The sequence below is a fragment of the Schistocerca americana genome, chromosome 8, assembly GCF_021461395.2.
Source record: "Schistocerca americana isolate TAMUIC-IGC-003095 chromosome 8, iqSchAmer2.1, whole genome shotgun sequence".
Taxonomy (NCBI): Eukaryota; Metazoa; Arthropoda; class Insecta; order Orthoptera; family Acrididae; genus Schistocerca; species Schistocerca americana.
The window spans coordinates 478,152,297-478,296,475 of record NC_060126.1 but is presented as its reverse complement, the minus strand read 5'-3'; the positions used below and the strand labels follow the sequence as shown (position 1 = coordinate 478,296,475).

The 144,179-nt window shown below is 43.2% G+C and overlaps 1 protein-coding gene and 1 non-coding gene across 2 annotated transcripts; both read right to left on the bottom strand.

Moving 5' to 3' along the window:
* Window positions 1-42,056: 42,056 nt before the first annotated feature.
* On the bottom strand, window positions 42,057-109,301 carry LOC124545929. The gene is made up of 4 exons (XM_047124889.1): window positions 109,294-109,301; window positions 108,958-109,098; window positions 68,705-68,847; window positions 42,057-42,250 (listed from the first exon to the last, which is right to left on the bottom strand). The coding sequence occupies exons 1-4, from the start codon at window positions 109,299-109,301 to the stop codon at window positions 42,057-42,059; spliced, it is 486 nt and encodes a 161-aa protein (XP_046980845.1).
* Window positions 109,302-111,717: 2,416 nt separating this feature from the next.
* Trnat-ugu lies at window positions 111,718-111,791 on the bottom strand. Its single transcript has one exon. It is a non-coding gene; the product is annotated as a tRNA-Thr (tRNA).
* Window positions 111,792-144,179: the final 32,388 nt, after the last annotated feature.

Below are 144,179 nucleotides of genomic sequence, written 5' to 3'. Positions count from 1 at the left end.
GCCTCCCGTCGGGTAGACTGTTTGTCGGGTGCAAGTCTTTCTATTTGACGCCACTTCGGCGATTTGTGCGTCGATGGGGACCAAATAATGATGATTAGGACAACACTGCACCCAGTCCCTGAGCGGAGAAAATCTCCGACCCAGCCAGGAATCGAGCCCGGGCCCTTAGGATTGACACACTGTCGTGCTGACCCCTCAGCTATCGGGGGCGGACCTCTGTGGAAGATGAGATTAACTGTATAAGTCATCACCTTTGGATAGCTATTGGAAACGCTCTAAATTGCAGCAAACTCTTCCAGTTTCCATATGTTGCGATGTCATACACGTTCTTGACAGTGAGAAACATCGCTCTGTGTTTCATTTCTAACAACCTGTGTGTTCAGGAGCTGCATAGTTTACACCATGCGATGTTCAGCTTTCTATGAGAGCCAATGGATCGAAATGTGTTAATGTCAGTTTAGCACCCAACACAGAACCCGACATCATAGTAAAAAAAGGAACTGTATGGCGGTGTACAAAGATGTACTCATACACTGCTTAGATATGTTACAGCTGAGAAAACAATGTATTAAACTGCTTATAAAACGACAAAACAGAAACTCTCTCTTGTGATTGATAACCTGTTGATATGGTCTTCCTCCAGTACAATCAACAAAACTATACACATGTCTGTGCAAGTGACTTCAACTGCTGGCCAGCAGCTCCAATGGGGTTATATGTTTATACGTAATTTACTCTATGTCAACATGCATATGTTATTTCTTTTTTAATATATCAGAAGAGAGAGACATGGTAGATTCTTATAGGAGGTTCTATTACAAGTAATGGTATAACTGGATGTAGATAGTTCTCTCAAAACTACACCAATTTTGCTGATAAAACTAATGGAAATCAGCTGTATCTCTTCTGATGGAATCACGACTGTTTTTATTATTATCTTCATGACTGTGTTTAAAAATAGGTGTTACCACAAATAACGTATACATCGTAGTTTATAACCTCTAATTATAAAATAAACATCTCTTGCATTATAGTTTGCTGTGGAACTTAGAAATGATGGTGTTACTTCCATAATGTGTGTAGCTTGTGTGAAACAGGCTGTGATGATAAAAATTGCTTACAAAACTAGAATGCTAGAATGTGTTGCTACTGCAAAACATTGTCTGCTAGATGAAAGAAATGTCATATACAGGTTAGTAGAGGGGAGGTATGGAGCAAAAAATTTCAAATGTAAGCACACAGACAGTATTTGTACTTGATGTGTTGGAAGAGAGAGAGAGACACAGTAAAATCTTATTGGAAGTCGTATTACAAGACAAACTCTCACGATTTGTTTCGTAAACGCCAGTGTGATACAGCATTGCCTTGATAAAATGGGACCTGCCATACAGTACAAAACAGCAATGTCCTCTTGAATTATATGTAAAATGATTGTGTTTTTTCCGACATGTGAGCAAATGGCGTGGAAATCTGTATTCTGTGATGTTGTTTCACATGACTGAAATATTTTTAATACACACATGTGTGACAGTTTATTTACACGCACTGATTTGAATGCGAGAGACACACTTAGGTCATATAATTTGTCCATCAAGCTGAGAGAAATTACTTAATACAGATGTTTTATCTTTGAAGTTTAAATTCTCGCATTTTCTTTACCCTTATGGTTTCCACACAATGATGCAATTCTGCAGTGATCGGTAATTTTCACAGCAAAATAGTGGAAGTCTTTTTCCAGATTTTACACAGGGATATGCATGTATATACATAGGTATATAGGGTTTACACATGTATAGCCCTCAGCAGCATGGTCATCTGTAATAGCGGTGGCGCTGTAGTTTCTTTTTCACTTCATTGGATGTCATAAAATAATGAGATGTGCACTGTATCCTGCAGTGAACGTAAAAACTATACCAATGTTGGTCATAAAACTAAAAGAAAGTGGACTTCGCCTATTTTTGTGGAAAGAGGGCATTTATAATCATCGCTATTGTGTTTTTCTTTTTAATACATACTCGATTATAAGATATGCATTGACGTCAAACACAATTCTTACAGTGAAGTGTTTCCACATTCAGAACGGAGTGCACTTGAGCGGGTGGTGTGGGGATGGTCCAGAGTGTGTGAGGTCTCCGACGCACCTGTGCACTGACCAGGGGGCAGCATGTGGGGTGTGGTGGTATCGCTACATTTTAGACAAACAAAAAAAGTGCACTTGGTGTGGCACTCATGTATCTAATATTGTTTAGCCGGTTTCACAACCTTTTGTGTTGGCAGAGGGCCGATCCTTGGACTGTCGCCTCAAGGTGGCCAGTGACCACAAGCTCGTCTGCCAAGGGGATAGTGGTAGGCCGCAAAGCAGGGTGCAGTGCATGGAAGTGGTAGCAGCTGGCCATTTGAGAAGACCTGTGGAGGGATGGAGGGAAGGAGGGAGGTGGAGGTATGAGGGAAGGGAGGAGCGCCTATGATTTCGCTAATTCCTGACTGTCCATCAAGGAGAATGTGCATTCAGCTGCCACCCTCTCTGCAATTTTTTGGGACAGCATCTTTCCCCAAATACGTGTGCTGCATTATGATCCATTGATTACGAGTGATGGTTTTGTTCACAATTTCTATGTGTAATTAGAACAGTGAAGCATTTCCCATCTGTCGTGGTAGCATGTATTGGCTTCGATTACCTGAGCCTCCAGCCTGTATGTTTACAGGTAATATACTTATTAAACTCCTCTCTGTCCAACACGACCATCTCATCGGTTGAGTATATTTCCTATTAAAAAAAAAAGAAAAAAATAGTTCATCCTACTCCATCCTTTTTTTCTCGTCAGCTTGTAGGTGAGGGGTAGAGTTTAAGCTCGTCTTCCACTAGTTTCGAATGGTATTCTGAAATTTTTTTCCCAGTGGGATTACACCAGTTGTATGGCATCGACAATTCTTGAGCTGTATACCGATTTTAGACACTCCTTGTGTAGCGCTGTGCATATAGTTGTGTTATTAGGACCGATCTTTATGATTAATTACGTAATGAAGACCGATCTTTACTTCAATTTCCCAACCCAATTAAATAAAGTACACTAACCTACCCTTCCTCTCATGCATCTGGGCAGTTTCCATGTGTTGACGGGTGCTGTTGGGCTTTCTGTCCAGAAGGATGAAGGTTAAAGTCCCAGAAATGGGACAGCTATTTTGAATTTCCCTCCAATTCCCAGGCGGAGGGTGGAGGGGTAGGGGGTAGAATGTGGGATGTCAGCACTTAACTGGACAAATAAATTCTGCCATTTTTGAAATTACTGCCGAAATACGAAACTCCTGCCAGAACTAGAAATTCCCACCAACAAGTGGGGGATGGAGAGGGGGTGGGGCCTATGTGCAAGCTGAGGAAAGGTAGGATGTGGGATGTCAGCACTTAACTGGGACAAATAAACTCTTCCATTTTTGAAATTCCTGCCGAAATTCGAAACTCCTGCTGGAATTAGGAATTCCCACAAGTCAGGTTGGGGAGGGGGTAGAGCCTATCTGCAGGCTGGGGAAAACTCATGATGTCATCTGGGTGAGTGGGGGTGGGGATGGTTGGGGAAGGGTAATTAATTGATCAGTTTAATTAATTTGCATATCAGTTTCATATCAAAATTGTGCTCAGAGCCTTATATCCGTACTACTTCCATGTGATAGGCATAGATTGTCATGGAATGTATGTATGTAGAATGAGGAGATCGGAAAGGAACTGTAAGGCTAGTGCTGTGTGGTGTTGTTGATGAGTGGCCTTATGCCTATCACCGCTAGATGGCATAGACACGATTATCTTTGGGATCACACACAGCAGGGTGACTAAATAATGTCTCGCAGATTTCTTAGCAGAGGCGATAGCAGTTTGAATGGGGCTGAGTGGAATCTGGTGGGGAATTTTTGGCGCTGAGCAGTCGCAGTTTTTGATGGAGCCAAACCACGTTTTAATTTGTGAGAGTGAACAATGTGTGGAAATGTTAATGGACCAACGGACAATTTTTAGAACGACCAAACAATCAGGCAGCTTACAAGTTCCGCTGCACTAGCAATTTACTTGCGCTGCTCTGCAGAACTGGTTAAGTAATAAAGCAGCAAGCACACCACTGTACATGTAGTCTGCAAACTGCTGAATAGGTCGGTGAGGGAAAGGTCATTGACTGAATGCAAAATGACTTTATCAATCCAGTAATACGCATTTCGGCATTTGGCATCATCAGATATCCCAGAACAGTGAGCAACTGGCAGACGCAGTAGTTGCTCGCACTAGTGGACATAACAGTTATCATATTGCAAATGCAACGGACGGGAGCAGACTTTGTGCATGGCAGATGGGCCAGGACAGCACAGAGATGGTACATGTAACTGCTACATCTACTGGTTGCTTACAGTTCCAGGTGACAGAATATCTGATGATGGGAAACGCTGAAAGGTTTAGTACTGGATTAATAAAGTCATTTGCCGGCCGAAGTGGCCGTGCGGTTAAAGGCGTTGCAGTCTGGAACCGCAAGACCGCTACGGTCGCAGATTCGAATCCTGCCTCGGGCATGGATGTTTGTGATGTCCTTAGGTTAGTTAGGTTTAACTAGTTCTAAGTTCTAGGGGACTAATGACCTCAGCAGTTGAGTCCCATAGTGCTGAGAGCCATTTGAACCATTTTTGAACCAATAAAGTCATTTACATTCAGTCAATAATTTTTCTCTCAGCGACCTATTCACCAATTTGTAGACTACAGACATTTTTCAAACTAGTCACATGTCTCCTTATTGGCATTATGTCACGCCTATGTTAGGGCACACAACTCTTCAAATAATAATAATGAAGTGAAAATTGCATGCAGGTGCTATTTGCTCCACATAATACATAATATTTAACATGAAATGAAAACGTTGCACCTCCCGAGATTTATCTAAATGTCCACTATATTTAAACTACCCACTTGCGCTATCCTTGGGGGGGGGGGGGGGGGGGGGAAGGGACAGGTGGTGTAGGAGAGGGGGAGGGGCATTTCTGGAAACTTGTAGTCTTATTTCGTTTTATATAAGTTCAAATTTAAATCAATGATCCTTTTTTTTTCGAGGATAAGAAGAAATCGCTAAGCAATATTGACAAGATTTGTGAAAGTAATGCATACATTGTTGAATTAAGTCTGAGTACGTGTTCTTAACTCCTGTTTTTTTTCCTTTCTTTTCTTAATGTTAAAAGAGAGGACATTAAACCGATAACGCCAGGGACAACGAAAGCGAATAAGACTCTTTGGGAGAGAATAAATAACGATAAGGGTCATGGGGCTGCTCTCGAAAACAGTTCCCGCGCCGCGGTCAGAGTTTTCCGTGGCTGAAGTGTGGTAAACGTTTACGCAACCCGCAGGAACTCGCCTGGGAAAGCTATTGGCACAGCGAACTGGCGCGTGGCGGCTGCTCGGCGTGTTTGCCTTCCGGCAGAACTGCTCCTCAGAAGCTATTGCAGGCAGTTAGCCCTCGCTGTCTCGCCGCGATCCACCGCTCCTTCCCAGCGCACAGCGCAAACCCCCCCTCCCACGCACCCTTTCTCTCTCTCTCTCTCTCTCACCGTTATTTGCTTATTCTGGACCACGCCGTTCTTTCATTTCTTGTTTATTCAGATCGGCATTATGCAGTATTCATGCCCAATACATCTCAATTTTCGTTTCCCGCACGCCGCGGCATGAAATACGGCAGCCCGAGGAGCTCAGACGGCGATGTGCCGCTCCGCCGGTCGACCGGTCGACCGGTCGCGGTCGATCGCGCCACGCGGTCGACCAGAGCGACCGCCGCGCCGCCGCCTCAGACGGTCGTAAATACTGAATGACAAGTGGGGGCGCGTCTCCTGCGCTGGGAAAACAACTCACGCTGCCCGCGAGGAGAGCTAGAGGGAGTGGCGGCAAACGTCCTTAAGGGGGGCGTCCCTCACAGCGCACACCTGTGCTCACAACACACTGGCCAACTTATTTCTGGAAACTACTGCTCCCCAGCTGCATTGTAATTTCATATTTTTTTTATTTATATATGATTCTTTGCAACTAGTTACCGGGTCGGAGCCCCATTGTCAAGCGCGTCTGAATAATAAATAGCGAATCTCACCGTAAAGACAAAAAATTTTAGTAAACTGCTTTACAACAACTTGAGGGAAGAGGATGTCCCATTTATCTTGACCATCCTAACCAAACAACTTTATGTCCGTGTAACATCCTCGAGATAAATTTTAGCTACATTGTGACGAGAGGAAATTATGCCTCTAACAGTTATAAACATTATCTATCCGACATATAGAAAAACAGTGAAATAAAACAAAACGATGATAATCATTAATTATTTATATAATATTTTATGATGTAATTGGACATATCGATGTGTATCATACAAAGACAATGATAATTGTAAATTCTTCTTATGATCTGCGTTTGTCTTCGTTTGTTTTTACCTTTTTTTGGTTGGCTTTTCTAGGTTGAGGGCGCAAGACGCATATCAAACTGAGGTCTGTTAAAAATTGTAATTATTTCTTAAGTAATAGTAATAGTAATAATTTCTTAAGTAATAGAACGCAGTACGTTGTCCTCCACGCTGAGTGTTCATCGGAGGTGAGGGTATCATCTGGAGTGCTCCAGGGAAGTGTGGTAGGACCGCTGTCGTTTTATATCTACATAAATGATCTTTGGGATAGGGTGGATAGCAATGTGCGGCTGTTTGCTGATGATTCTCCGGCGTACCGGAAGGTGTCGTCGTTGACTAACTGTAGGAGCATACAAGATGACTTGGACAGGATTTGTGATCGGTGTAAAGAATGACAGCTAACTCTAAATATAGATAAATGTAAATTAATGCAGATGAATAGGAAAAAGAGTCCCGTAATGTTTGAATACTCCATTAGTAGTGTAGCGCTTGACACAGTCACGTCGATTAAATATTTGTGTGTAACATTGCAGAGCGATATGAAGTGGGACAAGCATGTAATGGCAGTTGTGGGGAAGGCGGATAGTAGTCTACGGTTCATTGGGAGAATTTTTGGAAGATGTGGTTCATCTGTAAAGCAGACCGCTTATAAAATAATACGACCTATTCTTGAGTGCTACTCGAGCGTTTGGGATCCCTATCAGGTCGGATTGAGGGAGGACATAGATGCAATTCAGAGGCGGGCTGCTAGATTTGTTACTGGTAGGTTTGATCATCAGGCGAGTGTTACCGAAATGCTTCATAAAGTCGGGTGGGAGTCTCTGGAGGAAAGGAGGCGTTGTTTTCGTGATTCGCTACTGAGGAAATTTAGAGAACCAGCATTTGAGGCTGACTGCAGTTCAATTTTACTGCCGCCAACTTACATTTCGCGGAAAGACCAGAAGATAAGATAAGCGAGATTAGGGCTCGTACAGAGGCATATAGGCAGTCATTTTTCCCTCGTTCTGTATGGGCGTGGAACAGGGAGAGAAGATGCTAGTTGTGGTACAAGGTACCCTCCGCCACGCACCGTATGGTGGATTGCGGAGTATGTATGTAGATGTGGATATTATTTGAGAGTAGAGTTCACTATTATTACAAATAAGAGTGAATAATTATTTAACTTTAATTCCTCTCTCAATAAGCATTATCTGTGTTAATTATTTCTTTCTGCTGCAAGGAGCACAGCCACTTAGGATAGCGATTTGTATCGCATTGTTATCTGTGTTGCTTACGAAGTATCAAAGGTTTGATTGATGAAAATTAGTCCAAATAGTGCATATAAAAGTAAATTTTGATCGGTATTAGGTCAGATACTTATCCTGTTAAACGGAAATTTATTCTAACAATAGAAAGACTATCAATTGTCTGCCGCCTTCTTAACAATTATCTCAGCGGCAAATTCAAATTACGCAACTCTGCAGACATAAATGCCAAAAGTAATAAAAATGTGTAGAAATAAATGTGCACCGGTGGTCCTGAACTCATTTTAATGAAAATAATTCGAATCAGATTGGTTGTTTAAAAACAGTGCTCATAGCACGATCCATATAACAAACTTTTCCTTGCACGTGTATGGAGCCGAAATTAATTACGCAAGAGTTGCGAAGAATATTGTTTCAGGTAACGTACGTCAGTGTTGTGCGCGGCTGATATTCGGTGGTTTTAATGATCAATTTGCTGAAGATAACTGTTTCCATCATAATCAATAGTTGTATAGAATCTGTTGTATGAAATGTGATTTAGTGACACTTACACGACTTACAGATAACACTTTAACATAACGTTAACTTGGATTTCTTTAGCAACTTGACCAAATCTTTAGCTGGGACAAAAAATTATTTTGTTATTACTCACTGTAATGAAATAAAATTATCATTTTCATTTACAAATTAGTTAACTACCAAGCCACTGAATAACACAGCGAACGCCACATCCGGAAGCAAAATAAAAAAAATTATCAAGCATTACCAGATTGTTCCATCACGTTTCAGGTGAACTGCCGCAGTCAGTAACTTGCTGCCATGATATTTCTACCAGGAGTGTCCTGAGCCCCTTCAGGTGTATATTGTTTAAAACCACTGCGGTGCGTTCGTGGTGTTGTCGCTACGAATGTGTTGCCACATTGCATACATATCTGCAGCAAATCTGTGCTCTGTTACCCCTTGGTGGAAGCTCCTCTCACCGATATCATACCACCTGAAAATTCATTGGACGATGTATACTCTGGAAATGTTTGAAACTTCGTAAATAAGAAAATGTTTAATATCAAGGGGACATAACTGCCATTCTTGTACACTACTGGCCATTAAAATTGCTACACCAAGAAGCAGATGATAAATGGGTATTCATTGGACAAATATGTTATACTACAACTGACATGTGATTACATTTTCACGCAATTTGGGTGCATAGATCCTGAGAAATCAGTACCCAGGACAACCATCTCTGGCCCTAATAACAGCCTTGATACGTCTGGGCATTGAGTCAAACAGAGCTTGGATGGCATGTACAGGTATAGCTGCCCATGCATCTTCAACACGATACCACAGTTCATCAAGAGTAGTGACTGGCGTATTGTGACGATCCAGTTGCTCGGCCACCATTGATCAGACGTTCTCAGTTGGTGAGAGATCTGGAGAATGTGCTGGCCAGGGCAGCAGTCGAACATTTACTGTATCCAGAAAGGCCCGTGTAGGACCTGCAACATGCGGTCGTGCATTATCCTGCTGAAATGTAAGGTTTCGCAGGGATCAAATGAAGGGTAGAGCCACGGGTCGTAAGACATCTGAAATGTAACGTCCACTGTTCAAAGTGCCGTCAATGCGAACAAGAGGTGACCGAGACGTGTAACCAATGGCACCCCATACCATCACACGGGGTGATACGCCAGTATGGCGATGACGAATACACGCTTCCATTGTGCGTTCACCGCGATGTCGCCAAACACGGATGCGACCATCATTGTGCTGTAAATAGAACCTGGATTGTGATGTTTTGCCATTCGTTCACCCAGGTTCGTCGTTGAGTACAGCATCGTAGGCGCTCCTGTTTGTGATGCAGCGTCAAGGGTAACCGCAGCCATGGTCTCCGAGCTGCCAGTCCGTGCTGATGCAAAAGTCGTCGAACTGTTCGTGCAGATGTTTGTTGTCTTGCAAACGTCCGCACCTGTTGACTCAGGGATCGAGACGTGGCTGCACGATCTATTACAGCCATGCGGATACGATGTCTGTGATCTCGACAGCTAGTGATATGAGGGCGTTGGGACCCAGCACGGCGTTCCGTATTACCCTCCTGAACCCACCGATTCCAAATTCTGCTGACAGTCATTGGATCTCGACCAATGCGAGCAGCAATGTCGCGATACGATAAACCGCAATCGCGATAGGCTACAATCCGACCTTTATCAAAGTCGGAAACATGATGGTATGCATTTCTCCTCTTTACACGATGCATCACAACTACGCCGGTCTACTGCTGTTTGTGTGTGAGAAATCGATTGGAAACTTTCCTCATGTCAGTACGTTGTAGGTGTCGCCACCCGCGCCAACCTTGTGTGAATGCTCTGAAAAGCTAATCATTTGCGTATCACAGCATCTTCTTCCTGTCGGTTAAATTTCGCGTCTGTAGCAGGTCATCTTCGAGGCTGGCTCTGAGCACTATGGGACTTAACATCTTTGGTCATCAGTCCCCTCATCTTCGAGGTGTAGGAATTTTAATGGCCAGTAGTGTTACTTGAATCTGTACGAAGATAAAAAGGCAGTATGTCCATTTTAAGGAATCTTTTTCCGACTACTTGTTTCTCCGTCTGTCTGTCCGATTGCTAAGACCCCTTTTCTCACGAGTGGGTAGAGGTATCAAGTAGAAGTACGCATCATTCACTATGGTCCCTTGGTAGTGTAAAAACCTTAATCTTCTAATCTAGTGCTATCAAAAGACACGATTATTTTTACATAATCGCAAACTTACTCACCAAATCGCATAGGGTACTTCACATTGACATAGGATCGTTAAATCTGGCAAGAAGCACAAGCAAGGGGAAAAATCCGAAAATTGTTAGTTTGTAACCATATCATAAAACAAATATCTTTTACCATTACAAAATTACATTACAGTCGTAATCCATCAAAAATCTCAGCAAAATATTTCGGCTGACAGGCTCGACGAAGATGGAGTCACCTGGCGTTATGAAAATGACGCCTTTGCCATCTAACAGCGACAGGCTTAAGGTCGACCGACTACCACCGCGCCACGGCAGCGCTAGCACCGCAAGGTCCTTCACGAACAGCTCGTTTTACACACAAACATTACCTGTCATTCTGTGCGTACGACAATTGCAGAATCTATAATGTTGCAGAGGAAAGTATTATCGGTAACTGACTACCTGTGTTTGGGATGAGCTTCCGATATGCCATAAAATATCCGTTGAAACGTTCCGCAGAAAAATTCGACATTTGCTTTTCAGCAATAGCCCTATGGCCGGCTGTGCCGTTTTCTTCTCAGGCGTCTTCCGTCGGATCTTACCAGTAAGCGCAGTACTGATGGGAGGGAGCAAATGAAGGCAGCGCATCTACATTTGTCAGTTAGCATAGCATGTTAATATAAGTCCAAAATTAATAAAATAAATTAATAATTACAGTAGAAAATGCGAAATTACACAAAACGTTTAAACTTGAAACATTCTCGAAAGTCTTGGAGTACGCAGGGCCAATATCTTGTTAGTGCCGATATCGATAACAGGCAAAAAAGTCGAGATTCACGACCCTTGGGATGCAGAAACTATCTACATATGGAACCATCCGAGCGTGAATCCTGAACGCACTAGCTTGGCTTTGATTTTAAATAGCATCCTGTATTTTCCCTTGTGTGATCCATTTCCTCTCCACAACACCTTTTCAAGAACATACCACGTGTTCATGCAAACACAACATCACAAACACAACATCACAAACACAACATCACATTAATAAGAAACAGAAACGGCAGTCTTTATACCGTTAAGTAGTACTGTAATCAATTGTGGGCACAAAACGAGGTAGAACTTCCGAAGGTTCTCGGTGACCATGGACAGGAATACATTGGTCCACGCGCATGATGAAAAAATTCATTGCTCCTTCGAGTCTCGCCTGCAAAAATATATTATATGCAACCCCTGCATGTTGTCTGGAACTACTGGATATCGTGATGGACAACGTCTTCTACGTGTTCATAGAGAAAGAAATCCAGAGGAGTTAAGTTAGGAGATGAGCATGCCAGTCTACTGTTCCACCAATACAGTCCATCTTACAGGCTGTCTTCGCTTCAGAACAAGATGCTCTGTACAAGATGGCAGCTAGTCAGGGATTATTTCAGGCAATTGGTTTGAAAAATTTATTTCGAAGGCCCAGTCAGACCTTTACAAGTTTTCTCCCAAAGCAATTTCGGCTGTGCCTACGTGACACAAGTTTTCTGTCTTTCAGAACCGAGGCACTTCTGTCCAGTTATAACTGCTGAGAAGAAGGGCCTTGACCCCTCTGCTGACACTGCTAACGAATTCATGCCGTCGGTTTTAGCCAATAGCGTGCGTGGGATGTAGGTCACGTGCGTGAACTCTGGAGGATTCTGCAGTGCAGAACACAGTTGCCTGCCTCTCTTGTGATCCGGACCTCGAGCAGAACAGACCTCTTTCTTGGGAGGCAGAGCCTCCAGCTCAGTGTTCCATGACAGGCCACCAACATCAATTAACATGAACCGCCTCCCCTTCGGTTGCCCCCTTCAATTAGTTGTTCGACCTCTTAGATTGGCCTAAACCTGGTAACTTCCGACGCTAGGTACTCCCTTTGAAGTTACATATATTGAAATATATTCTCTTTTTTGCCTAATTTCCTGTTCTGTCATTTATCGGCAGCCCTGGATGCCCACTCACAAGTCCTGATCACTCGACCTCCTGTACATTGTCGTCGTAAGCACAATCCAACAATCTTTTTACCCCTTCCCCGCCCACGTAAAGCTCACGCAAGGCATTATCTGCTGGGCATATATCGTGCTGATGTCACATGAGCACTCTGGAAAATTCATGGTAGAAAGCTGGCACATACTCTGCCGTTTAAGTGACGCCATCTATGAAATAAGGGCAAATAATTTTATTACCAAACATCCCACAACAGAGATTCACTTTCCATTGTCGTTGATGGTCCACCTGTTTAATCCATTGCAGCTTTTCGTTGCACCAATAAGACATGCTCTTTGTACTTACCTCTCCTTATTGACAAGGAACAGTCATCTCTGAAAAGAACACTGGAGGAGTTGTGGTTGTCGAGGATTTGCTCCTGTGCACGCTGACAAATGGACACGCTTATGGTACTCTTCGTGTAAGTTTATAGGTAAGGGTAGAACCAGTTATATGCTGGGATGCAATGTTTCGTGCACTGATTTAACAATGTCAATATCTTGTTCAAACTGAAGCGCCCTCACTTGTGTCTACCTATACATTGCTACAGATGTGAGATCAGTAACTTTCGTAGCTTCGTCCGTGAATTGCCATTAGCTGTGTACTGAAACATCACAAAAGGGCGAAGACCATTCGTTGGGAAAGTAGGTTGATGTCATGATATCGTTCTCTGGTAGGGTTCCTCTGCCTGTACTGCATTACTCTTACCGTCAGCCTCAAGTAATTACGGTGCAATTTTTACTCAATGACTTCCTTTGATGAACACAACATTTCGTTTAAAATTGCTACCGTTGTGTGCTCCTGTACCCCTATCATATATGAGACATTTTAATTAGTAGAAGAGGTCACATTTGTTAGTCACATTCACTTCTGAGGATGACTATAGGCCCTAAACAATACGATCACAATTAAAATCATTATGAGCATTTACTATTACTGACTGAAATTTTTTTTGTTTCATGTCACTTTCGGAATTTACTGTTAGAAATCAGTCTATGATTAGTAGCTCTTACTCGCAGACTGTTGATTTCCCAGTTCTCTCTTACATATACGTATGTTAATTGCCAGGAGTGATTCTTCCAGTTATTTGAAATATTTCACGAGAGATATATTCTGATTAAATGACTTGTGCAGAATGAGATTTTCACTCTGCAGCGGAGTGTGCGCTGATATGAAACTTCCTGGCGGATTAAAACTGTGTGCCGGACCGAGACTCGAACTTCTGGAAACAAACCCCAGCCTGTGGCTAAGCCATGTCTCCGCAATGATAGTTTTGCAGGGTTCGCAGGAGAGCTTCTGTTAAGTTTGGAAGGTAGGAGACGAGGTACTGGCAGATGTAAAACTGTGAAGACGGGGCGATAGTTGTGCTTGGGTAGCTCAGATGGTAGAGCAGTTGCTCGCGAAAGGCAAACGTCCCGAGTTCGAGTCTCGGTCTGGCACACAGTTTAAATCTGCCAGGAAGTTGCAAATGACTTGTGTTACCACATCCGATCTCCCCCTGTTAACAGACTATTACAATCAGTTTAATATCTTTAGGGTGACCACGTGCCTCGAGTTCGCATTTCGGAACTGGACTCAGTAGATTCCACACCGTTGACTTAAAGTATGCCTTTCGGTCGTACTAGCAAAGCTGCAGACCAAAGAGAACTAACGGCGGTAGAAAGGCAGCACCACCCCTAACTGAGTGTACTTACAGCTACTGTAACCAATGTCGCTGGCCCATTCTTAGCTTCTGGGCAGCTGCACAACCACAGGAGCCGTGACTTTTTATTTTCACCGAATCTGTCTGTCACTCAGCTGCATGGGACACTCTGTCAGTTGTTTACCTTATGTCTCGCGATTGGTTAACACAGTACACCTTGCTGGCACCATTCCTTGGCCGTACCAGACCTCTCATACGGTAAGGACATACCCTGACGCATCTGATTCATAGCAAAACAATCAAAGTTTATTGAGGTGATCACGAACCAGGTGAGTCAAGGTCATCTCACAGTCTTACAGTGGCGACAGTTAATGTTAATTTGAAATCTTAGTAATAATTCCGAAAAAATATCAGACCCGTCTGTTTTTAGACAATAATATGATGAAGTATTTCGAAAAGAAAATTTTTGCAAGGTGTTATAAGTCTTCAAGCAATATATATATATATATATATATTTATATTGCTTGAAGACTTCTTATAGAGTTGATTGTTTTCATAACACCTTACAAAAATTTTCTTTTCGTAATACTGCATCATATTATTGTCTAAAAACAGACTGGTCTGAAATTTTTCGGAATATATATATATATGTTCATATTAGGAAAAAAAGGAGGAAAGTTAGAGAGAGAGAGTAACTGAGTAATAGAATGCGGTTCCACTTGAAGAGTAAGTGAAAAAAATTAAAAAAAGAAAGAAAAATAAGAAATAAGAAAAATTAAAAAAGGAAAAATAAATAAAAATAAAAACAACAAAAAAGAAACAAATAAGAAAAAAGAAAGGAAAAAAACAAAAGAAAAAATACATCGGTTCTCGTCCGGTCACCGAAGTTAAGCAACATCGGGCCCGGTTATTACTTGGATGGGTGACCGCCTGGGAACACCGGGTGCTGTTGGCTCCCCTTCACATTTTTTCTTTTTATGCCGCCACCCCTGCCAGCCCTCTTTCCATACCACCTTCCTTACAAAAATAAAAAAAATAAAAAAAAAACACGAAGGGTGACGGATTCCTGCAAGAAATCATTGATCGAAAGAACAAGAAATGTTCCTATAATTTTATGTTTTGAAACCAATACCCGTTGAGGTATGGGTCACTTCCTTGTGACTGGTAAGGTATTGTATTCTGTGCAGTGTTGTAGTTTAGTTGTGCAGTACCACAACACGCACTTGTGAGCTATGCAAATCCTCGAGCAGTCATAGGGGTGGGGCATCAAAATCGCTTTAGTATCTATGTGTGGGCAGGTACCGACGGCGGCAGACTCATGAGGCCATGCACTTTACCAAACAGATTAGCAGGCGCTGTGTACCACCGATTTCTTCACTATTAGTTTCCAGCGCCATTGGAGAACTTTACACTTGCAGGAACACAACGACTGTGATTTATGTCAGACGGAGCGCCACCTCATATATATATATATATATATATATATATATATATATATATATATATATATATGTGTGTGTGTGTGTTGTGGTCTTCAGTCCTGAGACTGGTTTGATGCAGCTCTCCATGCTACTCTATCCTGTGCAAGCTTTTTCATCTCCCAGTACCTACTGCAACCTACATCCTTCTGAATCTGCTTAGTGTATTCATCTCTTGGTCTCCCTCTACGATTTTTACCCTCCACGCTGCCCTCCAATACTAAATTGGTGATCCCTTGATGCCTCAGAACATGTCCTACCAACCGATCCCTTTTTCTGGTCAAGTTGTGCCACAAACTTCTCTTCTCCCCAATCCTATTCAATACTTCCTCATTAGTTATATGATCTACCCATCTAATCTTCAGCATTCTTCTGTAGCACCACATTTCGAAAGCTTCTATTCTCTTCTTGTCCAAACTATTTATCGTCCATGTTTCACTTCCATACATGGCTACACTCCATACGAATACTTTCAGAAATGACTTCCTGACACTTAAATCAATACTGGATGTTAACAAATTTCTCTTCTTCAGAAACGCTTTCCTTGCCATTGCCAGCCTACATTTTATATCCTCTCTACTTCGACCCTCATCAGTTATTTTGCTCCCCAAATAGCAAAACTCCTTTACTACTTTAAGTGCCTCATTTCCTAATCTAATTCCCTCAGCATCACCCGACTTAATTAGACTACATTCCATTATCCTTGTTTTGCTTTTGTTGATGTTCATCTTATATCCTCCTTTCAAGACACTGTCCATTCCATTCAACTGCTCTTCCAAGTCCTTTGCTGTCTCTGACAGAATTACAATGTCATCGGCGAACCTCAAAATTTTTATTCCTTCTCCATGAATTTTAATACCTACTCCTAATTTTTCTTTTGTTTCCTTTACTGCTTGCTCAATATACAGATTGAACAACATCGGGGAGAGGCTACAACCCTGTCTTACTCCCTTCCCAATCACTGCTTCCTTTTCATGTCCCTCGACTCTTATAACTGCCATCTGGTTTCTGTACAAATTGTAAATAGCCTTTCGCTCCCTGTATTTTACCCCTGCCACCTTTAGAATTTGAAAGAGAGTATTCCAGTCAACATTGTCAAAAGCTTTCTCTAAGTCTACAAATGCTAGAAATGTAGGTTTGCCTTTCCTTAATCTTTCTTCTAAGATAAGTCGTAAGGTCAGTATTGCCTCACGTGTTCCAGTGTTTCTACGGAATCCAAACTGATCTTCCCCGAGGTTGGCTTCTACTAGTTTTTCCATTCGTCTGTTAAGAATTCGTGTTAGTATTTTGCAGCTGTGATTTATTAAGCTGATAGTTCGGTAATTTTCGCATCTGTCAACACCTGCTTTCTTTGGGATTGGAATTATTATATTCTTCTTGAAGTCTGAGGGTATTTCGCCTGTTTCATACATCTTGCTCACCAGATGGTAGAGTTTTGTCAGGACTGGCTCTCCCACGGCCGTCAGTAGTTCCAATGGAATATTGTCTACTCCGGGGGCCTTGTTTCGACTCAGGTCTTTCAGTGCTCTGTCGAACTCTTCACGCAGTATCATATCTCCCATTTCATCTTCATCTACATCCTCTTCCATTTCCATAATATTGTCCTAGAGTACATCGCCCTTGTACAGACCCTCTATATACTCCTTCCACCTTTCTGCTTTCCCTTCTTTGCTTAGAACTGGGTTTCCATCTGAGCTCTTGATATTCATACAAGTCGTTCTCTTATCTCCAAAGGTCTCTTTAATTTTCCTGTAGGCGGTATCTATCTTACCCCTAGTGAGATAGGCCTCTACATCCTTACATTTGTCCTCTAGCCATCCCTGCTTAGCCATTTTGCACTTCCTGTCGATCTCATTTTTGAGACGTTTGTATTCCTTTTTGCCTGTTTCACTTACTGCATTTTTATATTTTCTCTTTTCATCAATTAAATTCAGTATTTCTTCTGTTACCCAAGGATTTCTACTAGCCCTCGTCTTTTTACCTACTTGATCCTCTGCTGCCTTCACTACTTCATCCCTCAAAGCTACCCATTCTTCTCCTACTGTATTTATTTCCCCCAATCCTGTCAATTGCTCCCTTATGCTCTCCCTGAATCTCTGTACAACCTCTGGTTCTTTTAGTTTATCCAGGTCCCATCTCCTTAAATTCCCACCTTTTTGCAGTTTCTTCAGTTTTAATCTACAGGTCATAACCAATAGATTGTGGTCAGAGTCCACATCTGCCCCTGGAAATGTCTTACAATTTAAAACCTGGTTCCTAAATCTCTGTCTTACCATTATATAATCTATCTGATACCTTTTAGTGTCTCCAGGGTTCTTCCATGTATACAACCTTCTTTCATGATTCTTAAACCAAGTGTTAGTTATGATTACGTTGTGCTCTGTGCAAAATTCTACAAGGCGGCTTCCTCTTTCATTTCTGTCTCCCAATCCATATTCACGTACTATGTTTCCTTCTCTCCCTTTTCCTACACTCGAATTCCAGTCACCCATGACTATTAAATTTTCGTCTCCCTTCACAATCTGAATAATTTCTTTTATTTCATCATACATTTCTTCAATTTCTTCGTCATCTGCAGAGCTAGTTGGCATATAAACTTGTACTACTGTAGTAGGTGTGGGCTTCGTATCTATCTTGGCCACAATAATGCGTTCACTATGCTGTTTGTAGTAGCTTACCCGCATTCCTATTTTCCTATTCATTATTAAACCTACTCCTGCATTACCCCTATTTGATTTTGTGTTTATAACCCTGTAGTCACCTGACCAGAAGTCTTGTTCCTCCTGCCACCGAACTTCACTAATTCCCACTATATCTAACTTCAACCTATCCATTTCCCTTTTTAAATTTTCTAACCTACCTGCCCGATTAAGGGATCTGACATTCCACGCTCCGATCCGTAGAACGCCAGTTTTCTTTCTCCTGATAACGACATCCTCTTGAGTAGTCCCCGCCCGGAGATCCGAATGGGGGACTATTTTACCTCCGGAATATTTTACCCAAGGGGACGCCATCATCATGTAATCATACAGTAAAGCTGCATGATTACTGAAGGATATATATACTTCAGCTCTGCAAACAGCAACATATTTGAGATGATAAATACGATAAAGATTTTCGAAGTATATGGAAGCTTACAGTACACATTTTATCTAGAAAACATAACATCCCGAAATAAAAAATAAAATACTGTAAGAGATATTAAATTGTTCCGCCTATGCCACGAAAATGTTTTGGGTCTCGTACAAACTACCAATGATAAAGTTGTTAAGAAAATTGTAACATTAATTTTGGTAACAACTGCTTTATCAGTCTCGTATCGAGTCACCTGCAAATGCCATTCAGTCATGAGAGACTCCGTGTTCGTCAGTATGAGCGTACCTGCAAACCGCCGCCACAATTCTTCTCCCGACAGCTCACGTTGATAGGACCGATAATATTCCCTGTCTGCCAAAAATATTAAATTGGCAGCTGTTACAGGCTCTTCAAAATCGTATCTATCACCTAAAACACCGGCATATACTGAACAAGAATACCTGTAGGTCTTTTCAAGCCACCATATCCCTGGAGGCAAGCGAAATATATCTCTAGAATGAAATATTCACTCTACAGCGGAGTGTGCGCTGATATGAAACTTCCTGGCAGATTATAACTGTGTGCCGGACCGAGACTAGAACTCGGGACCTTTGCCTTTCGCGGGCAAGTGCTCTACCTACTGAGCTACCCAAGCACGACTCACGCCCCGTCCTCACAGCTTTACTTCTGCCAGTACCTCGTCTCCTACCTTCCCGAGTTCGAATCTCGGTCCGGCACACAGTTTTAATCTGCCAGGAAGTTTCATATCAGCGCACCTCCGCTGTAGAGTGAAAATTTCATTCTAGAAACATCCCCGAGGCTGTGGCTAAGTCATGTCTCCGCAATATCCTTTCTTTCAGGAGTGCTAGTTCTGCAAGTTTCGCAGGAGAGCTTCTGTAAAGTTGGGAAGGTAGGAGACGAGGTACTGGCAGAAGTACAGCTGTGAGGAGGGGGCGTGAGTCGTGTTTGGGTAGCTCAGTCGGTAGAGCACTTACCCGCGAAAGGCAAAGGTCCCGAGTTCGAGTCTCGGTCCGGCACACAATTTTAATCTGCCAGGAAGTTTCGAAATATAGCTGTTCGTATGGCGTTCCAAACCCAGGTTTCGTCCGCATAAACCACAGGCATTTCCCCTCCGTATGCAATAAATGCACACGCAAAAATTGACCTCTCGCGAATGACATCCCTTGGTTCCATAGCAAATTTACTTTCATCTTCACATTTTCTGGACTTAAACCGATGTCTTTTAGAAGGCGAAGAAAAGACGTTTCCGAGCCATAATACTCTATTTTGTTGTAGTTCGGCACGGTCTTTAGAGACCATAGGTACTATCCGCTGTTACACTGGCAGTATTTTAACATAGGCCTGAGGACAATTTCCTGATTAATATCGTCCAGAACTCAAAAAAGCATGTTTCATTGTAAACGAGAAACTCTGAGAAAGATAACTACGAAAAATACTTTTAAGTATAGCAAGAAGACACAGAAAATTAAAAACACTGGTAAAAATAAGACTAAGTGTTTATCAGGAACGTAATCATGTACAAAAGTGACTTGAGTATGAAACGAAACCTAATTATCTCACTGTAATATGTAGCACTGCAAGCAGTTGAAGGAATTTTAAAATTGTTTGTAGAATGTCTGCGGAGGAAGACAGTTCCTCAAACCTGGGACATCCTGCAATTAATCTCCTTTACAAGAAAGGAGACACATAAATCATAGAAATGTATATACGAGTACTGGTACGTGGCTGCTTTAATAAGACCTTGCAAAATCCATACCAGAACTATTATCAGGACGGGTAACTGGATGGCGAATCATGGCTGGTAGTCATACTTTGATCTACACATAATTTATTAACGCAACGTTCCTTCAGATAATTCCCTTCAATCTTCAGTACACTGCAGCAGTTACTTAGTACAAGTTCTTGTTGAAACAAGACAGTTATCAGAACCCAACAAGTATAACCATAAAACGCATATGAAATCGGTTAAGAAACAACTAGCTAACAAAGTATTGCCATGCCTTCGCCACACTTAACAAAAGTTTGCAACTGACAGTACAGTCCCTATGAGAGTCGTCCAGCCACTTAACTGCATTTGATTACTACACGGCCCAAACAACACTTAAAACTCACGTGGTTAACCGCAATTCAATACTGTAACTTAAATAGAGATGTGACATCGACTCAACAAGCACTGTGGACTGTCTATTACTACAGAGACAGATCACTGCAATTAGCCCAAAATTACATCACAATCGGTAGAGAGAATTTAATTACTTTACACCTGTTCTGTTTGGCTCAAATGGCTCTGAGCACTATGGGACTTAACATCTATGGTCATCAGTCCTCTAGAACTTAGAACTACTTAAGCCTAACTAACCTAAGGACAGCACACAACACCCAGCCATCACGAGGCAGAGAAAATCTCTGACCCCGCCGGGAATCGAACCCGGGAACCCGGGTGTTCTGTTTGCTAACGTTTACTTAGTTGAAGGTCTATCTTTATGTAACCCAAAAAAACATTTGTTTAAACATTAGAAAATCACAGTCAAATTACAAAACGCGGTTTACGCGCATTGACGGAAAGGAAAGATATACTAAACTTTTGGTATGGGGTTTTCGCCCAAAGCAATCCAGCCGTGGCAGGGTTTCGTTAACACAGCAGGACCTAGGTTGCGGGTTACACCTCACTCCCCGCCAAGGCGTTGGCACTCACAGCAGCTTTTGACAAACACAGGACAACTGCAACTCTCTGAAACACACACAAAATTACAAGGCAGAATCCTTGCACCAGACACACGTGCATCAGTCTACAAATTGTTCTGTCCACAGCAATCACTGACCTTTAAACTGAAACCGTTTAAGGATGGTACACCTATAATAGTAATATTACTTAGGTGCAGTTTTCAATCACTTAATACCATTAACAATAAATTAGAGAACAACCGCTACTGTTATAACTAAGACTTCACTGCGAAGTCAACATTTAACCAGCTCACACGGAGCTCATCCACATATTTTTCGATTAACGGCTGTGTAAGTTCCGCAATCGTCTAGCGAGTGAAACGCCTCTTAACATGTCGCTCAGCCACATACACTAAAGGCCAACTTACTTGATGTTTGCACACAGCACTACTCAGCGGCTCAAGCAGCTTAACCACTTTCCTTCAGGGACTTTTCCCTTGATAGGAATCACGAAACTTGGATCTCCGAGCTGCCCCAAAATACAGGATTGCCGACCAATACAACTGCGCGGCATATGACACTGAAAGGGCACACCCAGTCGCAGTCGACACTCATTTCTCCGGAGACGTCCCAAGTCTCTCAGTGTTTTTCTTTCGAAAGCTAACGGCCGACTGTTGAAGCCCACCAACCCGGAAGAATGCCACAAGATATCCAAAGATCACATATAACCTCCAAAATCTATCGCAACGATACAACGAGCGTACTCAGTGCTGGCGCCAGTCCGCCACGGCTCAAGTACATTTAAGTTTTCTTTCCAGAATCTTCGAGATATCCAACAATATGAAAACAAACAACGTACAGAAAAACATAAGGTTCTAATCAGGCAAATGAGCAAACTGGCTTATGATGCTAGTATTGCGCAATGGAGCATTCGTATCTTGCGTAAGAAATAACGCAGTGAAACAACGAGTAAAAATTCTAGCCTTGTTTGAAATTAATAGGTTTTGGGAAAGCTTTTGACTCAATCAGAAGAGTATCTGTACGAGCAGTCCATCAGAAACAAAGCATGCTATGTCTGCATCAACAAGTCGAATAATAATCAGTGACGCAGTTTCAGTCAGAAATCCGGATGTGATAAATAGTGGTAAAATTAGAATTTAAAGAGGTTTCAAGAAACTATATTCCACATCAGCATAGGATCACTTCGCCATGAGTACAACGCCGAACCGGAACAGCCATCGCGACAAGAAAACGATGTACGATGTAATCTCATCTGAACAGAATGGCGCATAAATTTGCCAAAGTTACGTAGTTATTTCTAAATCTATTGCTTTTCTCTCTGCATTTGCCATTTGTGAGTCTGAGGTTTAGGAGAATTAAAAGAAATCATTTACAGGAATATTTAAAAATTTTCTGATGTATGAAAACTATGTACGCTAGATTGCAGATTGGTTTTCCTTATCTCTTGAAGTCCTGGAAGTGCCTTCTTTGGTTCACTCACTGTCAACTGTCGTGCTTTTGTATCCCGACTATCACAATTTCACAGTCATTACGGCCACATCTTCCAATTCAGTCTGTTCTCCGTATAAGGCAACTTGCCGATGGTGTAGATTAACGAACTGTTATATTACTCCTTTCCACCTCCATACACTTAAAGTAGTAAAGGAGTTTTGCTATTTGGGGAGCAAAATAACTGATGATGGTCGAAGTAGAGAGGATATAAAATGTAGACTGGCAATGACAAGGAAAGCGTTTCTGAAAAAAAAAAAAAAAAAAAGGCTCTTAGCACTATGGGACTTAACATCTGTGGTCATCAGTCCCCTAGAACTTTGAACTACTTAAACCTAACTAACCTAAGGACATTACACACATCCATGCCCGAGGCAGGATTCGAACCTGTGACCGTAGCGGTCACGCGGTTCCAGACTGAAGCGCCTAGAACCGCACGGCCACACCGGCCGGCAAGCGTTTCTGAAGAAGAGAAATTTGTTAACAACGAGTATTGATTTAAGAGTCAGGTAGTCGTTTCTGAAAGTACTTGTATGGAGTGTAGCTATGTATGGAAGTGAAAAATGGACGATAAATAGTTTAGACAAGAAGAAAACAGAAGCTTTCGAAATGTGGTGCTACAGAAGAATGCTGAAGATTAGATGGGTAGATCACATAACTAATGAGGAGGTATTGAACAGAATTGGGGATAAGAGGAGTTTGTGGCATAACTTGACTAGAAGAAGGGTCGGTTGGTAGGACATGTTCTGAGGCATCAAGGGATCACCAATTTAGTACTGGAGGGCAGCGTGGAGGGTAAAAATCGTAGAGGGAGACCAAGAGATGAATACACTAAGCAGATTCAGAATGATGTAGGCTTCAGTAGGTGCTGGGAGATGAAGAAGCTTGCACAGGATAGAGTAGCATGGAGAGCTGCATCAAACCAGTCTCAGGACTGAAGACCACAAAAACAGCGTCTAATTATATACTTTCTGTTGCTGGTACATTTGGGAGCGGACTTTGACGAGCTCATTTGATATCAGTCAATCCTTCTGTTTATTTCTTTTACCATCCATCGAGTCATCGCCTTCGTCTGCTTTAAATATTAAATTGAAGCAACTGGTTCTATCATTCCAATGTTAATTTATATAATTTTTTATGAAAATCGTGAATATTATTGTTACCTTATCGTAACTGATTGATCAAACTTACTTAAAATATTCTTCCATTAAGTTGGGCTTGTTTGGGGGAGTAGACCAGACAGCGAGGTCATCAGTCTCATGAGATTAGGGAAGCACGGGGAAAGAAGTCGGCCGTGCCCTTTCAAAGAAACCATCCCGGTATTGGCCTTGGAGCGATTTAGGGAAGTCACGGAAAACCTAAATTAGGACGGCCGGACGCGGGATTGAAAGCGCGTCCAGTGTACTTACCACTGCGCCGCCTCGCTCAGTCGTCCTTTACGTCCTTCTCTTTGGTGGTGAAGTAAATTTTCAGTACAGGCCAACAGTCATGTCATCAACTAAGCAAAGGTCGTTCAGATTTGTTGTGTTAACACGTACTTCTCCTCCGCTTTCATAGTACTTCAAGAACCGTAGAACTTCATGTAGGGCTATTGAAGATGAACAGAATACCCGACTTCTTTGTCATTTCCTCGTATAGCTCTTATGGAGGTACAGAAAGAAGCACAATATAAATATCAGTGGTGTTTATCTGACCGACGTCCATCACCAGTTCCCATAAGGACACGCTCTTCCTTGACTCTGCAGCGTTATTACGTCGTAGCTAACCATTTGCCCAGGACAAACAAAGCCTGTCGTGGCCTTCTGCGAACTAATTCAGTTTTAGAAGGCAGGGCGACTGTAGTAGAAGCAGTGCAATAGTGTTCGCGAAGCACTGCCATTTTGTGAGCTAGAAGAGAAGGAAAAAAAATTACGAAATTTCAAGATCAGTGGTACCTTCTCTCGACCAGTTGGCACCAACTCAAACGTAATGAGGCGTACGTAACACAGTGCAACATGAAGTGTAGAGTTACGAATAAATCCAACTGCTATAAATGCACAATAACGTGTCAAACTGAACAGATGAAGACCATCATGGATCAGTCCTTCGGTGCTAAAGGTCGCTTCTACCGACCAATTTGATGGTTGATTTGAGAATTTTCTCACAGTCATGTCGTCAGATTCTGTCGAGTTACCCTTGAATCATATAAACATAGCTGTAAAAACACATGTTTCCACCTTATTTGATGCTGCACCAAATGAAGTTTGTTTCCCTGAACAATATGAAATCAATGAAGGAACTAAACTTCTCTGAACGTGATTGGATGTAAAGTTCTGAAAGAAAAAAAGAAGAAATAAGGTGGTTAGATAGCATCAAAGTTCAATAAGCGTTTGTACACTGTATTCTACTTTAGCACATTGAAGTAGTTTTACGTGATATTTTTGCAGTTTAATTATGTTCATATTCGTGGGTACTTACTCAATCGACCTGAAATTTTTCGGTGTAAACCTAACATTACAGGCAAATGAATGAAAACACTTTCCGTATTTTCTAGCTTCGTTATCTAACTACTTCGATAAGCAGAATTTAGTGACACGAGAAAGCAATTGCAGATCGTTAAATCAAGAGAGCGACATCCATATTCTAGACTGTTAATAATGTACTAATGAAATATCTCTACCTTGCAAGCATAAAAAGTAATTTACTTGCAAGATGTTGGCTGGGTAACTATTGAACGTGAGAGATACAACAAATTTCGTACATTTCCCGTTACATTTATCAAAAATTTTAGTTTCAGAATCTTGGCCCCTCCTGGAAAAATTTCTGCGGCCGCCCTTATTGGTAGATAAATTGCAAAACATGCCAGAGGGACATCGACGAGCCCACCAGAAGTACATAATACATGGGAAATTATAGAGCAGGTTAATATACGCCTGTGGTTAGCAAACAGTCAATGATGATGATGAAGACAATGAAGACGGTAGGCATTAAAAATTCTATGCATATTCTTGAACGAAAGATTAGCAGCAATGAAGTGCTTCCGTAATTTAAGATTTAAAAATAAAGCTCCTGATTCGCTAGTTTCTGTCAAAAGAAAATACTTTTGTAATTGGGTCAATAGAAGTAAGGCATTGTCCATACCATTATCTCCCTACGAAAAAAATAAATGAAAAAGCCTCCTCCCGAAAAGGGCATGAAGACCCAGCGGTACCGATCGGCAGCCGTGTCATCCTCAGCGCATAGACGTCACTGGATGTGGATATAGAGGGGCATATGGTCAGCACACTGCTCTCCCGGCCATAAGTCAGTTTGACAACCTCCCCTTAATAAATTGGGAGCCCACCTATCTACAGTAAACTGGAAGCAAATGTGGTCAAATATCAATAACAATATTCTGCCTTCCGATGTGTCTGCGTTGTGGTACAAACTTGTCAACAACACACTGCCCACCAGTCAACGTTTACCCGATATTCAGCTTCTCGCCTCCCCCAACTGTGGCAGGTGTGGCGTGCCTGACACGAGACAACACCGCCTGCAATGTCATGCTGTTTCCGGTGTGTGGAGGACTTGCCAGTTAATGGTGGCTCTCATCACGCGAACTACGCCGGCCCACGTCTCTGTTGACAGTGTCATTGTACCGGATTTTAAATACTTCCCACGTGTAAAACACACTACTGCTGTGTGGTTGTGGGGCCATACTGTCTACGCCCTCATCGATCGGCAAATTCACGATGGGCTCACCTTTTTGACTTACATTTGGGAACAATATTCTAAGATCAAAAACAGTGAAAAACACCATGAATATCTTGCCAATTTCTTATCAGCTGTATTGCATCGTGCATATGCGAAAAAACTCTAAGATGTGTGCGAACTCCTCTTAATTTCCCTTAATTGTCTATTTCGTCTCGCAATTGAGTTTCGATGATTCGTACACTGATCTCATTCTTGCGTCTTACATGTTGTGCTAGCAACAATAAGTCTAGACATATAGTTAGCGTCAGGTGGTGAAATATAACCAGTATCCATGTATCTGTCTATCTTTGTTACACTCCTGGAAATGGAAAAAAGAACACATTGACACCGGTGTGTCAGACCCACCATACTTGCTCCGGACACTGCGAGAGGGCTGTACAAGCAATGATCACACGCACGGCACAGCGGACACACCAGGAACCGCGGTGTTGGCCGTCGAATGGCGCTAGCTGCGCAGCATTTGTGCACCACCGCCGTCAGTGTCAGCCAGTTTGCCGTGGCATACGGAGCTCCATCGCAGTCTTTAACACTGGTAGCATGCCGCGACAGCGTGGACGTGAACCGTATGTGCAGTTGACGGACTTTGAGCGAGGGCGTATAGTGGGCATGCGGGAGGCCGGGTGGACGTACCGCCGAATTGCTCAACACGTGGAGCGTGAGGTCACCACAGTACATCGATGTTGTCGCCAGTGGTCGGCGGAAGGTGCACGTGCCCGTCGACCTGGGACCGGACCGCAGCGACGCACGGATGCACGCCGAGACCGTAGGATCCTACGCAGTGCCGTAGGGGACCGCACCGCCACCTCCCAGCAAATTAGGGACACTGTTGCTCCTGGGGTATCGGCGAGGACCATTCGCAACCGTCGCCATGAAGCTGGGCTACGGTCCCGCACACCGTTAGGCCGTCTTCCTCTCACGCCCCAACATCGTGCAGCGCGCCTCCAGTGGTGTCGCGACAGGCGTGAATGGAGGGACGAATGGAGACGTGTCGTCTTCAGCGATGAGAGTCGCTTCTGCCTTGGTGCCAATGATGGTCGTATGCGTGTTTGGCGCCGTGCAGGTGAGCGCCACAATCAGGACTGCATACGACCGAGGCACACAGGGCCAACACCCGGCATCATGGTGTGGGGAGCGATCTCCTACACTGGCCGTACACCACTGGTGATCGTCGAGGGGACACTGAATAGTGCACGGTACATCCAAACCGTCATCGAACCCATCGTTCTACCATTCCTAGACCGGCAAGGGAACTTGCTGTTCCAACAGGACAATGCACGTCCGCATGTATCCCGTGCCACCCAACGTGCTCTAGAAGGTGTAAGTCAACTACCCTGGCCAGCAAGATCTCCGGATCTGTCCCCCATTGAGCATGTTTGGGACTGGATGATGCGTCGTCTCACGCGGTCTGCACGTCCAGCACGAACGCTGGTCCAACTGAGGCGTCAGGTGGAAATGGCATGGCAAGCCGTTCCACAGGACTACATCCAGCATCTCTACGATCGTCTCCATGGGAGAATAGCAGCCTGCATTGCTGCGAAAGGTGGATATACACTGTACTAGTGCCGACATTGTGCATGCTCTGTTGCCTGTGTCTATGTGCCTGTGGTTCTGTCAGTGTGATCATGTGATGTATCTGACCCCAGGAATGTGTCAATAAAGTTTCCCCTTCCTGAGACAATGAATTCACGGTGTTCTTATTTCAATTTCCAGGAGTGTATATGTGTACCTATAAACTGGTACATATATATATATATATATATATATATATATATATATATATATATATGTTCATATTAGGAAAAAAAGGAGGAAAGTTAGAGAGAGAGAGTAACTGAGTAATAGAATGCGGTTCCACTTGAAGAGTATGTGAAAAAAATAAAAAAATAAAGAAAAATAAGAAATAAGAAAAATAAAAAAAAGGAAAAAATAAATAAAAATAAAAAAACAACAAAAAAGAAACAAATAAGAAGAAAAAACAAAAGAAAAAAATACATCGGTTCTCGTCCGGTCACCGAAGTTAAGCAACATCGGGCCCGGTTATTACTTGGATGGGTGACCGCCTGGGAACACCAGGTGCTGTTGGCTCCCCTTCACATTTTTTCTTTTTATGCCGCCACCACTGCCAGCCCTCTTTCCATACCACCTTCCTTAAAAAAAATTTAAAAAAAACAAAAAACACGAATGGGACGGATTCCTGCAAGAAATCATTGATCGAAAGAACAAGAAATGTTCCCTTAATTTTATGTTTTGAAACCAATACCCGTTGAGGTATGGGTCACTTGCTTGTGACTGGTAACGTATTGTATTCTGTGCAGTGTTGTAGTTTAATTGTACAGTACCACAACACGCACTTGTGAGCTATGCAAATCCTCGAGCAGTCATAGGGGTGGGGCATCAAAATCGCTTTAGTATCTATGTGTGGGCAGGTACCGTCGGCGGCAGACTCATGAGGCCATGCACTTTACCAAACATATTAGCAGGCGCTGTGTACCACCAATTTCTTCGCTATTAGTTTCCAGCGCCATTGGAGAACTTTACACTTTACAACGACTGTGATTTATGTCAGACGGAGCGCCACCTCACTTTCCGTGGATAGTGCTACAGTACCGCAGCGCACCGTAACGTTTCAATCCGTTGGTGATGGATTGGTAGAGGAGATCCGGAAATATTGCCTCCTCATTGACCAGAATTCGTTGGATTTCTGGCTATGAAGATATTTGAAGGCATTGGTTTATGTCCAACATATCGACAGTGTGCAGATAGTACAGGCGTGAGTGACCAATGCATGTCACGCAATTCGAATAAAGCCAGATCTGGTTGAAACAGTTTGTGTTTCACTCCGTGTGACTTCCAGTTTTCTGTGCAGAACTGGAAGGCCTGCGGCAATATGCTACTGCGCTTTAATTAGCACATCCTTACATTTCGCAGAGCAGTGTACGTCTAATGACGTACAGAGCGTTTTTCCCTTCTATGTACTCAGTTGCCACCACACTAAACCTATTTGACAACTACAACGGAGGCGTTATATTTCAGGCAAAATATCTGAAGGAGCTTGCGGGTGTGGAGGCAGTCGGAGTCATGCTTTTTCTGAGGAATCTTCAGGCGAGAGTTCCATCCGATTGTGCTGCCACTGGAGAGTGGGATGGACAGTTCACTTTGTGATAAATAACAAACGAAGTGCCGCGCCCTTTTCCGCACTATTCGTCACCATATCTCGTCCATTTTTCACGCCCGTCATAGACATCCAGTTTCGCATGTCCCATTTGCCCGTGTCTTCTACACTGCAGTTCGAGGTGTTTCCGCCGTTAAATAGTCTGGTTCAAAAATGGTTCAAATGGCTCTGAGCACTATGGGACTCAACTGCTGAGGTCATTAGTCCCCTAGAACTTAGAACTACACACCTGGAAATGGAAAAAAGAACACATTGACACCGGTGTGTCAGACCCACCATACTTGCTCCGGACACTGCGAGAGGGCTGTACAAGCAATGATCACACGCACGGCACAGCGGACACACCAGGAACCGCGGTGTTGGCCGTCGAATGGCGCTAGCTGCGCAGCATTTGTGCACCGCCGCCGTCAGTGTCAGCCAGTTTGCCGTGGCATACGGAGCTCCATCGCAGTCTTTAACACTGGTAGCATGCCGCGACAGCGTGGACGTGAACCGTATGTGCAGTTGACGGACTTTGAGCGAGGGCGTATAGTGGGCATGCGGGAGGCCGGGTGGACGTACCGCCGAATTGCTCAACACGTGGGGCGTGAGGTCTCCACAGTACATCGATGTTGTCGCCAGTGGTCGGCGGAAGGTGCACGTGCCCGTCGACCTGGGACCGGACTGCAGCGACGCACGGATGCACGCCAAGACCGTAGGATCCTACGCAGTGCCGTAGGGGACCGCACCGCCACCTCCCAGCAAATTAGGGACACTGTTGCTCCTGGGGTATCGGCGAGGACCATTCGCAACCGTCGCCATGAAGCTGGGCTACAGTCCCGCACACCGTTAGGCCGTCTTCCTCTCACGCCCAAACATCGTGCAGCCCGCCTCCAGTGGTGTCGCGACAGGCGTGAATGGAGGGACGAATGGAGACGTGTCGTCTTCAGCGATGAGAGTCGCTTCTGCCTTGGGCCAATGATGGTCGTATGCGTGTTTGGCGCCGTGCAGGTGAGCGCCACAATCAGGACTGCATACGACCGAGGCACACAGGGCCAACACCCGGCATCATGGTGTGGGGAGCGATCTCCTACACTGGCCGTACACCACTGGTGATCGTCGAGGGGACACTGAATAGTGCACGGTACATCCAAACCGTCATCGAACCCATCGTTCTACCATTCCTAGACCGGCAAGGGAACTTGCTGTTCCAACAGGACAATGCACGTCCGCATGTATCCCGTGCCACCCAACGTGCTCTAGAAGGTGTAAGTCAGCTACCCTGGCCAGCAAGATCTCCGGATCTGTTCCCCATTGAGCATGTTTGGGACTGGATGATGCGTCGTCTCACGCGGTCTGCACGTCCAGCACGAACGCTGGTCCAACTGAGGCGCCAGGTGGAAATGGCATGGCAAGCCGTTCCACAGGACTACATCCAGCATCTCTACGATCGTCTCCATGGGAGAATAGCAGCCTGCATTGCTGCGAAAGGTGGATATACACTGTACTAGTGCCGACATTGTGCATGCTCTGTTGCCTGTGTCTATGTGCCTGTGGTTCTGTCAGTGTGATCATGTGATGTATCTGACCCCAGGAATGCGTCAATAACGTTTCCCCTTCCTGAGACAATGAATTCACGGTGTTCTTATTTCAATTTCCAGGAGTGTAGTTAAACCTAACCTACCTAAGGACATCACATACATCCATAACCGAAGCAGGATTCGAACCTGCTACCGTAGCGGTCTCGCGGTTACTGACTTCAGCGCCTAGAACCGCACGGCCACTTCGGCCGGCTAAATAGTCTGGTCTGACTATATTATATTCTATGTACCAAGGGTAACTTCCTATAAAAAGATGTTCTATCATGCATTTTGCGATATCGTTTTAAATATTTTCTTATAAAAATAATTCTGCTGATCGTTTTGGTCAATGTTAATGTCAGAGAGATATATAAGCATGGAGAAATTTAATAATCTCTTACCAATGTGCTGTTATCTTTGTATTTAACAATCTATGGACTATCAGTAGGTAAGATAAGTTAGTTGCTACGGAGTAGTTTGTCGAGAGAAGTTGTGTATGGCCGCATATGGTCTTGGGTGAGTGTTGCTCAGTATGTCTAAATAACAATGCTCAAAAGTATCTTTTTGTAACAGTCAACCACAAGGTAAAAATGTTATCATTGCCTTGATTAGAACTGATATGACCAGATCAAATCCGTGAACTCCTGCAAATCCAAATATATTGTCAGTATTATACAGGAAAGCGAGAAAGAAGACCGCTAGGAGTGAACCACGAGAAACAACGAAGAAGAATTTTAGCAGCTAAATACCAATTATTTTGAGCAATCTACATATCGGAATATTCCACCATGTTTGCTCAGTGTGCTGTTACGAAGGACGAAATATATGTTTTGAAAATCAGCAGAGACAGAAATTAAATAACTAACTTGAACGAGTAATTGTAGATTGGGGGGTCACACCATCCATATCTGTAACATGTATCTTCTGCGGTAAAAATTTCCCCCCTATCCCAAACTCAACTCACTATATTTATATCTCTAACGTTGTCTCAAAGTTGTTGTGAAGCTCTGCACCAACCATTCTTGACAGTTCTGGTGGTACCTCACGCTATAATTCATATAATGCTGTCTGATCTCTCTCCTGTAGGTGGAACCTTTTAGTATCGTTGATGTCCGACAATACTTAAGTGTTGACACTTAGGTTCTTAATCCCATATCCAAATTTTTTATGGACTCTCCCGTCTTTACCAAAAATTATTTAACTGCTTTCTGTACTACCTTTTGCTATTTTTCCTTCTGTAGCGCTACACGAAGCCCGCCCTCAAATTTGCACATGACTGTGCTTTCCTTAAATCTTCGTGATGCTCCACGTACGCTTTAGCGTCTCGCCACAGTGTAACACATACAGTCACGCCGTCCCTGCTCAGCTTTGTTATATACTGAGACAGCAACGCTCCTAGCGCAGAGTAAGCTACACTTTTGAAAACGATATCGGATAAGTGCGAATAGTATTCTTCATATCGACTTTTAACGTAGTTTTTACAAAAGGGAGCGAATATAGTGCAATAAAAGGCGGCAATGAATAAAAAGAAATTAAACCAGATTTAACTTTCTCTAGGTCATTAAGGACCATGATTGGTATGAAACGGTACACCACAGGACAGTTTATTTTCGAGCCACTTGTAATGTCCTAATGTTTCCTCAAGAATGTCGTTTTCCTTTAAAAACAAAGAAGTCTATTACAAAGCAGAGGACCGGACTTTTTGAGACATTCGTAGTGTATTTACCCGACAACGCTAACCCTTGTTCGGGTCACTTCACTTGAAGCCAAGCCGGTGAACTTGGAACGTGGGAAAGTTGTATGGAATGCAATACTTTCGTTATTTAATGTATCACATAAGTCACTACAGCCGTAGCTGAAGAGAAAACCACACAGACGTGATAATAAAAAGCGCCAGAAACTGTTTCCCACCACAGACGAAAACAATTCTGCAATTGTTGCCAACTCTGAGTCACTGATGGCAAGAATCATCAAAACAGTCATCTTTTGAAGGAAGAGTAATTCCATCTACAAAAAGATTTGTGCATTAGAAAGTCGAGTGGAGTTTACATGTCAACAATATGTCCTGTCATAATAGTAACGGTAGCAGCAGAAATGTATGCTTCCCATGCATGAAATAATTTTTATCTTTGCTTCGCGAAGATGTATGTCTCTTGATAATTTTCTGACACCAGGAATGTAAAAATATAACTTTTAATTAAATAACTAGAAATGTGACTAACAACAAACATTAATCTTGTGATTGGGTTTTTCGCCGTTAGGTGCGCTAGTGTCGCTACAGCTGTCAGACCACAACAGCTTTCATGGCAGTGAGTGTCGCGATTTGAATGTTAGACTGTGGTCTCACACTGATTTTAACGCGGTAATCCATAGGGTGTACGGAAACAACAGTTTGTAAAGCTTGTAAGAGTGTTGCAGGGTAAGTTGTGCTGAGAAATACATTGCGCCGTTTGCAAGTTAATTTGCATTGAAGTTAGCCAATCAGGCTATTACGTACGCAGATTTCAGCCGACTTCCAGAGTCGTTTCGTTTCCTGAAACAGAACAAGACAGCAATACAAAAATTGGAAATGGGACGAAGCCGAACCAAAGGCTGAGCAGCCTCGTGCACTATCGTCTACGCTGTGAGAACAACTAACACTTATTGTATTGCATCTGGAAGGCTGCTAGAATCTACGTGCAGTGGCCTGGTTGGCTAACTTCAATATTAATTAACTCGGAAACGGTGAAACATATCTAATTTTGGTATTAGGAATTATTTTCGGCTTACACTGCACAACTCTTACAAGCTTCTCACACTGCTTCGGGTCAGCCAGTATAACAGGCGTTCTTTTAATCAACATCCTAGCTGTGAGACTGTTAACACATACACACATACACATACACACACACACACACACACACACACAAGAAGAGAGAGAGAGACCGTCGTACCACGGTAACGTTGCTAGCTTTTTGGATGGGTGCCGCATGATAAATGGGAATTGCTCCCTCACATCTTCCTTTAATGCATAAGATTTCTTGGACAACTTTGTAAGGCTTACAGTTGCTCCATCTGCCTGTATAAGGTATGAATATCCTCTACGGCATTTCAACCTTGATTAGTAAATTGCACAGCCTGTGTCCACGAGAGAAAGGAAAATTCGCCAAGAAGATAACCAACTGCCAAAACTAGAGTGGCGTTTTCTGCCACTGATTAGATCTAGAAAGACTTCTTTTTGGCGACCGAGGGCTGCTATTGCTTTAATTTTACTTTGTAAACGGTCGCTGATCATGCAGCCATGTTCAAAACTAAGGAAAAAAACTACTCATTGTTCTTTCTATTTTACCTCCACCAACTGATGCTATCTAATGCCTCATTACTATCTGAATCTGAGTTTTGATTTTTATTGCAGTTCAGGATACATCTGTCGCTATCAAACATGGCTTGTGCTTCTTATCATGGGCAGGCAATGACCTGTCTATTAGCAAGGTCCAATGTCCACAGTATGCTCTGAAGTGACTAAGAGAATTTACTGGAATGAGGCCCGATGGTTTACTTATAACTCGCTATGGAATCTCAATATGCGACTACAGAACGACTGACCAGGAATGATCAGTTAAACATTTTGTATTCCAAGCGTAATAGCTATTGTCAGAAAACACAGGAAATGGAATGTGATGTTGCAAAGCACGTGAGGGGAAAGGCTAACGAGCTCTATTTCATGACATAGGACTTCCATTATCAGAGAGGTATCTCGATTTTAGCAATATTTTAACAAAGTAAACACATCTTAATGATGTGGTTACTTACAAGGAGTGGATTCTTAACAGACTGTCTTGTCATGTTTCTTACAGTGAAGGTGTGTGTCTGAGACACAGATGGCCTAGTGAATGGACCAGAGACTCAGAACAGTCACTACAGGACATAAATACCTTTCACAAAGACAATAATCGGACAAAATAAGTATCATACACTTGAATGAAACAAATAAAAATAGTACATTGAGCTGTAATTCTATAAAATATTGCTCTCTACTTATCGTTTCGTTGGTTTCAGTGGTCCAGGGATTAAAATTCACTTGTCTAAACCTTGCAATATGGATGTTTGAATTTTGCTTTGTAACTAACTGAACAATAACTGCTTAATGTTGCTGATTTATTCGCCTTATCTTCTTAAATACGATTAAATTCCAGGTCACACATCCTTCATCACATAGTAATTCGTTCATTCACCTAATTCATCGAATTAAATTCTTATCTTTAACAGTCTCAAGATACAATGTACATATGCCAAACTTCACAGAACAGATATGTAATGCGACTTGACCAAGCGGTGCCATTACCACACCAACTTAAGACCGACTGCTCCATGACATCCATTTTGGACGAAAGACACTACTGCACCAAAGATAATTTTCAAAGCAGTTGCATTGATCTTTACTCTCACATTAATTTTGCACACTAAAAAGCGTAGATTCATACATTATTGTAAAACGTCATTGGTATTTAGATAAATAATTATTTTAGTCCGATTATGTTTGAGTTAAATGTAAAAATACCTGAATGATTAGCTTCCCGTAAGTCCACATTTTTGTATAAAAAGCATACTGAGTTTTTCGTAATTAACCAGTAGGATAATGTATAAGGAATAATGGATAAATACAACATAAACCTCATGAACCATGGGCCTTGCCGTTGGTGGGGAGGCTTTCGTGCCTCCGCGATACAGACAGCCGTACCGTATCTGCAACCACCACGGAGGGTATCTATTAAGAGGCCAGACAAACGTGCGGTTTCTGATGAGAGTCAGCAGACTTTTCAGGAGCAACAGTCTGGATGATTGATTGATCTGGCCTTGTAACACTAACCAAAACGGCCTTGCTGTGCTGGTACTGTGAACGGCTGAAAGCAAGGGGATACTATAGCCGTAATTTTTAGCGAGGGCTTGCAGCTTTACTGTATGGTTAAATGATGATGGCGTCTTATTCGGTAAAATATTCCGGAGGTAAAATAGTCCCCCATTCGGATCTCCGAGCGGGGACTACTCAAGAGGACGTCGTTATCTGGAGAAAGAAAACTGGCGTACTACGGATCGGAGCGTGGTGTGTCAGATTACTTAATTGGTCTGGTAAGTTAAAAAATTTATAAAGGGAAATTGATAGGCTAAAGTTACGTATTGTGGGAACTACTAAAGTTAGGCTGCAGGAGGGACAAGACTTCTGGTCAGGTGAACATGGGCTTACGAATACAAAGTGAGATAGGTGTAATGCACGAGTACGTTTAATAACGAATAAAAAAAATAGGGACGCGGATAAGCTACTTCGATCAGCATAGTGAACGTATTATTGTAACCAAGATAGACACGAATCCCACGCCTACCACAGTAGTACAAGTTTATATGCCAACTAGCTCCGCAGATGATTAAGAGATTGAAGAAATGTATGATGCGATATAAGAAATTATTCAGATAATTTAGGGATACGAACATTTAATAATCATGGGGGACTGGAATTCGATTTTAGGAAAAGGAAGAGAAGGGAAAGTAGCAGCTGAATATCGACTGGGGGTAAGGAATGAAGAGGAACCCGCCAGAGAGAATTTTGCACAGAGCGGAACTAATAATAGCTAACACTTGGTTTAAGAGTCGTAAAAAAAGGTATTATATGTGGAAGAGGTCTCGATACACTGTAAGGCTTCAGATAGATTATATAATTGTAAGATAGAGATTTAGGAACCAGGTTCCAAATTGTAAGAAATTTCCAGGGGCAGATGTGGACTCTGAGCACAATTTATTCATTATAAACTGCAGATAAAAACTTAAGAAACTGCACAAAGGTAGGAATTTAAGGAGACGGAACCTGGAGAAACTGAAAGCACCAGAGGTTGTAGACAATTTCAGAGAGAGCGTTAGGGAAATATCGACAAGAACAGGGGAAAGAAATGCAGTAGAAGAAGAATGGGTAGCTCTGAGAGATTAAATGGAAAAGGCAGCGGAGGATCAAGTTGGCAAAAGACAAGAGCTAGTAGAAACCCTTGGGTAATAGAAGAGACATTGAATTTAATTGATAAAAGGAGAAAATATATAAATGCAGTAAATGAAGCAGGCGTAAAGAAATGCAAAATGAGATCGACAAGAATTGCATAATGGCTAAGCATGGATGGCTAGAGGGAAAATGGAAGTATGTAGACACATATATCACTAGGGGTAAGATAGATACTGCCTACAGGAAAATTAAAGTGACCTTTGGAGAACAGAGAACCATCCGAAAGAAAAAAAAGAGCTCGAATGGAAAACCAGTCCTAAGCAAAGAAGAGAAAGCAGGAAGGCAGAAGGGGTATGTACTTGAGGGCAGCATTATGGAAATGGAAGAGGAGATGGACGAAGATGAAACGGGACTATGAGACTACGTGAAGAATTTGATAGAGCGCTGAAAGATACAAGTCGAAACAAGGCCCCGAGAGTAAACAACATTCCCCGAGAACTGCTGGTAACTTTGGGAGAGCCAGCCATGACAAAACTCTACCATCAGGTGAGCAAGATGCATGAGACAGGCGAAGTATCTTCGGACTTCAAAACTAATATAATAATTCCAATCCCAAAGCAAGCAGGTGTTGACAGATGTGAAAATTACCGAACTACTAGTTTAAAGTGTCTTGGTTGCAAAATACTGGCACTAATTCTTTACAAACCAATGAAAGAACTGGTAGAAGCCGACCTCGGATAAGATCAGCGTGGATCCTGCAGAAAAACAGGTACACTCCAGGCAATACTGATCCTACTACTTACCTTAGAAGAGAGGTTAAGGAAAGGCAAACCTACGTTTCTAGCATTTGTAGACTTGGAAAAAGCTGATGATAATGTTGACCCGAATACTTTCTTCCAAATTCTGAAGGTGGCAGGAGCGAAATACTGGGAGCGAAAAGCTTTTTACAATTTGTACAGAAACCAGGTGGCAATTATAAGAGTCGAGGGGCACGAAAGGAAAGCAGTGACTGAGAAGGGAGTGAGAGAAGGATGTAGCTTCCCCGATGTTATTCAATCTGTATATTGAGCAAGCAGTAAAGGAAACAAAACAAAAATTTGGAGTAGGAATTAAATTCCATGGAGAGGAAATAAAAACTTTGAGGTTTTCCGACGACATTGTGACAGTAGTCTTATCAGTAAATAGTACTTTCTCCACAGTGTTATGGCATTGATATAGGAACCACCGTCATTATTCAATGTGGAAAAGTGATATTAACGTCTACGAAAAATGAACAGACCGCTTTATTGGCTGATACCAGCTTCTCTCAGTTTCTGACGAGAAATGGCATGGGGCCTTATTACAGCAGCTACAAGAACAGCTGCTTCTGCATCTTCATTGGTAACAGTCTTTCTACGTATACACTTTCTTCGTGTAAAACTACCAGCCTCGCAAAGTCTTTTCACCGTGTTAACGAAGATGGAACGATTTGGGCAGCTTCTGCCTTGAAACTGTTTTTGCATACAGTTCTGCTGCTCTTGATGAAGGTTTGGAGACATACGAAGTAAATTAAGAACATGTCGAGAATTTAGTCGACAGTAAATTGCATTGTGATCCCGAAAATAGCTTACGTATTACTAACAATTCTGCAAATTTAATGTTTTGCAATCGTGCTTGCTTCTGCAGCCTTGCAGGTCGCCTCTAACTATATCTGCTTAGTCACTTCGCACTACCCCTCAATGTCATGTTTGAGATGGCTGTATTGCCGTTTTCGTGCTTCATCTGCTGCATTTACACAGCCGGAAAGAAAATTAGTACAACCTTATGGAGGCTCCGTTTTCAATCAGTATTTATTGTTGCATGTGGAGTAAATGAAATGATTTTATTCAAAGATCAACAGCAGAAGCTATTCTGAGGTGTCTCTTGTCGCTCCAGGGGAAACACCCTGGTGTAGCCCACACAACCTCTGCCATCTAAGCGATCGTACAGAAAGTGAATACTGTCTCCTGTGGTACGTTATGGCCCACCTGCTGGACCCTTTCACGTTGCTCTGTATGAGTTGTTGGCTGACAAGTCTCTCGAGTCACTATTATATCCCATACATGCTTAACTGGATTCAATTCCGAAGATCGTCCTGGACAGGGAAATTGCTGCCTGTCTTGAAGAGCTCGTTGAGTTTCATGGGTGTGTGTGAAAGAGCGTTATCCTGTTGCAACAACACGTCACTCATCTGTTCCAAGACCGATAAAAAGTAAATAAATAAATAAATAAATAATGAAAAACGGTCTAACAAACAGTCTGCACGTACCGCGTGCAGGTTGGAGTTCCTCCAGAAACACCAAAGGAGAACGAGAGGTGTAGGTTATCGCACCCCACGCTGTAAGGCCTGGGGTATGACCAGAGTGTCTTGGACGAATGCTCTCTACGAGGGAACGCACACCAGGTCTACGTCGTACGCAAAAACGAGCATCACTAGCATGTCGGCGGAATCTGCTTTCATCGCTGAAGACTACCGCGCCATTCTGTTTTACAAGGGATCCTCAGACTCACCACTCGATCCATACACGTCGATGCTATGGCCTGAGTGGAAGACAGGTAGAGGAGTTCGGGCCTGTAGTCTCACTGCTAACAACCTGATCGCAATAGTACGTGTTGACACGTTTGGGCTCAGAGGCCCTCTTGACTGTGCTTCGGTAGCTGTACAGTCTATCACTGATGCCCATACAACACGACGATCCTGGAGGACGTCTGTGCTGCATCGTCATCCAGAACCTCGTCTATGGGTGTAACAATGTTCACGCTGATTCTAGACGTCTAACTTATGTGGCAGTTCTCCGAAAGGACCATCCTGCCACTGGGTAAACCACTGTTTGACCATTTGCAACCTCGCTCAGTTGGCTGTAGAAAGCACGAGTGAGTCTCCGTGACATGACTGGCTGCTTGCTTCACACGCTGCTACACACTGAGCCTTCTAGCTGCGAGAATTTCGTATTAAAGCCTAAACACGGATTGTGTCTGGCAGCTACTCCACTATTTGTTGGCTGGCGAAGCTGAAACAACTATCAGTACATGTACTATCCCCTAGGTGGCACGCGCCGTCATCAGATTAAAATCGAAGTCATCTTTGTAGCTGCCCTAATAAATTGTTGCACCAGCAAGAAATGCAGATGATAAATGGGTATTCATTGGACAAATATACTAGAACTCACATGTGATTACATTTTCACGCAGTTTGGGTGCACAGATCCTGAGAAATCAGTACCCACAACATCCACCTCTGGCCGTAATAACGGCCTTCATACGCCTGGGCATTGAGTCAAACAGAGCTTGGATGGCGTGTACCGGTACAGCAGCCCATGCAGCTTCATCACGATACCACAGTTCATCAAGAGTAGTCACTGGCTTATTGTGACGAGCCAGTTGCTCGGCCACCATTGACCACACGTTTCCAATTGGTGAGAGATCTGGAGAAAGTGTTGGCCATGGCAGCAGTCGAACATTTTCTCTATCCAGAAAGGCCTGTACATGACCTGCAACGTGCGGTCGTGTGTTATCCTGCTGAAATGTAGGATTTCGCTGGGATCGAATGAAGTGTAAAGCCACGGGTCGTAACACATCTGAAATGTAACGTCCACTGTTCAAAGGGCCGTCAAAACGAACAATAGGAGGCCGAGACGTGTAACCAATGGCACCCCATACCATCACGCCGGTTATACGACAGTATGGCGATGACGAATACACGCTTCCAATGTGCGTTCAGCGCGATGTCGCCAAACATGGATGCGGCCATCATGATGCTGTAAACAGAAACTGGATTCATCCGAAAAAATGACGCTTTGCCATTCGTGCACCCAGGTTCGTCGTTGAGTACACCATCGCAGGCTGTCCTGTCTGTGACGCAGCGCCAAGGGTAACCGCAGCAATGGTCTCCGAGCTGATAGTCCATGCTGCTGCAGACGTCGTCTAACTGTTCGTGCAGATGGTTGTTGTCTTGCAAACGTCCCCATCTGTTGACTCAGGGATCGAGACGAGGCTGCACGATCCGTTACAGCCATGCAGATAAGATGCCTGTCATCTCGATTGCTAGTGATACGAGGCCGTTTGGATCCAGCACGGCGTTCCGTATTACCCTCCTGAACCCACCGATTCCATATTCAGCTAACAGTCACTGGATCTCGACCAACGCGAGCAGCAATGTCGCGATACGATAAACCACAATCGTGATAGGCTACAATCCGACCTTTATCAAAGTCGGAAACATGATGGTACGCATTTCTCCTCCTTACACGAGGCATCACAGCAACGTTTCACCCGGCAACGCCGGTCCACTGCTGTTTGTGTGTGAGAAATCAGTTGGAAACTTTCCTCATTTCAGCACGTTGTAGGTGTCGCCACCGGCACCAACCTTGTGTGAATGCTGTGAAAAGCTAATCATTTGCATATCACAGCAACTTCCTCCTGTCGGTTGAATTTCACGTCTGTAGCACGCCATCTTCGTGGTGTAGCAATTTTAATGGGCAGTAGTGTATTTTATCCTTCTACGTGGATGACTATCTCACAAGGCAATATCTCTGGGAAAGTAAGACACAATTCGAGTGTCTACAATCCTAGTGAGCGTCATTCTCCTCAAGAAACATCGACGAATGGAACCAGAATTAGGGAGGGGAAAGTGGGAGAATGATAAGAGATGTTCCCTCCCTCACACACAGCTTACGTCAGTTGGCAGTGAAGTAACGTACACGCAGAACTCTTTCGGGCAGAGTCCCTGTGTTCGCGTGGCGCCACACTGCTGGAGGAGCGGCAGCTTTGATCTCCCCCGCCAGGAGGGCTACGCCCACAATGCGACAATCGCAGCTCCATCTGCAGGGATCCATCCGGGCCATTAGGCGGCGTGGCACGCGATATGCGCGGCATGCGGCGCGTGCCCGGCATTCTGGCCTCCGCGGGGGTCGAACCCTGGAACGGGGCTGTGCCCGGGGTGCCGGGCAATCTCTGCACCGGACAGCTCCATTGACGGCCGATTTCCCTCTCTGGTTTCTCGGAACGGCATTATTGTCAGCGCGCTGGCTCCCACCGCTGCACAACAATGACCCTCAGTAATACTGCTGTCTCCGAGAATGACGAATCGACTAATAAAGCTGACACACGCACTCTAAGAGAGAAAACAATCGACACACCATAAATAAATTATCCAAATGGGACGGAAATCCCATGTAGAGACAAAGAAATGATTGCAGTTTTAGAAAAATTGGATGGTTTATTCTGGGAAAGAGCTTCACAAAGTGAGTAAGGCATTAAGGTGTTGTTCAACCTCTGGCCCTTACGCATGGAGTTATTCGCCTTGACTATCAGTCGTTGGATGCCCGGTTGAGGGATATCGTGCGAAACTTCGTCCAAGTGTTGCGTTAAATCGACAAAATCGCGAGGTGGTAGGAGAGCACATCCTACTCTGCTCCAAACTTTCCCTAATGGCGAGAGATCCGGTAATCTTGTTGAGGTGGAACATGGAAAGCAGTAGGAACTTTCGCCAGGTGCCATGAGGCACTATCTTGCTTCGAACTGAACCCCAACGACCTGTGAAGACACGTCTGGAGACGATAGGATACCAACCATTCACCCTCCATATGACCCTACAAACAGGAGTGATGGTTTGGAATGTCACTTCTTTTCATAGCAGGAACCTTGCAGCACAGCTGTACGTCGGCGATATTCTATTCCCTACTTTGTTGCATTGGAGGGCACCGTGGCACCGTGGAGGGTAAAAATCGTAGAGGGAGACCAAGAGATGAATACACTAAGCAGATTCAGAAGGATGTAGGTTGCAGTAGGTACTGGGAGATGAAGAAGCTTGCACAGGATAGATTAGCATGGAGAGCTGCATCCAACCAGTCTCAGGACTGAAGACCACAGCAGCAACTTTGTTGCCCTTCACTGCATTCCATCCAAGGCTTACATTTCAGGAAGATTATACCCGACCACACACGGGGAGAGTTTCTACCGATTGTCTTCGTATTTTCTAAACGCTAACTCGACCAGCGTGGGTCTCCTCCGAGTTGAGAATGTTTAGAGCACGGTGGGCAGAGTCCGCCAACCAGATCGGTATTTTGGCTATCTAATAAGCCAATTGGACAGAATGTTGCACGGCGTCTGTCAGAAGGACGTCGGACAGATCTGTCAATCAGTGCCAACCCCAATAAGGGCCAAATGTGCGCCTGCGCTTTATTGACTTGCTCAGTCCGTGGAATTCTTTCTCTTCTATAAATCATTCAGTTTTTCTGAAATTGTAATATTTCGTTTTTCAGAACATCTACATCACATCTACCGATTTCTGTCCCATTCGGATGTTTCCTTCATGAGGCGTTGTGTTCTTTTTCTTTTGAAGTGTATCAGTTTCTTTCACATAACTGTAACTTGAATGATACAACACACCTCCCATCTTACTACCTAAAGTTTGCCCAAATTCCAACGAACAACGTAGAAGAAGATGAAGAAGAAAAAATAAGAAGAAAAATAATTGACTTCACTGGTTATACAAAATTGCTGCAGATATCTTGTTTGTTTCTTATTTGTGACAGTTTATCCAAGAGTTTGTGAAGGGGGGGGAGCTCGTAATTAATGTCCTCTGCGATACCATATTATACGCGTCACCCCGTCTAGCCCCTACGCTTTTATAGGCAGCTAGTTCATTTATGGGCTCTTGCGCGGGGTAGCTGCGCGGTCTCCGGCGTCTTGTCGCGGTCCGCGCGGCTCCCCCCGTCGGAGGTTCGAGTGCTCCCACGGGCATGGGTGTGTGTGTCACCCTTAGCGTAAGTTAGTTTAAGATAGATTAAGTAGTGTGTAAGCTTAGCGATCGATGACCTCTGCAGTTTGGTCCCAAAAGTCCTTACCACAAATTTCCAAAAAATTCTATTTACGGGCTTCATACGAGAGACTTCCACAGTCGTACCAGAAGACGACGAGCAGCTGTCTTGCTGAAGTTGTGCAGTTCCTACAGCAGTATTCGAACTTTTCAAACATCTGCGTATAATCGTCCTCCAGTTGTGGCTTCGTATGTTACTGTCCTGTGATTTGCGCGAAATTTAAATACACAGTACGAGACCAGCAGATCGACGCACAGAGCGCAAGTGATTATGTGTGTTCCATGGGGGTATAACTGTGCCAACATATACAGCCATAATCTGTACACCACAGTGAGGTCCTCGACAAGGGATACTTCCCATTGTACCTGCTACGAGGTTATAAGAGTCAATTATACCCACTTCTATTTAAATTGTGTGCCAGTAACGTATAATGCCATCATCGGCATTATGTTTGTTTCCTTTAACATAACGTTTCTCGCGGATATCGGGTAGGGGAGAGCACGAACGTGATTATAGATTTACTTTCCACTGATGCAGGTCCGTCCCCTCTTCTTCTTTCTCAATAAGCTTGTGTGTTTCTGTATAAATGGCTGATTTCGAATGTTTTAATCATCGCTCACTTGCAGATTGAGATAAAGTGGTATTGAGATGCGGTACCAACCATGTAGATTCAATTGGGTTGGCGGAATCAGAGACGTGGCAGAAACAGCAAGGGTCGGTCTTTGTTGGCAACAGTTACGAACTTCCGCCTCCTCCCACTCGGCAAGCGAGGCAGTGGCATGGATAATGAATAGCGGCACTGTGCTGTCGGATCAGGAATGTGAGAAACGCATGCTTACCGATGCACGTGTCTTGAGAACTGGTGTTTCACAACGGGGATAATGTCGACTAAAATTTCTCCATGATTAACGGGAGCGTAACTGATATTCGTCTAATTAAACTGACTTTCACTCACGTATTTGAGTAAATTCTGGTTACCTTACGTACCTCACCCCCGCCCCCCCCCCTCCCCTGTGACCGTTCAGCTGTGTAACTGTGTAGGGTTGGAAATAACTATGGACTAAATTCACATTAACTTTTCTCCTAGATCACAACCTTATCGGATTCAACAGGAAAGCTCGTGCTAATCTGCACGAGTTATACAAAAATAATCTGCAGATGTGTTGTATAAGATCGGTGGTCTGCTACCATAACGTGTGTAGTTGATAAGTAGTCAGTGCATCTCAAATGGGTTTTGAATGATACTGTACACAGCAGACTGAAATGAACCTGTCAGGTGTCAAATTACATAAAATGTTAATAAGATTGGTATCCAAATCATTTTCTCGCCACGACGTGAGTAATATATACACTGATCAGCAGAAACATTATGACCACCGACGGATTATTGATATAAACCCGTGCAGGCGAGGTATGACTGTTAGTCAGACACACGCGCGGTACATGTAGTATCAGTCAGCATGCTGTTCGTGTGTAGAATGGGAAAGGCGCCCGATCTGCGTGAGTTTGAGAGACGGCAGTTTGTGATGGCCCGGAGACTCGGCACTAGCGTTTCGGAAACTGCACGACTTGTCGGGTGTGCGAGGAATGCTGTGATGAGTGTCTTCAACGCGTGGCGAACCAAGGTGAAACCATGTCCAGACGTTGTGGAGTAGGGGGCCACCCCTCAATAGAGATGTCGAACGTCATAGGCTGGGCAGAATGGTAAAACAGGGCAGGCGGCGCACTGTGGTGGAACAGACATCAGACGTTAATACTGGGCAAAGTGTGTCTGAACACTCCCAACGTTGGCCTCTGCAGCCGACGACCCATCCAAGTGCCAATGTTAAGACCATGGCAGCGGCAACTATGACTGAAATGGGCTAGTGACCATCGGCACTGGACATTGGCACAGTGGCAGAGAGTTGCATGGTCTGATAAATAGGAATACCTTCTTCATCATGTCCATGGGAGGGTGAGAATCCGGCGTCTCTCCTTGACACCCGTACTGTGGGTCGGAGATAAGCTGGCGGTGGCTCCATTATGCTCGGGGAACTTTCACTTCGGTACCCATGGGTGGAATGTAGTCAAATTAAATCGGGTGATGCAGAGGGGATTAGATTAGGAAATGAGACACTTAAAGTAGTAAAGGAGTTTTGCTATTTATGGAGTAAAATAACTGATGATGGTCGAAGTAGAGAGGGTATAAAATGCAGACTGGCAATGGCAAGGAAATCGTTTCTGAAGAAGGGAAATTTGTTAACATCGAGTATACACTCCTGGAAATGGAAAAAAGAACACATTGACACCGCTGTGTCAGACCCACCATACTTGCTCCGGACACTGCGAGAGGGCTGTACAAGCAATGATCACACGCACAGCACAGCGGACACACCAGGAACCGCGGTGTTGGCCGTCGAATGGCGCTAGCTGCGCAGCATTTGTGCACCGCCGCCGTCAGTGTCAGCCAGTTTGCCGTGGCATACGGAGCTCCATCGCAGTCTTTAACACTGGTAGCATGCCGCAACAGCGTGGACGTGAACCGTATGTGCAGTTGACGGACTTTGAGCGAGGGCGTATAGTGGGCATGCGGGAGGCCGGGTGGACGTACCGCCGAATTGCTCAACACGTGGGGCGTGAGGTCTCCACAGTACATCGATGTTGTCGCCAGTGGTCGGCGGAAGGTGCACGTGCCCGTCGACCTGGGACCGGACCGCAGCGACGCACGGATGCACGCCAAGACCGTAGGATCCTACGCAGTGCCGTAGGGGACCGCACCGCCACTTCCCAGCAAATTAGGGACACTGTTGCTCCTGGGGTATTGGCGAGGACCATTCGCAGCCGTCTCCATGAAGCTGGGCTACGGTCCCGCACACCGTTAGGCCGTCTTCCGCTCACGCCCCAACATCGTGCAGCCCGCCTCCAGTGGTGTCGCGACAGGCGTGAATGGAGGGACGAATGGAGACGTGTCGTCTTCAGCGATGAGAGTCGCTTCTGCCTTGGTGCCAATGATGGTCGTATGCGTGTTTGGCGCCGTGCAGGTGAGCGCCACAATCAGGACTGCATACGACCGAGGCACACAGGGCCAACACCCGGCATCATGGTGTGGGGAGCGATCTCCTACACTGGCCGTACACCACTGGTGATCGTCGAGGGGACACTGAATAGTGCACGGTACATCCAAACCGTCATCGAACCCATCGTTCTACCATTCCTAGACCGCCAAGGGAACTTGCTGTTCCAACAGGACAATGAACGTCCGCATGTATCCCGTGCCACCCAACGTGCTCCAGAAGGTGTAAGTCAACTACCCTGGCCAGCAAGATCTCCGGATCAGTCCCCCATTGAGCATGTTTGGGACTGGATGAAGCGTCGTCTCACGCGGTCTGCACGTCCAGCACGCACGCTGGTCCAACTGAGGCGCCAGGTGGAAATGGCATGGCAAGCCGTTCCACAGGACTACATCCAGCATCTCTACGATCGTCTCCATGGGAGAATAGCAGCCTGCATTGCTGCGAAAGGTGGATATACACTGTACTAGTGCCGACATTGTGCATGCTCTGTTGCCTGTGTCTATGTGCCTGTGGTTCTGTCAGTGTGACCATGTGATGTATCTGACCCCAGGAATGTGTCAATAAAGTTTCCCCTTCCTGGGACAATGAATTCGGTGTTCTTATTTCAATTTCCAGGAGTGTAGATTTAAGTGTCAGGAAGCCGTTTCTCAAAGTATTTGTATGGAGTGTAGCCATGTATGGAAGTGAAACATGGACGATAACCAGTTTGGACAAGAAGAGAATAGAAGCTTTCGAAATGTGGTGCTACAGAAGAATGCTGAAGATAAGGTGGGTAGATCACATGACTAATGAGGAGGTATTGAATAGGATTGGGAGAAGAGAAGTTTGTGGAACAACTTGACTAGAAGAAGGGATCGGTTGGTAGGACATGTTTTGAGGCATCAAGGGATCACAAATTTAGCATTGGAGGGCAGCGTGGAGAGTAAAAATCGTAGAGGGAGACCAAGAGATCAATACACTAAGCAGATTCAGAAGGATGTAGGTTGCAGTAGGTACTGGGAGATGAAGAAGCTTGCACAGGATAGAGTAGCATGGAGAGCTGCATCAAACGAGTCTCAGGACTGAAGACCAGAACAACAACAACATCCATGGGTCCAGTGGAGGTTGTGCAAGGCACTATGACGGCCATGCAGCATCGTTCTTAGGCTGCAGACCACGTGAACCACTTCGTGACGATCATGTTTCCCGACGGCAGTGGCAGTTTGCCATGTCACAAGGCCAAGTGAGTGATGGGGTGGTTCGACGAACACAGTGGCGAGTTGCAATTGATGTGCTGGCTCCCAAGCTTGCCAGATCTGAACTCGATCAAACACATCTGGGATGTCATTGAACGTGGCGCCAGAGCTCATTAGGTGACTTGTGTGTACAGATGTGGTGCCAACTCCGTTCAGTGACCGACCAAGCCGCACTGCTTCCAAGTCAGGAGGCATGACCGCTTTAACCCGTGCCAGAGGTGGAGACACCGGTTAACAGGGAAGTGGTCATAATGTTCTGACTGCTCTGTGAATGTATTGGCCTCTCTGCATTCCTATGACGGTGAGTAATATGAGTAAAAAAGTTGTACGAAACTAGAGATGAGCCCACTGTGTGTAAAGACTAACGGAAAACCGCTATCCAAATCTGAATCAGGTATTTTTCGTTGCCTCTCGCCACTAGAAGTGTATAATAACTGTTGGCACACGTGACTAATGGTAATTCATATAATACGGAGCAGTGTGAGATGTAGTGCCCCAACTACAGATTTCATTACCTATTCTGTGTTTCTACACTCATGCTCATAAATTAAGGATAATGCTGATACGTGGTGAAACAACGCTCTGGTGGGCGGTTTGCGGGTTTAAATCACCTCGGGGTATGACCATGCGATGCATTTGACCTGCGGTCGTCGCTCGGTGGCGCTGGCAGCAGTCCACGTACGCAGAGGTGTGTTGCATGTCAGAGTACGGTGCAGCGACTAAGTGTGCAGATGTTTTCAGACGTGCTAATGGTGACGGTGTGTTGAAAATGGTTCAAAGAACGCATATTGATGACGCTATGAGGGGGAGAATACTAGGGCGACTGGAGGCTGGTCAAACACAGCAGGTCGCAACACGGGCCCTCCGTGCGCCAAAAAGTGTGTTCTCACTATTATGGCAACGATTGCAGCAGACACGAAACGTGTCCAGGCGCTACAGTACGGGACGTTCACAGTGTACAACACCACAAGAAGACCCATATCTCACCATCAGTGCTCGCAGACGGCCACGGATTACTGCAGGTAGCCTTGCTAGGAACCTTACTGCCACTGGAAAAGATGTCTCCAGACACACAGTCTACAGCTGATGGAACAGACATGGTTTATTCGCCCGGAGACCAGCAACGTGCATTCCATTGACCCCTGGTCACAGGAGAACTCGTAGAGCCTGGTGTCAGGAACACAGTATATGGTCCCTGGAACAGTGGTCCCAGGTTATGCTCACGGACGAGTCCAGGTATAGTCTGAACAGTGATTCTCGCCGGGTTTTTATCTGACGTGAACCAAGAACCAGATGTAGTTGTTCTTCTGGTCTTCAGTCCTGACATTGGTTTGGTGCAGCTCTCCATGCTACTCTATCCTGTGCAAGCTTCTTCATCTCCCAGTACCTACTGCAACCTACATCCTTCTGAATCTTATTGTATTCATCTCTTGGTCTCCCTCTACGATTTTTACCCTCCACGCTGCCCTCCAATGCTAAATTGATGATCCCTTGATGCCTCAGAACACGTCCTACCAACCGATCCCTTCCTCTAGTCAAGTTGTGCCACAAACTCCTCTCCTCCCCAATCCTATTCAATACCTCCTCATTAGTTATGTGATCTACCAATCTATTCTTCAGCATTCTTCTCTAGCACCACATTTCGAAAGCTTCTATTCTCTTCTTGTCCAAACTATTTATCGCCCACGTTTCACTTCCATAAATGGCTACACTCCATACAAATGCTTTCAGAAACGACTTCCTGACTCTTTAATCTATACCCGATGTTAACAAATTCCTCTTCTTCAGAAACACTTTCCTTGCCATTTATATCCTCTCTACTTCGACCATCATCAGTTATTTCGCTCCCCAAATTGCAAAACTCCTTTACTACTTTAAGTGTCTCATTTCCTAATCTGATTCCCTCATCAACACCAGACTTAATTCGACTACATTGCATTATCCTTGTTTTGCTTTTGTTGATGTTAATTCTTATATCCTCCTTTCAAGACACTGTCCATTCCGTTCAACTGCTCTTTCAAGTCCTTTGCTGTCTCTGACAGAGTTACAATGTCATCGGCGAACCACAAAGGTTATATTTCTTCTCCATGGATTTTAATACCTACTCCGAACTTTTCTTTTGTTTCCTTTACTGCTTGCTCAATATACAGATTGAATAGCAACGGGGAGAGGCTACAACCCTGTATAACTTCCTTCCCAACCACTGCCCCTCGACTCTTATAACTGCCATCTGGATTCTGTACAAATTGTAAATAGCCTTTCGCTCGCTGTATCTTACCCCTGCCACCTTTAGAATTTGAAAACGAGTATTCCAGTCAACATTGTCAAAAGCTTTCTCTAAGTCTACAAATGCTAGGAAAATAGGTTTGTCTTTCCTTAATCTTTCTTCTAAGGTGAGTCGTAAGGTCAGGATTGCCTCACGTGTTCCAATATTTGTACGGAATCCAAACTGATGTACCCCGGTGTCGGCTTCTACCAGTTCTTCCATTCGTCTGTAAAGAATTCGCTTTAGTATTTTGCAGCTGTGACTTATTGAACTGATAGTTCGGTAATTTTCACATCTGTCAACACCTGCTTTCTTTGATATTGGAATTATTATATTCTTCTTGAAGTCTGACGGTAATTCGCCTGTCTCATACATCTTGCTCACCAGATGGAAGAGTTTTCTCAGGACTGGCTCTCCCAAGGCTGTCAGTAATTCTAATGGGATGTTGTCTACTCCCAGGGCCTTGTTTCGACTCAGGTCTTTCAGTTCTCTGTCAAACTCTTCACGCAGTATCATATCTCCGGTTTCATTTTCATCTACATTCACTTCTATTTCTATAACATTGTCCTCAAGAACATCGCCCGTGTATAGACCCTCTATATACTCCATCCACTTTTCTGATTTCCCGTCTTTGCTTGGAACTGCGTTTCCATCTAAGCTCTTGATATTTATGCAAGTGGTTCTCTTTTCTCCAAAGGTCTCTTTAATTTTCCTGTAGGCAGTATCTATCTTAACTGTACTGAGATAAGCCTCTACATCCTTACATTTGTCCTCTAGCCATCCCTGCTTAGCCATTTAGCACTTCCTATCGATCTCATTTTTGAGACGTTTTTATTCCTTTTTGCCTGTTTAATTTATGTCATTTTCATATTTTCTCCTTTCATCAATTAAATTCAATATTTTCTTTTGTTACCCAATGATTTCTACCAGCCCTCGTCTTTTTACCTACTTGATCCTCTGCTGCCTTCATTACTCCATCCCTCAAAGCTACCCATTCTTCTTCTATTGTATTACTTTCCCCCATTCCTGTCAATCGTTCCCTAATGCTCACCTTGAAGCTCTCTACAACCTCTGGTTCTTTCAGTTTATCCAGGTCCCATCTCGTCAATTTACCACCTTTTTGCAGTTTCTTCAGTTTTAACCTACAGTTCATAACCAATAGATTGTGGTCAGAGTCCACATCTGCCCCTGTAAATGTCTTACAACTTAAAACCTGGATCCTGAATCTCTGTCTTACCATTATATAATATATCTTAAACTTGCCAGTATCTCCACACTTCTTCCATGTATACAACCTTCTTTTATGATTCTTCAACCAAGTGTTAGCTATGATTAAGTTATGCTATGTGCAAAATTCTACCAGGCGGCTCCCTCTTTTTCCCCCAATCCATATTCACCTAATACGTTTCCTTCTCTTTCTTTTCGTACAATTGAATTCCAGTCAACCAAGACTATTAAATTTCCTTTCACTAACTGAATAATTTATTTTATCTCATCATACATTTCTTCAATTTCTTCGTCATCTGCAGAGCTAGTTGGCATATAGACTCGTACTACTGTAGTAGGCGTGGGCCTCGTGTCTATCTTGGCCACAATAATGCGTTCACTATGCTGTTTGTAGTAGCTTACCAGCACTCCTTTTCTTTTTATTCATTATTAAACCAACTTCTGCATTACCCCTATTTGATTTTGTATTTATAACCCTGTATTCAGCTGACCAAGAGTCTTGTTCCTCCTGCCACCGAACTTCACTAATTCCCACTTACCTATCCATATCCCTTTTTAAACTTTGTAACCTACCTACCCGATGAAGGGATCTGACATTCCACGCTCCGATCCGTAGAACGCCAGTTTTCTTTCTCCTGATAACGACGTCCTCTTGAGTAGTCCCCGCCCGGAGATCGGAATGGGGGAAAATTTTACCTCCGGATTATTTTACCCAGGAGGATGCCATCATCATTTAATCATAAAGTAAAGCTGCATGCCCTCGGGAAAAATTACGGCTGTAGTTTCCCCTTGCTTTCAGCTTCGCATTACCAGCACAGCAAGGCCGTGTTGGTCAGTGTTACAAGACCAGATCAGTCAATCATCCAGACTGTTGCCCCTGGAACTACTAAAAAGGCTGCTGCCCCTCTTCAGGAACCACACGTTTGTCTGGCCTCTCAACAGATACCCCTCCGTTGTGGTTGCACCTACGTTATGTCCATCTGTATCGCTGTGGCACGCAAGCCTCCCCACCAAAAGGTCCATGGTTCATGGGGGGAGGGGGGGAGAACCAGATACCAATCCCTTAATGTCCTTTGAAGGGGCCTGTATGGAGGTCGTGGTTTGATGGTTTAGGGTGGGATTATGATTGGTGTACGTACATCCCTGCATGTCTTTGACAGAGGAACTGTAACAGATCAGGTGTATCGGGACGTCATTTTGCGCCAGTATGTACGCCTCTTCAGGGATGCAGTGGGTCCTACATTCTTCCTGGTGGATGATAATGCACGGTCCCACCGAGCTGTCATCATGGAGAAGTACCTTGAAACAGAATATATCAGGCGAATGGAGTGGCCTGTCTGTTCTCCTAAACCCCATCGAGCTGGTCTGGGATGCTCTCCGTCGACGTATCGCTTTACGTCTTCAAACCCCTACGACACTTCAGGAGCTCCGACAGGCACTGGTGCAAGAATGGGAGGCCATACCCCAGCAGCTGCTCGAACACCTGGTCCAGAGTATGCCAACCCGTTGTGCGGTCTGTGTACGTGTGCATGGTGATCATATCCCATATTGTTGTCGTGGTACATGTGCAGGAAACAGTGGCGTTTTGTAGTACATGTGTTTCGGAGACTGTTTTCTCAACTTATCACCCATACCGTGAACTTACAGATCTGTGTCGCGTATGTTCCCTATATGCCTATGCTATTGGCGCCAGTTTTGTGTAGTGCCATGTTGTGTGGCACCACATTCTACAATTATCCTTAATTTATGAGCATGAGTGAACAATAAAAGTCTGTCTGGGCGGAAACCGCTACTGTGATTTCCAGTGTGCATAACTATCGCTAATACCATGGCAAATTTGGCTAAGATGTTAACCTACCCTTTCTTCAGTTACTAACCGTAAATGACAACAGACTTCAGTACCATCATATGTAACAATTTACAGTGGACCTACTTGCCCAGGACATGTGATACCCACTGTGTTGTCATGCATTTTGACTTCTCCTACATCATTTTGTGCATCTCCTTTTAATGAAGTGTAGCAGCATGCTCTCGTCGAGCACGTGTAACCACATGTAATTGTTATGTTCATTAGTCCTGAAACCTCCAAACTTCCCGTTAGTATTCATTTCAGTCTTCTGTAACTTATAAGATCAAGTGAATATTCAGCTGCTATTACTTGGATGTACAATGCCATAGAGTGAAGCAAAATAATTATATGTGATGTGTAAAGGTTATAATAATGTTGTTAAAATCAGATGGGTGTCAGTATTAATATTTTGAATGCGTTGAGCCTGTCACCCATGAAGCCCATCCACATATTCCTCCTGAAAATATCAGAAATAGCTATGATGAGCTCTCCGGCTACACCTTTATCTTGTAATCAAAATTACGTTGTCCTCGAGTGTTCTGTTCAAAAGGGAGTCTGCAGGATTTTTGAATGTTGAACTCATGTGAAGTCCTTTCCCATTTGCACATCTTAGGAGCCGAATTCGAAAATTATATTAATGAGAGAGGCATGCAGACTACGGAACAGTACGGCGATGGGTTAAATTTTACACATTCATGATTAACTCTTAAAGGAAAAATAACAACGACAAGAATAGAAAGAAGGAAGGAGATATTTTGAAAGGGTTTCTTCCCCTTCCATTCACGTATAGAGCACAGAAAGAATATTTGTTTGGTGATCTCTGTCTGCACTATGGTTCAAATTTCTCTGAGCACTTTGGGACTAAGGAGCTGAGGTCATCAGTGCCCCAGAACTTTGAACTACTTAAACCTAACTAACGTAAGGACATCACACACATTCATGCTCGAGGCAGGATTCGAACCTGCGACCGTAGCGGTCGCGCGGTTCCAGACTGTAGCGCCTAGAACCACTTGGCCACCCCGGCCGGCTGTCTGCACAATTCTTGGTGTAATCTTGTCCAGGCGATCCCTCAGAATGCGATAAGCAGGCAGTAGTAGTATATTCGTAGATTCATCATTGAAAACTTGTTCATGATACTTTGCAAGTAGGCTTTCTTCGGATAGTTTGATCGTTATCTTCAGGCGTCTGCCTATTCACTTTTCACAGCGTCACTGAAACATTCTCTCATAGATCAAAGAAACCTAAATATCTCCTATTAATCGTGTCTAGTACAGATTTAAACACTGAAACTATTACTCAGGGGGGAGATGCGGTAATGACCTCTGGTAACCTCTGGACCAGCTCTCACACGCAGTTTCAGTCGCTATGGAGAGCTGGAGCGTACAGAATCGTGTGTTTGCTATCGAACATTTTTTGACAAACAGTTATTCAGTGATCACGATTCAGCGTGTTTTCCGTTGAAACTTTAGTATCGATTGTAGAGGTGTAGTCCCAGATCAAAACACCTAAATCTGACGGGTTGCATCCTATAGAAGTACTCGATCTGTGATGAAGAAGGACGGCCGAAGTGGCCGTGCGGTTAAAGGCACTGCAGTCTGGAACCGCAAGACCGCTACGGTCGCAGGTTCGAATCCTGCCTCGGGCATGGATGTTTGTGATGTCCTTAGGTTAGTTAGGTTTAACTAGTTCTAAGTTATAGGGGACTAATGACCTCAGCAGTTGAGTCCCATAGTGCTCAGAGCCATTTTTTTGTGATGAAGAAGAAACCATTTGTTCTCGGCCAGTTCAGTCAGAACTCTGGAAAACGAAGACAGTGAGAACGACAGTTCTTGCTAGTCCGATACGATTCACGGACCGACAGATTCTAGTACTTGATATGTAACGTCCTTCACAACATTGCATCTTACATGATGATCTCGGATTTCATCTATACAAAATAACGATCGTCTAGCAACTGAGTGAATGGTATTTTGCGTAGCACAAAGAAATTCGTGATAAAATGGACACCATTCTCAAGCAAGATGCAGTGCCGGAGCCCATTTCCACCTGGACAGCTATATTAATGTACAGAACTGTCGGTAATGGTTGTGGGAAAACCGACATGAACTACACCAAAAACCTCTCCACACTTCAAAAGTAACAGTGTCGTGCGATGTCTCTAAGTCACAGACGGTTGGCCTTTATTTTTTATTTTTAAGTGCAGGTAATCGCAATTACTGTAACGTAAGCGTGCCACATCTAAATATCAAACAACTTACTGCATCCAAAACTGCAGACGTATCAGGTGAACGTCAGAGAAACGTGGTTCCAACGGAATGGTGCCACAGCGTACACGGTGAGAGCATCCTCGGAAGTGACTCTATAAATGTTTACTTGCACATTTCATTTCACAATTTAGAGATGTTGTTTGGCATGCACACCTCCATCGATCTGTCAATTTGCGACTTCTTTTTGTAGGACTACCTGAAATCTTGAGTGTACGTCAACAAGCCCCACACAAGCGATGGCCTGAAAATTCCCATTTGTCAATAAATTGAAGCTGTATCGAACGAAATGTTGGGGAAAGCCGTGCAGAGCTTTGAGAGGGGGCTCCGAAATTGGCTCCGACTAGAGGTAGATAATATTAGTGACATTATTTTATGAACTTAGTTATTACATGTGGATCTCAAAAATGCAATAAAAATATTAATATTTATTGTGGAACATTTTTCTATAAATAAGACAGTGGAAATATTTCAATAGTGAATGCCTGTTTTCTCCTGCTAAATTCAACCATCCAGTCGTTAGTAGTACGAAACAGCTTCTTCTTATATAACACAACTGCCTTTCCCTAATAGTTTGATACACCACGCATGTCTGCCTCAACACTTTCAAGTCCCACCACTGGACTCGCTCGTCAACTCTCACTTCCTGGCCCACAGTTTTTTATTACACTGGAAAAATATTTCCTACTGGGCTGAAGCTTCCAGATACAAGCAGAGGGTATATACGATTACACTGAAAATTGTATTACGAAGTAACTTTTTTTTTTTATACTTCTCCACAAGGAATATATAAAAGGAAAGAAAGAAAAACTTTGCATATACTATTTTACACTACAGTCTATATTGGCTGTTGTGGAACAGTTTAGGTGGCTGAAACATGTCCATCACAGATGGATCCTCGAACTGGATAAAACTGCCTCAAAATATGTCACATGCTGAAAAGACATCTCACTTATGAAGTCAAAAGTCGAAATTTTTCACTTACGAAATTTGTACTTCCTATCTATTAAATTTTCTACAGAATTCTCAAGCAGAAACTTTAAACATCTGTAAAAGTGAGGACATTGACCGTAACAACGACCTAGAAACTCACGTTTGAGATACAAACATCAATTATAATTCACATTCATTTTATTTGTCTTAATACAATTTGTTTACTTCATTCATGTTCTCTACTTAATGAAAGTACATCTGCTTCTAGATGGACACTCTGCAGATCAAAGTGCCTGGCAGAGGGCTCACCGAACCACCTTCACAATTTTCTATCATCCCAATCTCGTACAGCGCACGGAAAGAACGAACACCTACATCTCTAAGCACGAACTCTGATTTCCCTTAGTTTATCATGGTGATCGTTTTCCCTCTGTAGGTCGGCGTCAACAAAATGTTTTCGCATTCGGAGGACAAAGTTGGTGACTGGAATTTCATGAGAAGATTACTCCTCAACGAAAAACGCCTTTGTTTTAATGATGTCCATACCAAACTCTGTCTCACCTCAGTGACACTCACTCACCCATATTTCGCGATAATACAAAACGTGCTGCCCTTCTTCGAACATTCTCGATGTACTCCGCCAATACTATCTCGTAAAGATTCCACACCACGCAGCAGTATTCTAAAAGAGAACGGAAAAGCGTAGTATAGGCAATGTCTTTAGTAAGTTTGTTACATTTTCTAAGTGTCCTGGCAATAAAATGTGGACTTTGGTTTGCCTTCCCCATAAGATTTTCTATGCGTTCCTTCCAATTTAAGTTGTTCGTAGTTGTAAATCCTAGGTATTGAGTTGAATTTACCGCCCTTAGATTTGACTGATTTATCGTCTAACTTTTAGCACTCATGTGAATGACCTCACACTTTTTGTTAGTTAAGGCCAATTTCCAATTTTCGCACCATACTGATATCTTTTGTAAATCGTTTTACAGTAACTTTGCCAGTCGATAAATGACAGCGCCATCTGCAAGTAACTTAAGACGTCTGCTCAGATTGTCTCCCGAATCGTTTCTATAAAAATAAACAGCAAATGGCCTATAACACTACCTTGGTGAACACCAGAAATCACTTCTGTTTTACTTGATGACTTTTCGTCAATTACTACGAACTGTGACGTCTATGACTGGAAATCACGAATCCAGTCACATAATTGAGACGATATTCCATAAGCAGGCAATTTCACTACTAACCGCTTGTGTGGTACAGTGTCAAAAGCCTTCCAGGAATCCAGAAATACGGAATCCGACTAGAGCAGTACGGTCATTTTCAGTCGATACATCTTAAGATGAGGTGACCTTTGTTCGGTTATGTACGCAAAATGTGGAAGGGACTAATTAATGTTTCAATAATAACTTTGCCGGCCGAAGTGGCCGCGCGGTTCTGGCGCTGCAGTCTGGAACCGCGAGACCGCTACGGTCGCAGGTTCGAATCCTGCCTCGGGCATGGATGTGTGTGATGTCCTTAGGTTAGTTAGGTTTAACTAGTTCTAAGTTCTAGGAGACTAATGACCTCAGCAGTTGAGTCCCATAGTGCTTAGAGCCATTTGAACCAATAATAACTTCCTAAGCCGTTGTACATTTGGAAATAAACTTACGTGTCTGCTAAAAACTGATTATTCTTAAACTTAGTTTTTCCCGAAGCTAGCTCCATATGGACTGTTGTTCCTCTGAGCTATGCAGTTATTTGACAATCAACAACTACCTATTTTAACTTTCCTACTTTATAAATCGTGACTGCTTAACGGTTTCTTACAATTTCGTCACAAATGGAGAGTAGCTTCCTTCCAGTATATCAGAAATCGACTTTGTCTTGACACTGTCATTTTTTCAATTTTCTGTCGTTCGTTAGTGACTGCAAAGATTAAGGAGTTATGTTCCGTCCATCCAACTAAATGAATGTCAGCTTTTTGCTAAAAGCGTTTCGCTTCTTTTATTTATGAATCATCGTCAGTGGCCTATATATATATATATGAATATATGAATGCATTATGAAGTGGTTAGGAATACGTTACTATGATGCGTTTTGTCATGTTTTTCATTTGTTTTTCAGATTAGGAGCAACTTTTGTAGCACAAGTTTCTGATGTTAAATTATTGTTTGGTGTTACTTCCAATGTTGCTAGTCCATGTATGTCGTCCTGAAGATGTGTTCACACACACCACACAAACAAAAAACGCAAGGTAAACACACAGCGACAGTAGACAGCACTACATTCTGTAAATACACTCATCTTGATAACACTATGAAAAGTGCAAGTACTGTGGTGTAATGGATAAGAGCGGAAAAAAAGAAAAGCCAAAATCGCCCTGCTGGAGCATGGGGACCGATTGAACGCATTTCCAGGACAACATACATGGACTACCAACATTGTAAATGGTGTTACCATTTACGATAATTTAACATCACAAAACATGTGATACAAAAGTTGTTTCAAATCTGAAAAACAATATAAGAATATGAGAAAACGTAACATAGTAACATATATGTAATCGCTGCATAGTGCATTTATTATATATATAAAAACAAACAAGTATTAGAGGCCACTGAAGATGTTTCATAATAAAAAAGCGAAACCTATATAGCAAAGAACAAACTTCTCTTCATTTAATTGCATAGACGGAACACGCCTCCATGAATTTACCTTCATAGTTAACTTTCATTTCTGAAATGGCTAACTTCCGATTTGCAGTTATCAACTTCAAAACCCGCTGTTTACAAATAAATATTTATTCAGAAGATACCACTGCTGCAGAACGCAGACCCAGGCAGGAGCGACTGCGCGCTAGACACTTTGGCAGTCTAGCAGCTGAACGACCTCCCGCCGACAGAACCCCCCCGATCTCGTCTAACGGCACTTGCCGCTTCCATTCACATAATCACCTTAGCAGAGCGAACACGAGCTTTCCATCTGCACCTCCCACATCGCTGAGTATCGAGTGGCTTCGCCCCAGTTCGAAACGCACTTCTCCATTGCAGCAGACACTGGCTTCTGCAGGACAAGACGATAACCTGATAATTAGTTACTGCAGAATAAACTACGTGGACCTTCTTTCCTTTCTTCACTATCCACAGTTATTTATATTACATAATTAGTTGCATTAATCCTCCTGGTTACTCATAGAAATCAGTGTAAGAGGTGTTCGATGAGTGATGCAACACACTTGTTTTCCGAAAGCATGTTGGTTTTACTTAGAACTCTAATACAGCGTGTTATTCCTCACTCTTTTGGCTACAAAATCTTATTTTTCAGATTAATCTCCGTTCAATGCGACGGAGTTCCGCCACCTTACTGGGAGAGCCTGTGTGTCTGCTTGGTGCCACTCTATTGGTCAACGTCGGAGCCAATGTAACCTTCGCATCACACACGTACTGCTTCCAGTGGAGTGCATCCTTCATTGGGCCAAACAGATGGAAGTCTGTAGGTGCGAGATCCAGGCACACACCTTTCAGTACCCCAATTGGTAGACGATTGCGTTAGCAACACAGTTGTCCAGCTGTGTAGCGAGGTGTTTGACTGTGATCCGTCGATCACTCGAATGAACGTGTCCGCGCGTTCCATCATCGGAGGAGTCTGAGCTGCGGGTGGCCGGCCGGCCAGGGGAGAGCGGATAGATTTGCACGACCTTGTTACGATGACGTCGCTTCGCCCAACGACTCACCGTGCTTCTGTTCACTGCCAGGTCTCCATAGAGATTCTGCAAGCGCTTATGAGTATCTGCAGTGCTATGGTTTTGCGCTAAAAGAAGTTCGATTGCCAGTTCACTGCCTGGAACGGACCTCTGTTTCAGGCGGCATTTTGAAGGCTGTGTCTAATGCCGCCACCTATCGGAGCTTCTTGAAACTGTAGGGGCTGAGGTGGGAACATTCCACGACGTCACTCAACATATTCCACACTTTTTCTCAACTGAAACTAACCGAGAAAAATGTGATGCATTAGCTATTGAATACCCCTCATATTCATGATGTCATGTTGCAAGCTGTTGTTAAATTGTACCTTCACTTTTGCTTACAATTTCTTTTTTATTTTCTAAAGTCGCGAAATAATCCTTGCAGTGAACTTTAAGCAGCCACGATTACTGTAGTGTTATTGTTGTCATCGTCAGTCTAAATAATGGTTTGATGCAGCTCTACATGCTACTCTATCGTTTACAAGCCTATCTCCGAGTAACTACTACAACTTAAATCCTTCTGAATCTGCTTAGTGTATTTATCTCTTTGTCTCCCTCTACGATTTTTACCCTACGTACTTCCCTCCAGTACTAAACTGGTTATCCCTTGATGCCTCAGAACGTGTCCCATAAACCGATCCCTTCTTCTAGTCAAATTAGGTCACAAATTTCTCTTCTCCCCAATTCTATTCAGTAACTCCTCATTAATTACGTGATCTACCCATATAATCTGCAGCATTCCTCTGTAGCACAACATTTCAAAATCTTCCACTTTCTTCTTGTGTAAACTGTTTGTCGTCCACGCTTCACTTCCATAGATGGCTACAAATACTTTCAGAAAAGGCTTCCTGACTCTTAAATCCATATTCGATGTATTGCTATACTATAGCATTTATTTCGATTACCGGTTTCAGCAAACTATATTGCCGTCTCCGACGCTAATGCAATACACTATAACGAATCTTTGGCCATGTGCTCATTATACCTTGTCACATAGTAAAAAGAATTTCAGGAACCGTAGTACACTATGTGATCAAAAGTGACCGTACACCGCCAAAAACGTAAGTTTTCCATGTTAGATGCATTGTGCTGCCACCTACTGCCAGGCACTCCACATCAGCGATCTCAATAGTCATTAGACATCGTGAGAGAACAGAATGTGGCGCTCCACACCACTCATGGACTTTGAACGTAGTCATGTGATTAGGTGGCACTTGAGTCGTACGTCTGTACACACTCCTATACATCCCTAGGTCCACTGTTTCCAAAGTGATAGTGACGTGGAAACGTGAAGGGACAAAATCGTACAAGTCGACCTCGTCTGTTGACTGACAGAGACCGCCAACAGTTGAAGATGGTCGTAATGTGTAATCGGCAGACATCTATCCAGACAATCACACAAGAATTCCAATCTGCATCAGGATCCACTGCAAGTACTATGATAGTTAGGCGGAGGTGAGAAAACTTGGATTTCATGGTTTAGCGGCTGCTCATAAGTCACACATCACGCCGGTAAATGCCAAACGACGCCTCGCTTGGTGCAAGTAGCGCAAACATTGGACGATTGAACAGTGGAAAAACGATGTGTGGAGTGACGAATCACGGGTCACAATGTGGCGACCAGATGGCAAGGTGTGGGTATGGCGAATGCCTGGTGAACGTCTTCTGCCAGCGTGTTTAGTACCAACAATAAAATTCGGAGGCGGTGGTGTTATGGTGTGGTCGTGTTTTTCATGGAGTGGGCATGAGCCCCTTGTTGTTTTGTGTGGCACTGTCACAGCATAGGCCTACATTGATGTTTTAAGCACCTTCTTGCTTCCCATTGTTGAAGAGCAATTCGGGGACCGCGATTGCATCTTTCAAAACGATTGAGCACCTGTTCATAATGCAAGGCCTGTGAAGGGAGTGGTTACTTGAAAATAACATCCCTGTAATGGACTGACCTGCACAGAGTCCTGATCTGAATCCTATAGAATACCTTTGGGATGTTTTGGAACGCCGACTCGTGCCAGGCCTTACCGACCGACATCGATATCTCTCCTCAGTGGAGCACTCTGTGAGGAATGGGCTGCCATTTCCGAAGATACGAAAGTTTTGCAGCACCCCAGTTCCCAGAACTCCTGAAGACAGATGTGGCCTGTGGATATTGTATCATAGACACAGTCCCTTTGACTGTTCAGAGACCTCACTAAACCCATCCAAAGATGTAATCAGCCATGCATGAGCAGCGCCTATTAGACAGAGGGGGTCATCATTTCCAGTCATTCCACAAGGAAGGAGGTACACGGCTTATGTTGTCTGTAGTTCAACCATGCCTAGACGGTCATTACAGCGGTTCGATCGCGTCCGCATTGTTACTTTGTGCAAGGAAGGACTCTCTACAAGGGAAGAGTCCAGACGTCTCGGAGTGAACCAAAGCGACGTTGTTCGGACATTGAAGAGATACAAAAAGACAGGAACTGTCGGTGACATGGTTCAAATGGCTCTGAGCACTATGGGACTTAACAGCTGAGGTCATCAGTCTCCTAGACTTAGAACTACTTATACCTAACTAACCTAAGGACATCACACACATCCAAGCCCGAGGCAGAATTCGAACCTGCGACGGTAGCAATCAGGCGGTTCCGGACTGAAGCGCCTAGAACCGCTCGGCCACCGCGGCCGGCTGTCGGTGAGATGCCTCGCTCAGGCCACCCAAGAGCTACTACTGCAGTGGATGACCACTACCTACGGATTATGGCTTGGAGGAACGCTGACAGTAACGCCACATTTTATAATGCCTTTGTGCAGCCACAGCAAATCGTGTTACGACTCAAACTGTGCATAATAGGCTGCATGGTGTGTTTACCCATCATCTGAAGAAGAGTCATGAAAGTGGACGATGAATGTTAGAATCACAGAAGAAAAAATTGGAATGATCCTTATTTACGTAGAATGTAGGATAAATGTTGAGTCTGTTGTTGCTTTGTACTCCGAGCGTTTTCGAGAGAAAGCTCACCTTCAGTAGATCTTTTACAAGCTTGTAAACGCCTTTATGTCTGATGGCAGCGTAGAGGCCGACAAAAGAAAACGAAGCAAACGTGTTATAGGAGAAGCTAATGAAATGGTTGCACTAGCGGCAGTGATCCACAACCCACGGCTAAGCACCCGACAGTTGCACTACGATTACGGTATATCCGTAGGTAGTATTGTCACAGTACTGCATCTTCATAAGTCTCCTCCATACCACGTGCTACTGCATCAAGTAATTCATGGCGCCGATTTATATAACCGTGTAGTGTTACATGAATATCTATGTCGGTCGAAAAGTAAAAATAGATGTATAAAAACACGCGTTTTCGAATGCAAAATTGTGCCAAAATTTCGAAGCAATCGGCAAAAACGTTTTGGAGATTTAAGCTTTTGAGTCAATGAACATTTATATTTTTATACAGATTTCCCCTATAATTATTAAATATACATTGTACGTGACTCTCCAGTAGGTATACAAAAACACGCACATATTCGAATATAACGTTTTGTCAAAATTTCAGAGTAATCGGTGAACAAGTTTCGGAGATTAAAACATGTATGGCGCTATGGCTCTGCAGTATGTATATAAAAACATTCTCGTATTCGAATGCAACTTTGTGTCAAGCAATGTCGAGTTTGAAACCTGTCGGTGAAGATCTTTCGGGGATAAACGATATTGAACAAACGAACATTTACCTTTTTATTTACATAGGTTGTTATCATTATTCCCAAAATCTGTAACCATAACCATACATTTCTAAACACAGTGAAGTGCATGGCATGGGGTACTCCAATTTTACCGGTTATTAAGGGTTCTTCCTGTTCCATTCACACATGAAGTGCGGGAAAAGTTGTTTAAACTTCTCTTTGTAAACAGTAATTAGTGTAATCTAGTCCCTGTTAGCTCTAAGTGAGCGACACATACGGGGTTGTAATATATTCCTAGACTCACCATTTAAGATTAATTCTCAAAACTTTCTCTGGATAGTTTGGGTCTACCTTCAGCCGTCTCCCAGTTGGGTTCCTTCAGCATCTCCGCGACAAACTGTAATGGGTTAAGCAAACCTTCGCCCATTCTTGCCGATCTTCCTTGTATTACTTGAATTCCTCTGTTACTCCCACTTAGTACGGGCCCAACACACTAATGTTACAGGATGGATCACGCGAGTGTTATGCAACTAATCTCCTTCTACTAATGTGCCATCTATTGTACCTTCACCGTAGCCTATGAAATCCCAATACCATATTTCATGTCCCTACAAAATGCTACACCCTGGTATTTGTATTAGTTACCCCAGTTGATACTCATTTATGTCGTAGTTGAAGAACAAGACGTTTTCTCCGTTTGGTAAGCTGCACAATTTTGCGTTTTTGAGCATTTAAAACCAATTGTCAATCTTTGCACCACTTTGTAACATTATCAAGATCCGACAATATTTGTGCAGCACTTTTTCAGACTGTGCTTCTTTACAGGTACCTATGTCCTAAAAGTCTACGTTTCCTACTGATATTATCTTCGAGCTCGTTATTATATCACATGATCCGGGATGGTTCCAAACCATTTTCCAGTGACACATCTTAGGCACCTGTGGCAATTTGAAAGTGGGGGTGACAAAATGTTCTCATCTGTGGGTGGGCGAAAATGGGGTGTGGTTGGGGAGAGGTGGATAGTAATAAACTGTGATTTCCTCTAATGGTTCTAATGGCTCCGAGCACTATGGAACTTAACAACTGATGTCATCAGTCCCCTAGAACTTAGAACTACTTAAGCCTAACTAGCCTAAGAACATCACACACATCCGTGCCTGAGGCCGGATTCGAACCAGCGACCGTAGCGGTCGCGCGGTTCCAGACTGTAGCGCCTAGAACCTCTCGGCCACAGCGGCCGGCCGCCTGTGATTTCCTCCCTCATAATATAATTTAGGATTAGTGCCTTTACGTGGCGGGTTTAACACCAGATACTTCCCACTACTACGTCACGTGAACCTCGTCGCTCAACAACGCTACGCAGAAGACATCTACATCCACATCTACACGACTGATTTGCAGTTTATGTGCCTCGCAGAAGTTTCGTGGAACCACTTTCATTCTATTTATCTACCGCTCTACTGTCGAACAACGCGCGAGAAAAACGAACACTTAAATTTTTCCGAGCGAGCTCTGATTCTCTAAGAAGTCTTATGGAATATTCCGACGGTTCGTGGAGAAACATAGACACTAATAATTTGAGTACAAGGTAACAGTGTTCCACAATAATATTTATTAGTTCATTGTGATGATGGGTTGAGAAGCCGAATGCCGGTTCATTCCGAACTAATAAATATTATTGTGGAAGATCGATACGTTGTATTCAAGTTATTAATTCTCTTATTACAGTGATCGTTTATCCCTATGAAGGTGGACGTCAACAAAATATTGTCGTATTTGGAGGAAAACGTTTGGAACTGAGATTTCGTGAGAAGCTCTCACGGCAACGATAAACGCCTTTGTTTTAATGACTGCCATCCCAACTCGAGTATAATATCCGTGGCACTCTTATCCCCAGTTTCGCGATGGTACAAAACTAGCTGCTCGTGTTTGAACTTTTTTGATGTCCTCTGTCAATCCTGCCTGATAGGGATCCCACATGGTCAGCACTATTCTAGGAGAGAACGAACAATCGTAGTTTAGGCTGTTCTCTTCGTAGACCTATTGTATCTTGTAAGTGTTCTCCTAATTTAACACAGTCTTTGATTTACTTTCCCCACAACATTTTTGTATATGACCAATCCGGTTTAGGTTGTTCATAATTGTAATTCCTAACCATTTAGTTAAATTGACAGCCTTTAAATTTATTTTGTTTACCGTTGTAATCGAAATTTAACGGGTTCCTTTCAGTATTCATGTCAACGGCCTCACCCTTTTGGTGATGTAAGATCAACTGCCACTTTTCGCATCATACAGACATCTTGTCTAAATCCTTTTGCAATTGGTTTTGATCATCTGATGACTTTACTAGATTGTATTTGACAGCATCATTTGCAAACGGTATTAGATGGCTACTGAGATTGTCTCCTAAATCTTTTATATAGATTAGAAACAGCAGAGGAACTGTAACAATTCCTCGGGGAACACCAGGTATCAGTTTTGTTTTACGCTATGACTTTCCGTCCTTGAATTGAGGCCCTTCTGACAGGAAATCAAGAACCCGGAAGCTGCTTTGCTACACCGAGGATACCTATTTGTGAGTTACTCATGTTGGGAGTAACTTAGAAATTCTGGAATATCTACGTCGTCTTCTCTAGTGAGGGCATTTCGAAAAACTGTATTTAGTAACAACGCTTTAGAGGCACTATCGTCGGCAACATTAAAATCACTAGAGCACAGCGAAGGAATTGATTGTGTCTTTGCTTGTGGCATACTTCACATACGACATATGGCCATAATGAAATTACCGCCGAATTTCCCGAGAGAGTTCCGTCGTGGAAACTGTTGAAATCGTTGTCGCATTGAAGTTCGCGCTAAATTTCGAGCTTCTGGAGAACCTCGCCAATCTTGGTGGTTACGCCTTCTTTTAAATTTGGCATGCTTCTTTCGTTGCTTCTGCAACAGCGATCTGTCATGTTTCGCGTTCCTTGTGGAGCCAGTTCCTTCTCTCATTAATTGATCTGGTATAAAATTATCCCTTGATATCGATTCTATTTTTCTCACTTTAAACCAGACCGCTAGGTTGCGTGAGCACGAGGGTTGTGAGAAAAGTAATGAGGTTGATTTTTCTATCTACCAACGTTTTCGTTTTTTTTTTTTTTTTATCCAAGCAACTATGTTGTCCTTCAAAGTACTTCCCTTCGCCAGCTAGGCCGGCCGGTGTGGCCGCGCGGTTCTAAGCGCGTCAGTTTGGAACCGCGTGACCACTACGGTCGCAGGTTCGAATCCTGCCTCGGGCATGGAAGTGCGTGATGTCCTTAGGTTAGTTAGGTGTAAGTAGTTCTAAGTTCTAGGGGACTCATGACCTCAGTAGTTAAGTCCCACAGTGTTCAGAGCCATTTGAACCATTTCGCCAGCTATTCACAGGCGGAGTCTTTGTTCCAAGTCTTGGCAGCAGCGCTGCAATAAATAGGGCCTTTAACATCTCGCTCACATTCTTTTGAATGTTCTCCAGAGTCCACAAATGACGCTCTTTTAAGACATTTTTCAATTTAAGGAAAGGGAACAAGATTCAAATTAGGTGTACGGGCGGACAGTGAAACAACACGAAATCCTTTTGAGGGCGAAAATTCAGTGATGGAAGTAGCGTTGTGGCATGGGGCGTTGTCCTTATGCAGAATGCAATTCAAAAAAAAAATGGCTCTGAGCACTATGGGACTTAACATCTATGGTCATCAGTCCCCTAGAACTACTTAAACCTAACTAACCTAAGGACATCACACAACACCCAGCCATCACGAGGCAGAGAAAATTCCTGACCCCGCCGGGAATCGAACACGGGAACCCGGGAGTGGGAAGCGAGAACGCTACCGCACGACCACGAGATGCGGGCCAGAATGCAATTGTCTGCAATGTGTGGTCTCACTCGATTCACCGTTTTCCTATGTGTTTGTGAGACACCTTTGTAAAACACTCTGTCGACAGTCTGTCTTGGAGCAGAAAATCTTTATATCGTGATAAGAGCACGGTTTTGTCGGTGTTTGAAGTTGCATGTCACCTCCACCTTCGAGGTGTATTGGGCCTTCCAAAAATGATTTTTGCCAGTGAAATTTTTTGCCTCCCCCCACAACCCTGTTTCAAATTTTAATTTCCTCAAGTCAAGCTCAAAATTTAATGGTATAAATTTGCTCCAAATTTCGTAACACACGACACAAACACAACCTCGCTGACGGTGCTTCCAAAAATCACGTGATGGCTCTACGGAGCTAAAACTAGGACTGAGCACCTGGAAGGGATGCACACACCGGTGTACTGAAGTAGAACCACACAGAGTTGCCAGATCGCTCGCTGTGTTTCTGTTCACCTCGACTGTTACGGTAGGGAGAGCCACAGGTACGCGTCTTGGGACGGCCTTCCTCCCAGCAGTTGGCCGTTGCACAGGTTGGAAGGAGAAGCCATTGTCCGTAGCCAAACTGATTACGCCGCGGCCGACGACGGTGAAAGGAGCCTCCGGTTTCTTGTGGAGCGCGGCTGGGGGCGGCGGCGCCCACAGAAGCCACAGGTCGGCCCTCCCCAGAGCCGCCGGGCGGCGCGGCGGTCCCATAGAGCGCGGGGACACACTGGCTGATTGATGAGCGCGCCTGTAATTAGCTACTGGCGCGAGCCATTGATTGGCCGCTCCGGCAGAGACCGCGCCGCACCGCACCGCACAATCTACAGAGATCCGTGGTCGCGGAGCGCGCTGTCACTGCCGCAGGCCCATGGCGAGAGGCGCCGGACCCACCATCACCTGCCAGTTCATTCCCAGATTCATTACAGAGAGACGTTTTTCTTTCCTCGCTGATACGGCCCACATGATACTCTAGTCAGCAGAAAACTTTGCTCCACCGGCAGACAATCGTCCGATGTTCTTCACTCCATCACGCGTGTTTAACGTATACTGAAGTGTCATTGGATAGCCGTATGCACACATGCAGATGGAAGTACAAAAAGGCAGTGCGTTGGCGTAACTGTCATTTGTACTCCTGTGATTTGAATAGATTTCCGACGTATATGGCCACACGACGGGAATTGACTCACTTTGAACGCCGATTGGTAGTTGGAGGCAGACTCATTGGACATTATACAGGGCTATTACAAATGATTGAAGCGATTTCATAAATTCACTGTAGCTCCATTCATTGACATATGGTCACGACACACTACAGATACGTAGAAAAACTCATAAAGTTTTGTTCGGCTGAAGCCGCACTTCAGGTTTCTGCCGCCAGAGCGCTCGAGAGCGCAGTGAGACAAAATGGCGACAGGAGCCGAGAAATCGTATGTCGTGCTTGAAATGCACTCACATCAGTCAGTCATAACAGTGCAACGACACTTCAGGATGAAATTCAACAAAGATCCACCAATTGCTAACTCCATTCAGCGATGGTATGCGCAGTTTAAAGCTTCTGGATGCCTCTGTAAGGGGAAATCAACGGGTCGGCCTGCAGTGAGCGAAGAAACGGTTGAACGCGTGCGTTCAAGTTTCACGCGTAGCCCGCGGAAGTCGACGGATAAAGCAAGCAGGGAGCTAAACATACCACAGCCAACGGTTTGGAAAATCTTACGGAAAAGGCTAAAATAGAAGCCTTACCATTTACAATTGCTACAAGCCCTGACACCCGATGACAAGGTCAAACGCTTTGAATTTTCGGCGCGGTTGCAACAGCTCATGGAAGAGGATGTGTTCAGTGCGAAACTTGTTTTCAGTGATGAAGCAACATTTTTTCTTAATGGTGAAGTGAACAGACACAATGTGCGAATCTGGGCGGTAGAGAATCCTCACGCATTCGTAATTCAGCAAAAGTTAATGTGTTTTGTGCAATCTGACGGTTTAAAGTTTACGGCCCCTTTTTCTTCTGCGAAAAAAAACGTTACAGGACACGTGTATCTGGACATGCTGGAAAATTGGCTTATGCCACAACTGGAGACCCACAGCGCCGACTTCATCTTTCAACAGGATGGTGCTCCACCGCACTTCCATCATGATGTTAGGCATTTCTTAAAAAGGAGATTGGAAAACCGATGGATCGGTCGTGGTGGAGATCATGATCAGCAATTCATGTCATGCCCACCACGCTCTCCCGACTTAACCCCATGCGATTTCTTTCTGTGGGGTTATGTGTAAGATTCAGTGTTTAAACCTCCTCTACCAAGAAACGTGCCAGAACTGCGAGCTCGCATCAACGATGCTTTCGAACTCATTGATGGGGACATGCTGCGCCGAGTGTGGGAGGAACTTGATTATCGGCTTGATGTCTGCCGAATCACTAAAGGGGCACATATCGAACATTTGTGAATGCCTAAAAAAACTTTTTGAGTTTTTGTATGTGTGTGCAAAGCATTGTGAAAATATCTCAAATAAAGTTATTGTAGAGCTGTGTAATCGCTTCAATCATTTGTAATAACCCTGTATATCGGAAATGGTTGCGGAATTAAATATCCGAGTTCCACAGTGTCAAGAGTGTGCCGAGAATACCAAATTTAGAGCAGCGCAGTGGCCGGCGGGCTTCATTCAACGACCGAGAGCAGCGTCGTTTGCGTACAGTTTTCAATGCTGACTCATAAGCAGCATTGAGTGAAATAAAATAAGAAATAAATATTGGACGTACTAGGAACGTGTCAGTTAGGAGAGTGAGGCGAAATCTGGCGTTAATGGGCTGTGGCGGCAGACGAGCGACGCGAGTTCCTTTGTTGACAGCACGATATCACTTGCAGTCCCTCTCCTGGGCTCGTGACCCTGTCGATTGGTCCCTAGACGACTGAGAAATTGTGGGCTGGTCACATGAACCCCGATTTCAATTGGTAAGAGCTGATGGTAGGGTTCGAGAGTGGAACAGGCTCCGCGACGCCTTGGACCCAAGTTGTTAACAAGGCACTGTGCAATCTGCTGGTGGCTCCAAATTGTGTGGGCTGTGTTCATATGGAATGGGCTGGGTCCTCTGATCCAACTGAACCGATTACTGTTTGGAAACGGCTATGTTCGGTTACTTGGAGACAATCTGCAGCCATTCATGGACTTCATGTTCCCAAACAACGATAGAATTTTTGTGGGTGACAGTGCGTGATGTCATAAGGCACCAATTGTGCGCGACTTGTCTGAAGAACATTCTGGAGAATTCGAAAGAATGATTTGGCCACCTAGATCGCCCCACATGAGTTTCAGCGAACATTTATGAGATATAATGGAAGGGTCAGTTCGTGCACAAACTCTTTCACCAGCAATACTTTCCCAATTGTGGACCGCTTTAGAGACAGTATGGTTCAGTATTTCTATAGGCGACCTCAGCGATTTTTTGAGTCCATGCCAAGTCGAGTTACTCCATTACACCGGCCAAAAGGAGGTCCGACAAGATGTTGGTAGGTATCTTGTGACTTCTGTCACCCCAGACTGAACTTGTGAACCAAAACGTTTGGACCATTTGCTTAATACCATGTTGGTTTCTCTTTAGAAGACAGTACAGTAGTGATTCTGCTTGACAGTGACCAAACAAGCACTCGATCGCTTTCAGGAGATTTGTGGCACTACAAATCTACGGACAGAGTGCCTCCTGCTTGTCGGGAAACGAATATTGAATGTATAGCGTCTGACTTCCTTCACACTTGCCTATACTGAGAGCTTCTGTAACTATCAAAGATCTTGGCTCTGGTGAGAACTCACTCAGTACGAGCCTAACGCTGAAATCTCCTTAAAAGTGCAGTGGTTCATCACATTAATGGCTCTTTTATAAACACGATTTTATTAGGTCGATTTCTTGTTTGTTCTGTACAAATTTTGGAATAGATATTTAACTTCCTGATGAGCTACAGACATGAAACGTTGGACATAGCTCAGAACCCGATGACAATGCAGTATTAACCCTCTTTCGTGTCTAGTGTAGGCGGAGTGCACTTGATGTACCACTGCTATTACCGTCTTGTCCTGTCCCACTTGCAAATGTTTTGTGGTAAGACAGTTCCTGGTAAATCGCAACGACTGAAAAACAGAAAATAATTAGTGAAATTAGAATCATGGTTGCTGGTAAGTCCCAGTGACATACACAAGACTAAGAAACCGAAAATAATTAATTAAATTAGTAACATTTTAATGTAACCCGTTTTTGAAACGGACTAAAATGTATAAAATAACCTCTCCTAGCCCCATACAAGTTCCTAGCCCCATGCACATAGTCTTGAAAATTTGTGTTTGTGAATTTTTGATAGCTATCAAAGTACTTGCAGAATCTAAAACGAAACACGTTGCACTCATTCAACACAGAGCTAAGGCATGAGTAGTTCACCTCGTTACTGTTATCTATTACATGCATCCCACACGCAAAATCGGCTGACCTGCGAAGTTAGAATCATTAAATCGGTTTTTTGTGTCTTTTGTATTCACCTATTATGTGTTCTTGGTGACTAAATTAAAACAATGCATTGTATCACAGTAGCCCTACCACTGGCTGACACAAATCACTAACTTTGGTAAGTTCTATTCTAAATCATAGTTTCTTGGGTTCTGTTCCTCATCTGTTGATAAATCGGTGTTGAACAGTAGTGTAGTAATTTTGTATGGGAAAATCGTATAGTGAGAATGTCTACTGTACACTACGATAAGCATACATCTCAATGGTAATACAGGAGTGTTAATGTGGGTATCGTCAGTTGGTATAGTTCAGTATGATTGTTAACAAGGAGCAAGGCAAGAAGTGGTTTTTATCAGGATAATTTTACAACAAATGGCATTATAGAGCAAAATAAATAGTTATATTTTGTGATTCTGAAGGGGAACATGTGACTTACCTCACAGAACAGTCACGCACGACAGATGGTGAGCACGGCGATAATGTAACGCATAGCACCCAGTTAGATAATGGAAACAGTGTAGTGAATGCAGGAAATGGAAGAAGTCAGACCACTACACGCGTAAGCAGTATCGATAATTCATAATCTGGAGGGAGGAAGAGAGCAGAAGATTGAGCCAAGAAGCGATAGACATCAATCCAGTAGTACCTGGAGAAGTTTCACCAGACAGAACTAGCGAACTGGGAAATGACGGATGCAGACCAATAGATTTTTCAGAATTAATAAGGAATGAAAACAAGGGCATGGGGGAAGAAAATAACACAAGAAAATAAAGACAATGGCGGAGAAGGTACGAAAGAAAATCAGGCACGAATAAAGGACATTTGGAGAAGATGCAACAAGAAATCTGGCAAGAAAACAAGGAGCTGGGGGAAAACACAGAAGGAAATTCGGGAGATAAAGGGAGAAACCAAGAAAACTACAAAATTGGCATGCGAATCAAACACTATAGGTGGAGAAACGGTAAGTGAAGCCAAAAATGCAAAAAGGATAGCATATGAGGCGACAGAAGCGAATAAGAGAACTAATGAGTATAGTTGTGAGGCAGTCTTTAAGACAGCAAAAGAAGTCGAAAAACGGAGAGACATATGGTCGAGAGGTTGGAAGGGGCAACAAGTCTATTAGCGAACAAAACACGCAGATACGATCGAGAGTGAGATGTAGAAGCTCAGTGCAGGATCTGATGTAACCAGCCCAACAAAGATTGCAGAAACGGAGAAATACAGCCACTACCAACCATTAAAAATCAACAGGAAATTACGAATACAGGGATTACCGACATATAAGCTGCGATCTGTACCATTACGCGTACAGTGCAAAAGTTTCCATTGCCAGTGACGGACATACAACAACCTTCTGCTCGTTGCCACCACGGTGCGTCAAATGTTGAAAGAAATACAACAGTGGATGTACCCTACCGAAAGAAGCCTCAGCTCAATCCGTGATCTGTAGACAAAGATCCAGCCCGCTTGATATCGATGGTGGGAACAAATTCAGCGGACACTAATAGCTATCAAACCACCGAGGAACCCTACAAAGCAAGACCAAACACAACGGATGAAACAGACATCTACACCAGACAACCGACGAATTTAACTCCCAATAGAGCAACACAAACAGTCATCAACAGTAATGACTCCAGAAACTCGACAGCTTACGTCAGTACAACGTCAATCCGTACTAACAAGAACCTCAGTAGACCCTCAAGGACATGTGGCGGTACGTCACATAAATTGACGTTAAGAAAAAAGTTTTTTTGCGTGACGTGTGAACAATAAATTATTTCAAGACTGCGTACGTGAGCGCGATGTACAATAAATATTAAAATGTGTAATTATTACCACCAACGTTCACAAACAGCGATGTGATTAACAAAGAACATTTTTTGTCTATAATCTCTGCCTAGTTAAAATGAACACGACCAGAGACAATTGTTTCATTGAACTCTCTCTCCTATTTTGTTTCGTCTAGGGCAAGGCCGCCATTGTATAGCAGTCTGGTATTTAATGTAAATTTGACTGTAATTTAGAAAAATATACTTACAATTGTTATGAGAAAGTGTGTATTATTGACTTAGTGGGCACCTCTCACGATAGTAAACATTAATTATAATTAACAAATTTATTTTCAGAACTTCGTGTTGCAGGGAGCTCATCTCCCCTAGCAGCATTTGATCGGCCATTACGCTGACGATATTTTATAATTAGAAACTCACGTCATAATATTAAATGTAAATGTGAGAGATTTCTCTATTTTGATCTTCCAATAGTTTCAGAGTTAACAGAGTAAAAATAGATTTCATTTATTAATATTTAGAATACTGAATGAGTTCAGTATATTTTAAGTTTGGCCACATAAAGGCAAATGAGATTCCCTCCAGTTTCTCCTTGCAAATAACGAATAATAAATAATGAAAAATACTCCACTCAACGAGCATAACAATATCTCAGTTACTTTATGGAGTTTGGTACCTAATGACCAGTAGGCCCCTGAGAACCAAATTAATTATTACAAGTTGCGCAAAAGCACTCACATTTTCTTTTCAAAATAGCAGCGCTCACGCGAACTATTTATTAGAAGGCGGTGAATCGCTCGTTGTGTTTAAAAAATTATTCGACACGTACCTCGGAATAGCCGATGTCCGAATGTATGTTATCGTGGTATCGGGTTATTTCAAAGTCTCATGCTAGCCCACAATATTTAACAAAGTAAATGATATTGCAGTATTTAATATATATTTATTTTTATTAAGTACTGCGATTAGTAAAAGAAACCAAATATATCCTTGTTCTGCGATGGACATTGACGTAAGTAGCGCCTTCGGAGAGACCATAGTAGAGAGAAATCTACTCGCTGCCCTTATCGAATAAGGGACAAAATGAAAGAGTGGGTGAACAGATAAAATTAGTAATCCTCGTATAAGCTCTTGTAGGTATGGTCGTCTAAGGTGACCAACAGCCCAGCACACAAAAAGGATACAGTAATGTGTATGTGCAATGCAAATGAGATAAGAAACGGAAAAGATGAAGTTTAGCACTTTACCTTCGAATAAAAGGTAGACGGAAGGGCACCTCAGGACGCCAGAAGATTTCCGAAATCTGATCGGACACAGTACGGACAGAAGGAACAGGCCGGGAGGTTCAACAGCTATCTTCTTCTGTGAAACCATGACCCACAAAGACGAAAACTTTCCTCCAAGTGTACTGTTTGATGGCACTACAGTTGCAGCCTGGACGAGCATGGGGCAAATAACCTTTGTCGTGGCGTACTTCAGACGAAATGCCCGAATGCAAGACCAGGATTTTCGACAAACTGTTAGCAACTACTACAAAGTTAATATTGGTGGCGACATTAATACTGGGGTGTAGTCGACAGGCATAGCTCTGGCACCTGCTGTCAACACCACAATGATCCCCCTTACTACCGCATCGCTGGCCTCACCAATGAGACGAAAGTAGCAAGACAGGACCACAGAAGTTACCCGCGCCACCGTCTCGGCGACCTGTATTGAAATAGACCGACACGCGGACACGCAGGCAGTTCCGTGCCAGGCTACGTTGCAGTTAACACCTAGTCCACAGTAAGCAGCGAGAAGAGAATCATGTCCGACGACAACAGAGTTTATCCACGTTGATCTGCTAGTCCTTGCATATGTTTGTGAAATTTGTCTTTGGACAGTTCTGCGAGAAACAGTTTCCACTGAATAGAGTTACCATTGAACAAACAGCGTTACGAGGAAGAGTTGCTATTGAACAGTGTTTCGAGCAATATTACTAACAGCAGTGCACTTCAGCACAAGTTTTAGATTGGTTCAATCCCAGTACATATACTCTGACCCGAAGTTGCTGACAAGAAGATGTTTCATAAGAAAAGATGAGGGTTCGTTTGAATGCGAATAACAATGATGGAAGAAAGATCGCAGCAAAAAAAAAAAAAAAATGAATAAATAAAATACTTCATGTAGAGTAATGAAATTTCGAGAATACATGTCTGTAAATAACATATTTGAGAGACTAACATTGGAAAATCGCAAGTTAATGTCAGCACGAGATAAGCCATTAGAAATGTGAAATACCGGTACATTAGTGACGAGTGTAACCTCCATAATACTCAGTGCAAGTATGCAAAAATCAGTTCATTGTATTGTATAGGTGCTGGACCTCAGTTTGTGGGATGGAGTTCCATACCAGTTGCACTTGGTCAATATAGGGCGGTTAATGCTGTTTCTGGATGACGCTGTAGTTGTCGTCCGGTTATGTCCCAAACTTGTCAATTAGAGACAGATCTGCTGATCTGTAAGACTACGGAGAGCATGTTGAGTTAGGCCCTACAACGGCGGTATATGGGCGATCGTTCTCCTGTTGTGAAACGACTCCTGGAATGTTGTTCATGAGTGGCAGTACATCAGGTCAAATCACCAGACTGATGTACAGATTTTCAGTCAGGGTACTGTGCGATAAACACGAGAGTGCTTCTGCTCTCACGCGAAATCGCATTCTGGAACAAACCTCCAGGTGTAATTTAGTCTGTGTAGCACACAGATACACTACTGGCCATTAAAATTGCTACACGAAGAATAAATGCAGATGATAAACGAGTATTCATTGGACAAATATATTATACTAGAACTAACATGTGATTACATTTTCACGCAGTTTGGGTGCATAGTTCCTGAGAAATCAGTACCCAGAACAACCATCTCTGGCCAAAATAACGGCCTTGATACGCCTGGGCATTGAGTCAAACAGAGCTTGGATGGCGTGTGCAAGTACAGCTGCCCATGCAGCTTCAACACGATACCACAGTTCAACAAGAGGAATGACTTGCGTATTGTGACGAGCCAGTTGCTTGGCCACCATTGACCAGACGTTTTCAGTTGGTGAGAGATCTAGAGAATGTGCTGTCCAGGGCAGCAGTTGAACATTTTCTGTATCCAGAAAGGCCCGTACAGGACCTGCAACATGCGGTCGTGCATTATCCTGCTGAACTGTAGGGTTTCGCAGGGATCGAATCAAGGATAGAGCCGCGGGTCGTAACACATCTGAAATGTAACGTCCAATGTTTTAAGTGACGTCAGTGCGAACAAGAGGTGACAGAGACGTGTAACCAATGGCACCACATACCATCACGCCGGATGACATGCCTGTATGGCGATGACGAATACACGCTTCCAATGTGCTTTCACCGCAATGTCGCCTAACACGAATGCGACCATCATGATGCTGTAAACAGAACCTGGATTCATACGAAAAAATGACGTTTTGCCATTCGTGCACCCAGGTTCGTCGTTGAGTACACCATCGCAGGCGCTCCTGTTTGTGATGCAGCGTCAAGGGTAACCGCAGCCATGGTCTCCGAACTGATAGTCCATGCTGCTGCAAACATCGTCGAACTGTTCGTGCAGATGGATGTTGTCTTGCTAACATCCCCATCTGTTGACTCAGGGATCGAGCCGCGGCTGCACGATCCGTTACAGCCATGCGGATAAGATGCCTGTCGTCTCGACTGCTAGTGATACGAGGCCGTTGGGATCTAGCACGGCGTTCCGTATCACCCTCCTGAACCCACCGATTTCATATTCTGCTAACAGTCATTAGATCTCGACCAACGCGAGCAGCAATGTCGCGATACGATAAACCGCAATCGCGATAGGCTACAATCCCACCTTAATCAAAGTCGGAAACGTGATGGTACGCATTTCTCCTCCTTACACGAGGCATCACAACAACGCTTCACCGGGCAACGATGGTCAACTGCTGTTTGTGTAAGAGAAATCGGTTGGAAACTTTCCTCTTGTCAGCACGTTGTAGGTGTCGCCACCGGCGCCAACCTTGTGTGAATGCTCTGAGAAGCTAATCATTTGCATATCACAGCATCTTATTACTGTCGGTAAAATTCCGCGTCTGTAGCATGTAATCTTCGTGGTGTAGCAATTTTAATGGCCAGTAGTGTGGATTGCTTGCAGGCCCTCAACTGGCCACCTAACAAACACGCAGCCATCACTTGCACCGAGGTAGAACCATCTTTTATCAGGAAACACAATCGTCCTCAATCCTTCCCTCCAATGAGCCCTCGCTTGACGCCACTGAAGTCGCAAATGGCGGTGATTTGGAGTCAGTGGCGCTACAGGGCGTCTGGCTCGGAGCTGTCCTTGAAGTAACCGATTTCTGACACTACGTTGTGTCACTGAGGTGCCAACTGCTGCTCAAATTGCTGCAGCAGGTGCGGTACGATGAGCCACAGCCATACGCCGAACATGACTATTTTCCCTCTTGGCAGTGCGACGTGGCCATCCGGAGACCTGTCTTCTTCCGATTGTGCATTCTCGTTACCACCGGTGATAGCAATTACGTAATGCAGTTAAATTACTGCCAAGTCTTCCCGTGATATCTAAGGAGGAACATCCAGCTGCTCGTAGCCCTATTGTACGACTTTGTTAAAACTCAATGACATGTTCATTATGTCATCCTTGTTGCCTTATATGCATATTTGTTTAACATCAACTCGCCACATCCAATCTCAAAGGTAACTAATGCTCACGACCGTTAGAACGTATATTGAAAGAAACCCTGATCTGCATCCTCATAGTGTTGCTACTAGCACCACTCTTATGCGCCTGACGCAAAATTGAAAGAGACCTCATCTTTCATATGTAGAAACTCGTTTACCAACATTCGTTTATGTCGCAAAATCCTTGACACTGTTGTGTTTCAACCACACATGCTGTTCAAAATGGCTCAAATGGCTCTGAGCACTGTGGGACTTAACATCTGAAGTCATCAGTCCCATAGAACTTAGAAATACTTAAACCTAACTAACCTAAGGACATCACACACATCCATGCCCGAGGCAGGATTCGAACCTACGACCGTAGTGATCCCGCGGTTCCAGACTGGAGCGCCTAGAACCGCTCGGCCACACCAGCCGGCTGCATGCTGTAACCATTTCATTTATCATGTGTTCAGAACCCAATTCGTTTGTGACAATCTTGGATTTTTCGAAGAGTCAATACTATAGTGGCAACTTCTGCCACCAAATGTAGCAGCAACACCAAATGTAATGGGGAGAGATAGAAGGCACCATATTAAGACTCGTCCGAGCTTTCCAAGTGATGTAATGTTTCCAACTTTAGTGCCCCCATTCCTCTCGATCTGCCTCACTGGGTCCCACAATGCTGAGGACACCACTTCGCTGTCTACAAAACGGCTTGGCCCAGAATGGCTGCCTCAGCGACCTGTGCACACGCACAGCTATGTGTTGGCCTTGTACGGCAGCGGAGTGGCGGCGTTGTCAGGATGCCGGCAGCAGACTCGGCGGTCTGCGTCCCTGATGACTCAGTGCCGCTCGGTGTGAGCTGCAGGTGGCCAGCTGCGTCCTTCTCGCCAGAGTGGGTAAGGTCACAGCGACAACAAGGTCCCATGATCCGGAGTTCGAATCTGCAGCCCTCACCTCAGGATGCGTCTGGCTTGTGTGGAAGCTAGGACGACTGCCCACGGTAGCGAGCCATGGAGTGGCCCGCGGCCAGCTGGCTACGGACCCCGCGTCAGCCTCAGAGGGTCAAACCAGTGATCCGCCATGGACTGGAACGCTGGTGCCCCATCTGCTGCTGCATGTAGCTGGTGGTGTGACACGTCCTACCATTCAGGAGAGCTACTACACTTGAATGAATCTCGTTAGAAACCCGCACCTATCTATACATGGCTGTGCGCCTCTGTTTTGCAATATGCGCCGCTTCTAGTCACATATTCATAACACGCTAGGTTGGCTAGTGGGCCCCTTCTGCCTGTGATTTGTAACATGCAAAACCGCTATGTATACTCTTTCAGCAATTTGATGGCCCTGTGGCCTCTGCTCTTCTTCGCAACTGTTGGTATGCGTAACTCACTGCAATTCTGCCCACACCTTATGCTCAGAATATTGCACAAAACTAACATTCCCTATCCTAAACGGTGGTGCCGCTACAATACAAATGACAAGTAGTTGCTGGACATTGCAGTTTGAGGTCCTGAAGAACCGACCAGTCCATGTTTCAAGGGCACCGTAATTACCAAAAATATGGGAGGAGACCCAGAACTCAAACTACTGAATCATCTCGGGATGGATCACCATTCAGCCCTCGATCTAAAAGAGCTAGCCAAAAGAATTCCACGAAACTGGGCCATGCACAAAACGAACTGCGACCAACACCAAAGTTATTTGAATTACAGCATGTGTCCATGATGCAGGAGATTGGTACGGAGATTGACTTCTTAACCGAAAAGATGAATGACGACTGGTTAGAAAACTTCATGACGGTAAGGCAACAAAATGTCCTCTGCACATTTCAAAAGGCCTCTCAGTGGAGCAGAGACCTCAGCCCTGATGTCTGAGGAACAAATGTCACTCACATAAGAACCTATCGACGCCACAGAAAGCGAACGTGAAATCACCAAGAACCAAACAGCTGAGCTCATTTTACCGAGGCATCTGGGTCCAGCAGACTCACGAATCCCTCAGAAGTGAGGGCATTTCTCAGGAAGCTGTACAATACCGAGTAGCTAAGCCCAGATAAAAGCTGGAATTTGGAACTGAATAAGCTCTCTCGAAAAACTTTGGTTCGGTAACCATGGATTTACAATGAGTGCTTGCTGACTCCATAGTTTCAGGGCAAAGAAGGCAACGTGATTCCAACAATAAAGGAAACAAGAGTCACTTCAAACGCAGCTAAACACCGTGGAATAAGTCTCATAAGCGTCCTTCCAACAAGTGTTCAAACTTCTCATACAGAAAAGGATTAAACACTTTCTCGCCTTTGATGAAATAGTACTACCTTAAAAGAAGTGTTCAAACGTCTCATAAAGAAAATGGTTGAACACCTAATCACCTTTGATGAAATGGTACCCCCAGCACAATACAGATCCCATCATAAGGTGTCCGCTGAACTGCAACTGTTATTCCTGACGGAGCACATCTCAAAAAATTTTAATTCAACTAAGTCAACAGCCGCCATCTTCCTGGACACTGAGTGCTTACGACTGGAAGGAGAACATGCTCAGAGAAACCAAGAAGTTTTCTAGTAAATTATCCAAGAGAGCTACAAGTGGCTAATTACCATGTTTCATCACTACCGCGTTTCACTTTCCACATCGAAGGACAAAGAGACTTAAACTTCCGACCTCCAGCCCACTACAAGAATCAATCTTCTACAATTAACAAACTGTATTAACGATATGCTTTTTTTGGCATTAACAATGCAATGCTGGGCTGTTTTCTAGAAACAATGAAGCGACTCTCGGCTGTACTACTGTACTGCACATATATACTCTGTTATCGTTTATTTGATTAACAGTGTAATTCTGCTTCAAATATTTATCTCTAATCAACTATAAAATTACCGCCTCTTAGCAACTCCTGAGGGGGCCTGTATCCATCCGTAACTACGTTGAAGTAGCGGGACTGTACCATCCAGCACAAACTACTCCCATATTTAACAGCTGCAACTGATAACTCAATTACAAACTTCTTTAACAGTATCTTATATTCAGGTGGTCACCACTACTATGTCCCACCGCTAAGAGCAGTTCTAAATTTGACTTACAAGATTTTTTTCTTTTGAAGATGAGGAAGAGGCTGACCATCTAATTAATCGACTCCCTTTAGACCTCACCCTATCCTTAGATTTCACTAAGTGGGGAAGTCTACAACCACTAGTGCACCTTGCCTCTGTAACCTTCCTAATCACATCCGATTTAATGTCTGGTCTGGGAGGAACGGCCTGAACCATAAGACGGCCGATGATATGCCCACGTATCCAGAGTTGAAGATCGCCCAATTCGTAGACGATGCTGTGTTCTTCTCCACCGGCAGAACCGCGCGATCAGCATCTGCCGACTACAACGACAACTATATTTGAATGGCGATTGGTGTAGAAGACACAAAGCAAAGGTAATCACTGAGAAAACAACTGGTGTCTATTTCAGTAGAAAGCGACCGATTTTACGAGAACGCTTACAATTGCAAAATGTTAACATAGCCACGGACTCCCTCTTTTGGACAATAACTTGTTCTTCCACAAATACAGGGTGGTCAATTGATCGTGACCGGGCCAAACATCTCACGAAATAAGCGCCAAACGAAGAAACTTGTCTAGCTTGAAGGGGGAAACCAGATGGCGCTATGGTTGGCCCGCTAGATGGCGCTGCCATAGGTCAAACGGTTATCAACTGCGTTTCTTTAAATAAGAACCCCCATTTTTTATTACACATTCGTGTATTAAGTAAAGAAATATGAATGTTTTAGTTGGACCACGGTTTTCGATTTGTGATAGGTGGCGCTGTAATAGTCACAAACATATGGCTCACAATTTTAGACGAACAGTTGGTAACAGGTAGGTTTCTTAAATTAAAATACAGAACGTAGTTACGTTTGAACATTTTATTTCGGTTGTTCCAATGTGATACATGTACCTTTGTGAACTTATCATTCCTGAGAACGCATGCTGTTACAGCGTGATTGCCTGTAAATACCACATTAATGCAATACATGCTCAAAATGCTGTCCGTCAACCTCAATGCATTTCTCAATACGTGTAACGACATTCCTCTCAACAGCGAGTAGTTCGCCTTCTGTAATGTTCGTACATGCATTGACAACGCGCTGGCGCATGTTGTCAGGCTTTGTCGCTGGATCACGATAGCAAATATCCTTCAACTTTCCCCACAGAAAGAAATCCGGGACGTCAGATCCGGTGAACGTGCGAGCTATGGTATGGTGCTTCGACGACCAATCCACCTGTCATGAAATACGATATTCGATACCGCTTAAACCGCGCGCGAGGTATGTGCCAGACATCCATCATGTTGGAAGTACATCGCCATTCTGTCATACAGTGAAACATCTTGTAGTAACAATGGTAGAACATTACGTAGGAAATCAGCATACATTGCACCATTTAGATTGCTATCAATAAAATGGGGGCCAATTATTCTTCCTCCCATAATACCGCATCACACATTAACCCGTCAAGGTCGCTGATGTTCCACTTGTCTCAGACATAGTGGATTTTCCGTTGCCCAATAGTGCATATTATGCCGGTTTATGTTACCTCTGTTGGTGAATGGCTCTTCGTCGCTAAATAGAACGCGTGCATAAAATCTGCCATCGTCCCGTAATTTCTCTTCTTCTCCATGGCAGAACTGTACACGACATTCAAAGTCGTCGCCATGCAACTCCTGGTGCATAGAAATATGGTACGGGTGCAATCGATGATGATGTAGCATTCTCAACACCGACGTTTTTGAGATTCCCTGTTCTCGCGCAATTTGTCTGCTACTGATGTGCGGATTAGCCCCGACAGCAGCTAAAACACCTACTTGGGCATCGTCATTTGTTGCAGGTCGTGGTTGACGTTTCACATGTGGCTGAACACTTCCTGTTTCCTTAAATAACGTAACTATACGGCGAACGGTCCGGACACTTGGATGATGTCATCCAGGATACCGAGCAGCATACATAGCACACGCCCTTTGGGCATTTTGATCACAATAGCCATACACCAACACGATATCGACCTTTTCCGCAACTGACAAACGGTCCATTTTAACACAGGTAATAAATCACGAAACAAATACCGTCCGCACTGGCGGAATGTTACGTAAAACGACGTACTTATACGTTTGTGACTATTACAGCGCCATCTATCACAAAGCGAAAAAAGGGGTCCAACTAAAACATTCATATTTCTTTACGTACTACACGAATATGTAATAGAAAATGGGGGTTCCTTTTTTTTTGAAAAAAAAAAACGCCATCTAGCGGGCCAATCATAGCGCCATCTGGTTCCCCCCTTCAAGCTAGACGAGTTTTGTTCTTTGTAGTTGTTTCGTTTGATGCTTATTTCGTGAGATATTTGGCCCGGTCACTATCAATGGACCACCCTGTATATGGAGTGTCTTGAGAACAAAATCGCGGCGAATGGCAAAGAAGCTCATGTCCCTCTTCTTGAACAAAGAATAAGAGTGGCAAGCAAAATTCGACTATACCACGTCAATCCAGTAAGTTCTCACACTTGGTTAATGATATATAGAGAAAACATAAAGTGGTGCTTTTAATCCTTCTGCTGTTCTACGTATATTGAGCACAGCGCAGACGATAGTAACGCAGTAGCTGCGCCTCTGGAGGTGGCCTCTATTGGAAATCAGGAAGGACCATCACAAATGATCACCGCTGGGCTATTTGTCTGTCAGACTTGCTCGACGCGAGGTCAATGAGTCGTGTGTGCGTCCCACCATCACTATGGAGGCCTGGAAAGAACAGTCACGTATAGTGCGGTGTGCCAGGAAGTGAAATTCGTGACCGAATGTCTGCTGTGTATGGCGAGTACAGTATGTCACGTGGGCATGTGTTTGCATATAATAATCGATTTCTAGAACTTATGGTGTCACTGAAAGGCAGCAGTAGGTCAGGACAGACACAGCGTGTTATTACCGCTCTGTCATTACTGCCACCAGATACGTCCGACGCCGGACGGTGGAACACATTCGGCTCATGCTGAGCATCCGTCACGGTACCGTTTACGTCATCACGCCACCACGTAGATCGTTCCGGTAAATCTGTGCGCAGTGGGTTCCCCAAAGCCCGACGGGGGAGCAAAAGTTGAACAGAATGACGACATAACTGCAGCACTCGGAAAGATACCACGATGAAGAATATCGTTTCCTGTCCTGTGGAGTTACGGGAGATGAAACGTGGTGTCATAATTTTGAGCATCATTATGTATATTCACAACCACCAAAAGAATCCAAAGCCGCGCACGGCAGCTCCGTGGAAGTCGTGATGACCTTCTTTGAATGCAAGGACCCACTGCTAATTTACTGGGTGGAACATCGCGCCACACTTAACGCACAGTGGTTCGTGGACACTTTACAAAAACTGAAGCGTGCTATCAAACCTGATCGCTCAGTAATATCGACGAATGGCATCCAACATGCTACATAATTTTCGCTGGAAAGCCATTACACGTCCTCCATACAGTTCTGATCTCTCCACATGCCATTTCCATACTTTCGTGACTCTGAAGGAAGACACTGCTTCTGTCGAAGAATTGCTACCATGGGTTAAATCACGGTTCCGCAGGCAATCGTAAATATTTTTCTACGAGGACATTGTCTCACAGCGGAACTAAAGTGTTAACACTTGTGACGATCACTTACAAAGTAATAAACACTTTACTGACTTTTTTCAAACTGTCTCATTTTCACTTGACGGCCGCTTATAATTTGCACCATTTGAGTACAATGCACGCAAACTCGTGCAACTGTCAGAGAAGTCGTTCTTTGGAAAATTGTTCAACTCGCGCGTCACGTTAGCTTGAATACCGGTTACCTCGTTAGAGCGTTAACGCTTCGTGTGTATTTCTGCACTTCGCCGTTTTGTGATGGCTTTGTACTGATAACACCAAATCTTGCCGTCCGTGACGATTTATTTTCCGTTAAATAACTGTCCCTATTTCGTTTTGCATTACAACCAAATATAGCATTTCAGACAAGTCGCGACAGGCGTCCCCGTGTCGTTACCCTCGTTCGTGAATCAAGTTGTGCGGGACGAACTTTGTACACTCTTTCCTAGTTTTCAAAACATTCTGGAGAGCCATCAGAACTCCTGATTTAAATATGTTGCTCTATTGCGATGTGCGGCACGACGTTGATGCACTTGGCCCGCACGTTCGCTATTGAACAGTACGCTCTCGCAACTGACTGGTCGATTGTACACCTACTGTCAGTTCAAGCTGCCACAAAGTTACCGCGTTGACGTCGCTTGTACGCCAGGAGTAAAATTACTCTGTGGTCCTTTCGGACAGATCGTGTAGTAGACTACCGTGCTGAATGTATACCATACGCCAGGTCCATTTCCGGCCAAACCAGTGAAACTAAATGATTACGATCGATTTCGAAAGCAAACTGTTGTCCGAGAATAGCAATTTCGCAGCACGACTCTTGCATGTACATGTTGGGCGTAGCAGTGCAGAAACGGTCAACACCTATACATAACAGTTCTTCGTATCGTTACACGGCTTGAAAAAATGGGAATGTCAATGTCGTGTTGAGTTGGCTAATACGTCTTTTTCCCATAAATATACCCTGAATGTGAATGTTACATATATTATGCTTAACAGCCGCATGTACACGTACAAAAAATATGTGTTTCTTATTTCGCTCTACACTGCAAAATATTCAAAGCTGATCAAAGTCGAAGAGTATCCCTTCGGTAGGTTCACTTCTATAAAATACAAAATATCTTGTGTGCCCTATTTGTCTTTCCTTTTTACATTTCGTAATTTTTTTTTTCGAGTTCTAAACTTTTGAAATTTATTGATCTTTGAAACTGTTTGTACATTATTGTCGTAACAATATCTTAAATCTGCACAAAATGTGGAAGTGCATAATTGCAAAAGAAAATGCTGAATGTACTTTAAAAAAGAAATCTTTATTGCAATACATAATAATAATTATACAAATTAACCCACCACCTTAGTGATTAGTGGGTCCTAATGTTAATACAATGTTGTATGTTATTAGCAGCTATTACAGTTCTTACAGTTATTTTGTAAACTATAGACAGTGTGAACAGTGCAGGTTAATGGGCAAGTTACGATTTGTTAAACTATACACTACACCTATTTGTTAGTAATCCTAACTGCATGCAGCGTTACAGATGTGTCAGTATAGATATAAACCAACTACAAGGCCTTGCTCATCGAGATAATCCCGATGAGCGTGCCCCTGACACTGGACACGCCAAAACTACTAGTCGCGGCAGGTTCCTATTTTAGTATCTACTTCTAATCCTGCTAACTACTAACTAACCTACATCAAATCCGGTGCTGTCATAATCGTGAAGTGGAAGTACCCCAGTCCCCCTAGCACCGCACGTGGCCGACTTCAACTAGCAAATCGACCTGTCCACGCAGAGGCGGTACAGGATTAGGGTACTAGGACACGTTCAATAGTTGGTTCTAATCGTGTAAGTCTCTCAGGTATGCAGTCAGAACTTTACGTGATACCTCATTTGCTCAGTTGCTAGGTTGTTCAAGTTTTCAAAAGTCTCTTCGTGTCTTAGTAAGTCGTACGTGTTGTTGTTTGGTGGTTGTTGTCTTAATGTAACTGCTACTTCATCGAAAAGGGGGCACTCGTAAACCAGATGGTTGGGAGTGCCCTCCGATGCTCCACAGTCACACTCAGGTGTAGCCCTTTTCCCAAACCGGCATAGGTGTGCCGGGTAGGGCCCATGACCAGTGAGAAAATGAATTAGACCCCGACGTGGTTCGAAGTACCTCATATCTAACATTTCTTTAACATTTGGCAAGACTCTGAAGGTTCTTCTGCCAGATTCATCCATTTCCCATGATTCCCGCCATAAGTCCTCACCCCTTCTCCGTATCTCTCCCTTGTCCCTAGTCAGAATTCCCCGTATATTTTCTATTTTCGTGTCGTTCAATTTCTTAGCCCAGTACCATGCTGCTTGCTGTCGAATTTTAATATCCAGAATTCCATTATCACTAATAGGGCAACTCCTGGGGATGTTCTATAAGCCCACACAGATCGTAACAGCATGTTCCTTTGTCCTCTTCTCACTGTCATGGCAGGCACCACCCTTGTGACCCTGTGCGCCCAGACTCCCGATCCGTAACCCACTATTGAAGTTAATATCCAGATGAGGTTACTGAGTGCTTGTAATGCTCTTTGGGTTACGGATTCAATGTGCTCCCCGAGTTCCACCTTTCATCGATGATAACACCCAAGTAGCGAGTCTCATGTCGTCTGAGAACTGGTGAGCCCCCTATTCTCAGTGTATGATTGCTTACTAGCTGTCCTTTCAGCAATAGGTATGTTGATTCTGTTGGTGAAATTGACATTTTAGTATCACTACACCATAGCTGCAGTTTCGCCATGGCTCTTTCTATTTTGGGTTCTATGTCTTCGAAGCTCCGGCCGCCAACCGGCAGAAGGAGGTCATATGCGTAGGCTATCACTTGTAGCACCTCTTCACACTGTTGCAAACTGTCTAAAGTGGTTACATGTGGATATCCCGAAACAGGGGACCTAAAACAGAGCCCTGGGGACATCTCTTAGTTAAGGTTTTCAACTTTACCGCTAGGGGATGATAGCCAGGCGTCCTGACCCTCACAATAGCTCCTCAAGCAACCATATAGTGGCCTGGACACAGGTTGTCAAAGGCACCAGTGATGTCAACCATGATGCCATCAACATACTTGTACGGGGTAGAGCCACAGACCTCGGCCGCCATAGCGATTGCATCGGTTGCCGATCGCACCAGCCTGAAGCTGAAGTGCGTGCCACTCATCCTGCACAGCACTCAGCGTGCGGTCAGTCTGTCAGCTAGCAATTTCTCGAACAACTTCCCAAAAATGTCTAATAAGCAAATTCGTCTGTAAGACTTAGCTTCATCTGGGTCCTTATTGGGTCCGTTTTTAATAATCACTACAATGGCTACTTTCCAAATTTTTGGGAATTTTTCCTGTCTGAGACATTTATTGTAAAGGTGGGTACGTGGAGCTACCAGTTGGGGCGCTAGGAACTGCGCCACCTCCGCCACAATGCCGTCTGGCCCGGGGGGGGGGCTTTCCTTCTGTTCAGTAATTAACGTGGGCAGCCACCTCCTCTTCAGAAAATGTGTAGACTGCCCTATCGTTCACTAGTTTGTCAAGATCTTCGTTTCGTAATTGATACTGGTCTTCAGTATCACTAGTCACATCGCCATCAGGCAGCAGGGACCGTAGAAGGACCTCGGCAGTCTCCTGCCAGGATTCCGTCATCCCATCCCTATGCCTGATCGTTGATATGATTATTGGGGAGCGGATCTTTTCGCTAACTAGTTTATAGGGTACATCTCATGGGTCCAATGTTAATTGGTCTAATACAAATCTCTCCCAACTCTGTTTTCTGACTTCTTGAAGTTCTTTTTGAAATTTGTCATTCGCCTCCCAGTATTGCAGCAGCCATCTTTGCTTTTCCCACCAGACGATACTGCGCTGGTAGCGCCTCCTCAGCCTTCTGACAGACTGACTTAAATCCTCTAGCTCAGCCGACCATGGTGATGGGGAGGCCGCCATGGCCCTCCTCCTGGGTGGAACGGCTGCCTTCACCACTCCGGTAACTGCACTCACCAGTTCTTCAGCCCTATTGTCTATGTCCAGGTCCTGTCGCACGTCACCTTCTGGCAATGGAGGAATGCCGCACTCTCTCGCTAGTCTCCCCAGTCTGCTCTTCTGTAATTCAGTTGCAGCTCCCACCTCATGGCCCAGTGGCACTGTCTCCTAAGCTAAAAGTAGTGACATTATGATCACTTGTTGTAGCATTCTCTTCGACTTTCCAGTTTTGTATTATATTAACAGTGTTTGGTGTGACTAGTGTCTCACATCAATGTTGGTGCCTTGGCCCCCTCCCGCCGCATACGTGGGAGGATTACCAGGTTTATTATCCACCACAATTTGTAAAGCCATAATTATCTCCTACACTTTACAGCCATTTTCATCTCTTGTGCCACTGTACCAGAGGGGGGATTTTGCATTTATGTGAGCTGTTATGACCATTCTTCGCCCCCGCAACGCCGTGGTTACTCTAGTCAGGTGATTTAGGTGTTGGTCGATGTTGTCTCCGTACTGAAAGTACATATTTATGATAGTTATAATTCCCGCAGGAGATTGTATCTCCACGATGTTGCAGTGACTATTGGAGTGTTGTGAGAGTGTTTTTACTCGTAGAGTGGGATTTGTGACAACTATTGCCGCTTTGGGGGCATCCCCACTGCTGACAATCTGCCATGCAGCGGCTGCAAAGGATAGTTTCCCAGCTGGAGAAAACGGCTCCTGTACGCAGAGTAAATGAAGCCTCTTCTCCTCCACCTCCCTTCGAAGCTCGTGCATCACAAGTCTGCAGTTGTGTGCTTTTAGTTGTCTGATAGTTAATTTAGTCACAATGGGAAGTAAGTATGTATTCTGTCGTCAGGCCAAGTCTTGCTCAAATCAAAGGCGATACGACCGTTGGCTAGAGCTGACTGAGTGTAGATGTTATCTAGGTCAAATTTTTCGCCACGTCTTTCAACTACTTTCTTGAGTAAATCTCGCAGGGCTCCGAAGTCGGTGGGAAGGTTCACTGACTTTAAATGTATCCTATCTACAGCCTCCATTACCGAGAAGGTGACCTTTCTACCGTTCTCATGTCCCACACGTACCACATGTCTTAAGGCAGTAGTCAGGATATTCGGCTGCTCCAATCTTGCCAGTTGCATAGTGTATTCTATATTGGGATACCCCATAACCGGGTCTACAGGCGGTAGCCTGATTACGGTGCTGTCTGCTGCGGTTGCGTGTGCACTGGTACTAGTGACTATACAGGGTGAATACCACAACTTTAGGAATTTAAAACTCTGCAACGACAAAAGGCAGAGCTAAGCACCATCTGTCGGCGAATTAAGGGAGCTATAAAGTTTCATTTAGTTGTACATTTGTTCGCCATTTCAGCCAATAAAGTTTTTGGTCCCTTTTTCTTCGAAGGTGCTACTGTAACTGGACTACAGTATCTGGAGATGTTAGAGAATTGGCTGTTCCCTCAGCTCGAACAAGAAGCACAACAATTCATATTTCAGCAGGATGGAGCGCCACCACATTGGCACTTATCTGTCCGTAACTACCTGAACGTCAACTACCCTAGGCGATGGATCAGCCGCCAGGCAGCCCGTGACAGAGCACATCATCACTGGCCTCCAAGAAGCCCTGATCATACCCCCTGCGATTTTTTCTTATGGGGGTATGTTAAGGATATGGTGTTTCGGCCACCTCTCCCAGCCACCATTGATGATTTGAAACGAGAAATAACAGCAGCTATCCAAACTGTTACGCCTGATATGCTACAGAGAGTGTGGAACGAGTTGGAGTATCGGGTTGATATTGCTCGTGTGTCTGGAGGGGGCCATATTGAACATCTCTGAACTTGTTTTTGAGTGAAAAAAAAACCTTTTTAAATACTCTTTGTAATGATGTATAACAGAAGGTTATAATATGTTTCTTTCATTAAATACACATTTTTAAAGTTGTGGTATTCTTTTTGAATCACCCTGTACTTTCTTGAAGTGGCTGACGCTCTACGTGGTTTGGTTCGTCCTTGGTAAGTGCCAGCGGCGGGGCCGCCACCACAGCATGCTCTTTCCGCTGTTGATCTTTAAGCGGCCTCATTCCCCGCTTTTGGGAGGGGGGAGCTGTGACCTTTTCAGGGAAATCTGTTTGAATGCCTATGTCCACCGTAGGGAGATCTGTTTGGATTCCTTTCTCTGCTATTATCACTTTATTGGCGCCCGAAAGCGACCTTATGAATTCTTTAAATCTGTTTGCCCTCATAGCATTCCTCCTCCTTTTACTCAGGGATTTACGATTAAGCATCCTGTTTACTGAGCCCTGCTCAGACATAGTCACTTCTAGAAATTAATCTTTGTTCGAGCATCCGGTAAGTGGGGCAATTCCGTCCCGTGGCACCACATGATTTCTTACCGCGACTTTTACACGGAATGCAAACACCTGCTGCCTTGCATTCTTTGCGAGTGTGACCACTCTCACCACACTTGACGCATGCCGACCCCCTGGTTCAAATGGTTCAAATGGCTCTGAGCACTATGGGACTCAACTGCTGTGGTCATCAGTCCCCTAGAACTTAGAACTACTTAAACCTAGCTAACCTAAGGACATCACATACATCCATGCCCGAGGCAGGATTCGAACCTGCGACCGTAGCAACAGCGCGGCTCTGGAGTGGAGCGCCTAGAACCGCACGGCCACCGCGGCCGGCTGATCCCCTGGTGCAGTGCCTCGGAATGTGGTCCAGGTCACCACAGATGTGGCAATGAGGTACCAGGATATAATCCCTTGTGTTTATTGCGTGAAAGCCTACATATAATCTGCCCATTGATCTAATTCTTTTTCACATTTGCGCAGAGATCTCGTCGACGTGGTGTACAACATCACCATCTCGAGGCCCTGTTTTAAATCTTAGCTTGAAAGAATTTTTAAATTCCTGTTCATCAGTTTCGTCAAAGTTCTGTGTCCTGATCGTCTCATGTAGCTCCTCATTTGTCATTCGTTTCCTAGGTGGTTCACATTTAACTATCGAGTTGAACTTTTGAGTCCTTAATAACTTCTCTTTATCCTCTTCAGTAGCAACTTCAACGATTACCGGATTTCTACTTGGTTTGACTCTTTTAATTCTAATTTTATCTTTAACAGGGTCAACTGTGGTAGTAAGTAACTCCTGAATTTTCTTGACACTAGTGTCTTGGCCAGGCAGGGTCCTGAGGAAGACTGCTGTGTCTGGCCGTTTGGGAACTCTTTCAATAGTATCTTTAGTTGTATGCCCAGCCACAGCCGTCCAGGTCGTGGTGGGTTGCTTCCTCAATCTATCATTCTCTTTTTCTAGTTCTATGACGCAGCCTTCGAGACTTGCATTGGCTACAGCCCATGCTGATAACTCATTTTTAATGATATTCAGAGCCACGCGACTGATTTTACCATTTTTAATGTTTTGCTCCAAGAGCATTGTGATCCTCGCGTGTCTCTGCACAACTGTTTCATCCTCTGACTGTCCCATCTCGTCCTGTGGAGAGGGAGCAGACATCGTAGATGCCCGTATAGGCGCACTCGTTTCGATCTCAGCCATCATAGGTAACGAGTGATAAAAAGGTGGGAGCCCGTCTCTTACCCCGGACCAGCTCCTCTGGCGTGGGGGGGGGGGGGGGGGGTGGGACAAAGAACGCAGCCGCACACCGGCCTCGCCCCAAGGCCAAGGGCACTCTCAAGCTGCAGGGTTCAACGAGCCGTCGACAGCGCACTGGTCCTCATCGGTGGCTCCGTCATCGACGATTTCACCCGACGCTCCTCGGCAAGTGCACCCCACACTCCGGAGAGGCGGATGCACCCCTCGCCCTTCGCCGCCTACTAGCCTGAGCTTCCACCTCTCGGCCAAGGACCCACTCCTACTCAGGTGGTGGGCTGGTCACCCAGTCGTTCAGTGGTCTGGACTCATCTAACCTGGCCCAGGCGATGTCACCACCTCCTGGGTTTGGCAGAACACGCCCCGGTTACCCAGGGGCGCGGCGAAGCACTCTTGCCGACTCGCGCTACGATCCCACTCCTACAAACGAGGTCGCCGGCATGCAGAGCACCTGCTGGACTGTGCCCTGCGAAAAGAGAGAGGGACTGATCGTCGGCCCCTCAGACACAGCTCCCGCTGTGCCACGCACCCTTCGCTTTCGCATCGGGTTGGGTCGCTGCTCTCCTTTCTGTCGCAAGGCAGCGTTCGGGCGAACCCGAGAAATGTCGAGCTTAACGTCTGGCACCATGGGCACTTTGATTTTGTGCACTAAGCACATCGAACAGTTTCATGACCTGAGGCGATTCCCCCTCTCTTTCTTCCTGCCAACGTTACCCAAGTTAACGGGCGCGAACAAGTGGCGTGAGAGAAATGCTGCTTGCTGGGACGCCTATATCCACTGGTGTCCAAAATTAAAGCAACAAACCGCTGTTTCCCCGCCCTGCGTCTAATTCACGATATAATATACTGTCAACAAATGTCCATTCACTCGTGCTCTGCACGGAAGACTGCATTCGAGTCGACGGACAATGACGCTAACGATGACGTCATGACACCTATCAAACGGGCTAGTGTTTGCCGGGTAGACCCACATCCACAAACGCTGTGTACACAGTCACAGACGGTGCAGCACGGCACAGAGAAGATTGCGGTCGAGGGCTATAGGAAGAATGGAAACTGGGCAGTCGCAAATTGATGTGGCCCACTGGCTTAATGGGAATTATTCTGTTGTTTCTCGGATGTGGCGACACTTTATAGAGAACTAAACTGAATTCCGAAGACTAGCGCAGGGCCCACCACGTGTGACTTGACTTCAGAAATAGAGGACCATTATTTGGCTGTAAGGGCACAACGGTGCCGTCTTAGTACTGCCCGGCAACTGGCAACTGACCTAGCAGCATCCAATGGATGTGCTGTATTGAGGCAAATGCTGTACAGGCTTCAGGAGAGCGGTCTTTACTGTCAGAGGTCAACTGTATGTGCAGCCCAGACGCGTCTTCATAGCAAGGAACGTCTACAGTGGAGTTGTCAACATGCGACCTGGGCGGTCGAACAGTGAGCCAAGGCTCTTTTCATATATAAGTCCCGATGTGGTCTCGAGAGTGATTCTCGACGGATTCGCATCTGTAGATAAGATGGAACATGATTTCGCGACCCAGAAATTGTGGAAAGAAACCGAGATCGAGGAGGATGACTAATGATGTGGGTGTGGATTATGTTGACAACTCTTCATGAAATTTTATAAGTGAATCGACAAGGATTACCTGGTCAGGTATCATGAAGAGAGCTTGAGACCTCACGTGCGGTTGTTGCGAGGTGCTGTATGCCCAGACTTCGAATTGATGGACAATTATACTCGACGTCATAGAGTGATTGATGTTTTCTAGGAAGTATAAGATAATGCAAGCAAGAAGTGGCCTACTCGCTCTCCAGATTTAATCCCATAGAGCATGTCTGGGATGCACTAGGGAGAAGGTTGCATCACGTCAGTGTCCATCAGCCACTCTCTAACATTTGCGAGTAGCTCTACATTAAGACAGGGCATTATTGCTTCAACATGAGATTGATGACATCACTTGCTTGTGCCGTCGTTGCCAGACCTGTATTGCTGCCAGAGGTGGTCGCAGCTCCTTCTCAGTACATTAACCAGTTACTGGAATGTGTGCGTAAATCGGTTAAGTTGGAAAAACCGAAGAACATTTTTGTCTATCGTTAGGCATGTCGCAAATGTTTTCGTCCTGTGTCGTTTACATTGTTTCTACTTTACCATCCCCGTTTCGTACCGTTTTGTGGAAAAATAAACACAACATTGCATAATTTCCGTTTGTTGCTTTTGACACCAGTGCAGTTAGCATCACTGATTGTGAAGCCGACACTCTGAATGTTAGATGCGCAGTCTACTTACTTTTTCTCTCGGCTCAGGTTCGCGTTTATTATATATGTAGTTAGATTATATAATTGCGATGACAACCTGATCAGAAGAAACAAAAAAAAACAAAAACTCAGTCCCTCATTCATAATCAGATTTCTTCTCCAAGTTTCGTTAGCCTTTTTAAATATACATAGTACAAGAGTGGTTACGCTCAACAGCATCCACCCAAATATGACACACTTTTTCACTATTTCTTCAAAAACTATGATTTTATTTGTGACTGCTATCATGAAATTACACTTATTTGGTGTGCCTGCAGCGCAAAATCAGCAATTTCTTGACCTGAACACTTCTGCGCTTCCTCATCATTCCACAGATTTACAATAATGTACAAACAATTTCAAATACAACGTAATTAAATCTGAAAAAGTTACCACTTGGTAAGCAAACAAAATATACCAAACACAAAAAGCAAACACAAATGCAAGATTTTTGTATTTGATAAAATTGAAAGAAAAAATATATATATAGAACAATATTTATAAAACATACATTTCGGATATAGCTATTTGGAAAAGACTTATTAAACAACCATCATGACAACTGGCACTAAAGCAGATAAAGAGAAATTTCTAGCTCTTTTCTCACAAATGCATTTTTGAAATACCACTATATCACATTCGACTGAATTTGGTACTAACGATGTTTTACGCTTTGCTGTTAGCAAAATGTCAAAATGAAAAACACAACAGTGGGAGGGGGGGGGGGAGGGGGGTAATTTCGAAAAAATGACTTTGACAAATCTTGGTGCACTATTGTAACGTACATTAAAAATCATGGAAATTATTTGGAATATCCTTTAATATCTGTTATATCTGTTACAGTTTCAACAGTATTCATCCAGAAATATTAAACTCAGTTATTTTAGAGGTCTTTTTTTACCCCTTTAACGTCCGTATTGGCACGTATAAAAACAGGTGTCTTTTATTTTGCTTTGCACTATAATATATTCGAAGCTGATCAAAATCGAAGTAAATCCCGCGGATACGTTTACTCGTAAGATAGTTCACAACGAATCTTCCAGAACAATTTGGTCCGAGGTACGTTTTCGAATGCTCTTGTGGTTTCTCGTATCATAAAATGCAGTCAGTCCCACACTTCTAAGCGTAAATAGGAAATGAAGATCCCCCGAAGGCGATGGTAATTCAACAACGAATGGAAAGAAAAATAAAAGTCTTGAACAGTGCCGACGTAATTTATTACTATGAGTTACTATGGCGATATATTTGTGTGATAATACATGAATAGTATTGTAGTTCGTAAATCTCGTGTATTTTTTTCTTCTTTCATATTCAGAAACCTCTAAGTCAATAGAGAATGGCGAAATTTCTGTACTCTGGCTTTAAAATTTGTGAAGACCTCATACCAGTTATGCAAGTAATTTCGGTATATATTACCATTTTCGAGTGCTACGTGTAGCCTTGTAGGTGGCAGAGTCTACCATTATCGTAAACAAATGTAACAATGTTTCTTGTAATTGTTACTGCGTATTCTGTCTTCTGTACATGCTATGGAGCCCGTTTAACTAAATTTAGTAGTGCGTTACATTCAATGTCGTTCCGCAGGTGTAAACCATTGAACAAGTCAAACAAATGACGGTTTAGATAAGAGTATCTACAATATAGGAAAAGATAGTTCTAACAAATCAATTATTCTAGCGGCATTATTATGACAAGTCGGAATGCTGTCAACCGGAAAGATGACGTGTTCAATTACAGACAAGTGCAACAAAAAACCCGCATTTGGCTGCCGGCAAAGCCTTTCTCAGAAACATACACACACATTCATTCTAATTGTTATGACAAGGGTGAAATACTGACAACCAGGAAGATGGCGTGTTGAGTTGTAGACAAGTACAACGAAAACACGCATTTGGCTTACGGCAAAGCCTTTCTCAGGGACACACGCATTCATTCTAGTAACTACGACTTAGCGCACAGATGACCGGCAGCTGGGACCGATAGCTTAATGTGTAAGTCTTTTCTTTGAGTATGTCTGTGAGTCAAGGTATCATCTTTACGGTCAGTAGTAGTTTCTTCTTTCCCTGATAGTAATTATACTCCAACCAGAAATTCCCGTTGTTTAATGATTCTCGCAGTTGCTTCTAGTAATCTGTCATTTATATTCGCGATAGAGAACGCCACGGAAACGATAAAAATTAAATTTTCTTCCTGGATTAGCTAACTACTTACGAATACGTAGATAATATATCTTAGCAAGCTCATATCAGTGCTTGCATTCGTCATTATTGCATTATATATGTACCATAACGCATGAGGAAAATGCGTTTCGTGCTGTGTGTATAGACTTTTCCATCTCCCACATTCGGAAACATCTTTGTGAGGCTGAATGAGGACGACGTTTCTCCTTATTTGTCTACAATATTTGACTTCAGTAGGTTTCGGTGCTTCACCGACCTTTGTTGTCGTTTAATTCAAGAATCGTCACTATTGTGGTCAATGTAACATGGAATCTCGCAGTTGTTGGTGCGTATTCTGGCTTTTATAGCCGGCTGGTTTGAGGAGATTCGTAGGAGCCAAAATGGCGTCTGCTAGATAAGAAGAAATTTTTTCAGGCTTGCAGCTCTCGACCAGCACGGCGCAACTGACTGGCGAACCACCGAACGCAGTTGGAAGGCACCATGCTGCCCCTCGATGTACTCGTTATGAACAAGTATTATTTTTAGTTTTGGGACATTCAAAACCACTGCTGTTGTAAATGAAAATAGAATGAGACAACAGAAAGTAGGAGAAATTGCATAGCCGCGAACATCGTCGCTTGCAGTTCCGTAGATACACTGTCCACAATAATTATCAGAGTACCATTTCACAAAACTGGACATTCTGTCCCACCGGTTTGCAACTGAGGTTTTCTCTCCTCCACTACCAGCCTGTTGGAGAACTTGGCTGAAGCTGACGAAGGGCAATACCTTGCCCTCCCCCTCCCCCCCCCCCCCCCCCAGTCGCCCGTCAGCCACCTGCATCATGTGGTGGGTATGGTAGATGTAAAACAATTAATTACATGAGGATAGTATCATTATGCATTAATGTTACTCAATTTGACGAATTGAGATAGTGTTCCATCAAACGATATTTATGAATATATCCATCCGGAGCAGTGGCTGATTCCACAAGAAGCTCTTCCCGCAGGCCACACAGAGAAATAGTCCACATGGAAACCACTTAATTGCTTGCGTTTCTGTGTCACAAGATCGAAGAGCAACCGGCAGAGATGGGGCTTCCAGATGGACTCCTGAAGTCTAACCGTGGAGCTGCTGTGCAGACATCATCATATCTGCCACAATGCACAATACCTCCAACTGTGTGCACTATGGAAGATATTGTAAATGCTACACAAAGAGCACTGGGCATTGCTAATGTTTTGGCATCCGTTGTATAGTTAAATTAACCAATGTTTGTTAATATAATCTATGTGTATACGTGTCTCTTTCATTCTTTGACTGGTTTAATTTGTAAACTATAATGTACGAAGTAATGGAATGCAGTAATGTATGCAATAATGTTTTAGTTTGTTTCTGACACGAAATAAATAAAAAAAAATACATGCTCGGACTCTACCAGTTGTGAGATCTCCTTCAGAACCCAGAGTAATCTGGTCACAACACGCGATGTGTTCCGCAACAGCTTGGCAATTCCTTATTTGACCTCTCAGTGAACAGTCAGTGTTCTTGTATTTGAAGACACTGTAGCCTACCAGGTACTTCAACGTACTGATTGCCACCTCTTCACTGTGACTTACTGGACAATTGAATAAAATATCTAGAAGCAAGTTGTCTTTACTTTCTTCTTTCGTTTCACCCTTTCTGGGGTACGCTGGATCAATCACCTCATTGTACGTTTTCTTTTCTTAGGGCCCAGTATTTTTTCATTCTCTCTGATCTTCTTTTCCTCTCTCCTTCCGAGATGAAGGGTTTGGACTTTTGTGCAGATTTGTCTTGGAACCTTATGTTTTCATCTTTAGTAATTAATTTAGCTGTTCGATCGATAAGTGAATTTTCTGAAATCTTTAATTCTACTAGGTCTTTCTCAGTTTCTTTAAACCAGTTGGGTTACGTTTTGTGGTTACGGAAAAAGTCAAACATTTATTTGGTCAATCTGTTGGAATTCATTCTGAGAAGATGACCATAAAAATTTATCCTCCTTTTTCTCATAGTACCTGAAAGTTTTTCAATTTTCTTGTAGAGAGTTTCATGTTTGATGTATATAATCTTATTGTCTTGAATTTTTTGGTCCTATGATTTTTCTTAAAATTTTTCTTTCCTTTAGCTCACGTTTCTCCATTTGGCCTTCGAATTTTATGTTTAGTGTTTCTGCTGCATATAATGCTTCTGGATTCATCACTGTCTTGTAATGTGTTATTTTGGACGCCCATGAATGGGATTTTTTGTTGTATGTATTTTTTGTTAGTTGGAAGGCCAATTGAAGTTTATTATTTCTCGATCCCATTGGTTAGTTTTCCCCAGCATTCCAACTGCCTTTGATGTATTTACATGAGAGCTTGATGTTTGTCAATATCTTAGTTTTTTCAAATGAGATGCAAAGACCTATTTTAGCTGCTTGTTTCTTTAATTCAAGGAATTGCTCGTGTGCTTCTTCCATTGTTTCAGCAAACAGGGCCATATCATATGCAAAAGCATTGCTATTTACTTTAAGGTTCTTCTTTTTGCAACCCAATCTTATACCACTCTTAATATTCGTGTTCCATTCTCTGACTATTTTCTCAAGAGCACAATTGAACAGCAACGGTGAGAGCCCATCCCCCTGTCGGACTCCCGTTTTTATTTCAAAGGGTTCCCATAGTTCGTCCATAAAATTAACTTTGGAAAATGTATTTGGGAGCGTCGCTTTTATAATGTTAGTTGTTTTCATATAGGCCGGCCGGAGTGGCCGAGCTGTTCTAGGCGCTACAGTCTGGTACCGCGCGACCGCTACGGTCGCAGGTTCGAATCCTGCCTCGGGCATGGATGTGTGATGTTCTTAGGTTAGTTAGGTTTAAATAGTTCTAAGTTCTAGGGGACTGATGACCTCAGAAGTTAAGTCCCATAGTGCTCAGAGCCATTTGAACCATTTGTTTTCATATCCAAACCCATTTCTTCCAGAGAGATTCTCTATCAATCGAATCATATGCTTTTTTTCAAATCAATGAAGGAGATTACGTATGTCTTTGCCCTTGAATTTTTGTATGCCCTGATGTTTTCGAGGTTTAGTACTTGTTCGCGAGATGATCTACCCTTTCTGAAACCTCTCTGGTATTCCCTGATGTGCGGGTCCAATTGTGGCTCTGCCCTGTTCAAAAGGACTTCAGAAAAAAATCTTGTATGTTATATCCAGCAGTGATATTACTGTGTAATTGTTGGGGTCTGTGTTCAAACCTTTTTTGTGGATAGCGTGATGAGAGCTGTTCTTCTTTCTGTGGGGATTTCTTCTTCTTTCCAGATGTTATCGAAAACGCACCGAAGGGATGTAACTGCATTTTTGTCAGCTTTTTCCCGTAGTTCGGCCACTATTTGGTTTTCTCCGGACGCTTTGTTGGTTTTAAGTTCTGAAATGACCTTCTGTAGTTCTTCAGTCGTCGGTGGTTCTGAATCCGGCTTCTCACGGTTACTTGGGATGGATTAAAGTTTTTCAAGGATGGGTTCACAATTCAACAGTTTCTCAAAGTGGCCTGCTAGTATTTTGCAATTTTCTGCGTAATTTTGAGCTATGGTCCTATTTACATCTGGAAATTGGAGGGTGATTGCTCTGTATCTTGATAACCTTTGATTGAAAGTTGTGTAAATGCTTCTTGAGTTATTCTTAGTAAATCCTTCATCAATTTGGAGGAGAGTTTCGTTTTCATGTGTCTTCTCAATCCTCTTTAAATTTTTATCTACAAGTTTTCTGACTCTAAAAAGATTCAATCTGCTTTCTTCTGTTTTCTGTGATTGCCAGTTTTTCCATGTCTGTTTTCTTGTCTCAATGAGGGCACCAAATTTCAGCGACCACCAGGCACGATTTTTACTTTTTATATTAGGTGCTATCTGTTTGGCTGTAGTAATGAGGTTTTCCTTGATATTCTCAAAGCTTTGTGTCCGAATGGCTTCTGTTGGTTCTGTGAATTCATCTGATTTTAATATCCTTTTCGTGCTGTTCTTCCAACCCTCTATTTGTTCCATGCTGCGGTTCCTGTTCTGCCATCCCCATGACGTAACTGAGAAAATTTACGAAACTAGTGCGACGATATAAAAACAATCGTAATAACGAAAATATTGATAAAAGCCACAAAGACGAAGTGTTACGATTATTGCAGTGAAATATTGTAAAATAATATAGAAAAATAACAATGACATTTACAATTAATACGAAACACTATGTATTTCAAGGATAATCAGTGAACAAAGATAAAAATGAATAGACAGTCCTCTAACAAGGTAAAGAGAGAAAAAACTAACTACTCCTCGTTTTGTTCTTGATCGTAGAAGGACGTCATTGACGATTCGTGATGCGAATGGTACGTGTTTGTTACTAATACTGTAAGAAAAAGCATTCTTATGGTAATAACAATTAATTCTATAAATGTGTAAACTTGTTTTTTCCTTTCAATAGTGTAGGGAGAGGCATCCCATAATTATTACTGAATAATGTGCAGTTTTCATATACTGAGCTGATTTTGTTTCAAAGACCCCATTACGAGCGAGAACAAAATTTTAAGTTTCATTATCTGCTTAAGTGTTTCTATTGAAAGTGAATCAATATTTCATTGCAGACACTATTTTTGTGTTAGCCTGGACCAGTCAGCACGGATTAGGTCTCACGCGATTCACTACATAAAAAAAAACTGTAATTCAGATGTAAATATAAAGTAGCTTTCAAAGAATTTTAATCAGTTCTATAACAAGATTTCAATGGGAACCTCACAGAAAGCACAGATTCGCTTCTCAATAACAGAAGAATGAAGCTTGTCGGATTTCAATGTGTGCGACATTTAGCTTTGCTAGGATTTTGATGTGAAAATTACCGAACTATCAGTTTAATAAGTCACAGCTGCGAAACACTAACGCGAAGTCTAGCATTTGTAGACTTATAGAAAGCTTTTGACAATGTTGACTGGAATACTCTCTTTCAAATTCTAAAGGTGTCAGGGGTAAAATACAAGGAGCGAAAGGCTATTTACAATTTGTACAGAAACCAGATAGCAGTTATAAGAGTCGAGGGGCACGGAAGGGAAGCAGTGGTTGGGAAGGGAGTGAGACAGGGTTGTAGCCCTTCTCCGATGTTATTCAATCTGTATATTGAGCAAGCAGTAAAGGAAACAAAAGAAAAATTCGGAGTAGGTATTAAAATCCATGGAGAAGAAATAAAAACTTTGTGGTTCGCCGAAGACATTGTAATTCTGTTAGAGGCAGCAAAGGACTTGGAAGAGCTGTTGAACGGAATGGACAGTGTCTTGAAGGGAGGATATAAAATGAACATCAAAAAAAGAAAACGAGGATAATGGAATGTAGTCGAATTAAGTCGGGTGATGCTGAGGGAATTAGATTAGGAAATGAGACACTTAAAGTAGTAAAGGAGTTTTGCTATTTGGGGAGCAAAATAACTGATGACGGTCGAAGTAGAGAGGATATAAAATGTAGACTGGCAATGGCAAGGAAAGCGTTTCTGAAGAAGAAAAATTTGTTAACATCGAGTATAGATGGAAGTGTCAGGAAGTCGTTTCTGAAAGTATTTGTATGGAGTGTAGCCATGTATGGAAATGAAACATGGACGATAGATAGTTTGGACAAGAAGAGAATAGAAGCTTTCGAAATGTGGTGCTACAGAAGAATGCTGAAGATTATATGGGTAGATCACATAACTAATGAGGAGGTATGGAACAGAATCGGGGAGAAGAGGAGTTTGTGGCACAACTTGACAAGAAGAAGGAACTGGGGTTGGTAGGACATGCTCTGAGGCATCAGAGGCATCACAAATTAAGCGTCGGAGGGCAGCGTGGAGGGTAAGAATCGTAGAGGAAGACCAAGAGATGAATACATTAAGCAGATTCAGAAGTACGTAGGCTGCTGTAAGTACTGGGAGATGAAGAAGCTTGCACAGGATAGAGTAGCATGGAGAGCAGCATCAAACCAGTCTCAGGACTGAAGACCACAACAACAACAGGATTTTAACGTGCGCGACATATAGCTTTGCTACTTTTCTTGTCTAATACGTTAAACGCAAACATGATAGACTACTTCAACTCACAGTTGAAAAGAAATTAACATTACCCGCACAACAACTAAAACTTTTCATGTAACCGTCAAGAGTTTGGTGCACTTTAACACAGCATTTCAGCTTCGTGTTGCACAGCGATACTGCGCGCCTGCAAACGACGAAAGGTACGTGAAACATAATATTCTAATAACGACAGGCCCTCAGAAGACTAAAGTGTGTAGGGTCAAGGCGCCCAGGAAAGTACATTTCTTTTTATTGAAAATAGCAAAGGTCAATTAAGGTGGCTTTAATGCTGTTGCGCTTTGTAATTTGCAACCTTTCATATCAGAGAACATCATTTTGTGTTGGTAGAATTGAGAATTCTGCATTTGCAACTGCATTTACCATTGATACTGAGTATAAGTCATCTTAATCATTTCTTGTGCTACACGAACATTGAAAATAACATCATTCAGTTCGGAAAGTAGTACAAATGGCGCCTAAGTGGGGCCAAATTCTTGTTAAGAGTGCCAAGAATATTTAACGGAGATAGAAAAACTAAGTGAACTTAAGAATACATACTGATTAAACTGTATAACTTGTGTATGTATGCGTATATATATGACGAATATTTAATACTGTACATGATTATTATTCGTGAACCGAAGGAGAAGTCTATTGTATGAGTGAACTGAAGGAAAACAGAGACATTTGATTTGGACAAAAAGAAACTGAACTTGGACCATAAGTTGAACAGTGGCAGAAACATTTACAAGGTAAAGACATTTGCATCAGTGCACCAGCTTGCTGATATAGTGACTAGTAACTTCCTCTGGTGCACGAACCATATGAAAATTTGGATTAACTGTAAATTACATCATGTAACATTTACGTGTAAATTGCACTGGTGTGCATTGCTTTGCGTGTGCTTGACAGCTGTTTGAGTAGCACCTTAAGTGACATTTTTCCATTTTTGACTGTGTGTAACCTTTTGGAAGGTAACCCAGTGGTTTGTAGACTGAAGGGGAAATTGAATATATACCGTGTGACGATATTTGTGATTTCATTGTATGTAAGAGATGTCATCTAGTTTAACATTAACTATGGGTCGACCGAAGAATGTAGTAATTGTAGAAAGTGAAAACGTACTGTAGACGGAACATAGTGTGGAAGATGTATTGGAACATGTACCACAGCAAAACGACGCTCAGACTATCAATGAGGAATCATATATACAATCTACAAGTAGGGAATCGGATGCGCAAGTCCCTTCTAGGGAAGTTGATGGGCGTATCGAGAATATAGCTCTGAAAGACGGAAAAACAGGTTTACCGGAAACAGAAACTGTCGGTAAACGTCAAACAGAAATGAGTTCCATGGAAAACCACATGTGTGAATTTCTCAGGAAACTCGAATTAAAATAGAAAGAACTCGAAGAAAATTTTATCAAAAAAGTAGCTGAAATGTGGTTTCGCAGAACTGAGCGGATCAGGTTGTGGAAAGGGGCCAATTACTAACAATTACTGTTAGCTTTACAAGAACACATACAACTTTATTCCTCGAAAAAAAAATGCACAGTTTTCTCTTTAAAACAACATGATCAATTCAAGGCTGAGGGCCCAAGTAACTTCTCCAGATAAGTTTAAATAATTCGTTCTAAATCATGAGGATTTAGAGAAACGGTGGAAAGGCTTACTTAAGTAAAACTGCAGTATCTCCTCGGTTGGAGGCCGAAGTAATATTTCAGAACAGGAAAGGAAATTCTTAAAAATCCAAGCATTTACAAATTTCGGCCAAAGGCCATATTAAGGAAAATTCAAATTAATTCTTGGTATGAAAGCACAATTAAATATTTTTAACGTAATAAAAGAGATTATTTAAGAATAAACTTTTACACAATACAACAGAAAAACATCTTAAGAAAACTTGAAGTGTCTTGTCGGCTGAAGGGCCAAACATTACTCAAAAATAATTTAAGAGAACCTTAAGATAAACATTTACAGAACACGGCTGAAGGCCGTTTCAAGGATTCAAGATAATTAAAGTGAAGGCTTACAGACAAGGATTTACATTTTAAAGTCACAGATTCTGAAACAAACGCGGCTGAAGGCCTAAATACAGAGCAACAAGAATTTTAAATAAAACACGGCTGAAGGCCTAATCTTAAAATAGTTGACATGAAGTTCGGCTGAAGGCCATATACTACACAAAAAACCGACCTAATTAATACATGGATGACGGCCTGGCACTGTACCTGCCACCAAATAAAATGACAATCACAAGCAACTAACAGTGGTGCTCAGAAGTGTTCCAATGGTAGGCCTGGTGAGGAAACTAACAACAGTTTATGTGAGACATGCAGCCAACCGTAACACTAAACAATCGGGTGGCAACACGACCTACGGATAGCTGAAGAACCGGTAGGGGTCCCCATTGGGGTAGTGGCCGATCTTAAATATGGATAAAATATATTAATGTGACAGTGACGGCTAACTACCACTACTGCTGAATCAAAAGCGATATTGTAAATAACTTGTATGTATTGTAAATTATCTCACGATAGAAATTAAATCATATTGAACAAATCATGAATGAAAACAAATTAAAGAAATTGTACACTGTTCTTAGATATACTGCACTGGTAAGATTGGCTCTCAGCTCTTAATGTTAAGTTGATGCGAAGTTAGATTTAATTATGCCCCTGGATAAGCAAATGGTAAATGCTATCTGACTGCGTTCCTATAATCTCAATGTTAAGTTGATGCAAAGTTAAATTTAATTATGGCCCTGGATAAGCAAATGGTAAACGCGGTCTAACTGCGTTCCTATAATCTCTTTTGTGTCTGAAATAATATGCACTTCGGACACCACCACCAAGAAACAAACCAAACAACATGCAAAAAGACAAATAACCAATAACGAATCGTAAGCAAAACTCCACGGATGCTCAGTGGATGGCAAGAACACGATCCAACAATTATTTCTGAACTTTACTGCCGCTGCTGCAAGTTTTACAATACCATCTACCAGCGTGCTGGCTCCGTCGATACTGTTGGGGCGGCGACTGCAGCTGAATTAAGATAAGTCTCTCAAATATCTTGAGCAGAATAAAGTACTCAGAAACTGCTAATACCAAAAGCCCTATATTTCCTCTAAATGGTATACAGCGCTTTCAAGACTGGCTCTACAACCTTTAAGGTGCAGCCCAGTGTGTCTTGTACTAACGTGCAATACCAGTATGATAGCTCTGCGCACTGGTTGACGACGTTCAATGGTGGCTGCTAGCCTATAAGGCGGAATCAACTGCAATTATACTATAGTTCAATTCTTTTATCTTGGCGGCTCGCGCATGCCCGCCCAGACGCGGGAGATTGCTGCGTTGCCACTTGAACGCACCAAGAGAAGCAGCGCCATAGTATAGTATAGTTCGCAAACTTACGTTTAGGGGGGAGCCCGCAGTTTATGAAGCAAAGTCACCACGGCCGCATTAACCCTTTCGCTGCTACAGAGACGTGCTCCCCGCATTCCGCGCAGTGCGCGATTTTGTCACTGCACTGCTCGCCTGTGCAGACACATGGTGCTCCCACTGCTTTGACACACTTATCATACGATTTCACAAAAACTATTTGCCCCAAAAATTTGATTTTTACACATCTTCTTGACTGATACCTTCCCCCCATAATGACTTAATTTTGTTTCGATGTTCAACGCAGTTATTGTGCAGCATTAAATGTAGTAAACCATTGTACGAAATTTTGAAGAGTTTGCAGAGGTAAAAGTCCACAGTTTATACTTTCCGTATGGTCGATTTTAGTTGCCACAATGTTGAGAAAGAAATGTGGACAATATACCTAAATTTCACATAAAATTTACTGTATAACAATATCTCATTTAAGTACCACGTAGGTGTCGTATGTAATATTGAGAAATATTCCGTCTTTCGCGACTGTAACAAAAGTTTTACTTACACTGAGCACGTTTGGCTTTATGTTAAATAAAGAGACAAAGCACTAGAAATTTCAAAAAATTGCATTCAAACGAATATAATTGGTGAAGTAACGCACTTCGATATTGTTTTTAATTAATGAAAATATTATGCTCCGCACAAGCTTTGAACTCCTAACCTTTGGCGTAGAAGCCCATCGCCTTAACCATTACGCTATCGGAACTCGTCACGCTGCAGAACTCCATGAAGACTCTAACACGTCACGGAAAATACTGACAAACACTGTTGGTATGACTATGAATTACTCACGGTTCGTCGAAGTACAGTAGGAAATAAACAATTACCGCTGTTCTGTATTGCGAAAAAGCGGTTCGTAGGATTGATACAAACACCTTTCCTTGCTATCGCCTGAATTAGGAGTCTTATTGCTTGTTTGGTTTAACTAATTAATACAATATGAAGCAATTGGTATAAAGAATGCTTTTTCCAAACTTTCTATAAAAGAAAGTCTGCTATCAAGATATTGCTTTTGTTCTATTAGTTTATTTATGACTGAACGTTTCTAAAACTCGTCCATGCTCTGCACTGCAGTCGAGATCTGGCAACGTCGTTCTCTGTTCATTGGCTGACTGTGTTTTGTGACGTGAGATGCGCAGAATGAACCTAAACTCGGCCGCCAACATAAATGACACACACTTTAGTAGTCAATGCAATGCCTATCATGGACGCGGATGTCCAACTGTAGCTGCGGACTCTATATCATACACAGCGCAGTGTTCAGAATCTAAGTCCCTATCTCAGAGCTACTGAACTTTGCGACTGTCCGCTTTCACGGTACAAGACGCTCTCCCACCTGTCGCTCTCTGCACGATGCTCTTCTGACAATCTTGCCGCCAAACTCTAATCAGCCAATCCCGACGCTGCAAAGGCCTCCCACATCTGCCTCGCGGAGTAATACAATTTCTCCACCTATCCAAAAATTTCTCTGTTCAAACAGCGGGCGTTTACCCTCAGCGTTTCCCGCACTTTTTTATGAACTGCCCAATCAGAGCTCAGCCCATTTGCCGCTGATAAAGCGCGCGACCGGGCGGCGCTAGCGCGTACGTTGGACGCTCTCTGTCTGCTCGAGATTTCCCCTCTCTCTCTCACCTGGCACCCGTCGGCGTTCCTTTTGATGCTTGCCGGTCAGTGGCCGCATCCCCTGGGACCCCCGGCCCCTGCACAATGCTCTTCCGGCGCTCACCGGCCTTCGCCTCCCCGCCTCCACTGGCAAATCCACTTTGCTTACACCTACAGCATGCAACTAAATATTATCATTAGCAAAGCCCGTATTATTTCAGACTTGTGTCTAATCATCGTGTATCTCTCTTACTAATCCACCTAATAAGATTAATTAACCATTATATGGGTTTATTTATTCCAAATATGCAGAATAATCTGCGAAATGAATGTTACAAATGAAAGCCACCTTTCAAACCAACTCACAGCGTCATCAATTCCATCAATTCCCTTCCACCCAACACACTCGCTGCTCTGTTTCAATCGACCGACTGACTACTCCAGTACGCTGACAGTATTCATCTACTCAGTGGAAATCACAGAAGCTACACGCGGTTTCACATAAACATACTTGCACAAGAACATGAACAGTCGTAAAAGCAATCACTGTGGAACAACAAGGACGAATGAATTCGAGACACAGAGAGTTTCCACAAGCGGTCGGCGACCAAATACACGTCGTCCGATGAGACGAAAGAACAACCCAGGTCGTTCCCACTAATGTTACATTTGTCAGCAACGGTCAGGCGAGGCTTGGCTATCCGAAGCTGACTGCAGCTCCAACCCGACTCAAGTCGATGTCCGTTCGGAATTCGGAGACACTGCCACCCGGGAACACTGGCTCGGACCCATCCATGCAGAGGTTACTCTTTCCCATTGGCCACGACATCTCTGCGCAAAGAAGTAACCGACACACGTCCGGCACGAGGACCAAGCAACGAGGCCCAGAAACGGTCAAAAGACCCAATACACATCGCCCGATGAGACGACCAACCGAACGACCAACCAACGGTCGTCCTGTTCCAATCTCCCTCCGTCGGACAGTTCATGTGTGTCGCCAGCGGTCGGCGAGCACTGGCTGTCCGCACCTCTCTGGCGCTCCATCACCGACTCACCGATGCTGCGCCCCGACAGAGCTCCCAACTGAACTCCAGACACACGACGACCCGGAAATACTTTCGGTCGCTCCAGAGATGGTGCGACAGTGCTCTTATCGATAAGCGCTACTGCTGCCACTCACGACCAGTTGAGGAAGGAAGTTAGTGACGCCCGTAAATGGAATAACAAAGCGGGGTGGTAGTACCGTTAGAGAAGATGGCAAACCATAAGCGGGATGAGCGCGAGCCGCGCACAGCTCAGTAGTATCCGTATTGGATGGAAAGGACAAAGAGATAGGGAAACAGCGCTCCACAGATATCTGATAAGAGAACTCAACGCTGACTTGGAAGCGCGTGACATGGAGATATTAGACCATGTACACGCAGGGCCCAGCAGAGCACAAACACTGGTTGAATGATAATTAACTGAAACCCTCAGCTGCCGACAGGTGTTGTTGATACGAGGTGCGGCTAGAAAAAAACCGGACTGATGTTGGAAAAAACATTTATTTACAATTATTTACAATTTCATGTTATCTCCTTCAATGTACTCTCCTCCTCGGTCTCTACACCGCTCCATACGAATTTTCCACTGTTCATAGCAATGCTGCAGATCATTTTCGGTAAGTCCATACATTACTTCCGTCGCTTTTTCTTTTACTGCTTCAACAGTCTCAAATCTAGTTCCTTTCAAAGCTCACTTGACTTTAGGGAAAAGAAAAAAGTCACAGGGGGCCAAATCAGGTGAGTAGGGTGGATGATCTAAGATGGGAATGTTGTGTTTTGCCAAAAACGTCTTCACTGACAACGCTCTGTGAGCTGGGGCATTGTCTTGGTGAAGGATCCATGACTTCTTTCTCCACAAATTGTTCCGTTTTCTCCGTACTCGTTCACGTAGGGTAGCCAGGACGCTAATGTAGTAATCCTGATTCGCTGTTTGTCCCTCTGGTACCCAATCAATGTGCACAATCCCTTTGATGTCAAAAAAAACAATCATCATTGCCTTGAATTTCGATTTTGACATTCGTGCTTTTTTTTGTCGTGGAGAACCAGGAGTTTTCCAATGCATCGATTTTGTAAGAAGGTGGGATCCCTTTCAATGTTTTCTAGGATGTCAGAACAAATCATTCTTCGGCGTTCCTTCTGTTCAATTGTGAGACACTTTGGAACCATTTTTGAACACACTTTGTTCATGTTGAAACTTTCATGAAGAATCTGCCTAACACTTTCCTTGTTAACTCCTGTTAACTCAGACACTGCTCTGATTGTTAAACGGCGATCTTGTCGAACAAGTTCACCGATTTTTTCAATGTTTGCATCAGTTTTTGCTGACAATGGTCTGCCAGTGCGAGTGTCATCACTGGTGTCTTCGCGGCCATCTTTAAATCGTTTAAACCACTCAAACACTTGTGTTCGCGATAAACAATCATCGCCGTACACTTGTTGTAACATTACAAACGTTTCACTTGCAGATTTTCCTGGTTTGAAACAAAATTTGATGTTAACACGCTGTTCTTTCTGTACACTCAACATTTTCCGACGCACAGACAAAACGTCAACTACTTAAAACAGACGCCACGGGCAGACTGAGTGCAGGAGGCAGATGAAACTCGAGCAGTAGGCGGAGCGAGAGTCACGTGACAGGCCACGCGACTTTCAGCCTTATTGCAATCGTTTTATTGTTTCACCAGTACTAGTCCGGTTTTTTTCTAGCCACACCTCGTATACCTCGATGGGGACAGCTGAAAATGTGTACCCCGACCGGGACTCGAACCCTGGATCTCCTGCTTACAAGGCAGACGCTCTATCCATCTGAGCCACCGAGGACACAGATGAATAGTGCGACTGCAGGGACTTATCCCTTGCACGCTTGCCGTGAGACCCACATTCCCAACTGTCCACAATCTCATACGTAACGTACCTGAAAGATATTTGCCCATCCACTCATTACTAGCGACGATTCCCGGGCATTGATCTTCGTCTGTGCCAATGCTCACAGGTTGCCCGAACTCTTACGGGAGTCGTCACCTTAGTGTGCGCGACTAATGAGTGGATGGACAAATATCTATTAGGTACATTACATAAGTAGATTGTAGGCAGTTGGGAATGTGGGTCTCACGGGAAGCGTGCAAGAGACAAGTCCCTGCAGTCGCCCTATTCATCTGTGTCTTCGGTGGCTCAGATGGATAGAGCGTCTGCCATGTAAGTAGGAGACCCGGGTTCGAGACCCAGTCGGGCACGCATTTTCAGCTGTACCCACCGAAGTAAATCAGCAACACCTGTCGGCAGCTGAGGGTATCAGTTAATTACCGTTTATTATAGAGAAGCTGCACGGTCATCAATGGTATCTGTTCTTTCGAGAGCAGTTACTTTCTTCATAAGCACGGGTTGATTCTGTGGCTGGATAGGGTGAGGTGATGGATGCTCGGCTGCAGAATGCCGAGAGTAACCTCGGATGGTAATGCAGTAGCGGTGGGGGAGATTGCACCTAAGCTTGCGCGCATGGAATTAGATGAGTCGATGTTAAAACACCGACAATTCCCAACCTTTAATGTAGACAAGAAAACGACACATTCTGTTGTCCTTGTAAAAAACTTTATAAACGTAATGCTGAGCTACTGGTCAGAAAGACCAAAGATACAATTAATAGTATCGTGCATTACAGGAGATGCTGCTCTCTGGGTTATGGAGGTTGGAGAAATGTACGACACCTTTTAGGAATTCGAAAAGCAATTTCTTAAAAAATCTGGTCCTTGAGTACTCAAGAAAGACTAAGAAAACAGGTTTATAATCCAGAGTTGTACACCGCTAAGGAAGGTTCGTTACGTAAATATTTCGAAAGGTTCAACTTTTTGTAGTCCTGTCTTCCTCAGTTGCATGTAATATTACGGTATATTGATAATTTTTAGTTGTGGACCGTCTGACAGCAACTGAATATTTAGTTGCTGTCAGAGGGTCCACAAGTAAAAATTATCAATATACCGTAATATTTCGAAAGGTACCTGAGTATGACAAAGTACTGGACTGAACCGATCTTTACATGAGACGTCTTGCGAATCTGAAAGGCAAAGTTGCCTATTGCTATCCGGGAAGAATTAATCAATGTACCGGATACTGACCTTGGAGAATTCGTGTCAGTGATTGATTCCCTGGATTTAATTCAGGAAGACGCTAGAAAGCAGTAGGAGAAACGAATAGTCCCCGCCAACAACAATAATGGCGGGAGTAATGCAGGTATTGGAAGCCCACGGAAGAATGGGCAACCGAATAATGGAAATAATTATAAAAATGGGAACTACAACGAGGGTAGTAATTTTCATAGTCCCCAGAACAGTGGCAATCAGATTCAGTGTGTAAACGGTAATAAACCGTATTTTAAAGGCGACAATCAAGATTATACTAGGAAGCGCCATAATGGTGGTAGCTTCGGAAATAACTACCAGGCGAAAAATATGAAAACACAGCATGATCAATGGCATGACCGCAAGCAGGTAAGCGTGCTGGTCAACATTACGAATGTACCGAGTACTTCGTCGGGAACAGCTTGGGCCGTGAACGCGCCAAACTTCATACCGGCGCCAAGTCAAAATGTACTGTACATATAGTAGAGCACGTGACGGAGCAACAAGTCCCCCATGCTTGGTCGACAGGAAGCTAAGTGGGGGCGGAATTGGGGCACATATAACCATGCTACGATACAATGATGCCATGGATATACGAGACGAACTCTCAAGGCAACCCGAGAGGCAATTCGTCGAAAGTAAAGAGTGTGTGCAAGGCGCGATTCAGGCGACGATTAACAATGTTCCGGTAAATGTGGTTATCGATACTGGTGCATCGATGTCGGTCATGAGTGAGGAACTGTATGGATATACTGCTGCGGTGTAAACATTGCCACGTCTCCGGTGCAGATTTGTCGAATCCACGGGGCAATGAAAGGGGAAAAATGAAAATACAAAATTTCGGGTACAGATGGAGGTAACTGTGGGAAATGAAGTCATAAAATGCTCGTTCCTGGTTGTAAATCACCTCTCAGTCCGATGTATCCTGGGTTTAGTTTTTTTACGAGACAGGTACGCGATTATAAACTTGGCTCGAGCTTCCGTAACTTTCCTCAATGATGGAAGGCAAATGACTCTGGACCTTGCTAGAAACACAGTCGGTGATAGGATGGAACATGGGAGTCCCACCATAACTTATGAGGAGCAGCAAATTATGTTTTTAAAGGGAGAAGAACCGTTTCTTGGTCACACTACATACACTCCTGGAAATTGAAATAAGAACACCGCGAATTCATTGTCCCAGGAAGGGGAAACTTTATTGACACATTCCTGGGGTCAGATACATCACATGATCACACTGACAGAACCACAGGCACATAGACACATGCAACAGAGCATGCACAATGTCGGCACTAGTACAGTGTATATCCACCTTTCGCAGCAATGCAGGCTGCTATTCTCCCATGGAGACGATCGTAGAGATGCTGGATGTAGTCCTGTGGAACGGCTTGCCATGCCATTTCCACCTGGCGCCTCAGTTGGACCAGCGTTCGTGCTGGACGTGCAGACCGCGTGAGACGACGCTTCATCCAGTCCCAAACATGCTCAATGGGGGACAGATCCGGAGATCTTGCTGGCCAGGGTAGTTGACTTACACCTTCTAGAGCACGTTGGGTGGCACGGGATACATGCGGACGTGCATTGTCCTGTTGGAACAGCAAGTTCCCTTGCCGGTCTAGGAATGGTAGAACGATGGGTTCGATGACGGTTTGGATGTACCGTGCACTATTCAGTGTCCCCTCGACGATCACCAGTGGTGTACGGCCAGTGTAGGAGATCGCTCCCCACACCATGATGCCGGGTGTAGGCCCTGTGTGCCTCGGTCGTATGCAATCCTGATTGTGGCGCTAACCTGCACGGCGCCAAACACGCATACGACCATCATTGGCACCAAGGCAGAAGCGACTCTCATCGCTGAAGACGACACGTCTCCATTCGTATCTCCATTCACGCCTGTCGCGACACCGCTGGAGGCGGGCTGCACGATGTTGGGGCGTGAGCGGAAGACGGCCTAACGGTGTGCGGGACCGTAGCCCAGCTTCATGGAGACGGTTGCGAATGGTCCTCGCCGATACCCCAGGAGCAACAGTGTCCCTAATTTGCTGGGAAGTGGCGGTGCGGTCCCCTACGGCACTGCGTAGGATCCTACGGTCTTGGCGTGCATCCGTGCGTCGCTGCGGTCCGGTCCCAGGTCGACGGGCACGTGTACCTTCCGCCGACCACTGGCGACAACATCGATGTACTGTGGAGACCTCACGCCCCACGTGTTGAGCAATTCGGCGGTACGTCCACCCGGCCTCCCGCATGCCCACTATACGCCCTCGTTCAAAGTCCGTCAACTGCACATACGGTTCACGTCCACGCTGTCGCGGCATGCTACCAGTGTTAAAGACTGCGATGGAGCTCCGTATGCCACGGCAAACTGGCTGACACTGACGGCGGCGGTGCACAAATGCTGCGCAGCTAGCGCCATTCGACGGCCAACACCGCGGTTCCTGGTGTGTCCGCTGTGCCGTGCGTGTGATCATTGCTTGTATAGCCCTCTTGCAGTGTCCGGAGCAAGTATGGTGGGTCTGACACACCGGTGTCAATGTGTTTTTTTTTTCCATTTCCAGGAGTGTACATTGGACACTCATGAAGAATTAGAAGTTGAAAGTAAAGTTGACGAGTCAGAATATTTGAACTCTAATTAACAGCAGCATTTGAAACACACTCTAACACAATATGCACCTGTATTTTCGGCGAAGCCCGGCATCATAAAAGGTTACGTCTACGATATGCAGGTCGAGAATCACAAAACGTTTTATCGATCCACATATTCCGTTCCTCACTCAAAGAAAGAAGCTGTCTGGAAAGATATAAAGAAGATGTTAGAATGTAGAATGGGGGGGGGGGGGGGGTGATAGAAACACCATAATTACCTTATAACAGTCCCTTGCTTCCGGTTCCGAAGGCTCACGGAAGCTTAAGTTTAGTACTGGACGCCCAGGATATAAATCAAATTACCTGTATGTACTCGTCCAGAGAACTTAGAGGAGCAAATTCAGAGATTTCAGGGAGTGAAATTTCTTTCCACGATCGACCTTGGATCGCCCCACTGGCAGCTGTTATTATCGTAAAGATCTAGACAATACGCCGCTTTCGTCTTTGTTGGACGAAGCTATCAGTTTAGAGTAATGCCTTTTGTCTTGAATGTCAGAGCAGGCGTTTTTATTGCTGCACTGGACACTGAGTTAGGACCATACTTACTTGAAAGTAAATGGCCACTAGCGCGTAGGAAGAACATCTTCATTTAATGAAAAGAATCTTACAGCACTTCAAACAAGCAGGTGTAACGGCGAATTTAAGAAAGTCAAAGTTCGGATAGCGAAAAGCCACAGGCGATTAAAGTGTGTCCTTATCCAACAACCCAGAAACAATGAAAGGCGTTTTGGGGATTGTACTCACTTTTAGACGTTTTGTGCCTAACCAGCTGAATTAGTAGGATTGCTAAAAAAGAACGCAGTCTGGCTCTTCTCAAAGGAGTGTAAGGAAGCATTTGACAGGATACGAGAAGCTTTGCTCAGTGCAGCTCTATACACCATCCAAACATGAAAGAGGATTTCTGCCTTGCGACTGACGCCTCGGTTTCGGGATTGGGGGCTTGCTGGTTCCAAGTAGATAATCAGGGGTCATAATCCGAGATCAGGGTCAGTGGATTTGCAAGTAGGGTCCTATCTGTTGTGAAAGAGCATACTCAGTTACAGAACTTGGGGAATTGGCAGTAGTGTGGGCCTTCAAGAAGTATCATTACTAAGTATTTGGCAGACATGTAAAAGTTTTCTGCGACCACCAAGCATTGAGCTATTTAATAACTTGTAAGCTGCATCACGCGACATTGGCTTGATGGGCATTGATGTTACAAGAACATGAGTTTTGAGTTAGGTATGTGAAGGGAAGTGACAACGTGACTGCAGAAGCACTATCGTGTTTGCCAAAAGGTTTACCCCAGTTCGCTGAACTTGTTGAACAGTCGAAAAATTCAAACTACTACTGTTGAAAGATGAGACACGTAAACTTAAATTTACAAAGCACATGGCGAGAATGCAGGAGGAAGGTGATAAGTCGAAAAGTATACGAGGTAAGATAAAGGAAGATCTGGAGGGACAGGAAAGTAAACATTTTCTCCTTCAAGGGGACATCCTGTTTCATCGTACAGACGAGGAGAAAGGCAGGTGGAGTGTGTGCATACCGGAGGATCAAGTACGAAATGCCATCTGGTATACACATAATACGGGGCCACTTTAGTGTCAAAAATTGTGCCAGGTAACTGGCAAGATATTGCTACTTTCCGAACATGCAGAGACGTGTGAATGAAATAATTAGAACGTTTGTCACCTGTCAAAATGGCAAGGGTGTCAATCTAAGTACTTTATCCGAATTGAACCCGATAGTACCTAAAGAACCTTTGGAGATAACCTCCGTGATGTGACAGGTCCCCTTCAGACGGCTCGAGGGGGCACTAAGTATATATTTGCCATATACGACATATTTACTAAATACGTGAAACTGTATCCTATGAGGACATCAACAGCAACGAATATGCTAAAGCGCCTAGAAGATGATTACATGTTATCGGTAGGGAAACCTAAGGCAATGCTGTCGGATAACGGAACATACTTTCGAGGACGAAAGTGGAAAGATTTCACTGAAAAACATGGAATGAAGCATATTTTTACGGCATTCTTTCATCCCAGTGCGAATCCTGTAGTGAGGATCTTTCAGGAATTAAATTTACGAGAACATATATACCTAGTCAACAAACTAAATGGATTGACTATGTACATGTATTTGAATATATCTATAACAATTTGCCTCATGACTCCACAGGAGCAACTTCTTTTGAAGTAGTGTTTGACGAAGAAGAAGAAAATAAGTGGATGCAGCCTTTGCCAAAAATAAATGACCAACTATCTTGGGAAGATAGGTTGACAGAAGCTCATATCACACTGCAAGGACAGGCAGAGTTTAGAAAAAACCGTCATAGGAAGAAGCTTGGTGTTGTGAAAAATACAATGTCAGCGATCTAGTACTAGTAAGGCATCACTCGAAGTCGTCAGTTTTGAGAAAAGTGAACAAAAAGAGACAACTGTTGTACACAGACCCTTTAAGATTGTTGACATACCACACCAACCGTCATAGGAAGAAACTTGGTGTTGTGAAAAATTCAATGTCAGCGATCTAGTACTAGTACGGCATCACCCGAAGTCGACGGTTTTGAGAAAAGTGAACAAAAAGAGGCAACGGTTGTACACAAACCCTTTAAGATCGTTGACATACCACACTAACCGTCATAGGAAGAAACTTGGTGTTGTGAAAAATTCAATGTCAGCGATCTAGTACTAGTACGGCATCACCCGAAGTCGACGGTTTTGAGAAAAGTCAACAAAAAGAGGCAACTGTTGTACACAGGACCCTTTAAGATTGTTGACGTACCACACCATGGAAGTTACCTGTTGGGAACCATTGACAAAAAATAAAAATAAATGGAGTCTATGCTCAAAAGGATTTAAAGTCATTTATAAGATATGTAGAGAACCAGCTTGATATGCTGGGAGGGGGCTACTTGACCACAGCAATTAAGGATGAATATTTCATTGGTGTTTATAGGAGTGTAATGTATTTCATTTGTTTTTTACAGCTGCTGTGTATCTCATTTGTGCTTTTACAATTACTGTGCATATGTGAAATTGCATGCAAGTGATGGTATAAGATGTACATTCTAGTATATATCTTTGACTACAAAGTCAAAGCATTGTTTCTGGAAGAAATAATGTCATGGTGTTAGAGTTAACTGATAATGAAGAAAAGGAAGTTATCAGGACTTAGAAGCTTTTTCTAGTAGTTAAAAAACCTGAGATCAGTTGAAGGTCAAATTTATTTCTTTAAATTATGCAATTTCAGTTAGAGAGCTTTTTTTGCAATTACTATTTTATGTTCTTTGTAAATATACCCTGAATGTAAGTGTGAATAAGTGCACCTTGGATGAATAAATATGGCATGCACCACGGGGGGGGGGATTTGTTACCAATCTGGATTACGTGATTCCAAAGTTACGTAGAATTCCATCTTCGGAACTTTTAAGAGTTTGAAATAATGTTCCGCGACCACGACCGTTCGGTTAGGGACTGGTAGCTGGTTGTACTTGGGCTAATGTCCTACACACCATCAATAAATGAGAAAACAAAAAATGAACAAGGGCTGAATCAGTAAATAATCTGGGCAACAACATTGTAAACCTGAACCGTTGGCTTGTCCGGATGGCTATTTAGCTTATGCTTTTCCGGGACGCTACGAAGTATGTTTATTATGTGTAAGGTTGGGTTGCCAATAAACAAGCTTCACCTGATTATTGTCATTATTAAATGATTACAATTTCTTTTTGTGAAAGACTCTTGTCTGTGGACTAATGTATTTTGTAAAAGGACTGTTGCTGTTTCAAACGACGCAGTAGCGATCTGTAAAACGAACAGTGTTCTATAACTGTATTAAATATTGTGGTAACAGTATGTGACAATTTTTAGCAAAAGAAGTGCATCATCTGATGCGGTGGATCTGGATCAGTGATACAAATCAGTGCACGTTGTCATAGACGTCAGTGACGGTGTAGCCAACTACATCCGTTGGGTGTCAACATGGACCGGTGAAATTCATACAGGAAACACACATTGGACACCCACCACAGAGCGTGTGTGCGGAATGTACCCACTTTCTTAAATTGTTCTGTGTGCAGTATGGAGAAAGATTGCTACACTTTTAAATAATTAAGTTACGTGTAGACGAAAAGAACTGGACGAACTAAATAAGTTCACAAACATAATCGAACAGTAACTACACTCCTGGAAATGGAAAAAAGAACACATTGACACCGGTGTGTCAGACCCACCATACTTGCTCCGGACACTGGGAGAGGGCTGTACAAGCAATGATCACACGCACGGCACAGCGGACACACCAGGAACCGCGGTGTTGGCCTTCGAATGGCGCTAGCTGCGCAGCATTTGTGCACCGCCGCCGTCAGTGTCAGCCAGTTTGCCGTGGCATACGGAGCTCCATCGCAGTCTTTAACACTGGTAGCATGCCGCGACAGCGTGGACGTGAACCGTATGTGCAGTTGACGGACTTTGAGCGAGGGCGTATAGTGGGCATGCGGGAGGCCGGGTGGACGTACCGCCGAATTGCTCAACACGTGGGGCGTGAGGTCTCCACAGTACATCGATGTTGTCGCCAGTGGTCGGCGGAAGGTGCACGTGCCCGTCGACCTGGGACCGGACCGCAGCGACGCACGGATGCACGCCATGACCGTAGGATCCTACGCAGTGCCGTAGGGGACCGCACCGCCACTTCCCAGCAAATTAGGGACACTGTTGCTCCTGGGGTATCGGCGAGGACCATTCGCAACCGTCTCCATGAAGCTGGGCTACGGTCCCGCACACCGTTAGGCCGTCTTCCGTTCACGCCCCAACATCGTGCAGCCCGCCTCCAGTGGTGTCGCGACAGGCGTGAATGGAGGGACGAATGGAGACGTGTCGTCTTCAGCGAAGAGAGTCGCTTCTGCCTTGGTGCCAATGATAGTCGTATGCGTGTTTGGCGCCGTGCAGGTGAGCGCCACAATCAGGACTGCATACGACCGAGGCACACAGGGCCAACACCCGGCATCATGGTGTGGGGAGCGATCTCCTACACTGGCCGTACACCACTGGTGATCGTCGAGGGGACACTGAATAGTGCACGGTACATCCAAACCGTCATCGAACCCATCGTTCTACCATTCCTAGACCGGCAAGGGAACTTGCTGTTCCAACAGGACAATGCACGTCCGCATGTATCCCGTGCCACCCAACGTGCTCTAGAAGGTGTAAGTCAACTACCCTGGCCAGCAAGATCTCCGGATCTGTCCCCCATTGAGCATGTTTGGGACTGGATGAAGCGTCGTCTCACGCGGTCTGCACGTCCAGCACGAACGCTGGTCCAACTGAGGCGCCAGGTGGAAATGGCATGGCAAGCCGTTCCACAGGACTACATCCAGCATCTCTACGATCGTCTCCATGGGAGAATAGCAGCCTGCATTGCTGCGAAAGGTGGATATACACTGTACTAGTGCCGACATTGTGCATGCTCTGTTGCCTGTGTCTATGTGCCTGTGGTTTTGTCAGTGTGATCGTGCGATGTATCTGACCCCAGGAATGTGTCAATAAAGTTTCCCCTTCCTGGGACAATGAATTCACGGTGTTCTTATTTCAATTTCCAGGAGTGTACATGGAAGGGGACACAATATGAAATGTGCTAATAAAACTTCTTTCCAGATGTAGGGATATAAGTGTGAATTCTAATGCGAGTACGACTTGCTTCATGTACACAACTGTACTGCTGCGGACGAGACGCGCGAGCAGGCTAGCGGACGGACAACAATGCAGAGCGCGTGGGCGATTGCAGCACGCCGTCTTGATCTCTCCGCAAACCGACGCCACAAATCATTACCAAGAAAGAGACAAACTTTTTGTCATGAAAAATAAATTATGACTATTGTTTCTACAGATTCCATTTCCATTTCTATGATGGCAACTAAACAACTTTCTATCTATATTGTAAATGTGAATCGTCTCTACAATAGGATTTTCTCATCTAATATGTAACTTGTTATTACAACTACATTCATGGGAAATTACAATATTTGTCTTTGTGTTAAAGCAAATTAGACGCTTGTTTTTTGGGTAGTCTCGGGCCCTGAGGTGATTTATTCCCTGGTTTTCACACGCCCGACTAAACCTGAATAGGGGGGTCGTTATTTCTTTTTTAACCCGTGGACTTTGTTACCTTTGTAACAGACTACACGCAGGTCAAGCTGGGGAGTAGGAAACACAATCGAAGTAACTGGAGGGATAGTACTTGTTACTTAGTACAACTTATCCCAGTAAAATATTAATGCCTAATTAAGAGAGAGATGTAGTAATACAGATTTTTAATGTTCTCTAGATCTAAAAATGTGGGAAGTCTTTGTGGGTTGCTAAGGGACAAATAACTACCACATTTGGTGGGGGGGGGGGGGGCGGGGGGGGGGGGGCAGATACCATCCCCATGACGTTATTGCGAAAATTTACGGAACTAGTGCGACGATATTAAAACAATCGTAATAACGAAAATATTGATAAAAGCCAAATAGACGATGTGTTGCGCTTATTGCAGTGAAATATTGTAAAATAACATAGAAAAAGAACAATGACATTTACTATTAATAAGAAAAGTATGTATTTCAAGGATAAGCTGTGAACAAAGATAAAAATGAATAGACAGTCCTCTAACGAGGAAGAAAGAGAAAAAACTAACTACTCGTTTTGTTCTTGATTGTAGAAAGACGCCATTGACGATTCCTGATGAGAATGGTATGTGTTTGTCACTAATACTGTAAGAAAAAGCATTCTTATGATAATAATAATTAATTCTATAAATGTGTAAACTTGTGTTTTCCTTTCAATAGTGTAGGGAGAGGCATCCCATAATTATTCCTGAATACTTTGCATGTTTCATATACTGAGCTGATTTTGTTTCAAAGACGCCATTACGGGCGAGAACATAATTTTAAGTTTTTCATTACTCCACGCGTCTTAAAAATAGGAACTCACTCGCTGAGAGTTATCTGCTTAAGTGTTTCTATTGAAAGTGAATTAATATTTCATTGCAGAAACGTTGGCAATTTTCTGTTCTAGTAGTTTACACTGACAGGGTCCATTACCCAGAATTATTTTATCAAAAATCGGTGCATACATAGAATAAGAGCAAACAGACTGTCAATGAAACGACGACCAAGAAAAAGATTCCGCTGCCAAGGAAACAAAATCAGAACAGATGTAACGAGGTCCGTCATTAGACGCAATGCAAAACTAATTAGAACGCAGGAGAAACTGCACGGAAACGAAGAGCAGAACTCAAAATCTTCAACGGATGCAAAGTCTGTTAAGTAAGATCGTTGTCGGTAATCAGTAGAAAAATATATTTGACAGCATAGTAAAATATATACATACATCTTATGTGAACAAAAGAAAAATACAGATATCCAGTCACCCGTAGCGTCGATAATTGCTTGGCATCTCTGAGGTAAGCTTGAAACCAGGTTTTCCGTGTGTGCTCGTGTAAGAGACATCTAAATGTGTCGAAGTGGACATCTGTTTTAAAGTGAAGACTTTTGCCTTGCTACTTTTTTTTATATAAGACTACACATTCTCAACGGGATTAGCGTAATGTGACTGTGAGGGCCAATCCAGTGCCTGCACATCTTTTCCTTTTTCCAGTCTCTGCAAAGCTTGCTGCGGTACTTCGGATCACTATCCTTCTGCTGTATCCATTCTTCACTTTTGTTGATGAACCAACGTTTTGGAGTCAGCATCAAACATCTTTGCTAAAAGCGACGTGTAAGTTGCAATCATGTCCTTTCTTGTGTACCTAAGCCAAGAATCCAAAGTAAACTAATGCTTTGTGGACATTGCATGAAGGGCAGAGGTTTCCTCCGTCGTTTTGTGAAAAACTAGGCGATATCTTTTATCATCCGTGTGTATTGCCCATCACTCTCCTACTTAACAGTCTGTACGCCTCTTATTGCCCAAGGTGAATCAGCTGTCGAATGACTTCAGTCACCAACTGAAAAGGAGGAAGACCGTGGCTCCCCAGAATAGCCAACTCAAAACTGTGCCACTTTAGTGTACATTACGCAGAGAAATGCATAGAACTTGCAGACATAAATCTGAAATCATCTGTCAACAAGACGTTACCAAATATCGTTTTATAAATTATGGAGACAAGAGGAGAGCTCTTTAATTCTTCGAAACTTATAGCCTACCGAATTACACACACCAGCCAACAGAAAATAAGAAAGTGGAAGTTCTTATTAAGAGATTAACGGCACAATTCACGGAAGAACAGTTTACGTAGGCACTAGATCAGAAAAGTTTTATTGGAACGGAAGTCCACCAATACCAAAAACAGTACAATGAAGTGACCAGAAAGACGTAAACCATGGAATTTACCACCTCAAATAGCTGATGTATAACAGAGTTACAGCAGAAGCATATGAATAAAATATGGTCTAGTCCATTGCATGAAGGGTCAAAGATTCAATCATACCGCGATTTACTTGCACATGGCATCTCGTTGTGTGATAACGTGGAAGCAACTATCTCTCGAAGATATGAACAATGCCAACGGCTATGGATACACTCTCAAACTGCGGCCAAGAGCGCCCACTGTCGTATCGAGGACGTTGTGTGTACCAAGCACTATTTAAATAATACAAACAGCCGAACGGACAATAAGAACAAAGACAGAGACAGTAAGACAAAAACATCCGACGGAAATAAACAGCGCCGTAAAAGGGACGTTCCGAACGAACACAGAAATGAAACCAGTTCCATAAGAAACACCATGAAAAACATTATGAAGACGACCACAAAAATCACGTGCAGGGACTGTGTCGCCAACGGGGAACCGGATAAGCGTCAATAACACCAACATAAATAATGGGAACCCTGGATCCACCGATATCTAATACTGCATCATTTTTAATCCACTGGAACAGAAACTGGGAAGACGTCTCCCATTGGTGGAGTGAATGATTAAAGCTGGATGAATAATTAAAAAGGTCCCAACGCCGTAAAATGAACAACAAAATTAGGATGTTAATCCACCGGATACGCTTCTGGAACCTCAGCAGCCTGAAGGACAAGTAAATAGAATTAAATCAGTTTATAAGCGGACACAAGTAACACATTACTACGCACGGTAATCCATTTGTAGAAACAGTCTACTGTCACACTAAGAAATTCGCATTCTGCAGCGTTCGTTGAAACCAGTCATAGAAACCACGTGGAAGAACTGCCAAAAACGCCATTGGAGTCACAATCCTAAAGGTTGTTGTTGTTGTGGTCTTCAGTGTAGAGACTAGTTTGATGCATCTCTCCATGCTATTCTATCCTGTGCAAGCTTCTTCATCTCCCAGTACTTACTGCAATCTACATCCCTCTGAATCTGCTTAGTGTATTCATCTCTTGGTCTTCCTCTACGATTTTTACCGTCCACGCTAACCTCCAATGTTAAGTTTGTGACCCCTTGATGCCTCAGAACATATCCTACCAAGCGGTCCCTTATTCTTGTCAAGTTGTGCCACATACTCCTCTTCTTCCGAATTCTATTCAATACCTCCTCATTAGTTGTGTGATATAATCATCTAATCTTCAGCATTCTTCTGCAGCACCACATTTCAAAAGCTTCTATTCTCTTCTTGTCCAAACTATTGATCGTCCACGTATCACTTCCATACATGGCTACACTCCATACAAATACTCTCAGAAACGACTTCCTGACACTTAAATCTATACTCGATGTTAACAAATTTCTCATCTTCAGAAACGCTTTCCTTGCCATTGCCAGTCTACATTTTATATCACCTGTACTTCGACCATCATCAGTTATTTTGTTCACCAAATAGCAAAATTCCTTTACTACTTTAAGTGTCACATTTCAAAATCTAATTCCGTCAGCATAACCCGACTTAATTCGATTATATACCATTATACTCGTTTTGCTTTTGTTGATGTTCATCTTACAATCTCCTTTCAAGACACTGACCATACCGTTCAACTGCTCCTCCAAGTCCTTTGCTGTCTCTGACAGAATTACAATGTCATCGGTGAACCTCAAAGTTTTAATTCTTTTCCATGGATTTTAATACCTACTCCGAATTTTTCTTTTGTTTCCTTTACTGCTTGCTCAATATACAGATTGAATAACATCGGGGAGAGGGTACAACCCTGTCTCACTCCCTTCCCAACCACTGCTTCCTTTTCATGCCCTTCGACTCTTATAACTGCCAACTGGTTTCTGTACAAATTGTAAATAGCCTTTCGCTTCCTGTATTTTACCCCTGCCACCTTTAGAATTTGAAAGAGAGTTTTCCAGTCAACATTGTCAAAAGCTTTCTCTATGTCTACAAATGCTAGCAACGTCGGTTTGCCTTTCCTTAATCTTTCTTTTAAGGTAAGTAGTAAGGTCAGTATTTCCTCACGTGTTCCAATATTTCTACGGAATCCAAACTGATCTTCGCCGAGGTCAGCTTCTACCAGTGTTTCCATTCTTCTGTAAACAATTCGTGTTAGTATTTTGCAGCCGTGACTTATTAAACTGATAGTTCGGTAATTTTCACATCTGTCGACACTTGCTTTCTTTGGGATTGGATTTTTTATGTTATTCTTGAGATCTGAGGGTATTTTGCCTGTCACACTTATCTTGCTAACCAGATCCTAGAATTTTGTCAGGACTGGTTCTCCCTAGGCTGTCAGTAGTTCCAATGGAATGTTGTCGACTCCCGGGACCTTGTTTCGACTCGGATCTTTCAGTGCTCTGTCAAACTCTTCACGCAGTACCCATTTCATCTTCATCTACATCCTGTTCCATGTCCATAATATTGTCCTCAAGTACGTCGCCCTTGTATATACCCTCTAAATACTCCTTCCACCTTTCTACTTTCTCCTCTTTGCTTAGAACTGGGTTTCCATCTGAACTCTTGATATTCATACAAGTGGTTATCTTTTCTCCAAAGGTCTCTTTAATTTTCCTGTAGGCAGTATCTATCTTACCCCTAGTGAGATACGCCTCTACATCCTTACATTTGTCCTCTAGCCATCCCTGCTTAGCCATTTTGGACTTCCTGTCGATCTCATTTTTGAGACGTCTGTATTCTTTTTTCCTACTTCATTTACTGCATTTTTATATTTTATCCTTTCATCAGTTAAATTCAGTATTTCTTCCGTTACCCAATGATTTCTACTAGCCCTCATCGCTTTACTTACTTAATCCTCTGCTGCCTTCTCTACTTTATCCCTCAGAGCCCTTCTCCTACTGTATTTCTTTCCCCCATTCGTGTCAATTGCTCCTTATGCTCTCCCTGAAACTCTGTACAACCTCTGGTTTAGTCAGTTTATCCAGGTCCCATCTCCATAAATTCCTACCTTTTCGCAGTTTCTTCAGCTTTAATCTACAGTTCATAGCCAAAAGATTGTGGTCAGAGTCCATATCTGCTCCTTGAAATGTCTTACACTTTAAAACCTGGTTCCTAAATCTCTGTCTTATCATTATATAATTTATCTGATACCTTCTAGTATCTCCAGGATTCTTCCATGTATACAACCTTCTTTTATGATTCTTGAACCAACTGTTCAAGTGTTAGCTATGATTAAGTCATGCTCTGTGCAGAATTCTGCCAGACGGCTTCCTCTTTCATTTCTTCCCTCAATCCGTAACCACATACTATGTTTCCTTCTCTCCCTTTTCCTACTCTCGGATTCCAGTCACCCATGACTATTAAATTTTCGTCTCCCTTCACTACCTGAATAATTTCTTTTATCTCATCATACATTTCATCAATTTCTTCATCATCTGCAGAGCTAGTTGGGATATAAACTTGTACTACTGTAGTAGGCATGGGCTTCGTGTCTATCTTGACCACAATAATGCGTTCACTATGCTGTTGGTAGTAGCTTACCCGCATTCCTGTTCATTATTAAACCTACTCCTGCATTACCCCTATTTGATTTTGTGTTTATAACTCTGTATTCACTTGACCAGAAGTCTTGTTCCTCCTGCCACCGAACTTCACTAATTCCCACTATATGTAACTTCAACCTATCCATTTCCCTTTTTAAATTTTCTAACCTACCTGCCCGATTAAGGGATCTGACATTCCACGCTCGATCCGTAGAACCCCAGTTTTCTTTCTCCTGGTAACGACGTTCTCTTGAGTAGTCTCCGCCGGAGGTCCGAATGGGGGACTATTTTACCTCCGGAATATTTTACCCAAGAGGACGCCATGATCATTTAACCATATAGTAAAGCTGAATGCCCTCGGGAAAAATTACGGCCGTAGTTTCCCCTTGCTTTCAGCCGTTCGCAGTACCAGCACAGCAAGGCCGTTTTGGTTAGTGTTACAAGGCCAGATCAGTCAATCATCCAGACTGTTATCCCTGCAACTACTGAAACGGCTGCTGCCCCTCTTCAGGAACCACACATTTGTCTGGTCTCTCGACAGATACCCCTCGGTTGTGGTTGCTCCTACGGTACGGCCATCTGTATCGCTGAGGCACGCAAGCCTCCCCACCAACAGCAAGGTCCATGGATCATGGGGTTCCTAAAGGTAGCCAGGTAATTCGCAATTGTGGCGGGATATACCGGGTGTTCAGAAACTAACTATTCAGTGACATGTCGTGATGTGCTAAGTAATGACTGAAATGACTGTCAATTATTAATACAACCGTTTCCATTGTTTAACTTATTTGTTCGTAGTTCCGGTTTGATTCAAGACCAATGTCTTGTATGACATCATTGTGATTCAGGTCATGCTGACGATTGAACAAAGAGTGTTTCTTGTGAAGCATGTGTTCCGCAGTGGAGACAAGTTTACCTCTGCAGCAGAAGCCGCATTTGCAGCAAAGTTCCCAGGAGTGACGATGCCTAACTGCAGTGCTGCGAGGAACCTCACCACCAAATTTCGAAAGACCGGAAGCAATCATGATGCTTCAAAATCAGGCAGGCCATCCACATCAACATCCGAAGAGAAGGTGGCGGAAGTGCAAGACATGATGCTGCAGAGTACAAACAAATCGGTTAGACGACTACCTCAGCAGGCCCACGTATTCGTGGGCTGCACTCACAAGATTCTCCGGAAGTTACAGCGCTACCGCCGTGCAGTTTACCTAGTGACGACAAGGTTTGTTTTTGTCACAAGGCAGCTGTAGTAAATTTGTCAAATATGATCTAATCTTGCAGTAAATGCTACCCTCTGAGAGGAATTTAAAAATTTGACCGAGTTCACCTAACGGAAAATTGGAATTGAACCTTAATTTCGTAAGAACAGCTGTAGGTAGATTACAGAAAGAAATAATTTTGCAAGGAGTAGCAGTAACTGATTACTGTTAAATGAAATAGTTATACGGTCGCCAGCCTAATTAGGCATAATAATGTACAAGCATTATTCTTCAAGAACCTGTTTTTTACTACTTCAAAGCGAACTTTCATTAAATACTGTTCTATGCAGTGCTATGAACACACCCAAATGGACAAATTACACAGTGGGTAGCAGTAGGTATCACTTTAGTAGTTAAGTAGTGACTAGGTTTGAAAATGAGCCCTTCTCTTGTTTACTTTAATCATTACTTTTGTCTTTAACTTACATTGCGTAAACCTGCCTTTCGCTAACCACACAAGAACAGATAGCACGTAATCATAGTCAAGTACAATTAAAACACACATTCACTATACAGAAGTGAAAAGGACACACCGTATACAAACCTTCTATCTTTGTTTCTCAGTGACTGCTTCAAGACTCATTGGCTAGAAACCTACTAACCTCATTTATTCTAGCCGGCCGATGTGTCCGAGCGTTTCTAGGCGCTTCAGTCTGGAACCGCGCGGCCGCTACGGTCTCAGGTTCGAATCCTGCCTCGTGCATGGATGTGTGTGATGTCCTTAGGTTAGTTAGGTTTAAGTAGTTCTACGTTCTAGGGGACTGATGACCTCAGATATTAAGTCCCATAGTGCTGAGAGCGATTTGATTTATTCTTTTTGATATGATGGAAAAGAAATGTGATCCCACAAAGTAACCCTTTCATTGTAACAACAAAATTGTAAACACTCTCAAATTTATATATCATTAAGGTAGTACTGGATTACTCTTTCAATGTGAAATCATCAAGTTTACATTATTTTAACAGTATGTCTACAAAACAGACACAATTTTCAGTAACATTTTACTTCAAACAACCTCAAGACAAAAAGGTTTATAGTGCCATTTGTGAAACAAGTAAGTTTTGGAAACAATTTTAAATCAGTAAACATTAGTACTCTCTTTTCCACGTAATACACTTTCCAATCTGGTTTTTAAATTCATTTTGTAGTTAAGTTTCAAAAACATTCAATCATGGACAGTCACTGTTATATGTATGAGAAACTAGAAATTCTTGCCCAGCACATTACGTGTACTGGCATAAAACTTTGCCACACATTTAAAAAATGCACCGTAGAATTGTTAATGCTTTTTATGCAAAGGACATTCTCGGATTTCATTACGTAACGGAGAGGATCCTACTTGGAAAACTGCATAGGATGAACACTTTGATCAAACACATTTTTGAACATTAGGATTTTATTTCCATAGAACCAAACACAACATTAGTGGTTCTCACATTAATACATTTCTGACCTTTCGTAAGTGTGACGAAGTGGTTGCGCAAACGAGGTGGCGAGTATGTGGCAGGTAGGTGGTATTTCCATTGGCAATAATAAGCTCTATTTACCTCTTCTTGGCGTTGTTAATAGTAATTTTAGAGCACCATTTTACAGCCGCATATTAAATCCGAGGCCATTCCATTCCACTTGCAATAAAGCTCGCTTCCGTTGAAGTGGGGAACTACATTGGGTTTGTTTTTATATAATACAAAGTACCTACATATGGAACAGGTACAATGTAGTTACCTACAAACGAACTTTAAAAAATCTCATCATTTAATCATATTAAGAAGTCAACACAAATAAACATAATTAAATGATACTCTCCTCCAAATAATACAAAGAACTTGACTTGCAAAGAGTAAGCATGTCACAAAGGCTTTACATTTCTTTATGCCGGCCGCGGTGGCCGTGCGGTTCTAGGCGCTCCAGTCCGGAGCCGCGCTGCTGCTACGGTCGCAGGTTCGAATCCTGCCTCGGGCATGGGGGTGTGTGATGTCCTTAGGTTAGTTAGGTTTAAGTAGTTCTAAGTTCTAGGGGACTGATGACCACAGCTGTTGAGTCCCATAGTGCTCAGAGCCATTTGAACCATTCGAACATTTCTTTAAAGTAGGTCAAAGACATTAGATATTAAAGAATATATGCTTTATATTACTCATAATAAAACACTGCAAATTACTTACAGTATTAAACTGTGGTGTTACAAAGTCACTATCCATGTATCCGTGCAAAATGTCGGTCGTGCATGAACTGTGAGACACCGATCGCCCGGCGCGTGTGAACTTTTGCAACTGGTTTCTGTCCTTCCTGCAGGACAACGGTGAGGGCATAATTTACAAGCCGTTTTTCACGGATGAGGCGTGATCAGCTCTCCGGTTACGACAATAGCCAGAATAGTCGTATGTGGACTACGGAAAATGTGCATGAATATAAGGTGTCCCCAAAGCATGATCAAAAGTTTGGTGTCTCGTGCGCTGTGACGCGTAAAGCCATCACTGGGTCGATCTTCTTCCAGGACACCATAAATGCAGAACGGTATTGCACCTGCATCCTGGAGCCCTTCCTATGTGAACTGAATGAGTACGGAATTGAGAATACTGGTTCCAACAGGATGGGGCGACTGCACATACCACCCACAAGGCGATGAACTTTTTAAAGGACATCTTTGGTGACCTCATCTCTCGAGGACTCTGGCCTCCGCATTTATCGGATTACTTTCTAAGGGGTACGTTGAAGGGAAAGGCCTATGAAGGCAATTCGTACTCCATACAAGAACTCCAAGCTGCACTGACACGTCATCGTCGCAACATTAATCCCGATATTCTGCACAACGTCTACAAGAACATGCAGAAGCGTGTGCAAGTGTGTCTTCAAGTTCAAGGGGATGAGCTACAGCATCTCTTATAACTCCCATAGCTTTAATACGGCAAGTTATGAACTGCATAGCTAGTTATTGAACACCCTGTATTAGTTCGAATCAGAACTTAATTGCGGAGACTTCCTCAAAATTTTCGACCGTTCCCATTGGATACTGATAAGAGGTGACCCAAACTCTAAAATTTTGTCTTGGCGCTTTAGAAACATCAACCACAAGGCGCAACAGCTGCTAGAACTGGAATAAAAATTAAATGTGTCACCATACGGAGCCTATGCGTGTATTAAATATTAAGAACCTAACAGGAATTGTCCTAGATATTGCCGTGATTAAGAGCATCAACCCTAAACTACAACTACTCAAGAAAATAACCTAACACCGGATCACAAGTATGAGTCTGGAATTGTTGGAGAAAGCAGATTACCAAACCCACTGCCCAGTACAATAACCATGAACTGGAAACAGAAAGATGGGTAAGTAACAACGTTCGACCTACTCAAAGTGTAGACTCCATACAAGAAACAGACCTCGTGGTAGATGTGGTGACCAAGAACGTTCAAAGAGCCTGCAAACGCACAACCACAGAAGCATTCCCCTGCAACGTCACTTTGAAACGTTCCCGCTTTGCTAAGTGAACTAAGATCTCCCTCTCCAGAAGAAGGTGGCAGTTGTGTAGACACCCGTCGACCTCGTGGCCTATTAGTTGCTGCCACTCTACTCTGGATCGACAGAATCCTGTCGAGGTGCAGACGTTTCCCTACAGCCTCATATGTGGAGTAAAATGTTGAAGCGCAATAGAAACGCTAGAAAATTAATGCCCCTAACAAACGAGTCCAGGGACTGTTTTTCGCAAAACTCAGTAGTAATAAAGATTCAAGCTTCTGTCTCGCTTCTGAAATTAAGGACTGATCCGTACTGACCCCAGTTTATTACAATCATGAGTGCAACCAAGAACAAACGTGATTTGATATTAACACAGTATTAATTCTGAACAATCGGAGATAAAAGAAAATTAAATAATAAAATCTTTAAAGAAACTCAGACGCGACTGTAGTCGACAAAGCCCGTGAAGTCTGTGTAAAGAAAAGGATCAAATTAAAACTTCTTAATTCACTAAAAAAAGAACAAATACACGATTCTGCTGAGGACATGATTGTTTCAATCTGCTGTCGGAGGAAGTACAGTGTAAGAGGGAATTAAATGAAAGTGTGGCAGATGGATAAAGAGTATAAGCCATAACTGTAAATACACTTATGGCACTGTGAGACAATACGCGTATTGCTTTCATCGAAAAATGTTTGTGGTTGCCTGTGGTTACCGCGATTATACCTAGGCCTGCACCTCTTCGTGTAAAGGAAACGATGAATACGAATGCCTTGCTTCAGGGACCAAAAAATATGGAAATCGCATAGGGAGAGTTCAGGACTGTACGGAAGATGTGTAAGGGCATCGGAGTGAAACTTTTGCACCCTACTCCAAACAATCTTGCAACATCTTGCGAAGATTGTTCCGAAATCAAGGAGAACAACCTGTGCTTCCTGCATTAAAAACTCGCAACTCCTAAAGAATAATTGCCTGAAATGGTAGCTAGGACACCACAGGTGAGCACAAACTAGACGCGTCCATGAATACTAGGAAAGAGATATCTTGGCGAAAACGTTAGAGGACACACGGAAAGGCTTTATAATAGAATGAACGCAGTCAGAGGCGTTTTATTTATTTATGAACCTGGTCTGATTACATCGGACCAGGGTTTAACACATACACAAGATTTTTCACATCATAGTAACGTAAGAAATAACAGGTTTAATATGACAAATAGTATTACAATGATCTGAGTGTCTATGATGACAATTTGAGTAAACTATACTATGACCAAATAAAGTTATTACTGGCAATGGTACTGCTGCTGCCAGTTATATTGATAATACTAATAAAAATAATGACACTGACAGTCACGATGACAACAACAATGATAATTGCAGATATAAAAAGAATTTACAAATGTACATTATAGGTGTTTTCCGATATAGCGAGTACTCGACATACGAAAGTTAAGGTGACTTCACCAGCTAAGAACACTGTAGTGGATGTGTCGTTCATGTCCGTTGTAGGGTACAGTGACTGTCAGAGAGTTCTGTGAAAATATAAGTATCACGTCCAAGGCTTAATACCAGTACAAGATTTCACTAAAGTTTTATTATGTGAATTTTCAAAGAGTTTGATCAGAAAGTCAAATGCGTTAATTTTTATGTTCGTTTGTTTTGTAATTCCAATGACAGTTCTGGTACAGTGATTGTTTGCGAGACTAAAGATAATGATTGGCAATATGCAGGGCCAATATTTTAATCTGTATCATTCTGTTGTGCAGTCAGACGGCATATATAAATTTAATTGAAAACGGATCGCTTTCTCGCAGGTTAATTGTCCTAAGTACGGGCTAGTCTGGAATTCGTATCTTGTAGCGTGAGCTCCATGGTTCGCTAACATGGTTCTGTTGCCCTGGACTGAGATATAACTGTAACGGTATCAAAGTAATTTTTCACGTTTCTTAAATACCATCGAGACCCTTACAAACACGAGTTTAAATATGTAGGAACCCGTTTCACTTGTGGGCCTTTTCTGACAGGATACGTATTCATATGTTAGTCTGTTGATTTTTGCTGTCAGGTAAAGATCTGTTCTGCAACCACAAATAAAAGTTCAATTATAGGCATTGACTTAGTGATTACTTTCATGATCTGTGATGAAAAAATTAAAGATATTGTACACTGTATACCATTACAGCAGCACAGTTTGTTTTGAATATTTATTACCAGGACACGATTTAGACAAGTTTTCTGGAGAACAGTAGAAGTTTATTTGTGCAGGACTAGAACTATTATGTATTCTCTGCAACGTTGGACACCGATTCTATTCTCAACTGTGAACTTTGGAAATCCTACAGTGTGTAGTGGAAGTGAGATTCTTTCACTTTGCGGGTTTGTTGTGTTATATTGTGCTTAGAATAAGTGATTTTGCTTTTGATCCCTCCTTTTGCTTATGATATACTCCCAGTTAAGAGTATTCTGGTTTACTGGATCTTGAAGAGTTGTATGGTTAGACAGACCGAGATTTTTGTGGTAAATGCTACTTTGTGTGCTTTTCTGAAGTGTAGTTACTTCATTGAACTGTGATATTTCTAGAAGCTAGAATTTGCATTTATTCAGTGACTTCTTTCAGCGAAAATTAAAATGTTTTTCTGTTCTCATTAACATTATAGGACACAATTTTTAATAGTTATACGTGTAGTGTTGATCTTCAGTGTGTGGGGTACTTCCTTTTTCCTTGATGTATTACTGTAACTGCACTAAAATGTGAAGAGCTGCCAGAGATAGGTCAAATGCTAGAGCTGCAGCTGATGGAACTTTTGGTAAGGTTGTAGACGTAGAAGTGACAGCTGAATGGGGATACTTTCAATATATTGATTCAATTGAGAACGATAGGACAATGCCTGGCACGATTGTTCAGTGTAATTTTTCGGTATCAAACGTGGATAAGAAAGTGCAATTGGGGTTCTGCTTTGGAACTGAGTCTTTGGGATGTAATCTGTTATAACAGTCAGGTTCTGTTGTTAAGGATTCAGGTTTTGCATCCACAACTGATGACAAAACTGAGCCAGTCTCTGCCCTTTCCTGTAGTAATGCCAAAGATGGGAACAACGATTTTTTGCGAAGTATTCTGAAGATATCATCAGAACACAATAAAGAACAGGATAGGAAAGTTCAAGAACGTGACAGAAAACTATGAAAAAATTTGAAGAAAGTGTCAGAAGACTGGACACAAATATCTGAAGATCATGACAGAAAACCAGCCAGAAAGTTAGGGGATTTAGCCAGCAATCTAGAACAGATTAATAAGAAATTTACAGAGGAACTTTTGGCAGATATAAAGGAGAGAACTGAACAAGTTAAGTAATATGTAAGTGAGGAGCTCAAACCCATAATAAATAAGGCACATGCGGCAAAAGACTCATTGGTCGATACAAAGAATTCCACCGTTCATACCATAGAAATCACACGTTGTTAACCGATTAGTGAACAAAATTAACAGTATGAGCCTATTAGTAATCAAAATGAGGTACTGATATTAGATAGAACCGACCATAATCCTGTTAATATAGAGACTGTTGAGTATCAAACTTTAAACTTAAGAGAAATCAGTGTTTTTGACTGGGTAACTAATTACATGCCTTGGTCAGATGATGACAGTGTATATGAAACAGATGTATATCCACAAGCAGTTGGGAACATAACTAATGATATGGTAGTAGACTTTGGTGACACTATCCTAGGAGAAACGTTTTTGACATGGATTGAGAGAAGTGCCCAGTTTGATGGTATTAGGGATACCTTGTTGGAAGAGGAGGTAGGCAATCAGAACCTGTTAATCCATCCTAAAGTGTCAGTGTCTCCTGGAAAAATTTCCTTATCAGCGGTATGAGACTCGAGTACCCCTATTTCGGATATCAGTGAGGTAGCTTTCCGTTAATGTCAAGAATTTACAATTTGTCCAACATTTCCATTGCAAATGACAGAAACTTAAGGGTGTTATTATTGGAAAAACTGTAGAGGTCAGAAACCAAACACATTTGGATTTCATTTGGCAAGATCATCAGTTCTCCGCCAACTTCTTAACTGTGCCCATTCTTACTACAGAAATGATATTCGGTGTTGATTTCATGAATGAATACAAGGCTATTGTAAACATTGATGATGCTCAGGCGACGACTGGATTTCAAAGGAGGAAGAAGACATTAACTGTCTGAAGTTCTTATCTTCGTCAAAATCACACCCTCGCAATGAACCCATCGGCCATAAATAAAGTATTTCTGAGGAGATTCAACAGTCTTTTGCTATCTTTCAAATTCTACGTGAGGAAGTAGACAGCGTAGAGGAAGCCTCTCAAGTAAGTAGGAGAGTTATTCGATATCTTACGATCGAATTTTGAAGTCTTTGTCAACGGACCTGGTACCATACGAAATTTTCTACATGGATTTAAAGTCGACATAATGTTATTCCCTTGGCTCAAAATGGCTCTGAGCACTATAGGACTTAACTTCTGGGGTCATGAGTCCCCTAGAACTTAGAACTACTTAAACCTAACTAACCTAAGGACATCACACACATCCATGCCCGAGGCAGCATTCGAACCTGCGACTGTAGCGGTCGCATGGTTCCTGACTGTAGCACCTAGAACCGCTCAGCCACCCCACCCGGCTATTCCCTTAGTATATAGGGAAAGAGGAAAGAATGAGATCCGAGGTAGGTAGAGGATCCATCTCTCTATGAGAGGCAAATCAGCTGGCAACTGATGCCGCCTGGACTCGGGTGTTAGTATATCTTCTTTTAATTCACGGTGTACTCGGCTTCCTCTAATGTTCTGTTTAGGTACTAGATGTAAATAACTCTCCCCTACTATCCTAGTGTAAGTAAGTGGAGCTAGATTTGGGACTATTTGTCCTTTTACTACAAGGAATTTTTTTCCTAACTATTGGTAAATGTAATTTGCCGTGGACTTTTCGTAATTTGAGAATGATATTTCGGAAATTTGCTTCATTGATCCCATTTTGAGATGTCTCAAAATAGCTAACAATCCTTAGCTATTTAATGCTGGTAATACAGAGATATTAACTGACAATTTCAGATGATTATGTATATTTTGAGAAACTGGGCACACTGTGAAGAATGATGAAGAAAGGGTAAAGTATGGCATTTATGTAAAAAAATACTGAGACCAAAAGGTGAGAAATAATGTACATACGGTGTAGCTGTATTTGTATGATGAAGCACAGTGTTGATACTATGCAGTAACGTAAATGATACTTATGCTCAGCAGTAATGAAGGAATAATTTTTATTGAATTATGATGTGAATCTTGGAGAAGATACTTTTTTAAGAACAAATATTTCAGGAATCGAATGAGAAGTAGAAGATGATGTTATTTCGATAGTGTATGATTTTTTTTTGTAGTATTATGTCAGGTTGTAAATTAACAGTAAAGGAATATTTTTGTCTCAGTAATGATATTGTATGTAGTTTAATATTAACTTTACAGGTACCCTGTATAGCAGTGGAAATGCGAACCATGTATATTTAATATGAATATCTTTTGTTCAGAACTGTGCTATGTATGTATGTCTTTAAGAGGAATTTACTCAAAAGATAATAGAGCTACTGCGTGGTTGAAATCTTATCTTTGAATTTCCAAGAACTTGCATCTTGTTAATGAAAATATAATTAGCATGTTGCTCTCTTATCACCAGGAATGACAATAGTTTTGTAGTTTTAATGATACCAATGAATTTTATTAAATCTAAGATGATGTTACACCTACGAGTTTTGCTCTAATTGTTTTTTTGTGCTAAGAGTGTGTACAAAACGGCTGTATATTTTTGGTCATCACCACTTTTAGTCTTGATGTTCTATTATATAGTATACATGATAGTTAGCATTCTCGCCAGACTACTAGTATATAACTAGAAAACTAGATCCAAATTATTTCATTTATCTAATGTGCTTTAAGAATGGAGATGACTATTTAACATTGACCACTGATGCCAAAATGATGATCAACTCTGTACTTGTTTAAGCAACGTGGTTAAAATGACATCAGAATTTTACTGACAGGTCATAAATACGATTCATAGTATACCCAGATTATAAGATAATGATTTCTATTGAACATTAGATATGGGTTTTGGATAAGGCACGTGAGCATTGAATTATATGTTTTTCAGGACAATTCATTATGGTAGTAACATGTACTTAACTAGTTGTCTAATTTCTTTGTAAATTTATTCCATGATTCTGGACCCACATGGGAGATGATCATCGTTAACACACACACACACACACACACACACACCCACACACACACACAAAGCCTAATGGATTATGCTGAAGGGTTTCATACAATTTTCTGTGGCATGAAGTTAAGTACCACTCCATGTCTCCACTTATCAAAAATGGACCAATGTGAAAACTCGTCATAATGGATATTCTACAACAATGATTGTATCTCTTCGGATCCTGGGTTGTTAGTGGAGGTTGTGAAAAGGATCTTCATCCCCTCTGAGTCTGCCGGGATAACATACTTACTTTGAACGCTGTGGAAACTGAAGTAAAAGTGCTATGCTCACTGAGTCTGTCCTCGGAATGTGCTCATGCTGCCATGTTGGTGCTGTTGTAACAAGCATGTGTGTCACAAAACACTGATATATGTGACATTTTGCTGTGATATTTGTTTCCTCCCACTGCTTGACGTTGTCCTCATAGTTTTCTCAATAACTTTGAACAGACAATTGTAAGCATTTTTTACCATATTGTAAATGTGCGTCTTTTAAGCTTTGTTTGAACTGATCAGAATATTAACTTTTCTTTATAAGCTTTTCTTAAGCATTCGAACAAAGAATTTTAACCGTTCTGTACCATGGTGCACGAAATGTATGTCTCCTTCTTACTTCTTTCGAATTGACAGGAATTCTTACTTGCGCTTTACCTGTTTCCTTTGAACATTTGTACAGCTAATTGTAATGACTTTGTAATGCCTTGTACTTTATTGTAAAACTGTATGTGTTTAGGCCACTTTGTTTGACTGAACTAGATTACTGATTTACCACAGCAAGCATCTTGTTAAGCCTCGTAGTCTATATCATTACAAATATGCAAAATGTGTTACTGGAAACCTTTGTACATTTGTTTGCGTGTACGTACTGTTACTCGTATTTAAACTTAAGTTGGCCTACTGTATTAGTATTAATTTGTATCCCTTCACTGATATTTTGTATACATTGTCACACAGTCCAGGATATTTGTAACTATACATTTTGTGAATGTTTCTTTTCAAGAAATTTTTGAGTGCCTCCTACTGCTGTATCAGCAGAAACCATTCTGAAAAAAATCTTGTTTAATATGGGAGGGGTGATGTAATGAGCTATCTTAATTGTCATAACGAATTGCAAGACGTTTGGTCCATAAATGTAAATGAAATTGAGAATCTGATAAATATACTCGACCTCGAGTATCGATATAGCCATATTATTTGTAAGTCTGTTCTTGAGACTGCAGAGGTTACTTCTTGTGAAGAGAGTAGCAGCAGTGTGTGTTAAACAGTTTGGAAACGTACTTGGCTTTGAGAATGATGGAAGCCGACGTTCCGTATAGTGGAGGCAGCATTGTTTAAAAAGGGTTTTGTATTAATATGTTTTGAAGAATGAATATGACACTGTATTAGAGGAAGAATGATAAAACCAACTGCTAAGGCAATCCAATTTTTTGTAAACTTTTGTAACTGCATAGCTTCTTATTGTTAGAATATTGCGTGTGGTTGAAGTTTGTTGTAGAGATTTTTTTGTGAAGTATATGAACTAGTCTGTTTGTATACTCGTATTGCACATAGCGAGCTGTACACTGAGGCATTTTATGAAAATTGCTATGATGCGGTCTTGCATTGCATATCGCAAGTACTGCAAATGAAATTTGGTTTTGGACCGTCAGATCAATATTCCTAATAGTGACAGGTTGCAGGGCAGACGAACGTTCCACGAGCACCGGTATGCCAATAAATTTAATTACTACAAAATGTCACGTCCATTATAAGGTGTGGGAAGTCAGATTCGTTAATTGTTATCTTCATTTTCCGTCTAATTACAATGTGATTCTTTTCGAGACTGAAGATAAAAATTAGCAATATTCAGGACCACATTCTTCTCTGAATTATTCTGTTTTGAGGTCGGCTGGTATATGTAAATTTAACTGAAAACAGATCGCTTTCTCGCAGGCCAACTGTTTGATGTACCGGCTTGTCTGAAATTCGTATCGTCCAGCATGAGCTCCACATATTTTCGTTCAGAATTAAATTTTCATATACTTCTGTTGCCATGGACTGAGATTTAAGTATTTAGATATCAAGGTAAGTTTTACACATTTCTTAGATACCAGCTTGACACATGTGAACACGATTTTATGTATAACACGAAACTTTTAAACTATGAAGTGCAATGAAAAGGATTTTGCTCTGATGGGAACGGGTGTGTCTGGCACATTCTTCAGGCAAGAGCCGTAAAGTCGAGGAGAAATGTGAGGGCCAGAGTATGTTCATAAGACAGTAGATAAGAGAGACGGTATGGAAATCTCTGCGTTTGTCTGCGCGCGGGATACCTGCGCATATGGTGGTAAAATATGATCCAAGAATCGAACATTACAGAAATAATGAACATAGGCATTCATGACCAGTCCCAGCTGCCGTGAGCTTCCTGAGAAAATACCGCTAATTTCAATAATCGGAAATAGAAGTGTTTGTAGGTCAACTTCAAGATATAGTAACAACCATGCCACGAAGATGGCACAAATGCAAAGCGTACGTGAGCAATTATTAGAGACATGCAGATTCCTCTAGATCAGGCAATTTAAAAATAAGTTCATAAACAACTATAAAAGAACCAAACAGCATTTCATTTCTAGAATAGATTTTGTAGTTTTTCTGAAATTGTAATAACTTTTTTTTTTTTTGGTCAAACATTGTAGGCTTTCACGCCCGGTACTGTCTTCACTCAAGACTTCCGGACTGATAGGCCGTGATCGATGTATAAAACTCTCCCCTCACGTTTCATGTCCGACTGCGGCAGACATCCTCCGAGGTATAGTTCGCCGCTCTACCTCGGAGGATGTTTCCCGCAGTCGGAGACGAAACGTCAGGGTAGAGATATATATATCGACCACGGCCTATCAGCCCGGAAGTTTTAAGTGAAGAATGATAATTTTTTTGTCTGTACATGTTCGTCACATCTACTGAATTCCGTGCCATTCGGATAATTCCTCGTGGTGCGGCATTTTTTTTTCCTTTTTTTGCCTTTAGAGTGTATTTGGGGTCCAGTTCGATATGGTCCCCCCTTTAATATTTTTTATTCTACTACTTATATGCACGTCTGAAGGAACAGACAGTGCTTACGATCCAAAGCTGTGCGAAATACTTCAAAACCAATCCGCTGCCTGCGTATTCCTCCACATCTGTTGCATCAGGTACAGATAGACTACAGTAGTGAAAATTTGTTCCAGTTTGGACTCCCGATACGGTACAAATTTTGATATGTGACTGTTGGGTAGCAGATGTACGCCTAATACAACTGGTACAAATTCGCAGTCAGCGGATCAATTTCGAAGGTTTTTTCAACTGTAGATCAGATTCTGTGCTACTTGTAGGAGACGTTTACAAAAGAGAAAATTGACTAACGTTAAAAAAGCACTGAATTACTTTTCCGTCATGTTTGTTTATTTGCACGCCCTCGGTATCCCGACGGTCAGCGACGTGTACCTTCAGCGAGATAATGCACCAAGCGTGGGTAGTGAACTGGGTAACAATATAGCCTTACATGGTAGTCTGCTTCAAACAAAAACTTAATATGAGACTTTCACTCTGCAGCGGAGTGTGCGCTGATATGAAACTTCCTGGCAGATTAAAACTGTGTGCCGGACCGAGACTCGAACTCGAGCACAGACTCACATAAGCCGCGTGAAGTAAGAACTGGCGTCACCTCAATTCATTCATTAGCAGAGTCTAATTCTGCGTAAGGTTCTGGCCTGATATACTGAAGCACGTATTACAGCGTTGGGCAGGCTGAGGCGTTATAGCCTTTCATATTGGTTTGACATTGCCCACGACTGACTCCTCACTCGTGCCATCCTCTTCATCTCCGAATAACACTTGCATCCAACGTTCTCGATTATTAGTTGAGCATATTCTCGTCTCTGTTTTCCTCTGCAGTTGTTATCCTCTTCAGTTTCCTCTTTTACCCCTTACAGCTTCCTCTTCTACCAATGAAATTATTCCCTGCTGTCTTAACACACATCTATCATCCTTGTTCCTTCGCTTCGTCAGTATTTTCCATACTTTCCTTCCTTCGCAATTCTGCGTAAATACTCCTCATTCCTTATTAGCGTACCTAATTCTCATCTTCCTTCTATAGCACGACCTATCAAATGTTTCGGTTCTCTTCTTTTTCGGTTTATCGCCCTGATCTAGCAATGTTCAACTCCAAACAGTGCATTCTAAGAAATTTTTCCTGAAATTATCGACACCACAACTAGTAGATTTATTTTGGCCAGGAATGCCCGATTGCCACGACCAGCCTGCTCCTCCTTGCTTCACACTTCATGTGTTGTTCTGCTTCCGAGGTAGCAGAATTCCTGAACTTCATCTATATCGTGGTCACGAAATTTGATGTTCATGTCATCGCTAATTTCATTTCTGCTAGTGCTCGCTACTTTTGCCTTTCTTCAGTGTGCACTCAATCTCTAATCTGTATAAATTGAATGTTCATTCCATTCAAGAGGACCAGTAATTCTTCTTCACTCTGGCTTTGGATCTGTTGTGTACCACTTTGGAGCTTTAGTACGAAACCGCACTGCTGTTGAGGTCGCAGGTTCGAATCCAGCCTCGGGCATGGATGTGTGTGATGTCCTTATGTTAGTTAGGTTTAAGTAGTTCTAAGTCTAGGGGACTGATGACCTTAGATGTTAAGTCCCATAGTACTCAAAGCCATTTGTACCACTTGTACACGACGATAGGGAGAGGTGGGGGCGCACGGGATTAGCCGAGCGGTCTTAGGCGCTGCAGTCATGGACTGTGCAGCTGGTCCTGGCGGAGGTTCGAGTCCTCCCTCGGGCATGGGTGTGTGTGTTTGTCCTTAGGATAATTTACGTTAAGTAGTGCGTAAGCTTAGGGACTGATGACCTTAGCAGTTAAGTCCCACAAGATTTCACACATCTGAAAAATTATTTTTTATTTTTTAAAATTTTTTTTATTTTTCATTGTTTTGCAGAGATGGGCTGCAGACGGATGCTGCAGCTGCCGTTTTAGGAAAGCTGGACAAGAGTAGAAATTACTAGCGACCAACTTAACACAACAAACAGAAGATTTACTTAACCTGTATTTCTCCAAGTGTACAAAGACTCGTTACAAATAATGCAGCAAGATACAGATTTGTGGTAAGTTCCTACGGGAGCAAACGGCTGAGGTCATCGGTCCCTAGGCTTACACACTACTTAATCTGACTTAAACTAACTTATGCTAAGGACACACACACACGGTGCTCCAGGGAGGACTCAAACCTCGGACGGGGAGAGCCGCGCCAACCGTGGCAAGGCGCCCCAGACTACACGGCTACTCCGCGCGGCCCAAGGTACAGAGTGCACCTATCACAATATCGGCTAGGATGAGGCTCCCTAAAATAAGGACGAGCGGTAGTGTCATAGCGAAGAGGCTCCAAGTGTGAGGGGGGATGAGTGGCTGCCCCCGCCCGTCCTATGTCGCATGTCGCATCTGGAGAGGGCGCTGGGGGTACTGAGATGCTGGAGGCGTGGGCAGTGGGCGCGCAACATTGGCTCCACTAGATCCCGCGCGACCGCTGTTAGTGTTGGATGGAAGCTTACA

Excerpts from the sequence above, each read along its gene's own strand:
- LOC124545929 (XM_047124889.1), bottom strand. Across the intron at positions 68,848-108,957 it reads GGAACGCCGACGGGTGCCAG|CCAGTGTGTCCCCGCGCTCT; the intron begins GTGAGAGAGAGA and ends CTCATCAATCAG. Across the intron at positions 42,251-68,704 it reads TCACCGTCGTCGGCCGCGGC|CGGTGGGAGCCAGCGCGCTG; the intron begins GTAATCAGTTTG and ends ATTGTTGTGCAG.